This window comes from Gossypium raimondii, chromosome 12 (assembly GCF_025698545.1).
Source record: "Gossypium raimondii isolate GPD5lz chromosome 12, ASM2569854v1, whole genome shotgun sequence".
NCBI classification, from domain to species: Eukaryota; Viridiplantae; Streptophyta; class Magnoliopsida; order Malvales; family Malvaceae; genus Gossypium; species Gossypium raimondii.
Genome location: NC_068576.1, coordinates 12,403,435 through 12,547,613, shown reverse-complemented (window position 1 = coordinate 12,547,613; position 144,179 = coordinate 12,403,435). Strand labels below are relative to the sequence as shown.

At 34.3% G+C, this 144,179-nt stretch overlaps 5 protein-coding genes and 4 long non-coding RNA genes across 13 annotated transcripts; 6 read left to right on the top strand and 3 right to left on the bottom strand.

Annotated features, from left to right (window-relative positions):
- Nucleotides 1–25,067: 25,067 nt before the first annotated feature.
- On the bottom strand, nt 25,068–26,779 carry LOC105763322 (GDSL esterase/lipase At2g23540). Its single transcript, XM_012581520.2, has 5 exons — nt 26,442–26,779; nt 26,225–26,355; nt 25,891–26,139; nt 25,550–25,805; nt 25,068–25,472 (listed from the first exon to the last, which is right to left on the bottom strand). The coding sequence occupies exons 1-5, from the start codon at nt 26,701–26,703 to the stop codon at nt 25,249–25,251; spliced, it is 1,122 nt and encodes a 373-aa protein (XP_012436974.2). The 5' UTR covers nt 26,704–26,779; the 3' UTR covers nt 25,068–25,248.
- A 12,091-nt stretch (nt 26,780–38,870) lies between these two features.
- On the top strand, nt 38,871–42,403 carry LOC105761989 (probable sugar phosphate/phosphate translocator At3g11320). Of its 3 annotated transcripts, XM_052624655.1 has the most exons (6): nt 38,871–39,331; nt 39,800–40,095; nt 40,875–41,008; nt 41,140–41,368; nt 41,637–41,898; nt 42,122–42,403. In XM_052624655.1, exons 2-5 carry the CDS (start codon nt 39,835–39,837, stop codon nt 41,688–41,690), a joined length of 678 nt encoding a protein of 225 aa, XP_052480615.1. In that variant the 5' UTR covers nt 38,871–39,331; nt 39,800–39,834; the 3' UTR covers nt 41,691–41,898; nt 42,122–42,403. The 3 variants fall into 3 exon arrangements, 2 of the variants coding, with proteins under 2 accessions (XP_052480615.1, XP_052480614.1); XM_052624654.1 differs by having other exon boundaries at nt 38,871–40,095; XR_008191630.1 differs by having other exon boundaries at nt 38,884–40,095; nt 40,951–41,008.
- A 9,427-nt stretch (nt 42,404–51,830) lies between these two features.
- LOC128035374 (uncharacterized) lies at nt 51,831–54,855 on the bottom strand. Its single transcript, XR_008191789.1, has 2 exons — nt 54,379–54,855; nt 51,831–52,605 (listed from the first exon to the last, which is right to left on the bottom strand). It is a non-coding gene; the product is annotated as an uncharacterized LOC128035374 (long non-coding RNA).
- Nucleotides 54,856–55,032: 177 nt separating this feature from the next.
- Nucleotides 55,033–56,038, top strand: LOC128035373 (uncharacterized). Its single transcript, XR_008191788.1, has 2 exons — nt 55,033–55,181; nt 55,288–56,038. It is a non-coding gene; the product is annotated as an uncharacterized LOC128035373 (long non-coding RNA).
- A 3,427-nt stretch (nt 56,039–59,465) lies between these two features.
- On the top strand, nt 59,466–109,974 carry LOC105763320 (B3 domain-containing transcription factor VRN1). 2 transcript variants are annotated; one of them, XR_008191650.1, is made up of 10 exons: nt 59,466–59,622; nt 59,722–60,229; nt 60,407–60,571; nt 60,669–60,821; nt 60,955–61,086; nt 61,179–61,333; nt 61,455–61,734; nt 61,827–62,120; nt 62,212–62,393; nt 62,530–63,001. XR_008191650.1 is itself a non-coding variant. In XM_052624672.1 (7 exons), the coding sequence occupies exons 1-7, from the start codon at nt 59,521–59,523 to the stop codon at nt 109,865–109,867; spliced, it is 1,683 nt and encodes a 560-aa protein (XP_052480632.1). In that variant the 5' UTR covers nt 59,466–59,520; the 3' UTR covers nt 109,868–109,974. The 2 variants fall into 2 exon arrangements, 1 of the variants encoding a protein (XP_052480632.1); XM_052624672.1 differs by lacking the exons at nt 60,955–61,086; nt 61,179–61,333; nt 61,455–61,734; ... (1 more) ...; nt 62,212–62,393; nt 62,530–63,001 and adding exons at nt 108,818–109,117; nt 109,209–109,390; nt 109,595–109,974.
- Nucleotides 90,944–92,120, bottom strand: LOC128035291 (uncharacterized). Its single transcript, XR_008191651.1, has 2 exons — nt 91,620–92,120; nt 90,944–91,247 (listed from the first exon to the last, which is right to left on the bottom strand). It is a non-coding gene; the product is annotated as an uncharacterized LOC128035291 (long non-coding RNA).
- On the top strand, nt 92,124–93,347 carry LOC128035292 (uncharacterized). 2 transcript variants are annotated; one of them, XR_008191653.1, is made up of 4 exons: nt 92,128–92,416; nt 92,512–92,775; nt 92,870–93,051; nt 93,134–93,336. It is a non-coding gene; the product is annotated as an uncharacterized LOC128035292 (long non-coding RNA). The 2 variants fall into 2 exon arrangements; XR_008191652.1 differs by having other exon boundaries at nt 92,124–92,775; nt 93,134–93,347.
- On the top strand, nt 106,997–108,712 carry LOC128035290 (uncharacterized). The gene is made up of 6 exons (XM_052624673.1): nt 106,997–107,317; nt 107,418–107,568; nt 107,665–107,817; nt 107,936–108,067; nt 108,160–108,320; nt 108,443–108,712. Exons 1-6 carry the CDS (start codon nt 107,249–107,251, stop codon nt 108,578–108,580), a joined length of 804 nt encoding a protein of 267 aa, XP_052480633.1. The 5' UTR covers nt 106,997–107,248; the 3' UTR covers nt 108,581–108,712.
- Nucleotides 109,975–111,204: 1,230 nt separating the features above from the next.
- Nucleotides 111,205–114,817, top strand: LOC105763318 (B3 domain-containing protein Os03g0620400). The gene is made up of 10 exons (XM_012581515.2): nt 111,205–111,340; nt 111,445–111,904; nt 111,987–112,174; nt 112,290–112,572; nt 112,773–112,975; nt 113,102–113,384; nt 113,469–113,567; nt 113,771–113,929; nt 114,202–114,347; nt 114,452–114,817. Exons 1-10 carry the CDS (start codon nt 111,272–111,274, stop codon nt 114,725–114,727), a joined length of 2,166 nt encoding a protein of 721 aa, XP_012436969.2. The 5' UTR covers nt 111,205–111,271; the 3' UTR covers nt 114,728–114,817.
- Nucleotides 114,818–144,179: the final 29,362 nt, after the last annotated feature.

Below are 144,179 nucleotides of genomic sequence, written 5' to 3'. Positions count from 1 at the left end.
TGCGTCGCTGTTGTAAGAAGTTAGGTCACATCAAAGCAGATTGTTATAAACTACGAAATAAAAAGGGTTGCTGAGAGTAGCGAGGAAGATGTAGGTGGTGCTAATTTGGTATACGAAAGTGGTGATGATTTCTTTTTAGTGTGAACGAGTGATAGCTCCGAGCTTAAGTCCGAGTGGATCCTAGATTCAGGATGTTCTTTTCACATATGTCCCTTGATTTATGAAATAATCTCATATCCTTAAGTATTTTAGACTCGAAAGGTTGCGGCATTAAGGTATCTCGTAGGGCTCTCGTTTTGCTAAAAGGTAAAATGATCGATAGTCTTTATATTCTAGAATGTTCTATAGTGACCGGTGAAACCAGACGTCCCTCGTCTGTTACGTAGTCGAAGTCAACTCATTTAGAACTGAGGCAACTTGGTCATAGGAGGGAAAAAAGGTATGATCATTTTGTTGAAGAGATGTTCCCTTTCAGATGCAAGTTTTGAAAAGTTAGAGCACTGCATTCGTGAAAATCAAACTTCGGTTAGTTTTGATTTGGCAGTGTACAAGTCGAAGGCTAGAAGTCTTCCAGCTTCTAAGCACAGATTCGACTCAGTTAATTTTCTGCATAGTTCAAGATAGGCCCATGGCGGGATATGGCAAAGATTTGTTGAGTATGCCTCATATATCAGTCAAATTTGAGAGATAATCTCTCAATTAAACTCTGTTATTTGTTTCAGTTGAACTTTGATTAGGCTAGATTATTTTAATATTACTTGACCTACGAATTTAGCCTACAAATAGGCTCTTTTACAACCTTAAAAACTACACCCATGAAAACATTAGTACTCATAACACTTTTGGAAAATTTTGTGTTTACGTTTTGAGGGTTCTTTGTTTTTAGTTTCAGGGTTTAGTTTTTATCTTCATCTTTTATACTCTTCATTCTTTTTCCATTATAGTAAAATTGTCCTTACTCGTGGTTTTTTTTATCTTTTTTGGAGGGGTTTTCCACATTAAATTTACGTGTTCAATTTTTCAATTTCTTCTGCTATTTTTTACTTGTTCGTTGCTTAATCGGGTCGATCCCCAACAGAATAAATAGGAAAAGATAAATGAAAAATATTCAGGAATGATTATGGTTTTTTCTGAAATGGAAAAAAATGGAATCATTTGGAAATGAATATAGGTTTCTAAAATTAGAGCCTAGAGAACCGTTTCACTTTCTCATAACTAATGTTAGCCTTTTCGTTACCTTTGTTAGATGGAACGACGAAAATGTGCAAATGTACACAATCGCAACAAGTAATAAAGTGACAAGTAAATGTTGAGTTATCATACCCACAGGGCCTTTAAAAATGAATATTTATGAAATTAATGTTAAAACACTTTTGTGATGGAAAATATTTTTGTTTAAAGATGATTAAAAATTAAGGGTTAAAAACTAAGTAAAAAAATTAAAAATAAAAAGGTTCTAATGCACGATTTCAAATAAGGTTTAATCAAGATGATATAATTGTGTTGGATTAATTACATTCCTTTAACTTAGAATTATTAAACTTATGTTTATACTACTACGAACAAATTCATGGCAACTTGGTAATTTGCTAAGTACTGCTCATACATACTTATTAAATTAATCAATATCTTGAACATTTTTCAATGTCAATCCAAGCGATTAATCAATCTTCACAAGCATATAAAAGATCAAGTGAGGTAACAGAGTATTTCTACCTTGAAACAATTTAATCACAATAATCTTGAAAGTTATGCAAGGCATATGTATCGCCAAATACAATGCTAAATTAACTTCAGCTACCTTAGAAGAATAAACATGCACTGATTAAGTATTGTGTTGGTTAATTACAATTTCAATACATTTAATAATTAATTCATTAGTTATCTAACAATTAATATTGCAAGAATAACTTAGGCATGATTTTACTCAATCAAGCATCTTACCGAGGCCTATAACAGCACAAACACAATTTCAATAATTCAAGCAGGCAAAATATAATCAACCCAAAACGGATTAAATTCAAGCTAAATTGATTAAAATAACCATTTCAATAGCATAAATATTCATAAACATATTTGTCAAAACAACAACGGAATTTAAAGAGATAGGGAACAAGAAGCAAATCCAGTGTTTCTCCATGGCTTGACTGATTGCTCTGTTCTTCGTTCTCCGGTGTCCTCGGCTATCAAGGTGGCTTATGAATACTTTAATTGCTGCTAAACAATGGCTGATTAGGACCTCTTTCCCAAGAGAAGAAATTGGCACTTGAACAAAAGGGGAAATGGGAAGGAAAAGTTGAGAGAAAGTGAGAGAGGAGAAGAGAGAATGAGAGTGTGAGGGATGAGTTGAATGATCAGCAAGGGGTGGCTTTTATAGCTGATTTTGGCTGCTAAAAATATAAAATTCCATCAGCCAAAGAGACCCCCCTTGGCCGGCCACACACATGGAAAAGTTGAGAGATTCAACTTTGCTAAAACTAGCTTGGGGCAAATCCATAAAGCCACATTTTTTGGAGGGGTTTGAATGAAAGGTTGAAAGTTCTTCAAGGGCTTCTTTGCAAGCTTATTTAGTCAGATAAAATTTTGATTTGGGTCAGCATATGGATGGTTCTAGGCAGCCCAATTGGTGGCTGGTTCGGTTCACTAGATTCGGTTCAACCAATGCGGTTCAATTGGACCCTTTTTTTTCCATAATTAATTAATAAATTTATTTAGCCAAAATTAAATTGGGAATAAATTAAAATTAATTATATTATGAATTAACACATATTTTTGGACCATCTTAGGCTAGAAATAAATTTTCCTCGATACTTCAAATTGCTTCTCGGTTTTATTCTTCGAGCATTGTTCCCATTTGTGCAAATCTGTTGAAAATAGTCAAAATTAATCAAAATTAACTATAAAATTAATTAAAATTCATCATGTTCATATTTTTAACATAATTTAATTATTTTATAATATTTAATTATTTTTCGACAAGAATTTAACCGAAATAGCACGATTTTAAGTTAAAAAAAGGCATGTAAAAACACATAAATTTTTGTGTTTCCAGCAGACTCTTAATAGCGGATACATATTTGCACTCACTCTGAAGGAAAATCTCTATTTTCACATATATCCATGTACAAGGCGCTTTTATAGATTCCTCTTGCCTTCACATCTTAGCTGGGCCTCTTATCAGCACGCTTGCCAGAGTTCCCATACGCGTCATAACCATTTTGACAGACTCTTCATCACGTGGGTCATATAGTGGTTTTCATGTATATGCCCTAATGGGCTTCCTTGTTTACTATCTTGGCGGACTTCATTTGTCCATAGAGGCGAATCTATCCTTTACTAGATTATGCCAAGGCTAGATGTGAACTTTCAACTTCGAAGATTCAATAGACCATTTTTATGGTGTCACTTTGTAGAGCCAATAGATCATTTCCATTATGTCGCTCCGTAAAGCTAGTAGACCATTTATCCAACCAAACCTCATCAAATCCTTCTTATTAATTCAAACACCTAAGTGTTCGTCCGCAAGGTCGAGCCATTTCATATTTCAGTGATTCTAGTTCTCATTCAATTTTTTCATTCCTCCATTACGCCAATTTTCCTATCTTCAACTAACCTGCCAATAATTCCCTCCGTACTCCACATTTTATAAGCATACATATCATAATCAATACAACTTATTCATACCATATCATGGAGTATGCCACATTTTAATCGAGGCACAACTATACTTGTTAAACAAAAACATTCTTGCAAGTCTCATACTTGCACAAACCTATGCATGCATATAGTCTCCATACAATCCTAGGCAACACTTATACACAACCATAGATTCAGGCCAAGCTCAGCACAAAATATGCAAACAACATAACAACCAGCAAACACCCAAAGAGGGAGTACAGAAACTCACCTGCTATCCTTCCTCCTTACTAGCTTAGCTTTCCAAATACTAGAGTCTCCTCTATCTTAGTTAGCTAAGAATGACAACCAAATATACCAGTCAAATCGAAGGCATTCATGCTTTAAATTCCAAAAACTAGAAACTTGCAGAAACTTTTTAAATTTTATAGAAACCTTCAACTTCTCTTTTTCTAAATCCACGAGCACAGAAAGATTAACAAGCTTACCAGCTTACCGGATTCTCATCTATTTAGACTCAATCCTCATGTTCATCGCTCCATGAAGAACTTTCCTCAACCTTCCCTTTTTCGGAACAATTAAAGAAGATGATATAGAAGAGAAGAAAATGAAACAGAATTAAGGAAAATTCACCTGGGAATAACACACCTCAGGTATATATAACCTTCACGCATGGTCATCGAGGGCTCTACCAAAACCAGCAACCAAAAATAATTATGCTCCTCACTAAGGAACTTACCAGTTCCAACGTAACCAAACCAGATTTAGGATCCAACAAATTTCAATTCAATCCTTGCATTATTTTGATTTTACCATAGAGTCCGTCGAATGTACAATTTCTTTCAATTAACTCTCAATTCTTCCTTAACCTCGGACCTTAATAGAAACTGGGTGTGACACTGAGCAAGGCTTACAGATTGAAATTGGAAATTTTAATGTGACATTCCTTATTTATATATGTTAATGGGTCAGATTGAGTAAGGGGTGTTACACCAAATTACACATACATAACTTTTCTGACATCCCATCTTCAGAAAATAAAGAGTCACATTCTCTAAAATACTTGTGTCTTAATTTGGAAGATCAAAACCACAAGACTTGTAGATTACAAGATATCGATGGATTCAGGTACGCTTTCACATTTAGTTTTTGTTCTTAATTATCTAACATGTTAGATACTGGTTTACAATTTTAAGTTTTATATAAAATTTTTATGGTTCTTACAACACCATTATATCATTGTCCTAGAATACCACAAACATCCAAATTATATTGGGAGGGGGTAGAAAATATCCCATCCTTTAATGTAAATACACCACTGTCCTTTGTCGAAACCATTTTTTTATTTTTTAAAAAAACAAAAATTAGTTTTCGAAAAAATTGGAAAAATTGGGAGTCGCCACCAATCTTTTATTAAAATGTGATTAGGTCACCTAAAAATGACTTTAGTCTACGAATTTTAGAAAAACGGGTCCAGGAGTCAGTTACGTATGAAGAAGGATTAGCACCCTCATTATGCCCAAAAATTGGTACCTATTTAATTAATTAATGTCTTAATGTCGAAAATATGAAAAATATAATCCTTAGCAAAAACTCTTTAACGTTACGCATTAAGACCCTTATCATTTCAGAGAAAGAAAATGACACACCCAATGCGTTAGGGCACGGCATTCTAATTTCCTCAAAAATGAATTAGGCCAGAATACTCATGTAATAAAAATTTAAAAGAATATCCATTTACTCAAGATTTAAGAAATCGCGGCCCAATACGTTAGGACACAATTCCTCCAAAATCCCAAACTCGGAATATTTCCTTTATATTTTTAAAAAAAAAATCTTCATTTCGAGAAATCAATGCGTCACATCCAATACGTTAGGACACAACGTGTTGAATTCCCAATAATGAGTTCTTATTTTTTGATGAAAGAAAAATGCTCGATTGTTAGATTTAACGAAGAAAATCGGAACCCAATACGTTAGGGCTCAATTTCCTTGAAAATCCTAAATCGAGCATTATCTCAATTTTGAAAATTTTCTATTTTTAAATTTGAGTAAAAGATGATGTAACGTTATATTATATGTGCAAATATCGTGATAACAAATACAATAGTAATAAATACAATGTTAATAATTTTAACGATGGCATAGAAATAATATGAACAAATAAATAAATGGAACTAAAAACAATAATCCATGACATGCCAAAATACCAAATGAATAAATAAATGAATTTAAACACAATTAAATAGCAAATGAAGAAAGCGACCAAAATAAATAAAAATAGAAGGTATATAATATAAGCGTTGAAATTATGAAGCTTAAAATATACATATGATTTACATATAATATATATATAATATTTATATTATCAAAATAAATAAAATACGTGTATATATATAAATAAGAGAAAATATTAGTTTGAAATATATATATATATATAAATATGTACAAAAATATATATATACAGATTTAAAAAAATTACATATGAAAATTGTGAAAAATATATAAAAACTATTAAAATTAATTAATCTTTAAAAAAAAGACTAAATTGAATTGCAAATAAAAAATATGGGGAAATCCGTAAATAAATAAAGTCTGGAGGACTAAATTAAACGCACGAATTACATAGAGGGGCTGGAAGGGCAATTTTCCCTTCTCCTCTAAAACGACGCCGTTGAAAAGGGTTAAATTGAAATTTAAAATAAATTAAAGGACGAATTTAAAAAAACAAAAAAAAACCTAATTGGAAATATATTAAAAGGCGGAGCGGACAAAAGTGCAATTTGCCCCTCTGCATGAAAAACACGCGGATCCTGGGTCTGGGTCGAGTCGACGCGCGGATCCCCCTCCTTCAAACGGTGTCGTTTCAATCGGCTATTTAAGCCAAAATTATAAAAAAATTCATTCCTTCATTCTTTCAAAAAAAAAAGAAAATCCCTCCGAAAAAGCTCTCAACCTCCGAACACTGGCCTCTGGTTCGGTCATCGGCCGGTCACCGGCCACCGTACTGGTCGCCGATCTCCGGTGACGGCGCCGCCATATGCGGTGGCCAAAAAAGGGGAAAATCCCCTATTCGGCCTTTCAAACCCCTTTATACCCAAATCTGGGTTGAAATCCTTCAAAAATATCAGCAAAAACCTCGAAAAATCACGAAACCTTTCGGTTTCCAGCCACCGATGCTCGGGGGTGGCACCCTCGGCGTTTCACGGCGATCTAGGCACCTTCAAAAGGTTACCTCTTTCCTTTTTATTTGTCTTTTTATTTGTATAAAAGTAAATAAAATATATATATAAAAAAACGGTAAATATTAACCTTTGAATCGATTGTATTGCTCTTGGTATTTGTTTTTTCGATTGTGGAAATGGTTGTTTTTATTGATTTCGAATTCGGATCCTCTTTACAGTGTTACAATGGCTATTTTTATAGCCGAATGGAATAAATCTAAAGAAGAAACAAATCTATTTCTTTATTTGATTTTCAAATCTTTGATTCGCTTTCCATTTTTGTTTTCCCTTGATGTGCAGGTGAAGATCCATGGAGATTCGGCCTTCGTGGGAGATTTGGAGTTGCGGTGGCCGAAGCTTAGAAACCCTAAGGTTTTCCCTCTGTTTTGGGCCATTGTAATTTGGGCCACTGCTTTGTTTTGGTTTGGGCCTTGTAGCCCGTTTGTAATCGGAGTGTTTTCATTTATTTGTTTACCTGGTACGGGCCGGGTACAAATTGGGTATTACAGCTGCCCCTCTTTGCTTGTTGTCGTGAAACGGGAACGGAGCAAAAACTTTAAAAAATGCCCAATTTTGCCCAGTTGTGCCAGACCTTGGTACTCTTCTTTTTCAGCCTCATTCTGACCTTCTGCGTTTTCAGATGTATAAGCTTTGGTGCTTCGATCCACTCCACTGCAAGTCCAAGGAGATAGGACTTACACCTTGTAACTTTTCAAAAGAACAATATTTGCTATCTTAGTCTATTCCACTGCGACTTCAGGGAGATAGGATTATCGGCTTTAATCTGCTCCACTGTAACTTCAGAAAGATAAGATTTGCCTACTTAGTCTGCTCCATTGCAACTTCAAGGAGATAAGACTAGATGCAATCTGCTCTCTACAACTTCAGAGAGATAAGATCTGTGATTTTAACCCGCTCCACTGCAGCTTCAGGGAGATAGGATTGCCGGCTTTAATCTGCTCTACTGCAACTTCAGGAGGATAAAACTTGCTTACTTAGTTTGCTCCACTGCAACTTCAGAGAGATAAGACTAGATGTGATCTTCTCTCTGCAACTTTAGAGAGATAAGATCTGTGATTTTAATCCGCTCCACTGCAACTTCAGGGAGATAGGATTATCGGCTTTAATCTACTCCACTGTAACTTCAGGGAGATAAGATTTGTCACCTTCAGTCTGCCTCACTGCAACTTCAGGAGGATAAAACTTGCTTACTTAGCCTGCTCCACTGCAACTTCAGAGAGATAAGACTAGATGCGATATGCTCTCTGCAACTTCAGAGAGATAAGATCTGTGATTTTAATCCGCTCCACTGCAACTTCAGGGAGATAGGATTATCGGCTTTAATCTGCTCCACTGCAACTTCAGGGAGATAAGATTTGCCATCTTTAGTCTGCCTCATTGCAACTTCAGGAGGATAAGACTTGCTTACTAAGCTTGCTCCACTGCAACTTCAGGGAGATAAGACTAGATGCGATCTGCTCTCTGCAACTTTAGAGAGATAAGATCTGTGATTTTAATTCGCTCCACTGTAACTTCAGGGAGATAGGATTGTCGGCTATGGATTTGTTCTTGAGGGGACATGACCTGTAAAAGAAATCCATTTTATGAACTTAATTATGCCTAATGATTAGGATGTTATGATCAAAATAAATTCAATGCTCCTACCTAGACATGTATGAATGACATTTGAATGAATGCAGAATGTCATTTTTCAAGAATTATCATTTCTTAGAGTTTATTAAGGTTTTGTCGCTGACGCCTTTTGCTCGACTGATATCTCCGAAGAAACACTTAATCAAATTGCCCCCCATTGTGCACTTCAAAGCTCAACCTTCTAGGACGCAACATTTGTACCATATTTCTTCCACCGTGACTTAAGAGTAGGAAAATTTGACTCTTCTCAATCCTCTCCTATCGTAATTCAAGGATACAGATTATGAAATTTGCTTATACCACTCTCAGGGAGTCCTACCAAATGCTTATGCCCAAATGAGGAGCTTTCTTTCCATAGGGGACTTCTTCCTACCCCATCAAGACTTCTTATTGTCTCATTCGATATTTAGACAACCAAATCTGAAAAAGTAGTCTTAATTTAGACTTTTTCCTTCTTAGGCTCTTTAACTTTTGAACTTGGGGCGTTCTAAAAAATAGTCCTGTTTCAGGTTCCTAAATTATTTAGAAATTCTCAGAGTAATATACAAAACTTCTTTTGTGAAAGTTTATTAGTCCATCAATCATTATTCTAATGCGACATGCTTGTGCAAAGATAAAAAATACTGAGTAAGAGATGAATTAATTCAGGTCATAACTCGAATAATAAAAAGGAATTTATTGATGGTAAGCGTCTTGAAAAGAAAAAGTACTCAAGGACAGCAAAGAATGAAGTATTTACAAGAACCAACAAACTTGGTACAAATAATATGAAGACTAGGTGCTTTGGATATCACCGCTTGAATCTCTCCGTGCGAACCAAGAACCATTCTGAATTTAACATGTTTTTAGGGGATCTACAGTACTTTGTCGATGCCCCAAGACGTCGTATATCCTTTTCTTGTTGACTTAAGTGTAGCAGGATCACCATATGCCCTAATCTAACAGTGTTTGAGCTGTCCTTTTCGGGTTTTCAACTCAAACCCCCTTTGGTCTGAAGGCGCCCTTTCGGGTTTTCACCTTGGCCTCTCCCTTTTTTTTCTTGTGGAAATCAGAACGCCCTTTGCTGGTTTTCACTTTGATTCCTCCCTTCCTTTAAGTGAAATATTTCTTGACCGAATCTGAATTTACAGGATTCGGAAGATTTTTTCCATCCATTTCACTCAAAATCAAAGTGCCTCCGGAAAAAGCCTTTTTCACAACATAAGGTCCTTCCCAGTTTGGCATCCATTTCCCTCTGAAATCTTTTTGTAAAGGGAGGATTTTCTTTAGCACCAGATCCCCTCCATGAAATTCTCTAGGACGGACCTTTTTATTATATGCTTTCATCATTCGTTTCTGGTACATTTGACCGTGACGAATAGCTTTTAGTCTTTTTCCTTCTATCAGATTTAACTGATCATACCGAGATTGGATCCATTCAGCCTCATCCAACTTTAGCTCAGCCAATACCTGGAGAGAAGGAATTTCAACTTCAATGGGCAAAACTGCCTCAATTCCATAAACCAAAGAAAAAGGTGTTGCCCCAGTAGAAGTCCTGACAGATGTTCGGTAAGCCAGAAGAGGGAATGGTAACTTCTCATGCCAATCCTTGTAAGTTTCAGCCATCTTTGCCACAATCTTCTTAATATTTTTGTTTGCCACCTCTACTGCACCATTCATTTTTGGACGATACGGTGATGAATTATGGTATCTAATGTTGAACTGACTGCAGACTTCTGCTATTGTGCTGTTATTCAGATTCAGCGCATTGTCAGATATGATTCTTTCAGGCATTCCATATAGAGATATGATCTCTTTCTTCAAAAACTTACTGACTGCTGACTTTGTGACATTAGCATATGAGGCTTCTTCTACCCACTTAGTGAAATAGTCAATAACCACAAAAATGAAACGATGTCCATTAGAAGCCTTCGGTGATATTGGTCCAATGACATCCATACCCCACATAGAGAAAGGCTATGGAGAAGTCATAACATGAAGAGGTAAAGGAGGCGTGTGCGTTTTATCCCCGTAAATTTGGCATTTATGGAATTTCTTGGCATGATTGATGCAATCTCTTTCCATAGTGGCCCAGTAATATCCAAATCTCATGATCTGTCTAGCAATTGTGAATCCATTGGCGTGTGTTCCACAAACACCCTCATGAACTTCTTCTAGAATTTTCTTAGCCTCTACAGCGTCCACGCATCTCAACAGTACTCGATCATTTCCCCTTTTGTATAGGATTTCCCCATCTAGGACATAGTCAATAGCTAATCTCCTCAATGTCCTCTTATCATTCTCTGTTGCCTGATCAGGATATTCACGATTTTTCACATATAGTAATATATCTTGGTACCGGGGACGATTATCATTTTCTATTTCTTCAAAGTTGTAACAGTGGGCTGGGATCTCATAAATACTAATTTGAATGGGTTTCATGTCCTCTAACTGATTTACTTTAATCATGGAAGCTAAAGTAGCAAGAGCGTCAGCCATCTGATTTTTTTCCCGTGGGAGATAACAGAAGGTAATGTTGTCAAACTCTTCGATCAATTCTAGAACCAATCTCCGATAACGGATCAACCTAGGGTCTCTTGTCTCCCATTCCCCTCTTAGTTGGTATATTACCAATGCTGAGTCTCCATACACTTCTAATGTCTTGATTTTTCGCTCTATGGTTGCCCGTATACCCATAATGCAAGCTTCATACTCAGCCATGTTATTAGTGCAATCAAAGTCTAATTTACTGGTGAAAGGATGATAATCTTCATTCAGAGACACCAGGACTGCCCTAATCCCATTACCCAGTGCATTCGATGCTCCGTCAAATTTAATCTCCAAGAATGATTTTCTTGGGGATCCTTTTCAGCATTTGCCACATACATCAAATCTTTATTCGGGAAATCAAAGTCCAGAGGCTCATAATCTTCAAGAGCTCTGCTAGCTAAGAAATCTGCTATCGCACTCCCTTTGATGGCCTTCTTGCTTACATATACTATATCAAACTCGAAAAGTAAGATTTGCCATCTAGCCATTCTTCCCGTCAACGTTGTTGATTCCATCATATATTTTAAAGGGTCTAATTTTGAAATTAGCCAAGTCGTGTGATAGAGTAAGTATTGCCTCAACCTCTTGGTTGTCCAAATCAAGGCGCAACATAGTTTTTCGATAGGCGAATATCTCATTTCACAATCAGTGAATTTCTTACTGAGATAGTATATCGCCTTTTCCTTCTTCCTAGTCGTGTCATGTTGACCCAGCACGCATCCCATGGAGTTATCGAACACCGTCAAATACAAAATCAATGGTCTATCTGGGCTAGGTGGTGACAGCACTGGAGTATTGGATAAGTATTGCTTTATCTTTTCAAAGGCTTTCTGACATTCTTCATTCCAGACATCAGGATTATGTTTCTTCAAAAGGCGAAATATGGGGTCACATTTCTCGGTCAACTATGAAATAAACCGAGCAATATAATTCAAACATCCTAAAAAACCTCAAACTTCTTTCTGAGTACGCGGTGGCGGTAAATCCCGTATTGCCCTAACCTTGTCTGGGTCAATCTTGATCCCTTTTCTCACTAACCACGAAGCCCAACAGCTTTCCTGACCTGGCTCCAAAAGTGCATTTTGTTGGGTTGAGTTTGAGTTGAAACTTTCTTAGTCTTAAGAACAATTTTCTCAAGACCTGCACATGCTTATCCTCTGTTCTGGATTTGGCAATCATATCATCAACATAAACCTCAATCTCTTTATGCATCATGTCGTGGAACAATACTACCATGGCTCTCTGATATGTTGCTCATGCATTCTTTAATCCGAATGGCATTACTTTGTAGCAGAATGTTCCCCACAAAGTAATAAATGTAGTCTTTCCCATATCTTCAAGGTTCATCTTTATCTGATTGTATCCTGAGAAACCATCCATGAAGGAAAACAATGAATATCCCGCCGTATTGTCAACCAAAGTATCGATATGCGGCAATGGGAAATTACATTCTGGGCTTGCTTTGTTCAAATCTCTGTAATCCACGTACATTCGCACTTTTCCATCTTTTTTAGGAACTGGAACAATGTTGGCTACCCATTCAGAATATTTGACCTCCTGTAGAAATCCAGCATCAAACTGCTTCTTGACCTCCTTTTTTATTTTAAGCACAATATCAGACCTCATTCTTCTGAGCTTCTGTTGAACTGGCCTGCAATCCTCCCTTATAGATAAGTGATGCACTACAATGTTAGTACTCAATTTGGGCATATCTTGGTATGACCACGCAAAGACATCTTTGAATTCTTGGAGTAGTTCAATGAGGTCTCGTCTTGTTTTTACAGAAATCTCAGTTCCAATTTTCACCTCTTTTCTTTCTTCCAAGCTCACAACTTCTACTGATTCCTTGTGAGGTAGGATTTGTTTTTCCTCTTGTTCTACCATCCTGAACAAGTCTAGAGATAAACCACAATCTTCATTACCTTCAAAGTTGTGCGATCCCTCTAAACACATCTTTCGTTCAAAAGGACACTCTGAGTTCGTAGCGGCGTCATTCACGTCATTGATATACAGGGACCTAATATAGTTACAAAAGAATGTATGAATTTATGTACAATTACTTGTGCAATGATTATAAATAAAAGAATATATTTACTTGTATGGAAAGAATGAAAGAATATTTGCTCGAAATAATTGCAAAGATGTTTTTATTAAAATAATGATATTCAAACATAAGCCTATTTCACAAAAAAGTTCTTATTATTTCTAGGCTAAAACAACGAGTTTGTTCTGAATATTACTCTGAGATAGTTCTAAAGACTTTAGGTATTTCTTCCGCAGTCCAATTGTCCAGAACACTCTCAGGCTCATAAGGATGAATATTTAACCAGCTTCTCTCTTCATTCTCATGCTCATGAATGGCATTGATGTACATATTTCCCAACGTCTCTTCAATGCTTTCCTCAACCGGTATCTTTCTCTCAGCATGAATAACTCCTCCAGATACAAAGGTCTTGGATACGTGTGGAATTATCATTGGCTCCCATTTGGTTTCCTCCCCACTTAGACGTGCCCTTCTTCTTTCCTGTCTTTTTTCTAGGTCCTTCTTTCTCTGTCCTCTGTCTGGCTTGTATCCTAAGCCAAAGTGATCTTGCTTTCCTTTCAGTACTAGCATCTCAATCCTCCCTTGAAGATATCTCCCCAGCCCTTTTCCTGGTAAAGCTCATTTTCCTACCAACAACTGCAAACCCATCTCTGTAGTTTTGGATAATTTAGGCACCAAAATTTTGCTTCCTTCAGGCACAAATGCCGCATTTACAAACTCTAAAGATCGAAATGAGCATTCTACTGACTCATCATTAGTCTCCACGTACGGCATCTCATTGGATACAGCTGCTATTATATCCTCTTCGGCGTTGATTGTCACTAGCCGACCTTCTAACACTAACTTCAGCTTCTGATGTAATGATGACGGTACTGCCCCCGCCGAATGTATCCATGGTCTTCCTAATAAACAATTGTAAGAAGTTTTGATATCCATCACAATAAAATCTACCTCATAAACTGTTGGGCCAATCAGTAGGGGTATCTCAATTCTTCCCATGACCTTTCTTTCTGTACCGTCAAATGCCCTCACCATATTTTGGCATGTTTTCATGTGTGAACTGTCTATGGGAAGCCTGTTGAGTGTGAATAATGGCAACACGTTCAAAGCTGATCCATTGTCAATCAATACTCCTGGAAAAATATGCCTCTTGCATCGTGCCATGATATGCAATGCTTTAGTAGATCCCACGCCCCCAGGAGGTATTTCATCATCATTGAAGAATATGAAATTATCAGCACTGATATTATTGACCAACCAATCTAACTTGCTAACAGAAATATCATCGGCCACATAGGTCTCATTTAATACCCTCAAAAACGCACTTCAATGTACTTCTAAATTCAAGAGCAAGGTTAGTACGGATATGCGAGCTGGTTGTTTATGCAACTGTTCGACCATATTGTACTCGCTGTGCTTCAAGAATTTAAGGAATTCCACAGCTTCTTCCTCCTTCACTGGCTCGTTGATAGACAACACAGGCTTAGCTATTTCCCCCTCTTGTTCCACTATTATGGCCCTTCCTTTCACATGTTCTGGATCGGCACTCACATCCTGGACCTTTGTAGTCCCCATTCCAGGGACAGTTGTATTGCACTCATAGTTCCACGGAACCTTCCTACTATCTTGGTAAGAAAAGGTTGCAGGTTTCTTTATTATGATTCTTGGCATTACTGGCACTCTCACTTCATCATTCCTTGGCCGCGAGATGATGACCACATGCTGAGTTACTCTTGGAACCTTTACGGATTCGGATGTGCAAATACTCCCCTCCTCCTTAGCTTCTTCATAAAACTCCATTTCCTTGTTATCCATCAGGCCTTGAACCAAGGCTCTGAATTCTGTGCATTCTTGAATCTCATGTCCCTCCTCATGATGGAACTCACAGTAGTTTTCCTTCTCTTCAAAGCTTCTTTCTGAATCCACTACCAGTAACCCTCTTTCTACCATCTTCTTCCAAATCCATCTCAAAGGAATCTTCACTTCTGCGATATCCTCTTTGATTTTCCTACCCATGTTACCTCCTATCATGTTCACTCCATTTTCATTATGATTAGGTAACGAATTCTCTGTACTGGGTGAATCATTCACTTTAACAACACCCATGCTTATGAGTCTTTCTACCAGCTTCTTGAACGCCGTACAATGTTCTATAGAATATCCCACGATTCCTGCGTGATAATCGCATTGTGCGTTTGCATCATACCACTTGGGGTACGGAGGCTACAAAGGTTTCAAGTGGTAAGGGGAAACCACGTGTGCATTGAATAGATTTTGATATAATTCCCTATACGACATCAGAATCGGCGTAAATTGAAGCTTCTCCATATTTTGCCTTGTGTCGGATCCTCGCTTTAATGATCCTTGTTGGTTAACAACCACTTTTCCCGGTTGATTCACCATAATCGTCTTTGAGTATGAACTTGTATTGTTGACCTCATTTTCTTTCTTCTTCGAGGCCGACCTTCTACTACTTTCTCCTGCATCTATCTTCCCGCTTCTGATAGCATTTTCTATCATTTCACCATTCATAACTATGTCAGAAAAGCTTTTAGTAGCACTTCCTAACATATGTGTAATAATGGGGCCTTCAATGTGTTAACGAAAAGCATCGTCATCTCTCTTTCTAGAAGAGATGGCTGAACTTGTACGGCAACCTCCCTCCATCTCTATGCGTATTGCCTAAAACTTTCGCCTGGTTTCTTTTCCATATTCTACAGAGTGATCCTATCAGGTACCATGTCACCACATGGTCATCTCGCTTTATGAATGCTGTGCGGATCTCTCCATGAATTAATCTGGGTACAGTTCAATCGATTGTACCACTTGGATGCTGCCACTGTGAGGCTATCCTGGAAGCAATGTTCCAAGAGTTGGTCATCATTGACATAACCGGTCATTCGTCTGCAGAACATGGTAATATGAGCTTCAGGGCTGCTAATTCCATTGTACTTCTCAAACTCTGGCATTTTGAACTTGTAAGGGAGTACTAAATCCGGGACCAGGCTCAATTCTTTAGCATCCATCCCATAGTAGCTCTCCGCACATTCCATCGCTCTAAATTTCTCCTCCAGCCATTTGTACTTCTCCTCTAACTGTTTTGGCAACTCATCATTCATTTTCTCCTTTCCAGTCGTCTCATCGAAATCAGGGATAGCAGGATTAACAAGGTTGGCTCCGGGGTTAGAGCCTGATCCTGCCTGAAGATTCATTAGCATTGCAGCGTCGCCCTGAAATTGCTGAGGATTAATGGTAACAGAGGTCCTACGCGGGTATATCTCAACTTGCTGGGGGTAAAGTCTGGAGGATAGACAGGTCCCTCATTGTCTCCTTCTTCAACATTGAGCACAGAGCCTTTTCCTTTATCAGTTCTCTTGTTGAACCATTGAGTTAACTGAGCCATCATACTCCCTTGAGATTCCATCATTTTGTCTATCATTTTTTGCTGCTCATTCATTTGCTTTTGAAGCTGCTCCTACATTTCCTTTTGGGACTCTTCTAGCCTTTCCATCCTTTGATCCATATCCTTAGTTTTTGATCGAGTACCGTAGCGGTGTTTAGTAGGCTGGTTGGTTTCCAGATTAACTCAGGATTGATTTAAATTAATTATAATCTTTTAATATTTTTAATTGCATGAAATGAATGCAAAAAAGGCGTCAATTTTGATTCAATTCCATTTAAGAAAACTTTACTAGAAAGCAAATTTCTTTACATAAAATGAATTACAAATAAAACTTTGCCCTATAGCTCAGAGTTCTAATCTTCCAAAATAACACAGCTAACTCTTGCCCCCGATCTGATTCTAATTCATACTTCACACTCAGCATGTTTGCTTGTACTGCCAAAGCTTGTATGTGATCAACTACTTCTCGGATCTGGACCACAGCTTCCTCCATAATATGATCTCTGCTCCTAACTTGGTTCTGAAAGTAGTGTAGCTATTCCTTATTACGATTTTCATTTGCTTCCAAGTGCTTGATCCGATTTTCACAATTTTGCAACGCCGTTTCTAACTCTTCGATTCTTTGCTTCATTTCCTCAATCTTGCTCAAGCTTGCTTTCAACTCTATTGCGGAATTTCGATTTCGATACTAACGAAGAGATCCTTCCAACACGATCACCTTGTCCTTTAACTTGCCCTTTTCCTTTTGGCTTTCTGACAAACTCTTTTCTAAAGCCTCGTTTCGCCTCTGCATTTCTTGGAATTTCTGTTCCCATCTATCGGCTTTGTCCTTTTCTTCTCGAATTTCCGCTCGCCACTGTTCTGATGTTTTTCCCAGTCCAGCAGTTCTCATTGACGGACGTAACTTTTTATAATCCGTCTTCAGACTACCCAGCTCCTCCTCAGTCTTGTTTTTCTCTTTCCTTAATTTCTCAGTTTCAAGCTTCTGAACGTCTATGTCCAATCTCAAGTTCGTCTTTTCTTCTTCCATTTGCTCTATCTTCTTTTCTAAATCCGCATTTCTTCTCTCAAAATCTCGTCTTATGATTTCCAACTCAGAAGGAATAACTCGCAAATGCTCCTCTATTGGCTGGTGACCTTCTTGATTTACCTTGGGTATATTGTCGTTGATTCTCCTACCCCACCATTCATTATACTCAAGAGTTGTCATCGGACCCATAGCTAACCCCTTCATTCGGCGAGTCTGTTTCCACGCACCAGACATCTCTTGAATCTTTTTTCTATAACCATCATCTTTGTAAGAAAATTCACAATCAGCTATCCCTTGGGTCGCAGGTATAAATTGTCTTGACCTATACTATCTCAGCACCAACAACGGGGCATATCCACTAGCTCCCTAAATCCCAAGTAGTGGAACCCAATCGAAATTACCACACCTATACAGGATCTCATCTGGAAGTAACCAATGAGCTCTCCACTCAACATCTTCCTCCTAAAGACTTTGAAGAATCGCCATCCACTTCTCCTCTGAAATGTCGTCCCTCCTTGGCGTAGCTACTATCTCCTTTAGTGGTGAATAATTTTCAGAGAAAACCCGATACGAAACCTTATCTACCTTCGAAAAGTGACTGTGAAATCATACAAGTAGAAGCTGTGCACATCCAATAAATCTGCCCTCACTTGTTTTTTGGCATGCACTCAATGACCTGAAGGTTTCTGCCAAATTTGTCGGAATTGGTGTAACCTTCTTATCAAGTCGGTCAAATAAATCGGTGACTGCTTCATCCACATGCCCCAAGGCCTTGGGGAAGACAACCAAGCCATATATACTTAAAGCAAAGACATCTAACCTCTTTATCACATCTAGATGTGTTAGAATTGCATCTTTCAAACTTCTTCAAGGAACGCATTTACTATCCCCCTTTTGCTTAATCCATGCAGCACCCACTGCTCACTCATCCCTGTTATACCTATCAGCTTCTTTGAAAAGGTTGGCACATTTACCGCTCTCGAGTAGACCCTGTCCACTTGAAACTTTGAACATCAGAGTAAAGCCACATATTCTTCTACCGTAGGCACCAAATCGACATTCCCAAATGTGAAACAACTGTAAGAGGGATTCCAAAACTGGGCGAAGGCTCAAAAAAAAATGCTTGTCTACCTTCACATCAAGCAAATAAGGCAAATCCCCATAATTGTCTTAAAATAACTGTCTAACCTCATTATTCCACTGATCCCAAATTTCCTTCAACTCCTGCAAATTGTTTTGAGTTACACTGATGCGAGTAAAATCCCATAATTTCGATACATACCCATCGACCAGGCTATCACCCTTTTCTTGCTGCGTTGTTTCAGACCAAGTTCGGACAGCCGTATTGTCCTCCACTTTATCAAGAAACCCTTTTTCCATGATAAGCTTTCTATCTAACAACTGAATCTGAACTGACGCCTTTTATGATGAAATGAAATGCCATGTCATGCAAACAAAATAAAACATAAAAGTTAGTATCAAATATAAGCATATAATCAAGGAAGAGTAAAACGTCTATTAGGATATCTACTAGGGTTTAGTGTAGTTCTACCTAAGGCAAGCTCTTAAGGCTCATTATATGCAGTTTGGCTCTAAAGTAAAGGTAGTCGAACCAGCAGATTCCTTAATCTTCACCCATTATAGGCTCATATAGATCAAGTTCAGTTCAGGGGGACACATTTTCCCTATGACTATACGGAGATGAAAATCTCAAGAAGGCATAGGTACCGATGCATCCCGAAAGCGATCCACTATCATATACGAAGGTGAAAACCTCACGAAGGAATAGCTTCTCACTCCCACTTAGAGGGTAAAATTATCCAGTACATGTAATGTATAATGCAAAATAATTTAAAGTACCTAAATCAATTAAGCATGAATGCAAGAGGATTTTTAAAATGAATTTCATTTTTTCGACTATAAGGCAAAAATTAATCAACTTTGCGGCTCGACTCTCTTATTTTTTTTAAAAAAAATGTTTTGTCCCCAGCGGAGTCGCCAAGCTGTCGAAACCATTTTTTTTTATTTTTTAAAAAAACAAAAATTAGTTTTCGAAAAAATTGGAAAAATTGGGAGTCGCCACCCATCTTTTATTAAGGTGTGATTGGGTCACCTAAAAATGACTTTAGTCTACGAATTTTAGAAAAACGAGTCCGGGAGTCGGTTACGTATGAGGAAGGATTAGCACCCTCATTACGCCCAAAAATTGGTACCTAGTTAATTAATTAATGTCTTAATGTCGAAAATTTGAAAAATATAATCCTTAGCAAAAACTCTTAAACGTTACGCATTAAGACCCTTATCATTTCAGAGAAAGAAAATGACACACCCAATGCGTTAGGGCACGGCATTCTAATTTCCTCAAAAATGAATTAGGCCAGAATACTCATGTAATAAAAATTTAAAAGAATATCCATTTATTCAAGATTTAAGAAATTGCGGCCCAATACGTTAGGGCACAATTCCTTCAAAATCCCAAACTCAGAATATTTCCTTTATTATTATTATTTTTTTAAAATCTTCATTTTGATAAATCAATGCGTCACATCCAATACGTTAGGACACAACGTGTTGAATTCCCAATAATGAGTTCTTATTTTTTGATGAAAGAGAAATGCTCGATTGTTAGATTTAACGAAGAAAATCGGAACCCAATACGTTAGGGCTCAATTTCCTTGAAAATCCTAAATACGAGCATTATCTCAATTTTGAAAATTTTCTATTTTTAAATTTGAGTAAAAGATGATGTAACGTTATATTATATGTGCAAATATCGTGATAACAAATACAATAGTAATAAATACAATGATAATAATTTTAACGATGGCATAGAAATAATATGAACAAATAAATAAATGGAACTAAAAAAATAATCCATGACATGCCAAAATACCAAATGAATAAATAAATGAATTTAAACACAATTAAATAGCAAATGAAGAAAGCGACCAAAATAAATAAAGAATAGAAGGTATATAATATACACGTTGAAATTATGAAGCTTAAAATATACATATGATTTACATATAATATATATATAATATTTATATTATCAAAATAAATAAAATATGTGTATATATATAAATATGAGAAAAATATTAGTTTGAAAAAAATATAAATATGTACAAAAATATATATGTATATAGATTTAAAAAAAATTACATATGAAAATTGTGAAAAATATATCAAAACTATTAAAATTAATTAATCTTTAAAAAAAAGACTAAATTGAACTGCAAATAAAAAAAATCTGGGGAAATCCGTAAATAAATAAAGTCTGGAGGACTAAATTAAACGCACGAATTACATAGAGGAGCTGGAAGGGCAATTTTCCCTTCTCCTCTAAAACAGCGCCGTTCAAAAGGGTTAAATTGAAATTTAAAATAAATTAAAGGACAAATTTTAAAAAAACAAAAAAAACCTAATTGGAAATATATTAAAAGGCGAAGGGGCCAAAAGTGCAATTTGCCCCTCCGCATGAAAAACACGCAGATCTTGGGTCCGGGTCGGGTCGACGCGCGAATCCCCCTCCTTCAAACGGTGACGTTTTCAATCGGCTATTTAAGCCAAAATTATAAAAAAAAAATCATTCCTTCATTCTTTCAAAAAATAAAAAAAAACAGAAAATCCCTCCTAAAAAGCTCTCAACCTCCGAACACTGGCCTCTGGTTCGGTCATCGACCGGTCACAGGCCACCGTGCCGGCCGCCGATCTCCGGCGACGGCGCCGCCGTATGCGGTGGTCGAAAAGGGAAAAATCCCCTATTCGGCCTTTCAAACCCCTTATACCCAAATCTGGGTTCAAATCCTTCAAAAATATTAGCAAAAATCTCGAAAAATCACGAAACCTTTCGGTTTCTGGCCACCGATCCTTGTGGGTGGCACCCTCGGCCGTTTCACGGTGATCTAGGCACCTTCAAAAGGTTACATCTTTCCTTTTTATTTGTCTTTTTATTTGTATAAAAGTAAATAAAATATATATATATATATATATAAAAACGGTAAATATCAACCTTTGAATCGATTGGATTGCTCTTGGTATTTGTTGTTTTCGATTGTGGAAATGGTTGTTTTTATTGATTTCGAATTCGGATCCTCTTTGCAGTATTACAATGGCTATTTTTATAGCCGAATGGAATAAATCTAAAGAAGAAACAAATCTGTTTCTTTATTTGATTTTTAAATCTTTGATTTGCTTTCCATTTTTGTTTTCCCTTGATGCGCAGGTGAAGATCCATGGAGATTCAGCCTTCGTGGGAGATTTGGAGTTGCGGCGGCCGAAGCTTAGAAACCCTAGGGTTTTCCCTCTGTTTTGGGCCATTGTAATTTGGGCCACTGCTTTGTTTTGGTTTGGGCCTTGTAGCTCGTTTGTAATCAGACTGTTTTCATTTATTTGTTTACCTGGTACGGGCCGGGTACAAATTGGGTATTACATCCTTAACATGAAAAAAATCTAAAAAATCACTCTTTCACGTATTCATTTTTATTAACATATCTCGAGACAATATGCATTTGTTTCTTTTTAGACAGATCTCTAGTTTTGTCAATTATTATAAAAAAAAAACTTAGCACCACTAATTTCTTTAAGAATAACATTTTTACTTTAGTTAAAAGAGCTTGCAAAATTTATTTTTGTATTTTTTGGGAATTGTATTTAGCATTTTTTGGAGCTTTCTCTATAGTTTTTGCTACATCATCATTGTAAATTGATATCAAACTTAAGTAGTTGAAGAAAATTCCCCGATCGTTGCAATGCTTTGATTTCATCATCACCTATAAAAGCACATGTTTGAAATGCAAGCCACGTAACTACATCAATTGAAGCTTTTAATCGAACCCTATTCTCTACGACTTGCTGAGAGGAAAACAGCGCTCATTTTTTCCTAAACATGTGAAGATTGATTAATGAGATCTGCACATGTTGTTTCAGCATTTGGATGAGGAGAAGTGTGATGTTTTGCCATATGCTATAGAAATGCACAAAATTTCCATCTTTAACCTTTTTCCAATTTTGACATTCATCATTTAATCCAGAAAGACCATTTCCCTTGTGGAATAGAAAATATGGAAGAAAATGTTGCATATTTACTTGATGAATATTTCAACCATGATCGGAATAACTGCTTGAAAACGCCTTCGATGTTCTTTCTTAGATTTTGGATACTCTGTAAGAATGCTTTGATATAAACCAACTTTAACATAAAGTGTTCGAATTTCATCTTGCCTCTCAATAGGATACTACCATATTTGCTTTCACGCTCCAACGAATTGATATCAAAACTTTTGTTGAGCTTTAATAGAATTTCTATCAGAACTTAATGGGCTGACATTCATACATGTATTTGGCTGTTTAGTTTGAAGAAACCATCAATTATAGATCCTTTTTTCAACTAATTAAAAAAGACTGCATGTATTTTTTATATGTACATTATTTATTAACATGCAAATGCCACCTATCCAATAAATCAATATAAAATTAAAAAATCTAAATACTTAAATTTTAAATGATACCCACATAAACAAGGAAACCACCACCCAAATCTTCTAGAAGTCACCATCTAGATTCCATGGTTTTCACATACAAAAGAAAAAACAATTACTAATAAATAGTTAGATGTACATTACACAACTTAAAAATCATGCGAAGCAAAGTTCCAAATCCCTTGACCAGTTTTTAGAAATTATGAAAGGTATTTGTTAATTTGTTAGAGACATGTATTAAATAATTTAAAGATAAAAATAAAATAAAAGAAACAAATCCCTTGAACCAATCTCTAGAAACTGTCAAAACTGTTGCTTTAAACCTATTAAAAATTGATTCCTTAATTTGTTACAAACATATATTAAATAAAAGAAAGAAAGAAATCCTAAATTTATAAACCTTAAAAAGAAAAGAAGAAATTAATTAACTTACAATTAAGAAATCCAATAACAAAGTGGTGTGGTGTTAATAGTGGATTTGTAATTGGTTCAAAGCTATCTAGAAAATTGAAGACTTTTGCAATTGTTGAAGGAGAAAGAAGAAACTTTACTTTGCTCTTACTTTATTATGATTCAATCACTTAAAAGAATAATATTGAAATGGAGTAATGATCTTTTGGTTCTTCAACTTTATAAAAAATTTATTTAAGTTCTTCATTTAATTTTTAACTTGCATTTTCGATAAATCACCTCAAAATGGATAGAAAATTTAACGTTTGTTAACATACATGTGGGTGATTTAACATTTAATTAATTCTTTAACTTCTTTTTTTAAAAATATTTTTATAATTTTAAATACTTTTAATGATTTTTAATTTTTAAAAATGATTTCTATAATTTTTTGAATTTTAAATTTTTAAAAATTACGTGTCATCCACATAGCAATTCACGTGTATGCCACATCAACAAAGTGAAAAAACGTCAACTTCTCATCCATTTTGAGGTAATTTGACAATAAAATATAAATTTAAAGACTAAGAAATAGAAAAAAAATTAAATAAAAGACTAAAATTCAAATAAGTCATTACACCTATTAAAATAGAGTTTAATCAAATATTAGGAAGGGCTAGACCGGCCATCAACATGGTTACAGCCGTGATAAGCTATAACTCAAATTCAAATTTGTTGAATGTTATTGTTTAAAGATAATTGCATAAACCACTTGAAATAAACTACAATGATAAAATATTATTTAGTAAATTAGTAAATATAATAAAATAAAATTTTGGGTTGAGTTGTGTTCAGGTTGAGTCTCAACAGAATTTTAGGTTCGTTTTTTAGTTCTAAGTTCAACTGAAAAATGGGTCTAAAATTTTGTTCAAGCCCAGCACAGATAAAAATGTTAAAACTCGGGTCCGGCTCAATACGTCCATATTAAACTTTTTTTATAATATTATTTTTATATAAAAACACGTTTAAAATGTATCCCATCAAATTGAAAATAAATTAAAATTTTTTTATACTTAAATAACACTAAAATAGGTGTAACTTAATAAGCAAATGTCTCTAAAATAATAGTAAAATCAACAATAAAATAATAATTTTATAATGTCTAAACAACAACAACAAAATAATAACAATATAAGAGCGAAATAACAGCAAAACAACAACAAAACACAACAATAAAACAATAACAGTGGAAACAACAAACAAAAAAACACTCGAGCCGAGACAAAAAAAAAAGCATACTTGAGGTCTTGTCCGTTTAGAAAACAGGTTTCATTTTTTGCCTGGGCATATTTTTTTGGCTTATATTTTTCCTAAACCTTTCCACTTTTCGAACAGGCTATCAGGTAATGTAATTACCTACCTACTTATCTTATTCAATATATATTTTTTTTTGTTAAAGTTTATATTAAAATTTTCAAACACCCCTAATATTTATCATTTAAAAAAAAAAAAAAAAACTCCAAGCGAAAAGGAGGAAGATAAGATGATTAGAATGGAAAATCTTGGGAAGACCGACTTCTAACCTGTTTAAGAAAGTTATAAAGAGCTTTGGTAGGTATATAAATGTTGAAAAATTGGAGTGAAGACAGGTCATAGCTGTAATATTTTGCAATCAATATTTAAGTGACCACAATAATCAAATTGAAGCCAGCTACTTGTTTGTTTGCCTTAACAATTGAAATGTTCAAGGAAGAATACAGAAAAGTTTAAAGCTATGGAAGAAACTCGTCTTCTTGGAATGGAAACAATTAACAATAAATTTGATTAAAGATGTGTGAAAATTGAAATATTAAGCAGGGCTAGAGATTACGAAGCTGTTTAAGATTCACTGGTGAAATATACTTGGTACTTCCGCTCAGAAGTTGCCTAGCAATTATAACATTGGCAGCTTCACTTGGATGGTAAGGATCCCAGAACACATGCTTCTCTCTATCCTTACACAAGCTTGATGTTGGTCCGCATGGAATTATCCCTGCAAATTGGCCTCCATTTCCACAACAAGCCTTGCTTGCTGTTGTGAAACCTACATTCAACAAACAACGTGTTATCGATGTTTTGATTCCTATTTCTAAATACCGAGATGTTTATCCATGTTAATACCGTATTTTGTATAATTTGTTATGAGCTCCATCACTAGGTCATACACATTGGCATGAACAACTATGGCTCCTTGGAGCTTTCCATTCAGTTCACTCAGCAATTCCTTTAACCGCCTGTTGTATTGCATTGCTAGCTTATTTGCCAAATCAACACATTCATTTTCATTCAATTGATTAAGGGTTTTCTGATAGGGTATGCAACCGATCGGACCGACGTTCCCGATCACGAACTTCCGTGCATCAAGCTGGTATAGTCTCTGCCACCATTAACAGTAACAAAATTGCTAGTTAACACGGACTCAAATATAGGTGTAAAATACAGAAAAACCAAGAGTTTAATACCGTTAATTGGTTCCTCAAGTGATTGATCATGTCGTCGATGAAAGCATCGGGGCTTTCGGAAATCCTTGCCCCAACGGAAAGAACAGGGAGAAGGTAATTATTGAGAAAATCATTGGCTCCAATTGTAATTGAGAAGATGGATCTCTTAGAAATATAATCTTTGGCCTTGGATGGACCCAATAATTTGTCAAACTGTTTTCTTGTATTGTTGAAGTAGTCGATTTGGATATCCAATCCTAGCCTATTAACCTGCAAAACACACATTAATTAAACTAAACATTTGTTGGAAAAGGCTAAATTTAAAAATACAGGGACAGAAAATAAAAAAACTAACAAATATTCTTCCAGTAGCATTCATAATCCCCCCTCCTCCTGATGCATAATTTACACCATATAATATAGCTTTCCCTGTAGAATTTGGAGCAAGATATGGAACTGCATAACTTGGTACTCCCAATTCTTCTCCTGTTCATTATAAACAAAAGGACCAACTTTAGATATTTCACGTCCAAAAACACTCTTCTAAATGCAGTCGAGGAGAAAAAGCTTACCAACAATGTCGCCAATGGTTCTACCATTGGTGTAGCGGCCAGTAGGTTGGCCACCCGAGGCTTTAAAATCAATCCCATTTGGGGGAATATTTGCTCTGGACAAAGTTTGCAAATAGTTATTATTACCAGCATCCACCAAAGAATCGCCAAAGATGAAAGAAGCTCCCAAACCTTCATTACTACCAGCACCATTAACGAAATAGCTCAAACTCATAATACAAAAAACAACCAAAACAAGGCTCCAAGGTTTCACACTAGCCATGGTTATCTCCTCAAAGCTAATTGAAGCAACTGTGGATGAAATTCCTAAGTATTTTTGCCTGTAAACTTTGGGTGGTTTGTATATATTATAAGGAGTTTGCATTTGCTTTGACTCTACTTTTTGTAAAGGGATGGACCGTTTGATGCAGGGTAGTTGATCAAACATGTTGCCAATTTCTCAACGTGTTGTCTTTTGCTTTGGGCATACGTAAATGGCGGCCTAGATAGATTATATATTATAAGTAAATTATTTTTCCCTCTAATATTTTAATTCTTTAAGTCATTAAATTTGTATTGTTTATCAAATTACTTTTAATGGATAAAATTTTTTTGACATAACATATACCTGCCATGTTAACAAGTAAATATTTTTAAAAATTAATTAATTGTTGAAGTAGCATACACATGGTAATCTATGTGTATGTCAAGTCGATAAAGTTAACAAATGCTAACTTTTTTATCCATTTTGAAGTGACTTGACAAACAACATAAATTTAAGGTCTAAAAAATAAAAAATTTAAATGAAGAGTTAAAATAATTTTTTTATTAAAGTTGAAGAGTTAAATAAATCATGATGCCTATATTATAATATGGTCAAATAAGAAGGGTTCATTAGAATATTCTTTTTTTTATGATTATATATAATTGAAACTGGTCACATATGAATGGAGAATGTTGGAGGTCAGGTGTAGCTTTGGTGATTGTTTGGTAATAATTTAAGAAATTGAAAGATAAATTAATGGGAAAAAAGGGGTTTACACAAATTGAACAAAGTTGAGTTCCAACTAATGTTAAATGCATCACATCATCAAACAATATTAAATAACTGATACTTGTACAAACTTTGAAATGGAAATAAGTGCATTGAAATTCTTCATACCGAGTTTGGATTGTACCAGGATGAGTGTAAGTTGAAATCACTATTAAAAATTTATTTCTATTGTCGAAACTATTTTTTGATAAAAACGAGGTTGACTCGGATTTTGAAAAATGAAAACGAATGTGGGAGTCGCCACCAATCTTTTTTGATAAGGTGTGATCGGATCACCTTGAAAAGCAGTTGTTTTTAATAAACGATTTGATTTTATTAAAACAACGATTTTGGTCCACGAAATTCAGAAAAATGGGTTTGGGAGTTGGTTACTTACGAGGAACGATTAGCACCCTCGTAACGCCCAAAAATTGGTACCTAGTAGATTAGTTAATGTCTTAATGTCAAAAATTGAAAACTTTTAAGAAATTTAAAAATACAATCCTTTATTTTATTTTATTTAAAAAAAACTTATATAAAACAAGTTACTCGTTAAAACCCTCTCATTTCGAAAAGAGAAATTATCACACCAAATGAGTTAGGGCATGATATTTCACTTCCTAAAAATGAGCTTGTCCAAAACTCGTGCAATAAAATTTAAAAGGATATTCAATTGTTTAAATCAGATGAGGAAATCGCAGCCCAATACGTTAGGGCACAATTTCTCAAAATTCCAAACATTGAATATTACCTTTATTATTTTTAGGAAAATCCTCATCTCGAAAGAACGTGTCATATCCAATGCGTTAGGACACAACGTATTGAATTCCCGATAATGAGCTTTTTATTCATGTTTAAATTAAAGAGCATTCTCGACTATTTAAATTCAATGAAAGAAATTGGAACCCAATACGTTAGGGCTCAATTCTCTCGAAGATCCTAAATACGAGTATTGCCTTTATTTTCGAAGTTTTCTATTTTCATGAATTCGAGTAAAAACGATGTAATGTTACATTAGATGTGCGAATAAATGTTGTATTGACAATAATGAATACGACGATGGTATAAAGATAATACGAACAATAATAACAGAATTAAGACAAATAAAGAAAAACAAATCAATGACATACAAGACAAGTAGATGAGCAAATAAAATAAGACATTCTCTTAGAACATAAATGAAAACGTAAATAAATAAGTAAAGAAAATAAACGAAATTTAAAAAATATAAAGAATATAAAGTATGCATATAAATATGTACATTGAAATTATGAAGTATAAAAGACATACGTGTGGATATATATATACGTATATGAATTGTAAAATACGAAAATACATAAAAAGAAATAAATTTTAAAATATAAAAATATGTATAAATATGTGTATATATATTTATGAAAATAAAAGAGGATACACGTAAGTATGTATGTATATAAAATTTAAAGTATGCATGCAAATACATATATGTATATAAATTATAATATATATAAAATGTAAGCGTATATGTATATAAATATTAAATATGTATATATGTATATATATAGTAAAATTTGAAGTAAAAATAATAATATAAACAATTATATAATAATAATATAATAAGATACATATATCTAATATTTAAATAGTAAGTAAAAATGATAATAACAAAAAAACTAATAACAATAACAATAATAATAACAATAATAATAATAATAATAATAATAATAAGATTAAAATATATTAAAACTTAAATAAATTAATAAAATTGAAATATAATAATAATACAAAAATAATAGTATAATACAATAATATAATAGTGAGGAGTAAATAAAAAAAAAACTGAGTTAGTTAATAAAATAACATAATAAAAAAAACTAATTTGAATTCAAAGACAAAGATTTGGGGCAAAATAAAAAATAAAATAAAAAGGGGACCATTTTGAACATGCGCATAATGTGGGGGACTGAAAGGGGAATTTTCCCTTTTACCCCAAAACGACACCGTTCAGAGAGGGACTAAATTGAAAATGTGATAAATGGTGGGGTAAGATTTAAAAAAAAAGAAAATATTTAATTAAAAAACATTAAAAAGCGGAAGGGCTAAAGCTGCAATTAGCCCCTCTGTGTAAAAATACACGCAGATCCTCCCTGGAGCGGGTCAGGTCGCGCGCGGGTCAGAATGAAATGGCGCCGTTTTGGGCATCTGAGACCACCCCAAAACGGTACCGTTTTGGTACCCTATAAAAACCCCAAAATTCCCCAAAAAAATCATTTTAAACTTTTTACACAAAAAAACACCTCAACCCTCCAAAAAACTCTCTCCCACCTCTAGTCCCATTTCTGAGTATGCCATGCCCGCCAAGCATGCGATGGTTGAAAAAAATTTAAAACCTCAACCTGGTCCTCTTAGAGCCTCTAAACCCAAATCTAGCCCCGAAATCTTCAAAATATTGACGAAAAGGCCCCAAATCTCAAGAAACCTTTCAGTTTCCGGCCGTCTATCCTTGGAGGCGACTTCCTCGACCGTCTACAGCGATTTGGGCTCGAATAAAGGTCATTTTTACTCTCTTTTTCTTGTTTGTTTTATTTGTATGCAAACAAAAAAGAATAATAACAGTAGACTAAAGTGAAGCGAAAAAAAAACTGTAAATATAAACCTTTTGGATTGATTTTTGTTCTCTCAATATTGGATTCTCTGTTCTTTTTTTGTTGTGAAATACTCGTTCTTTTATTGGTTTCTGAATCTCTTTTTTACAGTATTTTCAATGGCTTTTTATAGCCATAATGAAATAAGAAAATAAAGAGAAATCTATGCTTGATTTGCGATCTTTTTTTTATTTTCTTGCCATTTTGTTGCCTATACTGTTTGTTGCCTTTCTTGCCATGCAGGTACAAGTTTGGAGAAGGCTCACGCGTGGAGATTCGGCTCATGCGGGGGGCTTGGCTGCGGCTGCTAAAGTTTTACTCTAGAAACCCTAGGGTTTTCTGAAATTGTTTTGGGCATTTGGGCCACATTGTAATTGGGCCACTGTTTTTAGCTTAGGTCTGGGGTTTGGGTTTTGTAATTTGGGATTATGTATTTTGGGCCTGGTATAATTTGGGCCGACCGAAATTTGTAAATGGACTGTTACATTGGACTTTTATTTTTTGATTTGGTTTTAATGGGCCCGGGGCAAAATTGGGTATTACATCTATATTAATAATTATGTACTTTATTGATATAAAATAAAGAGAGGTGGAGAGAATAAAGAACAAAGAAAATATGAAAACAATAAAGAATATACTTTATTGACTAAAAGGGATGATTACAATACTTCATTAGAGTCTCTATTTATAGGCATAAGAAATATAGAAGAAGTAGATATCTAATTCTAATAACTATTAGAATTTAAAGTACACCAAAACTTTATCTTGATAATGATGGACATCCACTTAATAAGATATTTATAACACTCCCCCTTGGATGTCCATTGGTAGATAATATGTCTCGTTAAAACCTTATTAGGAAAAACCTTGTGGGATAAAAACTTAATGAAGGAAAAAAAGTACACAATCTATAATATGCATAATATGCTGCCTCATTAAAAACCTTACCAGGAAAACCCAACGGGACAAAACCTCGGTTAAGGAAAAAAGAGTACAACGTGTATTTACTCCCCCTCATGAAAACATAACATACTTCCTCATATTCTACGTATTCAATCTTGACTACTAGTTTTTCAAATGACTATTTGAATGTATTGCTAAGCATTTATATCATCATTTTTTTTTTAAAAATCATGAGTGGGAGAAAATTTTGGGGAAACATTGTTTGGTCTCTTCAGGAGTTTCAACAATAATCATAGCAAACTTTAATCATGATCCTTCTATACAAATACAAATAGGTATTTTGGATCATTTTATAATCCTCTTTCAACTACTATTGACTAAGTCAAATTTGCCACATATGTTCAATTATATCAATTCATATAAACGAATAATTTCCGAGAATTTCAATATGCTTCTAGCATTCTAAATCCTTTATGAATTTTAATATAAACTTTACTATATAGTGATTTATAAAGGTTGTAACAACCACCATTATACATAAGTTAAATCTTTTATGAATTGTCAAAATAATATGTCTAAAGGTTATTGCATCCACCATAAAATAATATTATATATTTTCATAATCAATACCAATACTTAGCGAAAAACTTCATATTTTTATTTCGTTTTTTGCAAAACTATTTCATTTTCACCCTCACTGGCTTTATATCTTTAGATATTTGAACTACTGGTCCAAAAATTCCACGAATTTAGTTGTACTTGAGTTGCGTCTTTGTATTTTAATCAATTTATTTCATATCTATATTTCTCAATAGATTTATTCAAGATCTTTCTTTTAATTCATTATTTCAATAATAATATTGGATGCAAAATCATTGTCGACCACTTTTATTATTCGGTTCCACATTTTCTCGAATTGACATAACTTATCAAGATCTCTTATTTTCATTATTTTAAAATTCAGTTTCAAGTATTTGAATCTCTTTTGGAGTTCTACTTATTAGTTATGTCGTGGGTTTCTTCTGGAACCCCCATCTCCACTATATGACCATCTTGAATGTTTGCTCCTTTACTTTTACGAGGATTTTTATCTTTGGAACCGACCGATCTTCCACGCTTCAAGCATGGATTACTTTCTTTTACACTAACAGTTTGCCCTATTAGGACATCACTTCGTATTGGAGCATTTTCAGCTGGTATATGAGATTTAATGAATCTGGCAGTTGATTTGTAAAATGAATCATCTATTGAACTTCTGGTTCACATTTCTTTGTACGAGGATCTTAGACATTAATAATTCATTTCAAATACTTTGTTAATCCAACCTTTTATTCTCTCCCCCTAATGTTGGGAAAACTGACAACTCATGTCATAACCAAATATTGAATTAATAGCTCAAAAATATTACAAGGAGACTCATATAAATATAGATTCCTAATCTCTTATGATGATCCATCTTTGTGCGTTGTGGTGGAGCAGTTAGAACATATATCGCACATCCAAAAATTATAAGATGGGAAATATTTGGTTCTTAACCAAAACTCAATTGTAGTGGGGGGTATTTATAATTTATTGGCTTGATGCGTACAACATGTAAATCAATACAATCTCATGCTGAAATAGAAAGTTTTGTTCTCATAAGTAATTATTTAGCTATTAGTTGGAGGCATTTGATAAACAATTCAGCTAAATCATTTTGTGTGTAAACATGAGCTATAGGATGTTCAACTTTTATCCCAATTAACATGCAATAATGATTGAAAACTTGGGATGTAAACTCACCAACATTAGCAAGATGAATTGTTTTAGTTGCATAATCTGAAATTAATCATTTAAACAAGCAATCTCGCAAATGACAGGTTGTGAGTAAATAACGCATGTGATTATTTTATAGATGCATCTACCAAAATCATATAATATCAAAACCATCCACATGGTGGATGAATGGGTCCATATTCATTTCATAAATGCAAGACATTAAATCTCAACTTTAGCTTGTGAGTTTCTAAGTACCAATTTTTATTGAAAACAAACAACAAATGAAAATTCTTTAAATTAAAGAATCTTCTGATTCTTTAATGGATGTCCATATGAATTCTCAATTAATTTTCACATCATATATGATCCAGGATGGTCTAACTGGTCACGCCAAGTAGTAAATGCATTTGTATTAGTAAACTTCTGGTTTACTTTAACATGTGTTTCAATTGTACTAAATTGTAACAAATTGATAATTTTATTATCATTCCTTTTAATTTGTATCCACATATAAGTACTATTGTGACATTTACTACTGGAAATGTCTAAATCAATGTGAAGTCTATAATGCCACCAAGTCAATAAATATAATTTCAAAATAATTATATGCAGTATTCACTTCAGGGAATATGCCAAAATCTTCAAATGCCCAAAAATCTATTAATAGCAAACTTTGAGAGTGAATCCTATTTTCCAGGTGTACAACAGGTACATAACTAATGACTTTTCATATATAAGTTTTCTCTCTTGCAAGTTCTCATCAGTAATATTTTACCACGTAATTTTAACTGAGAACTTATTCTGAATACTGTAGAGTTATACTCACAGTTTTTTAAAAACTTGCAACTTCAAGTGCATCCAACCATAATAAGGTTTAGATAAAATTATCATATTCTATTACTCATAAGTAAATCTTTTATAGTCAAATATTTTACTTTCAACCCTTTAATAGAGATGATGATAAAAGAAGATCACAAATATTATAAAATAAATATAAATTAATAACTCAATCCCTTTTTTTATATGAAATATAATATTTTCCTAATTCACAATCTCAATATGAGATTCATTACAAATATCTTTTAAAATTAATACATTAACCATCACAAGTTTTGTACTTTTTAGATAGTGATATATTAGCTCTTTTGGAGCTTTCAACTAATTTTGTACTATCAAATATTGGAATAATATTTGTTTGTTTCATACCAAATAAGATAAATATTTTCTATCTGTAATAATAGAATTCATTACTACATTTTCATACCATTCCTCAAAGATTATTAATGAAACAAAATATTTGGGCATACGCCACATATGTAGCCAATAATCTTTCATATCATATTGATAACATAAGTTATCTTTACCTTTTGAAAAGTTATTTTGAAAGCTCTCATTGTTCTCTTATTTATCACTATGTTCCCACTTTTAGTGGTTCATGAGTATATCTTTTATTTTCTTTATGTTTGCACTCACTTCAGGGAATGTAAAAAATCTAGTAAGGCAGACTTCTAAATGGCTCTATTGATTTTTTATTTCATAATCATCATCGTAAACATACGTGGATTTTAAATCAGAATCTATCCATTCATGTTGTCATGATTATTCTCCAGTTATAATAAATATGATATAATAAACAAAACATAATAAAATATACCTGAAGATCTTTAACATCACTGTCATCACCTTAACTATTATCACAAGCATCCATTCTAAGATTGAATATTTCAACATCCTAAAGATGAAGTTGTAAGGGTGGAAGTTTAAGGTGAAAAGGAATTTGATTTGTGGGACGACTTCGAAAGATTTTGAAAAAAAATAGAGAATCATCGTGCTGATAACGTGTTGTAAAATAAAGAGAGATGGAGAGAACAAAAAAATATGAAAGCAATAGAGAATGTACTTTATTGATCAAAGGGATTATTACAATGTTTTATCATAGCCTCTATTTATAGGCATAAGAAGTAGAGATCTAATTCTAATAACTATTAGAATTTAAAATACACTAAAACTTTATCTTGATCATGATGGACATCCACTTAATAAGATATTCATAACATTTATAAATTAATTTAGATTTAAATTAATTATATTGTTAAAGGTTAAAATATGTCATAGGTCCATGTACTCTTCACAAATTTGAAATTTAATCTCTATACTTTTCAGATTTTAAAATTCAAGTCTAGTTGTTAATAGTGTTAAATTCTTAAAAATAAAAGTATAAAGACCAAATTCTAAATTTACAAAAATTACAAATGGCATATTTTAACTAATATTGAAATAATAAATTTCAAGTCAAACGGGTCAAATCTAGTTTGTTTTATGAGTTTTAAGTCTTGGTTGGTTTTATTTTAGCTTGAAGGCCTATTTAGTCCAAATAACCCTTTTTTTGAGTTTTGAAGATTGAAATACTTAATTATTTGGGTCGTATTATAAATGCTCTAGTTTAGCTTATTGATGGTAGGGGTGAAATTTCAGTTTTTGAATCTTGGTTAACAGAATCTCCTGCCTCAGGTATTATTTCAATACTCCTATTTATAAACCATTTCAAATACGACTTATTGCTATTGATTCGATGATCCTTATAGGATGTGGTCAAATGAAAAATAAAATTATATAAAAATTAATGTACAATATAAATTATACTTTAATTCAAATAGCAAAATAGAATTGTTAAGGATGAGTGTTGTTTAAATAATACTAAATTTCAAAATAATTGATGAAAGATAGATATTTTTTATACAATATTGTATCAAGTTATTTCGTCGTTGAAAATTGTGATATGTAGTACTCTTACATTGTGTTTACTAAAGATTAAACATAAGTGTTATTTGTTAATATATCATTTTAGACTTTACATCTTTATTTTTTTTCTTTTTGATATTTCATATTTGTAAACTCGAATTTGATTAAAAATAAAAATTATAAATATATATTTGTCATTCAATTTTTAACTTCATTTATAAATCTAAATTTAAATTATATTGATTATAATTTCTTTTGGGTGAAACTTTGTAAATTTGTCATATAACTCTTGAAATTTGTTTTTGTTTTGATAATTATCATAATTGGACTTCGCATTTCTCCACAAAAATGATAATGTATCGCGGTTGATTGGTAACTTTAGAAAAATCAGTAATTTCCAATCAATTTTTTCGAGAGCGTGTTTAAACAGTATAGAGTAATTGAATGAAAGTGTAATTTCATTCTCTTGTTGTTACGAAGAATTGTAATTTCATGTTTAGCTGATAAAGTGTAATTATATTGTAATTCTCACGTAATGTTTGGTGGTATACATTGTAATTACACAATTAATAATTTTAAAAAATATTAATTACTATAAAAATTATTAGTATGATAAAATAAATTTCTAAACAAGTAACAAAAATAAAAATAAAATTAAATCCTCATATCTATTATGTTAGTCTAAAAAAACTGATAAAAATAGGAAGAAAAATTCAAACTCAACTTTTATTTGTTCCATTAACAACTAGAAATAATAACCTTTTTAACCATGGGAAAACAAAATTAATCTAAAATATTTTTATCATAAAAGGACATCCAAAACAACTGCAAAATGAAAATATAGAAACATAATCAAACCAACTTGAGTAGTCATTATATAATAGTTATCTACAAAGTTCAAATAAATACAACACAAAAATCATTTAATATACTTAAAATTTTAGATAATTAATTACCCTCGTATAGCAATCCTTTTACTCATATCTCTTTTTGTTCATTTGGAATAGTGAAAAAAAGAACGAAGATATTGATTCCAATGGATCATAAGACTTGTCCTTGCGAATACAATTATGAAACAAGTAACATGCAAGGATAATTCAATTTGTATCTTATTGGGATAAGAAGAGGGACTCTCCTCATATTTAAGAGACCAAAAAGCCTTTCAAATACATTTCTTGTAGAAGAATGCTTCATGTTGAAAAGCTCTTTAGTGTTAGTTACGTCTCACTCATTTTGGTGATATCATTGCCCTCTAAAAAGGGCTAAAAAAGCCTTTGTAAAATCGGCACCAACAAGATAAATAGTAACCGGTAGGCACTTTCAAGCCAATTTTCCTACTCAAAGCATCTCCAAGAACTCTCCCAGCCAACCTTTCCCAACCAGGTAGCATGCATGTAAATTATATGCTAAGGGTCATACTGCTAAAACATTAGTTGCCACTTCATTTTCGTAGTAATTTGACATTATCTAAACTCTATACCCATGACACTACACCAAAACAGGCTTTTAGCGGCAGTTTTAGTGGCGTTTGGATACAAAACGCCGCTAAAAATCGAGCATTAGCGGCGCTTTACGTAAAACGCTGCTAAAGATAGAGCATTAGCGGCGCCTTAGGGAAAGCGCCGCTAAAAATGAGAATTAGAGGCGTTTTTTGAGAAAACGCCGCAGAAAACGACACCCCCATTCGGGGCTTTAGCGGCGTTTTTGGAAAAGCGCCGCTAATGCTCTGGGCTTTAGCGGCGTTTTTGGAAAAGCGCCGCTAATGCTCTGTGCTTTAGCGGCATTTTTGGTAAAGCGCCGCTAATGCTCTGGGCTTTAGCGGCGTTTTTGATAAAGCGCCGCTAATGCTCTTGGCTTTAGCGGCGTTTTTGAAGAAGCGCCGCAAAAACATTTTATCTGTCTAATTACTATTTAATTGTTTATTTATATTAATTAAAATTCAATTTATTTTTAATTGAATATTTGTTAAAAATGGATAAATTTGAAATAATGACACGTATAAATAAATTGAAATAAAAAACATAGAAAAATATTTGTTAAAAATGGAAAATTTAAAATACTATTATTTAAAATAATTTTAAATTTTTTTGGGTACATGACTGATTGATTTTTAATTTATATATTAAATAATTTCATATATAATTGTAAAAGATACGGTAGTATTAATTTTAAAATATTTAAGTAATTGTCATTATAGTTTAGGGTTTAATATATATGATTTAGGGTATATGGTTTAGGATATATGGTTAATTTAGGATTTAAGGTCGGTTTAGGAGTTAGAATTTTAAGGTTTATAGATTATGGAATTAGGGACTATGGATTAGGGGTTCTGGTTTAAGGGTTGTGATTTAGGGGTTAGGGATTAAGAGTTAGAGATTAAGAGTTAGGGATTTAGGGTTCATGGATTTGATGTTAGGTTAGGGTTTAGGGTTTAGATTAATTAGTGTGTTTTAATTTATATTAAATAATGTTTAGGGGTTAGGGGTTAGGTATTCGGGTTAGGATTTAAGGTTTAGATTAGTTAGTATTTTTTAATTTATATATTAAATAAGGTTTAGGGGTTAGTAGTTAGGGGTTAAAGGTTTGTGGTTAGTGATTTAGGGTTTAGAAATTCAGGGTCGGGTTAGGGTTTTGGGTTTAGATTAACTAGTTTTTTGAATTTATATATATTAAATGGTTTAGAATTTAAGGTTTACTTGAGATTTGTTAAATGATAAAATTTTATACAATCAATTAATGCTTTTATATTTAAAAATATTTAATATAAACGATTTGATATATTTAAATATTAGATTTAAAAAACATTGATAAATAAATAAATAAAAAGTAATTGATATGGATAGGTAACTATCTATTTTGGATAGGACTAAATTATAACAAATAAAATGAAATAAAAAACTAAAATCATTTCACATCGAACATTTAGCAATATATATAGTTATATTTTAGTTAGGAAGAAATATCTCTAATAAAATAGAGATTAGATTGGAAAAGAATAATATAAAATTATGATTAACTAATCTTACATTGGATAATTCTAACTTAATAATTAAATACAACCATTTAATCATTTGTTTTCTTATTAAAATATACGATATTTATTTTGAAAGTACTTGTTTTTTATAAAAATCAAGTTTATAAAAAATAATAATAATAAATATTTTATAAAATCACTTAACTAATAATTTTTAGCAGACAAAATAAAATATTTTTAGCTGAGTAAAACGGGGTCGTTTTGTTCAAATGAAATAATTTTTTGCGGCGTTTCTATAAAAAACGCCACAAAAGATAAGCAATAGCGGCGTTTTTATGAAAACGCCGCAAATATGGAATTTTTCCAAACCCCCGCCGTTTCAAAATCTTTTTTTTCCCACTTTCCCTCCTCCCAGTTTTCCCTATTCTATTTTCATTTTTTTTACTCTCAGAATAAATAAGATTTTGAATCTTCCACAAATTTCTCTCTTTCTCTCTTTCTTTGTTCTCTGCTGAAATGTAGTAACGATTGAATTGAGGGGGAAAAAGAAGATTTTAATTGCTTAGAAACTCTTTGTTTTTTTTTTTTAAATTGGAGTTAAGTTTGACAGACGGTTGTGCGTGGATTCGGAGTGCAACCTAAGTCCGATGGCTACAACTTTCAGTCCAGGTCGGAGCCCGGGGGTTCAATGCTTCAGTTAGGAGCAGGCAGTGGAGTGTCGAGGCTTAGATCTTCGCTTAAGAAGCCACCGGAGCCGTTGCGTCGTGCGGTGGTAGATTGTCTTTCGTCTTCTTCGCTTGCAGCGGTGGTTGGAGGAGTTAGCTCGCATCACCAAGGGGGTCCTTTGGTTTTAACTGAAGCTTCAAGGACGCTTCGGGTTCGTAATTTTCGTCTTCTTCGTTTTCTCAGAGAATTTTGCAGAGAGGCAGCCAATCCATAGCTATTTTCATAACATTAAAGCTTTACTTTTTCTGCACCTTTTTTTTTTTTAGTTTAACTTTTAATTTTTCTTCTCTCTGGGTTTCATTGATATTGTAATGAGAAACTTGAATCAGATCCATGGGAGCTAGTTCCATCAAATCATCTCAAAAGAACCCATTTTTCACACCAAAAACACCCATAATTTCCCAAGCTCCACCCAGATCCATCTTCATATAATCCCAATTTCCTTTTCTATTAAAAACCCATTTTTTCTTCATCTAAATTAAGACACCCAGATCCTCAAAACCCAAAAAGAAACCATGAAAAACCAATCGAAAATGTTCACGACAAGTATTTGTTAAGTAATTACTAAGCAATTACGGTTTCAAATACCCAATCTTCTTAACCATGTGTCACATGACAGCTTGTTCTTTGTTAAGCTACATCGCAATTGCATGGATGAAGATGGTTCCAATGCAGACCATTCGATCTAGGGTTCAGTTTTTCAAGATCACGACTTTGAGTTTAGTCTTTTGTGTGTCGGTGGTGTTTGGGAATATTTCTTTGAGGTATTTGCCGGTTAGTTTCAATCAGGCTATCGGTGCTATGACACCGTTTTTCACTTCGGTTTTCGCTTACTTGATGACATTGAAGAGGGAAGGTTGGCTTACTTATATTACTCTAGTCCCTGTTGTTACTGGGGTTATCATTGCTAGTGGGGTATGTATTTTACTCTCTTCTTTTTTTTTTTAAGCAAATTTTTAGCTTTCTTTGTGGAATGGGTTGGCTTTATTTTGTTGGTTTGATGTGATTGATTGAAGATTTGATTAGAAATTGGGTTTGTTTTACCATGTTAAAATTTATATTGGTTTGTCTGATAACTTTGTAAATGGTAGCTTGTTTTAGGGGACTTATAGTTTGCTTTATTTGTTCACAATTGGATTCTTTTTGCTATTGGAACTTGTGGAAATGCCCAACTTTTTAGCATAATTTGGATGTTTTGTCGATAACAATGATGATTGTTCATGGATTGTATTTCATCTTTTGTTGGTTTCGAATGGATGATTAAGTCTTTAACTCTGATATGAAAACCTTGGTTGTTTATGGTTCATCAATGGTTAGTGTATATACTTTCTATTTCCTCATTTTCCCATGCATTTCACATATTGTATGTTTTGGTGTGTAGTCTGAAATTCAATGATACTCGGACTCAGGTCTAACTATTGGATATGGGTGTATGTACAACACGTGAATTTTTTTTAAGTATTTGGAGGTTGTTAGAGGATCCTATCCTCGTACCATGTTTGGATACCTATTCAATACAGGTGTTGGACGCCGATACTTGAAAAGAAAATGAAAAATCGAAGTAACATAGCTGGAATTTTCCCCTCTACTTGATTTGAAAAAACCCTTCAAATTTCTTCCATTTTACGTTTTATAGATTTAAATCGTGTTCTGCATTAATCACGTTGTATTTCATTTGCTTAATCCACTTTCAGATTCTTATTTTTCATTATTGTTGCATATATGGTGAACCGAGTTTCCATCTATTTGGGTTTATCATGTGCATTTCAGCTACGGCTGCACGAGCTTTCAAGTCAGTTTTACAAGGAATTTTGCTTTCATCCGAAGGGTGAGGAATATTTATGCCTTGGCATTAACATTTATGGTTGATGGCATAATTTTTAATTTTTTCCGTATATTTGCTTTTGTTCAGAGACTAGGAATTGTCACTGAAAATTTCTTGTAATTCTATTTTTTTAGAGAGAAGCCGAATTCCATAAACCTTCTCCTTTACATGGCTCCGATAGCTGTCGTATTTCTACTTCCAGCAACACTCATTATGGAGGAAAATGTGGTGGGTATAACCCTTGCCCTTGCCCGAGATGATGTCAAGATCATATGGTATCTACTATTCAATTCAGCACTAGCATACTTTGTGAATTTGACCAACTTTTTGGTCACGAAACACACCAACGCCCTAACTTTGCAGGTATGGCATACGTCGGCTTTTTAGGAGTTTAACTACATTTCTTTCGCATATTTTCTTTGAAAAATAAGGATGGATTCTTTAAATCTTTTGTCTGATATGGAGTTAAATTAAAATTAAGTACACTTGTTCGATCTTTCAAACAAGATGGTGATTTAGAGGTCTTTAATGCTTCAAACTATGAGGATTATGATAGCATGCATCTTTTAGTTGTTTATTAGCATCATAGTTACTACAATGGTTACTTTTTTACTAAATCGAATTAACACAGGTACACTTATCACCGTCGTCTTTTAGTTGTTCATATAACAAACACAGTTCCTAGTAAATGCAAGAGACATCAGTGCTGCTGAAGAAGCAACTGCAGTTTTTGGTCAAGCAACTGCTCTTTGTGTTCAAAAGCAGTACGTGGATCATGGGGCAGCTAGCCCAAATTTGTATATTTCCAGTGAGGATTATAATTTGGTTTTGTCGTGGAATACATTGAATCTGAGAACTTGAGTGATCTAGAAGATGTTGATACATGTCTTAAGGTATAATTTACTTTCAGTTTACATTTGTCATCTCTAACAAATGACTCAAACTTGAAAGTTACTGCAGCTTCTGTTCTTAACATTAGTTGTCTTAAAAGTTGCATTTGAATGAATCTGAAAATTATATAATCCTAAACTTAGTGTTCCTGAACACAATTATAACATCTTTTCTTAGCATATAAACTTAGCATGATCAAGTCAATAATCAGTTTAATCTTTTCAGGTTTGGAGCCATTAAACACTGGTAGTGTTTTCTTTATGGTTCAGACTGCGAGAGTGGAGAGGAGGATAAATGGGACAAATAACAACAGCAAATTGGTGTATGTAGAGGAAAGCTTAAATTTTTATTTTGTAGCATTAAGTTTTCTGTAGCATTAAGTTTTTATTTTGTATGCATTGGTGTATGTGATTTTATCATAAGGATAAATGTTTTCTGTAGCTATCTTTCCATTGTTTATTTTAGTTTTGATTCTAAATTTTATTTTTACTTTAATATTTACGGCAACTTGAGTTCTAACTTTTGAATTTTAATTGTGTTATTAATTTATTATTTTAAATTCTAAAATTAAATTCATTAATTTTTATATTTAGTTTTAAAGTTAAAATTTTTATAGAAAATTTAATTTACATAATATCTTTTATCTATCCTTAAAAAGTATATTTAAAGTTCACATTTAAAAAATAAAACATAATATAATATTTATCATAAAAATAAATATTATTTGATTAAAATATATTTTTTTAAAGTTTATGTTTTTAGCGGCGTTTTTGCTAGAAGCGCCGCTAAAGGTCATGGTCTATAGTGGTGTTTGTGATAAAAGCGTTGCTAAAGGTCTTGGTCTTTAGCGGCGTTTGAGGGAAAAGCGCCGCTAAAAGTCGTGGTCTTTAGCGGCATTTGTGGGAAAAGCGTCGCTAAAGGTCTTGGTCTTTAGCGGCGTTTGTGGGGAAAGCGCCGCTAAAGGTCTTGGTCTTTAGCGGCGTTTGTGGGAGAAGCGCCGCTAAAGGTCTTGGTCTTTAGCGGCCTTTTTTTGGCGCTTTGCAAATACTTTTAGCGACACTAAAAAGCGCCGCTAAAGGCCTAAAAAAGCGCCGCTAAAAGCCTATTTTGGTGTAATGTGAGTATCGGGATAACCATCCCCCCCCCCCAAAAAAATTACTTATTATAATAAATAATAGAAAACATAACAATCAAGTTAAGAGACTTATTGTAGCGACCTAAAATTTTATTGCACGGGCGCTAGTTGAAGTAATTATTGAAAATTTGAAAACAAAGTTTCGATTTTATTTGAAAAGGGAGTCGCCACCGATCTTTTTTCTAGGTGTGATCGGACACCTATTAAATTCTCTTTTTAATAGAAAAATTATTTTTAAAATTTTCTAAAAAAAAGAGTCAATTTTAATTCCACGTCAAAATCCGGAAAAAATTAGGGTTCGGGAGTCAGTTACGCACGAGGAAGGTATTAGCACCCTCGTGACGTCCAAAATTGGTATCTCGTTAAATGTGTGTTATCTTAATTTTCAAAAATACGAGTTCAAATTAACATTTAATCGTGATTCGATTGCAACATGAGAATTTTAATAAATTTCATATTATTATATATTCATTTAAATATAATTTGATAATTTAGAAAAAAAAATAAACATTTTATTTTAAAACACAAGAATTTTTTGAAAACACGAAAATTTTGGTAAATTACATATTAACATATTATATACATTTTAAAAATAAAATTTTGATAATTTACAAGTAACCACAAAAATAAACATTTTATTTTAAAACTCGAGAATTTTTCAATTTTTCAATTTTTTAAAAAGAGCGTATCGTATTTAACGCGAACTGAGGATATTCACCCAACATAGCCATGAAATCAACGACTTAGTGTCAAATCGATTCGTTGCCTTAATTATTAAAAGTAATAAAATTAGATACAAAATATAAATAAAAATGCTAAAAAAACCAAGAATATTAAAGATGAAATGTCATAAAAATACATAAATTAAATTAAAAGTGGGTAAAAAAAACTCAAAAATACGGGCTTGATGAACGAAATACACGACCGGGTTTTTTCTTTCTTTTTTCCTTTTTTTCCTCTTTTTTTTCTCTTTTCTTTTTTCTTTTTTTCCCCTTCCCTTCTTTTTTTTTTTGGCTGGCTTTGCTTATGCTTAGGCACTGGGGCTCTTTCTCTTTGGTCATGCATTGCTAGGTCGGCAACTAGGCCTAGATCGGACAGCTTGTTTGCTTCTGTCAAATGGAAGTTGGACTGGCTCACATCGATTGGGCTCATGGATTGGGTTGCCTCACCGCTTCTTTTTTTTTTTCTTCTTCTCTTTTCTTTTTAGGCTTGAGGTCTTTGTGGGTCACACTGCTGCTTCTTGTGACCCTCTTGACCGGTGTGGGTGGGATCCGAAGTCGGACACTGGTCGGTCAAGTAGACCCATTGCTTTTAATTTTTTTCTCTTTTTCTTTTTTCTTTTTTATTTCATTTCTTCTTCTTTTTCTTCTTCTTTCTTTTTTCTTCTTTTGAAAACCCTAGCCGCCGTGCCGCACCATCACTGTTGCTTCTTCCATTACCGATGGTGGCCAGACTCCTCCCTTCTCTCTTCTTTCCCCTTTCCTTTCTCCTTTCTCTCTTCTCTTCTCTTTTTTCCGAAAAGCTTTCTTTTCTTTTTTTTGTTTTTCATCCCTTTTTTTTCTTTTCTTTCTCTCTTTTCTTTTTTCTTTTTTTCTTTCTTTCTCCTCTCTTTCTCTTCTATTTCAACAACCCCAAAGAGGAAAGCACCGCTACTGTGCTCGTCCTCGGCTCCTCTCCGCACTTGGTGACCGACGACTCGAAGGTAAACATGTTTTTCTTCCCCAAAATTTGGTTTTTTTGGCTGCTGCTTCTTTGAATTCTTTTTTGGTTTTCTTGAATTTCTTGATTGGCTTTTAGGTGGTGGTTTTGGTGGTTGCGACGGTGGCGAGGGCCCTTTTACTGCTGTTGTTTTGATTTTTGATTTTTTTGCTTCTGTTTTTATTTTTTTCTTGGTTGTTATCTGAAAATCTCTTCTCTCTCTCATTTTTCTTTTTAATCTTACTCATTTTTTGTCTTCTTTTTCTTTGTCTTTAGGTAACAAGGGAAGGAATCATGGCCTAGGCCATCTGCCGGAGTAGCTGGAGGTGGAGGAGCACGCCCGACTGCTGATTGGGGTGATTTGACAAGTCCAGAAGGACTAAACTGTAGAGGATGAAAAGCTTCTAGGGTAAAAGCACAATTTGAGCAAAAATACAGGGCCAAAATATAATTTTTAGAAATTTTAGGGGCCTGAATGTAATTTTAATTTTTTTTATTTTTTCTGATTTATTATTATTATTAAAACATAAAAAAACAAAAACAAAAACACCAATGGGCTAAAGCCCAAACAAGTCCAAAATCAAATTATTTAAAATCCAATTATCCAACCCCCACAGGCCCATATGAGGCAAGCCCAAAAAATCATAATTTTATAAAATAAAATAAAATAAAACACGAAATACAGGCCAGACAAAATTCAGTGATTACAATTACCCCTCTTTGCTCGTCACTGTGAAACAAGGATATAGCAAATACTTAAAAGCACTGAAATTTGTTCGATTGTCCAAAAACCTTTTTTTTTTGAAAAATAGAGATCGAAAATAGCTTGACGCGCGACCCGAAGCTCAATTCACCTCTCGAGCCATGAGTTGATTTTTTTAAAACATAAATTGAAAAATAATCCAGCGTGCGACCCGAGGCTCAACTCACCTCTTGCATTATGAGTTGATTCTTGAAACAGAAATTAAAAGTACCTCGGCAGTTGGCCCAAGGCTCAACTCACCTCTCGTATTATGAGTTGATATTTGGAAAACAGAAATTCAAGATACCTCGGCATGTGACTCGATGCTCAACTCACCTCTCGCAATATGAGTTGATTTAAAAAAAAACAAAAATTGAAAAAACCTCGGTATGCGGCCCAAGGCTCAAATCACCTATCGCATTATAAGTTGATTTTTGAAAAACAGAAATTAAAGATACCTCGGCATGTGACCTGAGGCTCAACTCACCTCTAGCAATATGAGTTGATTTTTTTTTGAAAAACAGAAATTGAAAATACATCGGCGTGCAGCCCCAAGCTTAACTCACATCTCGCATTATGCGTTGATTTTTGAAAAACAAAAATTGAAAATACCTCAGCGTGCGGCCCGTGGCTCAACTCACCTCTCGCAATATGAGTTGATTTTTTTTTTGAAAAACAGAAATTGAAAATACCTCGGCGTGCGACCTAAGGCTCAACTCACCTCTTGCATTATGAGTTGATTTTTGAAAAACAGAAATTGAAAATACCTCGGCGTGCGGCCCGTGGCTCAACTCACCTCTCACAATATGAGTTGATTTTTTTTGAAAAACAGAACTTGAAAATACCTCGGCGTGCAACCCAAGGCTCAACTCACCTCTCTCATTATGAATTGATTTTTGAAAAACAGAAATTGAAAATACCTCGGCGTGCGGCTCGAGGCTCAACTCACCTCTCGCAATATGAGTTGATTTTTGAAAAACAGAAATTAAAAGATACCTCGGAATGTGACCCGAGGCTCAACTCACCTCTCGCAATATGAGTTGATTTTTTTGAAAAACAGAAATTGAAAATACCTCGGCGTGCGACCCAAGGCTCAACTCACCTCTCCCAATATGAGTTGATTTTTGAAAAAAAGAAATTAAAATATACCTCGGCATGTGGCCCGAGGCTCAACTCACCCCTCGCAATATGAGTTGATTTTTTTGAAAAACAGAAATTAAAAATACCTCGGCGTGTGACCTGAGGCTCAACTCACCTCTCGCAATATAAGTTGATTTTTTTGAAAAACAAAAATTAAAAAATACCTCGGCGTGTGACCCGAGGCTCAACTTATCTCTCGCAATATGAGTTAATTTTTTTGAAAAACAGAAATTAAAAAATACCTCGGTGTGTGACCCGAGGCTCAACTCACCTCTCGCATTATGAGTTGATAAATAAAACAGAAATTGAAAAATAATTCTTAAAAGAATCAGGGTTTCGAACAAAAATCACTAGGTGAAACTAAAAGCCTTTTTTTTCATTGATTCTGTGCAGCTTTCTTCCAAAATTCCTTGCTTTACTGGTATATCTGTATATGTCATGTATGATGTTATTATGATATGCACATGTTTGTCCTAAATGCTTTTATGTCTACATGATCATGCCATGCACCCTGGGTTGTTTGTCACGTGCTCTTTTTCATAAGGTGCTGCATTCATTGCCTCAATCTTTGACTTTTCTCTCCAGTTTTGTACTTCTCTCCACAAGTTTTGCGAGTAACCCACATTTTTCGTATATTACCTTCCTGCCTCCTTGTTGAACTTTGTTCTTGCTTTGGGGCCCTTGTACTTGTTAAATTCTCATCCAGGTAATGTTTAACATTCCTTTTGTTTAGAGTATGTCATCTTACTATTTGTCATTTAAATGAATCAAACACGAGATGCATGAAAATGGCAAAGTAGGCATGAAAGAAATACCTCACATTCAATTTTTCAAAAGCAACAAACAAAGAAAATTGACAAGGAATAGTTCAAATAAAGAAAGTATCATAAAGAACGGAAAGTGAATTCAATGGTCACGAATGCTCTTGATATCCAACACATGAACTTCTCCACGTTTCTTTGTCAAGGATCTTTTCGAGCATGGCTTCCTGTATAGAAGATTTTGAGCTTCTGAGAATGCTTCATATATTGTAACCTCGGCATTCGACTTCCTGTTCAAGTCGTCTTGCTCTTTAAGTCCAAATATGCTTCATTAGGACGCCCTTTCGGGTTTTCATCCTAATCTTTTTGTTTATCAAGACTCCCTTTTCGGGTTTTCATCTTGATTTTGTCTTTTTTTTATTTTTTTGTTTTTTTTGTTTTTTTTTTGTTTTTAGGCATAATATTTCTTCACAGCATCTAAGTTCACTGGATTAGGTAATTCTTTTCCGTCCATCTCAGTGAGAATCAGAGCCCCTCCTGAGAATGCCTTTTTTTACAACGTATGACACTTCTCAATTTGGTAACCATTTTCCTCAAAAGTCCTTTTGTATGGAGAGGATCTTTCTTAAAACGAGCTCCCCTTTGCGAAATTCTCTTAGCCGTACCTTTTTATCATGGGCCATAATCATTCTTTTTTGGTACATTTGTCCATGGCAAATTGCCTTCAAGCGTTTCCCTTCAATAAGGTTTAGCTGATCATATCGAGCTCGAACCTACTCTGATTCTTCTAATTTTGATTCCATTAAGACGCGTAAGGATGGGATCTCCACTTCGACAGGCTTTTCAGCTTTCATTCCGTAGACCAGAGAAAAAGGAGTTACCCCCGTAGATGTCCGTACAAAGGTGCGGTATGCGTACAAAGTGAATGGTAGCTTCTCGTGCCAGTCTTTATATGTCTCAGTCATCTTCCCGATAATCCTCTTAATGTTCTTATTAGCCGCTTCTACTGCTCCATTCATCTTCGGGCGATAGGGTGAAGAATCATGATGATTTATCTGAAATTGCCCACATAATTCTTTCATCATCTTGTTGTTCAGATTTAAAGCATTATCTAAAATGATTCTTTCAGGCAGACCATATCGACGTATGATCTCCTTTTTTAGGAACCTACAGACTGCAGTATTCGTCACATTAGCAAACGAAGTGGCTTCTACCCATTTTGTGAAGTAGTCTATAACCATAAAGATGAATCGGTGTCCATTGAAAACCTTCGGGAAATTGGCCCTATAACATCCATGCCCCACATAGAAAAAGGCCACGGAGAAGTCACGACATGAAAGGGCGAAAGAGTTGCATGAATTTTATTGCCATAAATGAAACTTGTGGCATTTTCCTACATAGCTAATGCAATCTCTTTCCATTGTTAGCCAAAAATAACCAAGTCTCATAATCTGCTTAGCCATAGGGAAACCATTGGCATGCGTTCCACAAATACCTTCATAGACATCTTTAAGTATTCTTCTGGCTTCAATAGCATCTACACATCTCAGGAGCATTTGATCTTTTCCTCTTTTGTATAGGATATCCTCGTCAAGAACAAATCCAATCGCCATTCTCCTGATTGTTCTTTTGTCATTCTCATTTGCTTGCTCGGGATACTTTTGATTATTGATATACTCCAAGATGTCATGGAACCATGGTCGTCCATCTGACTCTTTCTCTATGCTAAAACAATGTACGGAGACCTCATATATGCTCATTTGGAGAGGCATTATTTCAGTTTCTCTGTTTGCTTTGAACATTGAAGCCAAGGTGGCCAGGGAGTCAGCCAATTGGTTTTCTTCTCGTGGGAAGGAGTTAAAAGTCACTTCTTTGAATTCTTTGACTAATTTCGCCACGAGATCGCAATACTTGACTAATTTCGAATCTCTCACTTCCCAATCTCCACAGATTTGATAAATCACTAATACTGAGTCCCCTACACCTTTAGAATTTTGATTTTTCATTCAATAGCTGCACGAAGTCCCATGATGCAAGCTTCATATTCCGCTATGTTATTGGTACAGAAGAAATTCAATCTGGCAGTGAGTGAATAATGGTTCCCTTTCAGTAGCACTAAGACTGCTCCTATCCCGTGCCCCAATGCGTTTGATGCACCATCAAAAATCATCTTCCATGATTGATCTTTTGATGATTCACCTTCAAAAATTCACATCAAGTCTTCATCTGGGAGATCGAATCTTAACAACTCATATTCTTCCATTGCTCAACTTGCTAAGAAATCAGTTATCATGTTTCCCTTTATCGACTTTTGGCTCACATACACAATGTCATACTCAGACAATAAGATCTGCCATCGTGTCATTCTCCCTGAAAGTGCGGGTGATTCCATCATGTATTTTAATGGATCTAGGTTTGAAATTAACCATGTGTTATGATATAACATGTATTGTTTGAGCCTTCGAACTACCCAGACCAATGCACAACAGAATTTTTCAATTGATGGGTACTTTGCCTCATATTCTGTGAACTTTTTGTTGAGGTAGTAAATCGTCTTTTCTCTTTTCCCGGACTCATCATGTTGCCCTAGTACGCAACCCATTGAGTTTTCAAACACAGTCAGATACAATATTAACGGTCTTCCAGGGGTCAGCGGTACTAGCACTGGAGGATTAGAGAAATATTGTTTTATCTTGTGAAAGGCCACTTGGCACTCCTCGTTCCTTTCTCCCAGATTATGTTTTCGAAGGAGTCGAAAAATTAGATCACACTGATTGGTAAGTTGAATAATGAATCGAGCAATGTAATTCAACCTTTCTAAAAATCCTCTGACTTCTTTTTGTGTGCGGGCTGACAGTTCTTGTATGGCTTTTATCTTGTCTGGATCAACCTCGATACATTTCTCACTGACCATGAAACCTAGTAGTTTTCCCAAAGTAGCCCCAAAAGTACATTTGGCTGGGTTAAGCTTCAACTGGAACTTTCTTAATCTTTCGAACAGCTTCCTGAAATTCCTAACATGCTCTTTTTCTTCCCGAGATTTGGCAATCATATCATCGACATAAACTTCCATTTCTTTGTGCATCATATCATGGAACAACGTCACCATGGCTCTCTGATATGTTGCCCTAGCATTCTTTAATTCGAACGGTATTACCTTATAGCAGAACATTTCCCACATTGTTACGAATGTGGTTTTCTTCATGTCTTCAGGAGCCATCTTTATCTGATTATAACCTGAGAAACCATCCATGAAAGAAAACAATGAATGCTTTGCCGTATTATCTACCAAGGTATCGATGTGTGGCAAAGGAAAGTATTCTTAGGGCTTGCACGATTCAGATCATGATAATCCACGCAAATTCGTACCTTGCCGTATTTCTTTGGTACTAGGACTATGTTAGCTACCCATTCTGGATATTTAGAGACTTGTAAGAAGCCGGCATCAAATTGTTTATTGACCTCTTCTTTTATCTTTAACAGTATTTCAAGTCTCATTCTTCTTAGCTTCTGCTGAACGGGTTTGGTTTCAATAGGAGCCTATAGACCACTACATCCTCGTTCAATCCTGGCATGTCTTGATAAAACCAGGAAAATACATCTTTGTACTCACAGAAAAAAGGCGATCAAATTCTGTTTACTGTTCTCTGAAATAGAAGTCTCAATATTCACTTATTGTTTTTTTTCTTCATTTCCCAAATTTACTATCTCAACAGGTTCTTGATGGGATAGAATATGTTTCTTTTCTTGTTCTACCATCCTCAGTAAGTCAGGAGACGAGACATAATCTTTAGCATTTTCCTCGGCTTCGAATTCTCTTAAACAAACAGCCTTCTCGAAATTGATTTCAGGACTTGTAACGAGATTGTTCATACCATGGATATCTGAGCACCTGGAAGGTGAATGGGAAAGAAAACTATAGATGAGCATCAAAGTACTAAAATCAACATACACAATGTTATGGAATGATATGAAATACATGTAGGGAGATGATATGAAGAGAAGGGATAATTACGAAGCTAATGGAAATAAAAAAAAACCATGACAAAATGCCTCTTCATTGATGTTCATTGAAATGATAAAGAGCAAACATAAGCTCTTATAAAAGGAATCCCACTATTTAAGGACACACAAAATAATGGAGAATTAACATTGGGCATTACTCTGGAGAGGACTTAGAAACTACAAGGAGGTCCACAGCAGTCCAATTGTTCAAAACATATCCTGGAGGATAGTGGTGTATCATTGAAACATCCTCAATTGTATCACTCTCGTTGAGTTCAGCATCCATAGCTCTAGCTCTTAGATGCGTTCTATAAGAAAGACGTGATTCCGGACTTATAGTATCACAACTGTGGATTATGCGGTTTTAGCCTTAGTAAATGGTTAGGGTGATATGTACATGCAATGCATGAATGGATGAATGAATAACAGATGAATGTTAGTCATGAATAAATATACAAGAATTTGGTGTTGATTTCAAGATAGCCCCATATTTTAGGTTTCATTAATCAAAAGAGCCTATTACAAAACGTTTTTCCATCTTGGACTTAACAGTTACACAAATTCCCTAGCCACATCGCCTTGTTTCTTCACTCGTTCTAGGAACTCCGACATGCTTGATCTTTGTCTTAGAGAGAATTGGCAACTGAGAGCTTCGACTTCATCTGATAATTGCATAATTTGCACAGCCGCCTTGCGAATTTCATAAACTAAACTTCAGCCCATGTATCAGTCATCCCTGTCAACTTCATTAGCTTTTTTCTTGAAGGTCATCGGTTTAGACTCCTTCACATATATCTTGTTAAGTTGCACATTGTCAATGCGAAGCAGGGCAGCATACTCTTCTATGGTCGGAGTCATATCTTCCTGATTGAAATGTGAAACACTGATAGGCTAGGTCCCAGAATTGAACCATGGCTTGGATCAACTGCTCGTTCACATTGATTGCTATCAAGTGAGCTATATCCCCGTACTTTTTAGTGAAGATGGCTTTAGTATCTGAGTCTCATTGTTTCCAGATCCTAGCCAAATCTTTGAGATCGTTCTGACAAGAATTCGAAGTTACACGCTCGGGAAGATTGAAGATGTATCCTTCCTTTAAACCGTCACCTTTCGCTTTCTGAGTCTTCAAAGACCAGTCTCGGACTACGATATTTTTCTTGGTTATTTGCGTAATTGACTCCTCCATCAGAAACCCGTTTTTGGCAACCAATCTCTAATCAACACCTTCCTAATAAGATACATATGATGCATGATGAAAATAAAATGAAAATAAATAACATTGGTTAGTAATAGCAACAAATATGAACAGAGGAAAAACCACGATAAATCTAAAAAAATAAGTCATTTAATCATGCTTTTTTTTTCTTTTTTGAGAGACTAACCTACATTTTACCCAATCATGCTTTACGAAATAAACTTACCCTACATGCTCATCAGATAATCTACCCGATCCAATTTATTAAACAGACCCGATTCCCTTGCAAACAAGTGTAAATGTAAAAGAAATAAGAGGTGTTTCTTCCATGTACTTATTTGGTGACTATCCAACAGACGGAGGTTCAGAATGGCTCTAATCGGGTGGCTCGTACGGTTCACTATATGTGGTTTTGGTTTTAGAAAGGTACTCGAACTGTCCATACTATCACCTACTAAGGTTAGTACGGAGCCTCAGTTATCATCCGTCAAGGACTCGCGAGCTCAATTCGAGGGATTACATTTACTTATGCCTATGCGGAGGGACAAGTTAACTCACGAAAGCATAATTCATATGTAACCCGGAAGTATTTCACTAGCCTGTGCAGAGGGACAAGTTAACTCACGAAGGCGTAGCGTTTACTTCCACTTAAACGGATAGAGCCCAGGTAGAGAGCTCATGTTATGCCAGAATGCAAGTGCGCGGTGTGTGGGGAGAAACTCACAAACCCTTTTTTATTTAAAAACTAAAACAGTAAAATTTAGAGCTGAAAAGCAGAAAGATAAAACAAGTTAGAAAAAAATTAATTTAAAAACTGGATGCAGATGCATGAATTTTCAAAAACAGAGTTCAAGGATCACTATTAAATATTAATTTAAAAAAAGAATTTTAAAAATTTTGACAACACGCGTTTAACATCAAACTCGACTTTCAAAATTAATGTCCCCAGTAGAGTCGCCAGCTGTAGCGACCTAAAATTTTATTGCACGGGTGCTAGTTGAAGTAATTATTGAAAATTTGAAAACAGAGTTTTTATTTTATTTGAAAAGGGAGTCACCACCGATCTTTTTTCTAAGTGTGATCAGACACCTATTAAATTCTCTTTTTAGTAGAAAAATTATTTTTAAAATTTTCTAAAAAAAGAGTCAATTTTAAGTCCACTTCAAAATCTAGAAAAAATTAGGGTTCGGGAGTCAGTTACACACGAGGAAGGTATTAGCACCCTAGTGACGCCCAAAATTGGTATCTCGTTAAACGTGTGTTGTCTTAATTTTCAAAAATACGAGTTCAAATTAACATTTAATCGTAATCTGATTGCAACACGAGAATTTTAATAAATTACATAGTATTATATATTCATTTAAATATAATTTGATAATTTACAAAAAAATAAAAATTTTATTTTAAAACACGAGAATTTTTTGAAAACACGAAAATTTTTGAAACACGAAAATTTTGGTAAATTACATATTAACGTATTATATACATTTTAAAAATAAAACTTTGATAATTTACAAATAACCACAAAAATAAACATTTTATTTTAAAACTCGAGAATTTTTTAATTTTTCAATTTTTTAAAAAGGGCGTATCGTATTTAGCACAAACCCAGAATATTCACCCAACATAGCGATGAAATCAATGACTTAGTGTCAAATCGATTCGTTGCCTTATTTATTAAAATTAAAAGTAATAAAATTAGATACAAAATATAAATAAAAAATGCTAAAAAAATCAAGAATATTAAAGATGAAATGTCATAAAAATACATAAATTAAATTAAAAGTGGGTAAAAAAGGAAATTACCAAAAACTCAAAAATACGGGCTTGATGAACGAAATACACGATCGGGTTTTTTCTTTCTTTTTTCCTTTTTTCCTCTTTTCTTTTTTCTTTTTTTTCCCTTCCTTTTTTTTTTCTGGCTAGGCTGGCCTGTTTGCGCTGGGCCTGGGGGCCTGCTGCTACTGTTGGGCCACGCTGCTGGGTCGGGTAGCTGGGCCTAGACTGGACAGGCTTGCTGCTTGCTGAGGTTGGAAGTTGGACTGGCCTGCTGCTGTTGGGCCCGCAGGATTGGGCTGCCTGGCCTGTTTCTTTTTTTTTTCTTTCTTCTTCTCTTTTTTTTGGGGCTTGAGGCTGCTGGTGGGCTGTTACTGCTGCTGCTGTGGCCTGCTGACTGGTGCGGGTCAGATCCGGGTCAGACACAGGTCGGGCCAAGTATACCTGACTGTTTTAAATTTTTTTCTCTTTTTCTCTTTTTCTTTTTTCTTTTTTCTTTCCTTTCTTCTTCCTTATTCTTTTTTTCTTCTTTCGAAAACCCTAGCCACCGCGCCACACTGTCGCTGCTGCTTCCTCCATTGCCGATAGTGGCCGGACTCCTCCCTTCTCTCTTCTTTCCCCTTTCCCTTCTTTCTTTCTTCTCTTCTCTTTTTTTTCGAAAAGCTTTCTCTTTTTTTTCCGTCCCTTTTTTCTTCTTCTTTTCTTTCTCTCCTTTCTTTTTTTTCTTTCTTTCTCCTCTCTTTCTCTTCTATTTCAACAACCCCAAAGAGGAAGGCACCGCCGCCGTGCTCGTCCTCGACTCCTCTCCGCACTCGGTGACCGACGACTCGAAGGTAAATTTTTTTTTCTTCCCCAAAATTTGGTTTTTTTGGCTGCTGCTTCTTTGACTTCTTTTTTGGTTTTCTTGAATTTCTTGGTTGCTTCTTGATTGGCTTTTAGGTGGTGGTTTTGGTGGTTACGGTGGCGGTGGTTGCGACGGTGGCGAGGGCTCTTTTGCTGCTGTTGTTTTGATTTTGATTTTTTTGCTTCTGTTTTTTTTTTCTTGGTTGCTATTTGAAAATCTCTTCTCCCTCTCATTTTTCTTTTTAACCTTGCTCATTTTTTGTCTTCTTTTTCTTTGTCTTTAGGTGACAATGGAAGGAATCATGGCCTAGGCCATCTGCTAGAGTAGCTGGAGATGGGGGAGCACGCCCGACTATTGATTGGGGTGATTTGACAAGTCCAGAAGGACTAAACTGTAGAGGATGCAAAGTTTCTGGGGCAAAAGCACAATTTGAGCAAAAATACAGGGCCAAAATATAATTTCTAAAAATTTTAGGGGCCCGAATGTTATTTTAAATTTTTTATTTTTTCTGATTTATTATTATTATTAAAACATAAAAAAACAAAAAACAAAAACACTAATGGGCTAAATCCCAAATAAGTCCAAAATTAAATTATTTAAAACCCAATTATCCAACCCCCACAGGCCCAATCATTGGGCCTAAACATTAGGCCCATATGAGGCAAGCCTAAAAAATCGTAATTTTATAAAATAAAATAAAATAAAATAAAATAAAACACGAAATATGGACCGGACAAAATTCAGTGATTACACTTATCATTTTAATGTTTGGAAATGTGTTAATATTGTAGTAAACATGTAACTGTTTTCTATGTATTTGAATGATAAATAAATGAATAAAGTTAATTTCGCATTTTACTATCATATCTTTTTTGTTTCTCTCTTTCATGTTTTGCATACATAGCGAAATTGTGACAAGAAAATATTAGTTCATTGATTGTCTAAGTTCAAACTGATGATAAGTGGCATTGTAGGAACATTTTACATTATGGGAAAGACAATTTACTTTAATAGATAATCTAAACGAGTCTGTAATCCTGTAAAAGAATCAAAGTGAGCATTTGATTCAAATGCTTAGAAGGATTATTATGTTGTCTACAATTCCAATTAAGGGGATGACTAGTCTTGGCTATCGGAGCAGTTGACTCCATATGTAGAGATATAAATGTACTCACTGGAAAAATAATACATTGGACTGGACTCAAGTTGAATTAATTCTAAATCCATTTGTGAATTAATTCACTTGTGATGTTCATGGTTCGACTTACTTAAATCCTGAGTTAGTCACTGACCATACGCATGTAACTCATTTGCTTTGATATAAGTGGAGATTTATGCTCTAAAGATGATCGAGCCGATAGTCGTTATGTTGGGTCAATGACTTGTGTATGATATGACTTTATTAGCAACAATGGAATTCATAACTCGATTAAAGAGTTAATGATATCCTCTCATTGGCATTGTGTGGATTGATAAATATGGAATGTGGCTACAGGTTGCTTGTTCTTGAACGAGCAATTTATCACAGTCATTAGTTGATAGTGATCATATTAATCATTAAGAAGACACAATAGTGACAATGAGATAAAACAAGATTGTATTGAGTGAACAAATTTAACTCAAAGGAACCAATGATATCATATGAGAGTAACACACACATGGCGAGGTCATTGGACAAAACAGTTGGATGAATTGCTTTCGTAAAGAGTATACAATAAGGATTTTTCAATCATGGTACTTCTTGTGGACTAACTCTATGATTAAGTAAATTGAGAATTATTAGAATGATGCTCCTAGACATAATTGCAATTAACTCTAGTCGAATTGTATATATCTGATTGGTCCTTGAGCTAGCTGAATAAAAGCTCGATCGAACTGTGTTTGAATTAAAAGAAAATTCTATGAATTTGGAAATAACTTAATTGAGTTGATTTATTCTATGCAAAATTAATTTAGGTGATCATGTGAATTGTTCAATTAGAAAATTTGATTAAAGAATTTTCTTGAAAAATTAATTTGGAAAATCTCAATGATTTTTGAGAAAATTAATTTTGATAAAGTAAAATTAAACTAATCAAATTAATTAAAATAAATCTGAAAATTTTGGAAGTTAATTTTCAAGTCAAATGATTGGCCCAGTGGGTAAAGGTAATTGAACTTGAAAATTGGATCCGAGAATGAAACCCAAAAACGGGTTTGAGTTGAGCCATATTTATAAAATTGAGCCGAACCGGTCGGGCCATCATTGGCCCAAATTGAACCGACAACAATCGAACAGGCTAAGCCCATTCGGGCAAAATAGCAACGATTTGGGGTGTCAGGGGAGTCGTGCTGGCGATGGCACTGCCGGCCACGGCGATTGCGATGGCGGCGATCTGGCGGTCGTTCTTCAGTGGTAGAGTAATGGAAAAATTAGACTCCTAGTGAGACTCTACTGGGTAACTTGATTTAAAATTAATTTTTCCAAAGATAATATTGTTTTTAATGAATTTAATATTAAATTTAATTTAAAATTTATCTAGATAGTATTTTATTAATTTAATATTAATATGAGATATTAAATTACATTTAATATTTATCTAGATAATATTTTATTATATTAATTCTAATAATAATTGAATTCTCTCTAAACTAATGTTATATAAAAGAGCATGAATTATTATTCTTGTACAGTTAAGAAAAGTTGTAGAGAGAAAATTCTCTAAAAAATTTATTTTAGAAAATTTCTAGAGATACTCTTGTTATCTACATCTTGACCTTAAAAATTTAGAGAAATTACAAAATTTCTCCACTAGTAATTTTGTGAATTTTCTTTTTGATTTGAAACAAACCCACACTCGGCAAATGTGAACTTAAGGATAGCAGAGAATACTACTTTGTTGAAGCGTTCATCCTATACGAACAAAAAATGTAAGATTTTGATCAAGTGTTTATTACTTTAACAAGAAAAAAACTAACCTATTTTTTGTTGCGTTTTTCGAATTTGATTTTTCAAAATTTAATATCTAAAATATTATTTAGATATTCAAATTATATTTTATAAATAATTTATATTAATTTTAAAAGTATTTAAATTAATATTTGATATATTATTTTGTAAAAGAAATGATATATTTATAATATTAAGTAGTTTAAATGGATTGATGTTTTATTTTATAACATTTATAAATCCTTGTAAAATAATTTTAATAGTGTTAACAATTACATTTACATTTTTAAATATGAAAAGTAAAAGACTAAATTCATACTATAGTAAATGTCTTATTCATGTTATTTTTCATATGATACTTGCTTTAGTTATTTTCTCAAGTTAGCTTTGTTTCACTCTAAATTCATTTACTAAAAATATAAATGATATGCTTAGAGTAGTTAATTTAAAGTCAATATTTAAACACAAGATTAAAAATAAATTTATTAATTTTATTAGCATTTTTAGATGAGCAAGATGGATTTATTCATCCCTAATCTTATGCTCAATGGGGAAAAAGATACGATTATTATTATTATTATTAAGCAGTTTAATAAATTTAAATATTTTTATTTTATTTAAAATTATATTATCTTTATCAAACAATTTCCATTCCACCCATAATCAACATAAATATAATGAAATATCAATCACCAATATTGAAATAAGAATTTAAATATATATTATTCAATAATATTTGAAAAACTTAAAATCCCAGGCGAAACCGAAAATTTCAGCATTGAACGGCAGTACAGGACTTGGTTTGAAATTTGAAAAACAAGGGACGCTGACCAAATCTCTGTACATGGGATGGGATGATGCAAGACCTATGAGCAGATGAGAAGCTTTAAAGGCTATATGTACGGGATACTTACTTTTTCGGGTTTTTTTCTTTTAAGTAACCTAAATTTTTTAATTAATTATTGAGATGATCAAACTTAAAAGTTATATATGTAAATAATTTTTATAGTATTTATAGGTATCACTTGACGTACCGACAACATCAATTAATGATTGCATTTAAATTTTTTTAATGGTGCTGTTGAGCAAATTATCGGGATCTAATGAATCAATTATTATTTTTAAATTGGCTAAAAAGAAAATAAAATGTTTTCAACTTTCAATTTATTTGTATATTAAATTTGTTCTCCTTTAAAATTAAATTTAAATAATGCTTAAAATAAAAATAATAAAATAATTTTTTTCTGATAAACTTTCAAATGAATTTTATATAAATTTTTTTATTTAAATTACTAATTTTTTTTCTCAAAGTTATCTAAATTTGAAAAGGTTTATCTTGCGGAAATCAGGGCTGAAGTTACCTCCTCAACGGTTTGTCTATTTGTTTATGTAGTGAACCATGATTGAACATACTCTTCAACAGGCTTCCACAATGTTTACGTCCAAAACTCCCCATTTTTTCAAAGTAATTCTTCAGGAAACTTTGAGAGATGGGATACTCGTAAGTATTTCTTTCTTCTTTTCTCCATTCATATTTCTACTCTGTGATCAGTTCCACTCTTGAATTTCATTGACCATGACTGTATATGGTTATTACCAGGGGATTCCTAGAAAGTTTGTGAGAAAATACGGAAACCAACTGTCAAGCCCTGTTAAGCTTGAGGTGCCTAGTGGTGCAATATGGCAGGTGGAACTGGCAAAGACTGATGAAAGGGTGAGGTTGCAAAACGGCTGGCGAGAATTTGCAGAGCATTACTCGCTTGAACTTGGGTCTTTTGTGGTCTTCAGATATGAAGGGAATGATCATTTCCATGTCCTAATTTTTGATAAAAGCGCTTCGGAGACCGAGTATCCCCACACTAGCACTGAAGGTAACGATGGTGATGATCATGTGTCCATTGAGCTTTGTGATGATGTTTCAGCCAGTAAGAAAAACAAAGAGAAACCAGATTTGCCATGTTCACTCCCTCAAAAGAAAATGAGTACTGATTCAAAGTTAAAGAATTCATCTTCACACATTTGCCTTGATGAACCCTGCTCTATAAAGAATAAGCTTCGGAATCTCAAGAAAGATGAAAACTCAAGTAGTTCAACAGGACAAGTAGATGGTATGCGTTCTTTATTTCAATCTTAGCAGTGTTATCTTTGAGATGTTCGTTTCAGTTTTTTTCTTTCTCCTCTTTTTGATTTTGCTTTTTACTATGAGTTCCGAGTTCATCAGGAGTAGAATCTGTTATATAGGTTATATGACATTGTTTGTTCTTATCATTTCATTTTTTGAACAGCTCAAAGGAGCATAGGCAGTACAGATGGAACCAGGAGCTTGGTAAGAGATACTAATTCTAGTTCTCAAGAAAGATGTCCCTCCGGCTCTAGAGAACTTAAAGACTCAAAGTTCCAAAAACGAAAGAAGCGTGTGGATTCCCAATATTCAACAAAAGATCTTAGGGGTGATAACCTTTTTTCCCTGTATGTTTTCGAGTTAGAGTAAGCAATTGTGTTGTGTGTCCCCAAAGATACTGTCTTAAAAAGTTTCTATCTTAACAGATGAATTCATATGTTCAGCAAAACATGATAATGGAGGGGTATCAGGTGCTTGTGGATGTCTGAAACCTAACCTTTTAGGCAGGATGCAACCATTGGCTCCAACTGAGAAACAAAGAGCTGCTGATATTGTAAGTTGGTCTTCCTCAAGATTAGGTAAGTACAGAAAAATATACTAGTTCCCTTGGATATCAATTAATTTTTTATAAGAGTGCGCCATAGATCAATCCATACACTAGCAATGGAGCGGATGACGATATGTTTGTCGAACTAATTGATGATGTTTCAGTGAGTAGGAAAAGTAAAGAGAAATCACATTTACCATGTCCTCTGCCTCAGAAGAAAATGAGAATCGATGCTTCTAATCAACATGAACAAAATTCAAAGTTAGAGGTTTTATCTTCTGGCACTAGCCCTGATGGTACGCCTTTCTTATTTCAATTTTGGGAGTGGGTTGCTTTTGAGGTCCTCAAATTGAGATGCTCATGTCATTTGTTCTTTTCGTGATTACAGCTCAAAGAAGTGTGAAAACTAAGGCTTTCAGTTGTGTGCAACGGCTGGCAGCCATTGAAAAGGCGCACGCTGTTCAGATAGCTAGTGCTTTTGAAAGTACTGAAAACCCAGTTTTTATGATAGTCATGCAACCATCATACGTTCGTGGCAGAATGGTAACTTTTAAAACTAGAACCTGGCTATTCTCTAAACCATCATTTTGCTAACACCAAGTAGCTTAAAATAAAAAACTTAGTCAGTCTAATCTCTGGTTTATATTCTCTTCTTGGATTCCAGTTTATACCATCGGACTTTGCTAGAAAATTTTTGACAGTGCACAAGTCTAATCTGACCTTGTGCAATTCCACTGGGAAAACTTGGCATGCCAAGTTATACTATCCAGCAAATAAAAAACCAAACGCACACCTCTACGGTGGGTGGCGTGAATTTGTGGAAGATAATCATCTTAATGTTGGTGACATTTGTGTCTTCGAGCTAATTAAGTACCCTGAAATCTTAATGAAAGTGCAAATCTATCCGGGTGTCAAAAATGCAAGCAAGGCCTGCGGGCAACAATGTGAGTAGAACTTATTATAGTTCATTGATTCAATGATCAATTTATATGACCATCTATGGAGATGCATTATTGCTTCTTATCATTTGTAACAGCTCTCGGGAGCATAGTTAGTCGAGTTAAAAACAGGATCTTGGTCAGTGATGCTGAACCCAATTGTCAACAAAGTCCATCCAGCTCCAGAGAATCTAAAGACCTAACAGACTCGCACATCAAAACCTTGGATGACTCTCCACTAGACCAGAAAACAGAGAAGAAATAGACACGCTCGAGTGTTCAGCATTGTAAGATGACGAGAACCAGCCTAAGTGGAAGCATTCAGGCTAAGGGGATTAAGCACGAGAAAGGAAAGAGCTTGAATTTCCAATATTCAACAGAAGAACTTGGAGGTGATCTTTTTGTTTGAAAAGTTTTTTTGAGTTTGATAAATGTAATGCTATGCTTCCAAAGCTATTGTGTTGACCATTTTAATCTTAACAGGTGGACTCAAAAATTCTGCAAAAGGTGATAGTGGAAGGAAGTCAGGTGCTCGGAGATGTCTGAAACCTGATCCTGTATACCAGAAACGAAGAGCTTGTACAGGAGGTGGTGCTTTTAGAACTTCAAACCCCTCTTTCAGTGTTGTGATACACCCATCACATGTTGGTTCTTGTAGTACTGTGGTGAGCTTTCTGTTGAATCATCTCTTCATTCCATTTATGTAATCCCATATGAAGTGAGAGGGTCAAGTTGCAGACTTGATGGGTTTATATTGCAGCTGTACTGTATGAAAACTGAAACTATCTTCATTATTGGCAGCATATACCGGAGGAATTTGGCAAGAGATATTTGAAGAAAAGCGGAGAAATGATGCTGAGAGTTGCAGATGGGAGGAGTTGGAATGTTGAGTACGAAAGAAGAGGAAGGAGTAAAGGTAGAAAAGCAGTCTTTGGGGGTAAGAGTTGGGGACAATTTGCGATGGACAATGAATTGGAGGTGGGAGACGTTTGTGTGTTTGAGCTGATGAATGAAAATGGAAACTTGTTGGAAGTTGTCATTCATCGCAAGCTTTTACTCGTCGAAATTAATTAAGTTGTCAAATATTTCAATCCAAATTGAAACTGTTTGATGATTTTGAGTATTTACTTCAATGGAACTTTGTATTATTCAAGGATGGAGAATACATCCCTGTTCATTCAAATATCATACTACAAAAATCATTTTATTTAATTATGATATATACTTTTTATTTTTTATTTTATTAAAACTATTTTATAATTTTTTACGATTATAGTGATATTCATATTAAATATTTTTATATTATTTGTAGTACATCAAGTTAGAGTTTGCGTACAACGTACTTTTAGTCAATTACGAGCTTCAATTCGGAAACGGAATCCGAGTTGGGGATATCCGATAAGATGGAGAGAAAGTTGGGAGGTGTTTGGAAATTATACATGTATTTTTATGATCTAATTCAGTTGTGCTCTGCTTGATAAGAACTGTTTGAACTTGTATGATAATGGTAAGTGACATTTTCATTTATGTATGTAAAATCTTTGAAGTAAAAGAATTATTAGTGATTTGTTTTTGTGTGTGTAAAGAATTTTGGTGAAAATTTGAGTTAGTGAATAGGAAGTCTGCTAAAACAATGATTTGTTGCCTTGAAATTAGTTTGGCGCAACGGCAGAGTGGTGATCTGTATACATAAGAGTATTAATTTTGTGTGTTAGTGATTGGTATGATCGGGTTAGAAGAAAGTGAGTTAGTGAAACATAGAGTGGTTAAGTTCTGGGTTTGAATTAAGATTTTGGAATGTATGATAATTAAATTGATTTGGTTTAGTGGTTAAGTGCTTTGGTTATATGTGTGAGTTTTTGGGTTAGAATCTTGTTTCTAAAAATTTTGTTATTTTGCTAAAATCATTACCTTTAAACGTTTGGTTTATGAGTTAAATTCAACCAATTAATATTAAGAATGAGTCTATTAGATCAATGGTTAAGTTTTTGTATGCTTTTTGGCATTGTGTTTGAATCCCGACAAAGGTAATAGGGAATGTTTTATTTTTTTGAATTACTTGGCATGGTAGTTATTTTTGGTTGAGTAATTAAACTTCCAAAAACCTCCCGGGCATTTAGTTTTCCCATTTCTGTTTCCTTCGTTCCCCGCGTTTTCTTAATTTTTCTTCGTTATGATTTCTTCTCTTTGAACGTTCTTTCTTTTTGCTATGTTATGTTACACTGATCCTGTACGGGGTCTGACTTTTCCTTCTAGTTTAATTCGTTGGCCGATAAGTTCAATTTAAAGTTTTGGTGTCCAAAGTTCTTCGACGTAACTTCGATTTTCGAATGTTAGTTTTTAGTGATTTGACTGCGAGTTAATCGTTTGTTGGACAATTGCTTGTCGTTTAGGGACGGGAACTCATCTTTGTTGCTTCTTCTTCGAATCCGTATCAAGTGGGTATCAGAAACCCCTTATTCTTCGAATTTTAAATGGGACTGTTGACGCCCCACGGCCGTGTGGCAAGCCGTGTAACTTACTGTTCACAAAAATTGGAGGAACATGGGCTTGGCACATGGGCGTGTACCCTGATTGTATGTGGTTATGAATTGTGCAGGGTTCACACGGGCTAGTGACATGGGCGTGTGTCCAGGCCGTGTAACTCACTGTTTGCGAATTAGGACCGCACGAGCAAATGACACAGGCGTGTGTCAAGCCGTGTGGGACACATGGACAAGCACACGGGTGTGTGCCTAACCGTTTGGAGTCACACGGGCTAGTTCTCTAGGCCGTGAGAAACCACACAGGCGTGTGAAGCAATATTTGGAACTTGTCCCTCGGGCCACAAGCGTCGCTCGAAACGAACGCATGCCTGCTGTAGGGTCCGTACGATCTGAATTAGACTATATAACTTGACATCCGATGATCTGATGATGAACAACTTAAGAACTGTCAGAACGTAATGTGTTATAGTATAATGTATACAAATTATCCAAGTATGATCTGTATTCTGTTAAGTTTGCTGGTTCGCCTCTGTGTTACTATGTTGATGAATAATATGCGATATTTAAATATGTTAGATTGATTGTTATTGATTCTGATTTAGAACCGTTCATGTGACTTCATGGCAAATCCGATATGATCTGTTGAGGTTTGATCAATCTGTCTTACAAAACATGGACTCTCATGTCTACTGATTCTATTATTGAATGATAGCATGAGTTACACGCTCATCACTCCGATTTTGTATATGCATGCCATGACACATTGCATGAGATTTGGGTTGATGTGAAAAGAGGAAGATTTTGGTAGTTTAATGATCTACATTATATGGTGGTTTATCCACAATTCTGCTGTGGCAGTTTGACTGTAATTTAGTGGTTTGACCATATATATTTGATCGGGCAGTTTTAAATGCAAATATTCTGGTGGCATTGTCCACAGTTATCTACTGGTGTGACCTAGCTGGACGAGTTCTGCGGGAACTCTATTTGGTGTGTAGCGGAGTGGGGTAGGATGTTTTCTGATAAATCTGCATTCTGATTTGTTTGAAAAATACTGTATCTGCATAAACATACATGCTCTGTTCTACTCTTTTATGTTCAGTTCTACTCTGTTATGTTCTGCTCTGTCTTGTGCTGGTTGATTTGTATTGTTCTGTTTTATTGGCACTATGGAAATCTCTGGGATACCTGTTCTGTTTTGTTCTGTTTTTATACTCATTATATTCTTTGTGTTACACTGATTTATGTATTACGTTTTGTTAATTGTAATTGATATTGGTCTTAACTTCTAGGCTGGGTTTGGGGTGTTACATTTGGTATATCTTTTTGAGTTTAACTATGTTTTTAAATATTTTTCATATATATATATATATATATTTATAGTCTAATTTTAGTTTCTTAATAAATTATATATTATACATTTAAATATTTTCAAATATGTACTTATAATCTAAATTTTAATTTTTAATAAATTATATTGTATATACATGCAAATATATCTCAATTACATTCATGTAAACATATTTAAAATTTTATTAATTAGGTTTAATAAGTTAATTTAATTAATTTTAAATGTAATTATAGAAAAATTAAAATAGTTAAGACAAAAAAAAAATTCAAAGTTTATTTAAAATATCAAAAATTTGTACCAATTAATATGGGTCGGTGTGCATCTGTTCAAGATGGTATTGGTCGAAATAGACTGAAACACATCAAAATGGTCAAAATATACCAAAATTTGGATTGGAATAGAACTTAAATTATCTAGTACCAATTTATAACCCGAATAAAACATACCGATAAATACTACCATGATCGAAATTCAATAGATAATACTATAAAAAAAAAACACTTTTGTTAGATTGGAGTATGTGCTATTTTCAGAATAAAAAACTACACATGTTGCTGCATGAAAAGCTAAATAGACAAAATAAAATAAAATGACAAATATAGAGTTGGAAGGCATCCAATATTGATGGGGATTATAAATTTCTTTAACCATCTTCAAAGAAATAGAGTGAAAGTTATTTTTTTTCCCTACCTTATTTCTACGGAGCATTAAATTGGCTTCATGAGCCTTTTTTTTTTTTTTACACATTTTACATAATCTAATTTAATGGAATTTTTTTTAACAGAATTATCAATTAGACTTCTATAATTAAATTTCAAATGCGTGAAGAATATAGAGATCAAGAACACAATTAAACCTTTTCTCAGGTTCCTTTCTTTTCTTTTTCTGGTGAATTACAATAAAAGAGAAAAGCCTGAACAACAAATGCGTCTAGCGCAACTTGAACCCAAGCTACAATTAAGGCGACAAACACCCTTAATCATCAAACCATCACATGAGGTTCAACACGTGTCATGATTTTAATATCAAACTTCTACCGTTCTTTCATATATTCTAAAATTATATAATGTTATAGATATTAATTTAGAAAGAATTAGGATATTAAAATGCAAATAAATGAGTGATAATTAAATCAAATTAATAAAAATCACATATATACTAGGCTTATGATGGGGAAAAAATATAAACCAAATGTATTTATTTTACAGAAAACCTTCTTCACATTTAGATATCAATAATTTAAAAATTGGCAACCTTAATATAGGTAAATTACATTAGAGGTTATGTAACTATTGTTTTTTTTTTTGTCACTCAACTATTAATTTTTTTTTAAATTAGTCACCCAACTAATCAAGATTATTATTTTTGTCCATTTCCTTTAAGTGCCGTCAAGTATCTAACGGACGGTGACATAGCGATTAAAATTGATGTCATAACAAATTTAGTCCTCAACTTTTACATATTATATCAATTTAGTAATTATTTTTAAAAATTTAACCCTAAAATTTACAAATGGTCTCAATTTGATCCTATTCTAAAAATTCAAAGAAATATATAGAAATACATAAGTATATTGATAAATATATATATGATAAATTTTAAAAATGTAAAAATAAAAATTTTATATTTATTATGAATATCTTATTAAGTGGATGTCCATCAAGATCAATATAAGTTTTGATGTACTTTAAATTCTAATAGTCATTAGAAGTATATCTCTACTTCATTTATATCATGCTTATTATAATTGAAGACTAATCATAACAATATGAATAGATCGATTTTGATTTGAAATCCACGCATGTTTGCGATGGTGATTATGAAATAAATTTTTTTTTTGGGACATTTATAAGTTCGTCCTAGTAAATCTATTGCATTCCTAGAAGTGAACGCAAAAGAAAATATAAACCAATATTATTCCAATATTTGGTAGTACAAAATTAGTCGAAAGCTCCAAAAAAGTTAATATATTAATATCTTGTGATGGTTAATTCATTGGTTTAAAAATATATTCATAATGGATCTCATATTGAGATTGTGAATGAAGAAAATATTATATTTCATATGAATCACTATTGCTATAAATATCTATTTTGAAAGGATAAAAAAAAGGGGAGGATTGGGTTATTGATTTATTAAATTGAATTGATTGTGGCTATTTTTGTGATATTCTTTTGTCATCATCCCATTAAGAGGTTGAAAGCGAAATACTTGACTGTGAAAGATCTACTTATGAGCAATAGAATATAGTAATTCTATCTAAAACTTGTTATGGTTGTATGCACTTGAAGTTGCAAGTTTTTTTTTAAACTGTGAGTATAACTTTGCAGTATTCAGAATAAGTTCTCAATTAAAATTACGTGAAAAATATTACTGATGAGAACTTGCAAGAGAGAACTTATGTATGAAAAGTCATTTGGTTATGTATCTGTTGTACATCCGGAAAATAAGATCCACTCTCAAAGTTTGCTATTAATAGATTTTTTGTGGATTCAAAGTCTACCACTGAAGTTTAATTTGCTTACTTCTTGATAAAATCGTCAAAACTCAACGCAGAATTTTTTTTTGGCATATTCCCTAAAGCGAATATTGCATATAATTGTTTGGAATTTATATTTATTTTGTTGACTTAGTGACATTATAAAATTCATATTAATTTAGACATTTCCAATAGTAAATGTCAAAATAGTACTTTTATATGTGGATGCAAAGTAAAATGAATGACAGTAAAATTATCAATTTGTCATCATTTATATTGACATTATTAGTACAATTGAAATGCATGTTAAAGTAAACCAGAAGTTTGCTTATACAAATGCATTTACTACTTGGCGTGACTAGTTAAAACATCCTGGATCATATATAATGTGAAAATTAATTGAAAATTCATATGGACATTCATTAAAGAACCAGAAGATTCTTTAAGTTAAAGAATTTCCATTTGTTGCTTGTTTTCAATGAAAATTGATTGTTAGAAACTCATTAGCTAAAGTTGAGATTTAATGTCTTGCATTTCTGAAATGAATATGGGCTCATTCATCCACCATGTGGATGGTTTTGATATTATATGATTTTGGTAGATGCATCTACAAAATAATCACATATGTGTTATCAACTTGCAACTTGTCGTTTCAAAGATTGCTTATTTAAATAATTAATTTCAAATCATATAATTAAGACAATTCATCTTGCTAATACTAATGAGTTTATATCTTAGTTGTTTATTGATTGAGTTTGAAAAACTTTTGTGAAATTTTGTTATTTATGCGCATAATGGTTTAGAGAAATTATTGATTGAACACATCTGATTAATATCTAAATCATTACTTATGAGAACTAAACTTCCTATTTCGAAATGAGATTATGTTGATTTACGTGTTGTATTCATCAAACCAATATGTTATAAGTACCCTCATTACAATTGGTTTTTAGTCAAGAGTTAAATATTTCTCATCTTTGAATTTTTGTTTGTGCGTTTATGTTCCTTAAAAGCGGTTGGGAATATATATTAATTATTAGTCTCCTTGTATTATTAGATGTTTTGAATGTTTAGGAGATTAAATAATGACATAATTTTTATTACTATTTTGATTCGATAGTTTTCTTGACATTAGGGGGAAAGAAATAATAACTTGTAATGAGTTAGCGGGGAGAGTAATTTGAACCAGAAGTTCAACAAGGATAAATCATTACAAGTTCCAAATATGAAAATTCTCATAAAAGAAAATAATAAATCTAAATGGTCATATAGTGAATGTGGGTTTTCCAGAAGAGACACAAGACATAACTAATAAGTAAAACTCCAAAAGAGATTCAGATACCTGAAACTGAAGATTAAAATAGTGAAAATAAGAGATCTCGATAAGTTATGTCAATTTGAGAAAATGTCGAACTAATAATAAAAGTGGTCGACAATGGTTTTGCATGCAATATTATTGTTGAAATAATAAAATAAAAGGAGAATTTTGAATAAATCTATTGAGAAATATAGATATGAAAAATATTTTTCAAAATAGAAAGACTCAACTCAAGTATAATTAAATTGTGGAGTTTTTGGACTAGTAGTCCAAATATCTAAAGGTATAAAGTCAATGACGTTGCAAATGAAGTAGTTTTGCAAAAACAGAATAAAAATATGAAATTTTTGTTAAGTCCTAACATTGATTATGAAAATATATAATACTTTTTGTGGTGGATGCAATAACCTTTAAATATATTATTAAACCGATAGTTCATAAAAGATTTAACTTATGTCTAATGGTTGTTGTTACAACCTTTTATGAATCAATATATAGTGTAAAGTTTATATTAAAATCCTTGAAGGATTTAGAATGCTATAAGCATATTGAAATTATCGGAAATTGTTCATTTGTATGAATTGAAATAATTTGAACATATGTGGTGAATAGTAGTTGAAGGAGGATTATAAAATGATCTAAAATACCTATTTGTGTTTTTTTAGAAAAATCATGATTGAAGTTTGCTATAATTATTGTTGATACTCCTGAAGAGATCAAAATATATTTCCCCCAAATTTTCCCTCACTCATGACTTTCAAAAGAATGGTGATATAAATGCTCATTTGAAAAGCTAGTATTCAAGATTGAATATGTAGAATATGAGCTTTTATGTGATGTTTTTATGAGGGGGAGTAAATACGTGTTGTACTCTTTTTTCCTTAACCAAGGTTTTGTCCCATAGCTTGTAATGGAAGATTATGTACTCTTTTTCCTTCATTAGGTTTTTATCCCACAGGGTTTTTCTAATAAGGTTTTAACGAGGCACATTATTTGCCAATGGACATCGAAGGGGGAGTGTTATGAATATATTATTAAGTGGATGTCTATCAAGATCAAGATAAGTTTTGATGTACTTTAAATTCTAATAGCTGTAAGGCCCAAACCAACTAAAACCTAATAGCCCAAACCTAACCCCAACCCAAGGCCCAACGAAATTGGAAGCAAACAGCAAAGGAAAACCCTAGGTGCGCCGTACCTAGGTCCCCTGGCCTTGCTACCACCGCACGTCACCTCCTCTAGCCATCGCTACCACTCGCCTATCGCCAACCATCCATGTGCCTGACACCTGCAAGAAGGAAAGAACACGCAATAGCAATACCAACAAGCAGTAAAAAGACAAAACGAAAAAGGACAAATAATAATAATAATAAATAACCCTAGTTCGGCTATAAAGGCCAAAAAACGATACTATTGTATTCTTCTTCCAGAAATTTAATACAAAAAAAGAAAAGACTTTGATTTCAAGGTGATATTTCGTTTTTTTTACGTTTTAGATCTAGTGTTTTTTTTTAATTTTATTTCTTCTCTATGAAATAAAAAAAGAAGAAGGAAGGCTTACCTGAAACGCCCCACGGCCGCGTTGTTGGAGGTCTCTCCGTCACCGAAATCGGCCCTAAAAGGTGGGGTGAGGGGTCCTTTCTTTCGACTTCTTTGGGCTGAGAAAGCTAGGCTTTCAAATCGCTGAACAAGCCCATTTTTTCGTCGCCACCATAACGACCACCACATAAGGGCGCTACTGCAATGTTGATAGAATGGGAGATTTAGAGTTTGTTTTAGATTTTTTTTGGTTAAGGGGGCTATAAATGAAAGTTAAAAAAAATTGGGTTTAAATAATAAGGCTGAAACGTCCCCGTTTCAATTTGGTCCCCCAAATGCCAAAACGGCGTCGTTTTGGGGGGCGGTTCGACCTGACCCGATTGGCCAGGATCCGCGTGTTTTAGCCTTGAGGGGTTATTTGCGCAAGGAGTCCTTCTGCTTTTGCAGCATAGCGCAATCTGGTCTTCATTGTTTTTATATTTTGACCGCATAAATTTTATACTTGTTTCATTTTGGTCCGTGCAGAAACACTGCGCTTTAGGGTTGGGAATATTGCCCAGTCAGTCCCTATTTCCTTAAGCGCGTCCCATTTCAATCCCGAGCCACTCCTTTTTTATTTATTTATTTGCGATTTAGACCCCAAATTGTTTGATTCAAATTCAATTTCGTCCTTAGCCCACTTATTTTATTTATTTATTTCTTTTTTTTTAAAAGGGCTCTTTTATCTTCATTAATTTCAGGTTTTAATGTTACTCATATTAAACTGTTTCAAGTATTATTTATTCAATTTTTTTCTATATATTATTTATTGTGAACTATATTATATATACATATATCTTTCGATTATATATATATATATATTTCAAAACTGTTTGATATATATATTATTATTATTATTTATTTATTATTTATGTCGAGTTTTCCTAATGTTGTTTATTTAAAACTTTTATTATTTATTTTGAATCGTTCTTAAATCGTTTATTTTAAATTATTATTTACTTTAAATTGTTTTATATATTATCTTGTTTTGTTTTCCTTTGATTATTAATACCGGTTAAAATGATATATATGTTGTGTGCTCATTGTTATTATGTGTACCATAATTTGTTTATTCATATTCTCCTATATTTGTGTATCATTTATTCATAAATCGTTATTTCATGTTATATATTATCATTCCATTTCATTTCATCATTTCGAAAGTCGCCTTCAATTTTTTTTTTCTACCTATCATTCCTCCTACGTATGATTGTTGATATCAATAAACACGTAAGAGTAATCACAGGAAGCAGAATACTAACACTTCTTTTCCTTGGCCAACTCTTCAAAACCGACTGTGCTGGCAGCATACCATCGAGACTACCAAGAGTAGGATGGCACTCATGGAAAATGGGTGGGGCAGGGGAGGGCACTTTTTATTTTATTTTATTTAATATTAATATAAAATTTTTATTTTTATATATTTTTACTAAAATATTTATGTAATTTTATATATTTCTTTAATTTTTTTAGAATTAGGATCAATTTGAGATCATTAATAAGTTTTGAGAGTTAATTTTTTAAAATAATAACTAAATCGATATAAAATGTAAAAGTTGAGAGCTAAATTTATTATTATACTAAACTACCACGTCACTCTCTCATTAGATACTTAACATCACTTAATGGAAATGGACAAAATAATAATCTCGATTAGTTGGGTGACAAATTAAAAAAAATCATAGTTGGATGACAAAAATAAATGAGCTCATAGTTGGGTGGCCAAATTAAAAATAATAATAATTGGTTAATCGAAAAAAAGCAATAGTTGAATGACATGTGGTGCAATTTACCCAATATATTAATTAATAGTATTGACAATTTTATCCTTCACCGTGAAGTTTATAAATTAATTTGATTGTATATACAATTAAATCTTCTTTTCAAAATTTGTATTCATATAATTTACATTTATAATTTCAACCTTGAATAGCCAACATTGACAAAAAAAAATTAATATAAGAAAATTAAATGTTATATATTGGTTGGCAAAAATAGACTTATTAAATAAATACAGTGAATTAAAATATATTCCTCACAATCAGTGATTATATATATATATATATATATAAAAGCACGTAACTTGAATTATGATATATTTAATTTTGTGTTTCCATAAATTATTAAAGAGTAAATCAAAAGGTGTGGAACTAAATTAAATAGAAAATTAATTAAAAATAAAATATTAAGTACACATGATACAATTTAAAACCGTCTACAAGTTAGGGTAATTCGTTGAAATTTTTGACTTGGGTAGTAAGGTAAGATAGAATTTGATGTTATCTCTATTTCCTTTTCTCTGTTGTTGAGAATTTTTTAAAGAATTTTCAGAGATTCTGAATAAACAAAATTCTTTCTACTGTGATTTATTAAAAGTTATCGAGAATATGGAATCGTCGTTATTATTTTATAGTTTACGTGAATGATGATGACGTTAAAAATATTGATGGATCTTGTTTATTTGGATCATTGGCATAATTTTCTTTTGAACAGGCTTCCACCATGTCTTGCCATGGTCGTACAGACAATGATGGTTCCATGTTTACCTCCGAAACACCTCATTTTTTTCAAACTGATTCTTCAGGAAAGAAATCGTGATGGAATACTCGTAAGTATTTCTTCTTTTTCTCCACGTACTCAGTTTCATTCATGAAATTTAATCAATCTCCCACGTCTGTATATCAGGGGATTCCTAGAAAATTTGTGAGAAAATATGGTGTCAAGCCCTGTTAAGGTTGAGGTGCAATATGGCAGGTGGAACTGGTAAAGAGTGATGAAAAGGTGCGGTTGCAAAATGGCTGGCGAGAGAGCATTACTTGCTTGAATTTGGGTCTTTTTTGGTTTTCAGATACGAAGGGAATGATCATTTTCATGTCTTAATTTTTTATCAAAGTGCTTCGGAGATTGAATATCCCCATTCTAGCACTGAAGATGATGGTGATGGTCATATATCGGTTGAGGTTTGTGGTGAAGACTCATGTTCAGCCAGTAGGAAAAACAAAGAGAAACCAGATTTGCCATGCCCACCCCCTCAAAAGAAAATGAGAACTGATTCCAAGTTAGAGAATTCATCTTCACACGTTTTGCCTTGAAGATCCCAGCTCTAGAAAGAGCAAACTTAGTGGCATGCGTTCTTTATTTCAATCTTAGCAGTGTTTTCTTTTTTTCTTTTGATTTTGTTGCTTACTGTGATTTCCGAGTCCAGCTACAACAGACAATGGAGTAATTCCAGCTCGTCAAAGTATGAAAACGAAGGTTTTAAGCTGCTCACAAAAGTTGACAGACGCTGAAAAGGCTCGGGCAATTCAGATAGCCAGTGCTTACGAAAGTAATGAAAATCAAGCTTTCATGGTGTTCATGCGACCATCGTCGGTTCGTCATGGTTTTCAAATGGTAATATATATAAAACTGAGAACCTGAAAAACCTCAAAATCGTCATTTTGATGACCCATAGTTACCAACTATTTACTCTTTGTTTGGACTGAAAACGTTTTGTTGACACAATTTTTTGATAAAACGGGATCGACTTGGATTTTAAAAATGAAAATGAATATGGGAGTCGTCATCAATCCTTTTTGATGAGGTGTGATCGGGCCACTTCGAAAAATGATTATTTTTTATAAACGATTTGATTTTATTAAAACAACGATTTTGGTCCGTGAAATTCAGAAAAATGGGCTCAGGAGTCGGTTACGTACGAGGAAGGATTAGCACTCTCGTAACGCCCAAAATTGGTACCTAATTGATTATTTAATGTTTTAGTGTCGAAGATTGAAAACTTTAAAGAGATTTAAAATACGATCATTTATTGAAATGTTGAAAATTTTCGGGAAAATGGCATATTTCATGTTAATCAAGAAAAAAAATTATATCACGTTTATTGAAATGTTGAAAATTTTCGGGAAAAGGCCATATTTCACGTTAATCAAGAAAAAGAATTATATTTCACCTAATTGATTATTTAATGTCTCGAATTCTCGACACGGAAATAAATGCCAAAAATTTATTCATTTTAAAAGATATTTGATTATCTCGGGTTTAGGAAATAGATCATGTCCCGTGAGTTAAAACATGATCTTTTGTCAATCCCTGAGAATATTTAAAAACTTTCTTTGAAATGATTCGTGTATTTAGATTTATCGAGAAAATCAAAACCCCGTAAGTTAGGGTACGGCTTTATCGAATCAAAATACAAGGTTTTGCTTGTTTTAAAATCATGATTCATGCATCGAATTAATCTAACTCGAAATGGTAGAAATGAAACTCGATGTTAATATGCGTACAAAACAATATTAAATACGATGGTGTAAAAGTAATACGATCAATAGCAACAAAATGAGATAAATAAAAGGACAAAACAATAACATACAAGATAGCAAGCATATAAATAAATAAAACTAAAACATTCTTTTCAAATAATAATGAAAATGTAAACAAAGAAATAAATAAAGAAATTGAATAAGATTATAAAAGTAAAAGATATATATATAAGTATATGTATATAAATATTTATAAAATTGTAAAATAAAAATACATACAAGTATACATATATATTTGTGAAAATAAAATGTGTATAGATATATATAGATATGTATATAAATTATAGAAATATATATAAAATATAAATATGTACATGTATAAATCAAAGATATGTATGTATATATATATAACAAAAACTAAAATTAAAAGGTATAAATGACTAAATAATAACACAAGATAATAGTAACAAATTTATTAATTTAAAAATGGAAATAACCAAAATAACAATCACAAAAAAAGGGATAAATTGAATTTTAAAACAAACTTCGGGGTTTAAAGCTGTAAATAAATAAAAGGAATGGTGCAGGACTGAAAAGAGGCGCTCTTAAAGAATGAGGGACCAACTGGGGAATATTCACAGCCCTCAGACGCAGCGTTTTGGCTTGGACTCCAATGAAACAACCAGAAAATTACACGGCCAAAATGTAAAAGCGATTGAGACCAGATTGCGCCATACTGCAAAAGCAATGGGGCTGAATGTGCAAATAGCCCCTCTGAGCCAAAACGGGCGGATCCTGACTTCATTTGAGTGGGGTTTTCGGGTTTTATGCAAAACGACATCGTTTTGGCCACTAATACTCAGGCCTAAAACAGCGCTGTATCACCCCTTATATAAATAGCAACCATAACAACAAAAATTTAAATCATTCATTTTTTAAAAAAAAAACAGAGAGCTCTCTGTTTTCCCCTCTCTCTCTCGACCCCTCCTTGGCGATCCACGGTCACCATCACTTCAGCAAGTGCTGGCATTGGCCGTCGTCATGAAATCAAGCGTTTATTTCCATTTTAAAGCGCGTTCAAAGGCCAAGCTCTTAGAGTGGGGAACCGAGGGAAAAAGAAAAAAATAAAAAAACTCCGACCCTTCCTTGAGCCCAAATCCGACGATGGCAGAGGAATGCCGATGACGGGGCTATGGGTTGATTTAGGTAAGCCTCCCTTTCCCCTCCTTTACTGCTTCGTATTTAAGAAAGATAAAGCAAAACAACACTCAAAAAATAAAAGAAACTAGGAACCCAGAAATGAAAAAACGAATCACCTTTATTTTTTCTTTTTATTTCTTTTTCTTTGTTCTTTTTTTAAAGAAATTTACTTCTATTTTTCTCAAATATCCGTGTCCAGAAAATAAAATAATTACATTTTTTCAGCATTTATAGCCGATTGTTTCCTACTGTTGCTTGTTGTCTCTTTTATTGTTTTGCAGGCACTCGATGGACGGTGCAAGTGGAGTGATATGAAGGTGGCGACGTGATCGTGGCGGTGGGTCGTGGCTGTTGGTGATGTGACAGACGTGCGGCGGCCAGGAGCTAGGGTTTCAGCTTTTTTGAAACCCTAGTTTGACTTTAGTTTTTGTGTTTGGGTTTGTTGGGCTTAGTCTTTTGGTTTGGGCCCCGGGTTGTAATTGGGTTTTGGGTAGATTTGGGTAGTTTGGTTTTATTTAGGTACTGGACCGGGCAAAATGGGCTGTACAGCTGCCCCTCCATGCTCGTTATCGTGTAACAATAACAGAGCAAAGACTAAGGAAGACCAATTTTGCCCGGTCTCGCCAAGTCTCGACTTCTTTTGATGCTTCTCTTCTTCAAGTAGCCTTATTCCAGTCCACTGTGTCCTATTGCTTCAATCCACTCCACTGCACTTCTTGTAGCTTAATTTTCTTCGTAAAAACTTTAGGAGGACGAGGTTTATGGTTTTAGTCTACTCCACTGCAACGCCAGAGATATAAGACTTGTTGCTTCAACGTACTTCGCTGCGACTTTAGGGAGATAAGGTTCGATATGATAAAATCCGCTATCTACAGTCTGCTCCACTACAACTTTAGGGAGATAAGACTTGCTATGATAGATTTGATCCGACCTACTGCAACTTCAGAGGTATAAGATTCATCGTTATAATCCGCTTCACTGCAATTTCAGGGAGATAAGACTTATATCTTCAACCTGCCCCACTGCAACTTCAGGGGGATAAGGTTTGTTATTTCAGCCTGCTCTACTACAACTTCAGAGAGATAAGGTTTGTGATTTATAGCTTCAGTCTGTTCTACTGCAAATTCATAGAGATAAGATTTGCTATCTTCAGTCTGCTCCACTGCAATTTCAGGGAGATAAGATTTGATGTGATCTACTCTACTGCAACTTCAGAGAGATAAGATCTGTAATTTACAGCTTCAATCTGTTCCATTGCAACTTTAGGGAAATAAGATTCGCTATGTTCAGTTTGCTCCACTACAACTTCAGGGAGATAAGACTTGTTATTTGAACCTGTCCCATTGCAACTTCAGGGGGATAAGGTTTATGGCTTCCATCTGCTCCAGTGCAACTTCAATGAGATAAGATTTGTAACCTGTATTCAATTTGCTCCACTGCAGCTTCAGGGAGATAAGATTGATTTATTTTTAACCCGCTCCACTGCAACTTCAAGGAGGTCAGACTGGTGTCTTTGATCTGCTTTGCTGTCAGTATAGGAAGACAAGATCTGCTATTTTTAGTCTACTCCGCTGCGATTTCAGGGAGGTAAGACTTGATATGATGACTTCAATCCATCCCACTGCAACTTCAAGGGTATGGGTAACTTCATTGATCTGTTCTCTGGGGAACATGACCTGAAGAATCCATTTCATGGACCTATTTATGCCTAGTGTTTAGGATGTCATGATTAGAATGAATGAAATGCTCCTAACTAGATGTGTATGTATGGTATTTATAGAATGTCATGAAAATGATCCCTTTTTAATGCTCAGGTTGTCATCACTCACTGTTCATCAAGGTTCTATCACTGATGTGTTACCACGCCTTCTTGTTTAGCTAGTATCTGTGACAAAAAATCTGAAGAAATAGTCACAACTTATACTATTCTTGCTCAAATGTTTCCAACCCTTAAGTTTGGTTAGTTCTAAACAGTAGTCCTATTTCGGGTCATCGTACTATTTATAAGCTTTCAGAGTAATATGAAGAACTCCTTTAATGAAAGTATTATATGTCCATTAATTGTTATTTCAATGAAAAATGCTTGAAAAAGATTATCAAAATGGACAAGATGAAATTTTGTTGAGAGTAAAGCTCGAGACGAATAGATTAATCAAGATAGAAAATTTTGCTAGAATACAAAAATGATAATAAATTAATCAAGATGATGTATTTGTCAAAATGTGACAATGAATAAAATGAAAGTAGGTGCCCCAGATCTCATAGTATGAGCTTCTTTGCCCCAAACTTCTTGAGGATCCTTTTGAACTTGATAGGTGTCTAGAAGTCCTAAAAAATTTTGTTGATGCCCCGAAATGTAACGTCTCACTTTCTTGCTAATTTAGAGAGGACAAGGCTATCGCATGCCCCACCTTTGATCAAAATTTGAACCGCTCATTTCTAGGTTTTCAATTCAAAACCCCTTTGGTCTCAAGGCGCCCTTTGTGGGTTTTCACCTTGGCCTCTCCTTTTTCTTTTCTTTTTCTTCTTTTCTTTTCTTTTCTTTTCTTTTTTCTTTTCTTTTTTTTTTGTTTGTTTTTTGAACATTCTTTGATTGAATTTTAACCTGTAGGATCAGGTAAATCCTTGCTATCCCTTCTGGTCAAAATCAACGTTTCTTTAGATAATGCCTTCCACATAAGGTCCTTTTCAGTTTGATATCCTCTTTCTCCTAAAGTCTTTTTTGTATGGAGAGGATCTTCTTCGATGCTAGGTCCCCCTCATGGAACTCTCTAAGGCGAACCTTCTTTGGTGAGCTTGCGTCTTTTTCTTTTAGTGCATTTGACCATGACGGATAATTTTGCACATTTCTCTTCAATCGGGATCGAATCCAACATTCAGAAAGAAGGAATCTTGACCTCAATGAGCGAAACTATGATAAGCCAATGTGTTGCCCTGGCGGAGAGTTTTTTTTTGAGCCGTTCATCTTGGGGCGATATGGTGTTAATCTTGAATAGACTGCAAGCTTCTGATATCGTGCTGTTGTTCAATTTCAGTACATTGTCAGATATGCTCCTTTTTGGCATTCCATACTGACATATGGTTTTTCAAAAATTTGCAGACTATCGACTTTGCGACATTGGCATATGAAGCAGCTTCTGCCCACTTAGTGAGGTAATTGATGATCATAAAGATAACCGTCAAAAACCTTAGGCGGGATCGGCCCTATGACATCTGCGCCCCATAGAAAGAAAGGCCATGGCTTCCATTGATTCTTTGTAAGGTAACAAATCAGGAGATAAGCTACAGTCTCAGTTATCTCCAAAGTCCTGAGGTTCCTCTAGACACATATCTTGCTCGAAAGGAGGTTCTGAGTCAATGGTAGTGTCACTCATATCATTGATATCTTGAGACCTGTTATAGGGACGAAGATAGATCCAAAGAATAAAAGAATCTAAGAATATTTATTTGCATAGTATGATTATGAATGAAATGGAAACAATAAAAGAATATTTGCTCAAAGTGAGAAACAAAGATGCATTTTATTGAAATAAAGATATTGGACATAAGACTATCTCACAAAAGGATTCTTATGGCTTCTAGGCTTAGAGCGATAAACGTATTTTGGACATTACTCCGAATTAGCTCTAAAAAGGTTTAGGGATCTCTTCCACAGTCCCATTGTTCAAAACACTCCCAAGTGTGTAAGGGCAAGTGTTTGATAAATTATTTTCCCCGGCCCCCTCTTCGGATGCAACATTAACATTCAAATTCCCCAACATTCCTTCCGGACCTTTGACTTCTTCAAAGAATTCCAACTCTTTATTACCCATTAGGCTTTGCACCAATGCTTTGAATTCAGCGCACTCTTGGATTTCATGGCCTTCTTCAGCGTGGAACTCACAGTAGCTCCTCATCCATTTTAGTCTCTTCCCCAAATCTTGAATGATTAATCCCATGTGTATCATTTGTTTCAAAACCCATTTCAGTGGGGTTTTTACTTCTGCAATATTGGTTTTGGCTTTCTTCCCTCCATTCTCATTTATCGCGTTTACCCCTAGGTCTGAATAGCTGGGTAACGGATTTTTTGCCACATTAGGTCCAGATGGGTCGTCAAATTTTACGATGCCCATCTTGATGAACCTTTCAACTAAATTTTTAAATGTAGTGCAGTTTTCAATTGAGTTTCTTGTTGTTCCCGCGTGGTATTCGCATTGGGCGTTCGCATCATACCATTTCGGAAACGGAGGCTGCATGGGTTCTAAGTAGAATGGAGCTACCACATGCGCATCAAACAGATTCTGATACAACTCTTTATACGTCATTGGGATGGGTGTGAACTAGAGTCTTTCTGTGTTTGGCCTTGAGTTGGATTCTTGCCTTGAGGGGCCTCGATAACTAGCAGCTACTGTCATTAGTTGGCCTATAGTGATCGATTTGGAATACCCTTTATTATATAAGCTCAGGTTGCCTACTTCATTTTCTTTGTTCTTTGGGGTTGATCTTTTGACAGTTTCCCCCGCATCTATCTTCCCACTTCTTATGGCATTTTCAATCATCTCGCCAGACATTACCATATTTGAGAAGCTCATGGTAGCGCTTCCCAACATGTGGTTAATGAATGGGGCTTTCAGAGTGTTGATAAAAAGCATCGTGGTTTCTTTCTCTAAAAGAGGTGGTTGGACTTGTGTTGCTATCTCTCTCCATCTTTGGGCATATTGCCTGAAGCTCTCACTTTGCTTCTTTTCCATGTTCTGCAGTGTAATTCTATTAGGTGCCATGTCTGTCATGTGGCTATATTGCTTTATGAAAGCCTGTGCCAAGTCCTTCCATTAGTGGATATTGACACGGCTCAACTGGTTGTACCATTTGGCAGCAGACCCGATCAGACTATCTTTGAAGCAATGAATTAACAGTTGATCGTTATCAACGTATCCTGTCATTCTTCGACAGAAGATCGTGATGTGAGCTTTAGGACAACTAGTCCCATTATAATTTTCAAATTTTGGAGCCTTGAATTTCGGCAGGAGTACTAGATCTGGGACCAAACTTAGATCCTTGGCGTCAACCCCGCAATGGTAATCAACATTCTCCATTTCTTTGAGTTTTTCTTCCAACCGCCTATACCGATCTTCAAGTTCCTTTGGCAGTTCTAACCTTGCTCTTTCTATTTCTGCCATTTCGTCTAAATCAAGAACTACAGGATTGGCTGGGTCGTTTATTGGATTGGAACCTGAGCCTGTCGAGTAGTTCATTGGTACCGAGTTACCAGCCTGATATCGTTGGGGTCTGTTAGTAGTGGGCGCCCCTTGTAGATGCGCATCGGGTTAGGTTTGGATGCTCATTGGGGTAAAACCTGAGGGATAGACATGGTCTTCATTATCATCCCCTGAATCGGCTACAGGGCTTTTTCCTTTATCATTCCCTCCAGCCAATAGCTGCGCCAATCAACTCATCATAGTTTTTTGGGATTCTAGCATGTCTTATTGGATTTTATCCAATCATTCCTGCATCTGATCTTTCTTCTCCTTTTGCAACTGTTCCAATCTTTCTAACCTCTGATCCATTACTTTTGTTTAGCGACGGGTACCGTAGCGATGTTCAGTTGGTTGACTCTTGTTGGTTTCTAGATTAACTAAAACAACCTCATTTAATTAGGGTCTTCTTGTGAAGTTTAATGCATATGATGCAATGAAATGTAATGCAGATGAATGCAAAAAAGAGACGTTGATTCTTGGTTCAATTCTATTAGAACAACTTTACTAGAAAACAAATCTCTTTACATAAAGTGGATATATATACGGTTTTGCCCTCATAGGCAGAGACATTCGGTCCTCTTCTTCATCCGAGTGTTAAGATAAATCTCACGAACTCTTCAAAAGGGGTGTCTCTTCTATCTCCTTTTTGCTTGATCCCGGCCGCGACTCGTTGCTCACTCATCCTCGTGATACTTGTTGGCTTTTCTTTAAGAAAGTTCGGTGGCTCTCGAATAATCTTTATCATCTTGAATCCTCGGGCAACGAAGCAAAGTCATGTACTCATTCATCAGATTATCACCCTTCCCTCGTTACGTTTTCTCGAACCATACCGTATTATCTCTCGCTTTATCAAGAAACCCATTTTTCATGATAAGCTCTCTATTTAGTAACTGAACGTGAATCAACACCTCTTTTCTATTATGAAAATGCAATGCAGTCATAACCAAAACAAAAGAAAATAGGTTAGTACAAAACAAAAGCAAGCAAGAAAGAAATAAATAGAACACCTATTCGGGTGACCACTAGGGATTTAGAGTGGTTCTACCTAGGGTAGATTCTTAGGGCTCACTAAATGCTGTTTGGCTCTAAAGTAAAGGGTAGCTGAACCAGCAGATTCCTCTATCCTCACCCATTATAGGCTCATATGGACCGAGTTCAGTTCAGGGGAATACATTTCCCTATGGCCATGCGGAGATGAAAATCTCACGAAGACATAGGTACGGATGTATTCCGGAAGCGATTCACTATCCCATGAAAAGGTGAAAACCTCACGAAGGCGTAGTTTCTCACTCCCACTTAAAAGGGTGTGACCAACGGTCATGCAATACAATGTGCAGAAATACATCCAAGCTTAAAATAATACTGCAATTATAAACCGCAGTGATAAATACCGAAATAAAGACGAATGAAATGCAACACAGGGATCGTATCAAGTTTTCAATCTTCGACAAAAAGACAAAAAGTAATCAACACATGGCTTCACTCTCTTATTTTTTGGTCTCCAGCGGAGTCGCTAAGCTGTTGACACCATTTTTTGATAAAACGGGGTCGACTTGGATTTTAAAAATGAAAATGAATATTGGAGTTGCCACCAATCCTTTTTGATGAGGTGTGATCGGGCAACCTCGAAAAATGACTATTTTTTATAAATGATTTGATTTTATTAAAACAATGATTTTGGTCTACAAAATTCAGAAAAATAGGCTCGGGAGTCGGTTACGTACGAGGAATGATTAGCACCCTCGTAACGCCCAAAATTTGTACCTAATTGATTATTTAATGTCTTCATGTCGAAGATTGAAAACTTTAAAGAGATTTAAAATACGATCCCTTGTTGAAATGTTGAAAATTTTTGGGAAAATGGCATATTTCACGTTAATCAATAAAGAGAATTATATCCAGTAAATTAGGACACAATGTCTCGAATTCTCGACACGTGAATAAATGCCAAAAATTTATTCATTTTGAAAGATATTTGATTATCTCGGGTTTAGGAAAGAGATCATGTCCCGTGAGTTAGAACACGATCTTTTGTTAATCCTTGAGAATATTTAAAAATTTTGTTTGAAATGATTCGTGTATTTAGATTTATCGAGAAAATCAAAACCCCGTAAGTTAGGGTACGACTTTATCGAATCAAAATACAAGGTTTTACTTGTTTTAAAATCATGATTCATGCATCGAATTAATCTAACTCGAAGTGGTAGAAATGAAACTTGATCTTAATATGCATACAAAATAATATTGAATACGATGGTGTAAAAGTAGTATGAGCAATAGCAACAAAAATGAGATAAATAAAAGGACAAAACAATAACATACAAGATAACAAGCATATAAATAAATAAAACTAAAACATTCTTTCCAAATAATAATGAAAATGTAAACAAAGAAATAAATAAAGAAATTGAATAAGATTATAAAAAGTAAAAGATATATATATGTATATGTATATAAATATATATAAAATTGTAAAATAAAAATACATACAAGTATACATATATATTTGTGAAAATAAAATGTGTATAGATATATATAGATATGTATATAAATTATAGAAATATATATAAAATATAAATATGTACATGTATAAATCAAAGATATGTATGTATATATATATATAACAAAAACTAAAATTAAAAGGTATAAATGAGTAAATAATAATACAAGATAATGGTAACAAATTTATTAATTTAAAAATGGAAATAACCAAAATAACAATCACAAAAAAAAAGGGATAAATTGAATTTTAAAACAAACTTCGGGTTTTAAATCTGTAAATAAACAAAAGGAATGCTGCAGGACTGAAAAAGGGCTCGCTTAAAGAATGAGGGACCAACTGGGCAATATTCCCAGCCCTCAGACGTAATGTTTCGGCCTGGACTCCAATGAAACAACCAGAAAATTATACGGCCAAAATGTAAAAGCAATTGAGACCAGATTGCGCCATACTGCAAAAGCGGAGAGGCTGAATGTGCAAATAGCCCCTCTGATCCAAAACGCGCTGATCCTTACTTCATTCGAGTTGAGTTTTCGGGTCTTATGCAAAACGGCGTTGTTTTGGCCACTAATACTCAGGCCTAAAACGGCGCCGTATCACCCTTATATAAATAGCAATCATAACAACAAAAATTTAAATCATTCATTTTTTTAAAAAAAGAACAGAGAGCTCTCTGTTTTCCCCTCTCTCTCTCAACCCCTCCTTGGCCAGTCACGGTCACCACCGCAGCTCCGCCGTGGCTGGTGGCCGGCATCGCGGGAAATCGGGCGTTTCAACCCCCCGTTTTAAAGCGCGTTCAAAGGTCAAGCTCCTGGAGTGGAGAACCGAGGGATGAGCCCAAATCTGACGATGGCAGAGGAATGCCAATGACGGGGCTATGGGTTGATTTAGGTAAGCCTCCCTTTCCCCTCCTTTACTACTTCGTATTTAAGAAAGATAAAGCAAAACAACACTCAAAAAATAAAAGAAACGAGGAACCCAGAAAATGAAAAACCGAATCACCTTTGTTTTTTCTTTTTCTTTCTTTTTCTTTGTTCTTTTTTTTAAAAGAAATTTACTTCTATTTGTTCTCAAATATCCATGTCTAGAAAAGAAAATAATTACATTTTCTTCGGCATTTATAGCTGATTGTTTCCTACTGTTGCTTGTTGTCTCTTTTATTGTTTTGTCGGTACTCGATGCGCGGTGCAAGTGGGGTGATATGACGGTGGCGACGTGACCGTGGCAGTGGGTCGTGGCTGCTGGTGATGTGACAGACGTGCGGCGGCCAGGAGCTAGGGTTTTAGCTTTTCTGAAACCCTAGTTTGACTTTAGTTTTTGGGTTTGGGTCTGTTGGGCTTAGTCTTTTGGTTTGGGCCCTGGGTTGTAATTGGGTTTTGGGTAGATTTGGGTAGTTTGGTTTTATTTGGGTACTGGGCCGGGCAAAATGGGATGTACACGTTTCTTTTCCCTTCTTGAATTCCAGGTTATACCATTGGACTTTACTATGAATTATTTGACAATGCACAAATGTATTCTGACCTAATGCAATTCCGCTGGGAAAACTTGGCATGCGACGTTCTATAGGAATACAGAAAGTAAAAATCTTAGTGCACAACTCTATGATGGCTGGCGGACTTTTGTGAAAGATAATCGTATTAACATTGGTGACGTATGTGTCTTTGAGTTAATTAGGCAACCTAAGATCTTAATGAAAGTGCAAATCTACCAGGCTGCCAAAAATGTAAGGAAGGCCCGCAGATCACTGGGTCAGTAGGACCTTTAATGATCAATTTGTTGATATGACAATCTATGGAGATGCTTTGTTTTTTCTTATCATTTCCTTTTCTAACAACTCCTAATACGGTTGCCAGTCAACTTAGAACCAGGAGCTTCGTCAATGATACGGAACCTGATTGTCAGCACAGTCCATGGCCCTCCACCTCCAAAGAATTTGAGGGTCCAGAGGTTGATAACCAAAATAAAAACATTGATTTCCAGTATTCGACAAAAGAACTTGAAGGTCATAAGCTTTACTTTTGAATTTTTTTTGAGTTAAAGTAATGGTTTGCTTCTAAAGCTATTGTCTTAAAAGTTTAGTTTTACTTTTGAACTTATGGGCAAGATGCAACCACTGACACCAACTGAGAAACAAAGAGCTGCTGATTTTGCAAGTTGGTCTTCCTCAAGATTAGGTGAGTGGAGAAGTTGTAGGAGTTACGAAACAGAATCAAGAAATCACAGCAAATTCTTAAGCTAAAAACAATTGTAACTTGTTGAACAAACAAAGAAAATCAGGCTTGAATTGTAACAAGAACATATTGCTCAATAAGAATCAAAACAAGAAGAGAATTTTGATGAATGATTTATAATAATATTATTGAAAACATCTAATTACATATATCAAGTAATCAACTTGACTGAAAGTAAAATAAAAAGTTAAACCTAAACACACCAAATTACACTATCAAAGTCATGAAACTTATAAAACTTTGCTTGCACACTTGGTTAAGCTGATTTATCACATTCATCAACACCAAATTACAACAAATACATTACAAGCTTAGTTCAAATGTAACTAAGTAACAAAACATCAAATAATTAACAAAACAACAGCATGTTCTTTAGCTACAACTTGCATGGCTCGACTTGAATGCCCTGCATGAAAGCCATCTTTTAACACTCCTCCTTGGCTTCCATGCTGCAAACTCCCAATCTAACTCTCAAATTCTCGAACCTTGATACACCAAGAGGCTTTGTCAAGATATCAGCTAATTGGTCTTCAAAAATGCAATGAACCAGTTTGATTTCTTAAGATTGTTCTACTTCTCTAACAAAATGAAACCTAATCTTAAAATGTTTTATTTTGCCATAAAACATTGGATTCTTTACAATTGCAACAGTAGGTTGATTGTCACTTTTGATCTCTGTTGTTTCTCTTTGATGTAAGTTCATATATGCCATGAGCTTTCTTAGCCAAATTGTTTGATTTACAGTTACAGCTGCTGCAACATATTCAGCTTCAGCTGTTGATTGAGCAACAATGGACTACTTTTTTGAACTCCAACAAAAAACAGTTGATCTAAGGGTAAACAGATACCCTAAAGTACTTTTCATATCATTAATTGATCCTACCCAATCACTATAAGAAAAACCAAGGAGCTTCATGCTGTCAACCTTGGTGAACATAACTCCAAAGCTCAGAGTTCCTTTGATGTACCTGAGAACCCTTTTTGCAGCTTGAAAATGGTTCATATTGCAGCTGTGCATGAACTTGGATAGAAGACTGACTGCAAACATTATGTCTGGTCTTGTGGCTGTTAAGTAGAGCAAACATCCCACTAGACTCCTATAGGTTAATTCATTCACTTTCTCGAAATCACCTTGGCTAGACAGCTTTTCTCCAACAGCAATTGAAGTACTAGTTGCTTTGCAATTTTGCATGGAAAATCTATTTAGAATTTTCAAGGTAAATGCCTTTTGACTTATGAAGGTTCCTTTCTGAATCTAAGATACCTCCATGCCAAGGAAATATGACATTTCACCCAAATCAGACATTTTAAACATACTCTTCATTTTGTCTTTGAAATATGTCAGCATAGCATCATTCCCACCAGTCACTAATAAGTTATCCACATACAAGGAGATTATGAGCAATGTTTCATCACCTCCCTTTTTCACATACAGTGTTGGTTCACTAAAGCTTCTCTCAAACCCTAAGCTTGCTAGATAGCTATCAATTCTGTCATACCAGGCCCATGGTGCCTGCTTTAAACCATACAAGGATTTTCTCAACTTAAACACTTTGTTTTCTTCACCAGCAACTTTAAAACCCTATGGTTGTTCAACATATATCTCCTCATCAAGAAAACCTTTGAGGAAGGAAGATTTTACATCAAGTTGATGTATTTTCCACTGCTTTTGAGTAGCTAATGATACTAGGAGTCTGATAGTATCAAGTCTTACCATTGGTGCAAATGTTTCAAAGTAGTCAATGCCATACTTCTGACTGAATCTTTTCACAACTAACCTTGCCTTCAGCTTGTTCAAAGTTCCATCAACATTGTGTTTAGCTTGAAACACTCATTTTATTTCTATGACCTTCCTGTGAGCTGGTCTTGCAACTAGATCCCAAGTTTGATTTTTATGTATCATGCTCATTTCATCAAGCATGGTTTGCCTCCAGCCCTCTTGTGCTTGAGCTTCTTCGAAACTAGTTGGTTCAATAGTAGCTAAATCAGTCCTCTTATATACTTCACTAAGCAGTTTGGTTCCCTTAACTGGTACATGATCAATGTCCAGCTCTTGATCATTTTGATCAACATCAGTTTGCACTATCACTAAGTCTTCAGCAGCACACTCTGGCTCACATTTGCTTCAATTTCAGGATGACATCTCATCAAATACCACATCTCTGCTTATAAAGACTTTGTATGTTGTAGGATCCAAAACTCTATAGCCCTTATTGACACTACTATAGCCTACAAGGATGCTAGGTTGAGCCTTCTTTGCCAATTTGTCCCTTTTAACTGTAGGAACATGTGCATAACATATGCAACCAAAGACTTTTAGGTGAGCCACTGATGGCTTGAACCCAAACTAGGCTTTAGATGGATTTTTTTCAAGCAAGGCTTTAATTGGTAGCCAGTTTTGTAGATGTACTATAATATTCACTACCTCAGCCCAAAAACTTCTAGGCAAACTCCTTTCAAACATCAAGCATCTGGACATATCCATCAGGGTTCGATTCTTTCTCTCACTGACACCATTTTGCTGAGGTGTGTAAGTGTTGGTGAGCTAATGTTCAATCCCTAATTCTTTAAAAAACATTTGAAACATATTTGAGGTGTACTCTGTCCCATTATCTGACCTTAGTGTCCTAAGCTTGCAACCTGATTGAATTCCTGCTGCAGCCTTGAACTTCCAAAACACTAAGGCTACTTTTGACTTGAGCTTTAGAAAGTAAACCCAACAAAATCTTGAATAGTCATCAATGAAGAGAATAAAGTATCTACTGTCATTCAAAGATTCAGTCTTCATAGGGCCACACACATCAGTATGGACTAGTTGTAGTTTTTTAGAGGCCCTCCAGGACTTTTTTGTTGAAAATGGCAGTCTAGCTTGTTTTCCTAGCTGACATACTTCACAAACATCCTGTTTTTCAATAATTTTTATGAAATTTTCAATCAAATCTTCTTCGGACAGCTGAAGCAGTGACCTGTAGTTAACATGGCCCAACCTTCTATGCCACAACTTGGACTCATCTAAGATAGTTGTGTAGGCACTAACAAACCCTTTATTCCAATCAACAACAAAGCTTCTGTTAGTTATGGCTACTGACTTGAACTTGGTTCCACTTAGATCACTGGTCAAACACTCTTTGCGTTTGAACACAATAGAAGATCCTTTTTCAAGTAGTTGAGCAATACTTAGCAGATTTCTATCAATTTCTGGTACAAACGAAACATTGGAAATAAGTTTGGCACCTAAAGGAGTGTCAATTAGTACATCTCCCTTCCCTTCTGATTTGATGTATTGACCATTGCCCACTTTTACTCTTGAATTGAAGGTTTTGTTTATGCTCTTGAAGATAGCAGCATTAGGTGTCATGTGGTTGGTGCAGCCACTGTCAATTAGCCACCATTTTGTGGTTTTTCTTCTATTTACTGAACAAGAGACATCCAACACTTGCTCTTCCTGAACACAACTCTCCTCTGCCACTTGAGCTTCTGTTTTAAGTTGCTGAGGTTGATGTTGTTTTTGTTGGCCTTTATTTTTATAGACCTTCTCAACATGGCCCATTTGTTTACAAACCATGCACTGCACATCAGGTCTGTACCAGCAGTTTGCTTCTAGATGGCTAATCCTTTTACAATGTGAGCAAGGTGGATATCTTCTTCTTACTTCATCTCTTTTAGGCTTTTTTACCAAGTTTTCTTCCTTTTGTAGCTAGAGGAGCTCGAGGTTGGTCTACTATTAGCTTGGAATACACCTTTATGATGCTCCTCCTGTCTGCTAGCTCTTCTTTGCTCCTGAGCATAAAGAACACTAATCAGCTCAGTCAAATAGATACTTGACAGGTCTCTTGAGTCTTCTAAGGAAGATATTTTGGCTTCATATCTTTCAGGTAAGGTTGAAATAACCTTTTCCACTATTCTAGCTTCACTGAATTGGTCCCCAAGTAGTCTGATGTTGTTTACAACAGTTATGATCCTGTCTAAATATTGCTTAACTGTCTCTAACTCCTTCATCTTCAAGTTTTCAAAATCCTTCCTTAAGTTTAAGAGTTTTTGTTGTTTTGTTTTTTCAGTGCCTTGAAACTCTTCTTTAAGCTTGTCCCAAGCCTGCTTTGGAGTCTCACAGGCCATAATCCTTGTGAAAATCAAGTCTGACATACTGTTTTGGATGCAAGACATTGCATTGTACCCCTTGGCTTTGTCATCAGAGTGTTGCCTGATCTGAGCTACCGTGGGGTTAGCTCTTAAGGGTGGTGGTTCAAGATCAGCTTTGACAACCTCCCACAGGTCAAATGCTTGTAGGTAGGTCTTCATTTTCACTACCCAAATGTGGTAGCCTTCACCATTGAACACTGGTGGTGGTGCTAGAGAGAAACCTAATGAAGACATTGTGTTTTTGAGAGTAAAAAAGAGAAAGGTCCTCTAAGAAGTTGGCTCTCGATACCAATTGTAGGAGTTAAGAAACAGAATCATGAAATCACAGCAAAGTCTTACGCTAAAAGCAACTGTAACTTGCTGAACAAACAAAAAAAATCGGGCTTGAATTGTAACAAGAACAGATTGCTCAATAAGAACCAAAACAAGAAGAGAATTTTGATGAATGGTTCATAATAATATTGCTAAAACATCTCATTACATATATCAAGTAATCAGCTTGACTGAAATTAAAAAAAAAAAGTTACCTAAACACACCTAACTCTACTATCAAAGTCATGAAACTTATAAAACTTTGCTTGCACACTTGATTAAGCTGATTTATCATATCCATCAGCACCAAATTACAACAAATACATTACAAACTTAGTTCAAATGTAACTAAGTAACAAAACATCAAATAATCAACAAAACAACAGCATTTTCTTCAGCTGCAACTTGCATGGCTCGACTTGAATGGCCTGCAAAAAAGCCATCTTTTAACAGAAGTCAAATACATTAGCTTCCTTGGATATCAATTAATATTTTATAAGAGTGCTCCCTTGTAAATTGAGATGCTCATGTCATTTTTTCTTTTTGTAATTACATCTCAGAGAAGTGTGAAAACTGAGGCTCAATTGTATGCAACGGCTGACAGCCATTGAAAAGGCTCACGCTAATCATATAGCTAGTGCTTATAAAAGTAATGATAAACCAGCTTTTATGGTAGTCATGCGACTATCATACATTTGCAATACATACAAAATTGTAACTTTTAAAACTAGAACCTGGGTATTGCTATTCTCTAAATCATCATTTTGCTGACTCCAAGTAGCTTAAAATAAAAAACTTACGCAGTCTGTTCTTTGGTTTCTATTCTCTTCTTGAATTCCAGTTTATACCATCGACCTTTACTAGGAAAAATTTGACAATGCACAGGTGTAATCTGGCCTTATGCAATTCCACTGGGAGAACTTGGCATGCCAAGTTGTTGGGGTTTTGACAGCAACAAAAGAAGAGAACAAGATATTGAACAAAGCAGGAAGAAACAAAGAACAATTTACTTGCTCACAAACGTGCAGCAAGGAAGCATTCAACTTACTCAAAACTGATCTGCTTACTCCTTCAATATGAAAACAAAACATTTATAGTCAAAATACATCACCAAATATTCAACTAACCCCACTAATCAGCATTGGGGATATTAAAACATTGCTTGTACACATGGGTTAAGTTGACTTATCAGCTCAATCATCACCTAAACCCATCAAAACATCAACAACTAAGTTCATTTTCAACCAAACTAAATTACATTGCAACTAAAACAGAAAATATGTTACTGCAGCATGTACAATTGCAGCAGCATGCATACAAGCTGTATGCACTCAACAAAATCATCATAACAGTAGGCACTTTAACAAAAACATAACAGCAACATGGTTGGCCATTTTTCAACACAAGTACTATAGCAATCCAAAAAATAAAGATAGGAACGCATACCTCTATGGTGGCTGGCGGGAATTTGTGGAAGATAATCATCTTAATGTCGGTGATGTCTGTGTTTTTGAGCTAATTAAACTTCCTGAAATCTTAATGAAAGTTGTCATCAATCTGCTTGTCGAAAATACAAGCAAAGCTTGCGATTCACTAGGTAAGTAGAACTTATTATACATCATTGATTCAATAATCAATTTGTTTATATGACAATCTATGGAGATGTTTTGTTGCTTCTTATCATTGTAATAGCTTTCGGGAGCATAGACAGTCGAGTTAATACCAGGAGCTTGGTCAGTGATGCTGAACCTACTTGTCAACAAAGTCTATGTCCCTCCAGCTCCGGTGAATCTAAAGACCTAACAGACTCGTACATCGAAACCTTGGATGACTCACCACTAGACCAGGAAACAAAGAAGTTGACACCCCGGAGTATTCAGCCTTGTAACATGACTTGAACCAGCCCAAGTGGAAACATAACAGAAGGACTCAAATATTTAACAGAATAACTTGGAGGTGATCTTCTTTTTGATTGAAAAGTTTTTTTGAGTTTGATAAATGTAATGCTATGCTTCCCAAGCTATTGTTTTGACCATTTCAATCTTAACAGGTGAACTCAAATATTCTGCAGAAGATGATAGTGGAAGGACGTCAGGTGCTCAGAGATGTCTGAAACCTGACCCTGTATACCAGAAACAAAGAGCTTGTATAGGAGGTGGTGCTTTTAGAACTTCAAATTCCTCTTTCAGTGTTGTGATACACCCATCATATGTTGGTTCTTGTAGTGCTCTGGTGAGATTTCTGTTGAATCATCTCTTCATTCCATTTATATAATTCAAGTCTAGAAATGAAACTATCTTCATTATCGGCACAGCATATACCAAAGGAATTTGGCAAAAGATATTTGAAGAACAGCGGAGAAATGATGCTGAGAATTGAAGATGGGAAAACTTGGACTGTTGAGTACGAAAGAAGAGCAAGGAATAAAGGTAGAAAAGCAGAGTTTAAGAGTAACAGTTGGGGACAATTTACGATAGACAATGAATTGGAGGTGGGAGACGTTTGTGTGTTTGAGCTGATCAATGAAAATGGAAACTTGTTGGAAGTTGCCTTTCGCAAGCTTTACTCATCGAAATTAATTAACTACTGAAAAAACACAAGTCATAGTATTTAATCTAAATTGAAACTGTTTGATTATCTTTAAGTAATTACTTAAATGGAACTTTGTATCATTCTTGTATTTATTTGAGGATGGAGAATACATTCAGGTTAATTCAAATATTATAGTAGATCCATCAATCAAATCTATTTTGCAATGGATAAAGAGTTTTTGGTTTAACGATAAGCTTGTGTTAGTAGCCATCTATATTAACTTTGCACCATGCAGCCGGGGGCGTGTACCATCGAGGCACCTTCATATTATTCACATTGCATTCGGACAAAAGATGTATATTGTCTTTAATACTTTTTGCCCAGCACCATAATCGAGAAAGAATGGTTTCCCAGAAACTTCTTTCCTTCTTTTCTAAAGCTTCCAGGCTAGGACCGCGAACCAAGAACTCCATTGAAGTAGAGTTCAAACCTACTATCAATTTTTCCCACGAACTAGTCTTGCAAATGCAAGGAGAAGAAGTTGCCAATTGCCCTTTTGGGTATAATCCTTACCTACACCTCTAGCCATATCACAGTCTCGAATGGCATGAACTACAGTTTCCATGCAATAACCACAAACTCGACATGAAGCATAATCCATCATCCCACTTCTACTTCTTTCCTCATTAGTCAAGAGTCTACTCTTGGCAAATACGTAGAAAGGATATATAATTGCTAAGTCTTGGTTTACCAACACGTGGCAACATTTCACTATTTTTTTGTTCTCTTAAGGCTCGAGCTTTACAGCATTAAAAGTGTTGTATATTTGCCTCTTTCTTCATTATGACACAACTTCAAAACAGGTGTCACAAGGGATGTTGCAAAAATGTCAGACTCTTCACTACTCCCCATAGGCCATTTTGATATTATTTTGTTGGGACTATTGTTGATATTCAATAATTTTGGGCTTCAATTTAGCCTAGTTAAATAACAATAAACTCGATTCACTAAAGGAAAATAACCCATATGCGCAACAGGTCGGCCACTAAGGCCCTCGAGGGACTCGCCCTTGCAAAGCGCACATAACCTCTCTTTCGCACAAGAGGACTAATGCTCTTCTAAGCAACCTCCTTCATCATATTCATGAAAGCTTCTATATTCTCTCCATTTAACTCAATCAAAAAAGCACAAAAATGCATGAAGAATCTAACAACTCTAAAAATTCGAAGGACCCAGACAACAAAACGATAGATCTGAGCACCTGCCTAATCAACACAAGGAAGGAAGCAAATGTTTATAAATAGACATGAGATTAATGGAGCCAGATATGTGAATCCCCTGCCGAATCCCATCTTATCCGATTTCATTCTTTATGTCAGTTCTGACTTTAAGCATCAGAGGATGCTTCGGAGGTCCAACTCTGGTGCCCTTCGACGCTTTCCTTTCTTTTTGCAAACTCATTCAACCCGTCTACAAACCATAAAAGCAACATCAACACTTAAAAATAAGAATTATAATTTCATATGAATTTATATAATACATAAAAGAACAAATTTTATATTTAATTACTTTGTATTCAAATTATTATGCTTCCATTAACCAAAATTGAAAAACATATTACTTTAATTTTAAATAGATTTTTAATTAATATTTCATATATAAAATTATATAATTAACACATCTATATAATCAAATGTAATATATGATAAATGCTTGCTATTATGGTTTATTTATTAACTTTTAAGAAAAGAAAAAAATGAAAATTAAATAGGAAAAGTTTAGTTTACAATATATATAATTTTATAATTTCTACAAATATTTTAATAATGATTAAGAATTTTTCATTAACACTATATTTGATTTACTAAAATAAATGATGTATTTTTATTATTTTTTTATAAATTTTATTAATTATTCTATGAGATAATGGCATATTTACCCTGTACTTTAGCAAAACTTTCAATGTGGTACCTGAAGTTTTTAAATGTTTAATGTGCCTAACCACCGCCAAAAGTGTGAACATTTGACTAGAAAATATCACACCAAAAATATATTAAGTTAAGTCAATGGTGTCCACAAGTATACGGGTCAAATTGTAATATAGATGTGTACAACAGAACACAGGGAAGTATTCTGAGAATCGTATCAAAAGGAGGACGAATTAAATTAGAAATCTACTTCTACAATAACAAGTCTAAATAGTAATAATTAAAAATTATATTACGATAAACAATAAAATAGATAGCGAGTATAAACTAATTTAAACTGAATTAAATAAACAGAAAATAAACAAACTACTAAATCAGAATAACAAGTATAAGATTAACTCCTTTCAATGGTTGCAATTAACTTTAGAATTCAGGTTTAAATGGAAATAGCTATTAATTAACTAGTATTACCTCCCGGCCTCTACTAATTAACTAGTCGATAGGTACTCTCTTATCTCTTGGCCTCACTTTCCCCATCGGGATAAATTATGATTTACTTGGCAAACTAATCTCCCGACCTCGTTTAACCTAAATTACTTTCTAAGGTCGTGAATCCTAGGGTTCAGGCACACATAATTTAAAACTAGTTAATTCCTATCAAGAAACCCTAATTCCTCTGTTAACTACTCCCACAGCCACTCGTTAATCTCCCTAGAGACTTAGCCTCTCATGGATCTATATGTCATAACTCTTAGATTTAATTTAAACATGTAAAAGAACACAAATAAATTGAAGTAAGAGAAAGGGTAAGAAATTGCTCATTTGATTGAATTGAATGTGCTTGGAGTTGTGTAATCTCTTGACAGCTAACTAATCTTGATGTTTGCAAAAGAACAATGAAATTGTTAGATCTGGTACCCTAAGCGTAGTATATTCGTTTGTAAACCTGTAATTTTTTTTGAATAGGTTGATTAATAAAATAAATTCATTAATTACAATTAATATAATTTGTATTATTGTCCTCAAATGGTTTTTGCACGCAAAGCAAAATGGAAGCAAATGTTGCTCATTGGTTGCCTAATGTTTAACTAATACTAAGCAGTATTACGTGGTCAAATCGTAATACAAAAAGACAACTTATATTATTAGACGAACCTAAGCATGTCCTTAGTCTAATCGAAAATGAGCAAACCGATTGGAAGACTAATATGTCATCTATCAAGTCTAATTGAAGAGATGCACTGTCTTGGACATAGGAGTGGATGACTCCCAGAAGATAGAGACATAGATGTGATTGACTGGACTGAAAGTACATCGAACATGACCCAAGCGGAATAGATCCTGAATTTATTTATGGATTTATTAATTTGTGACGTTCATATTGTGGCATACCTAAATCCTGAGTGGATGACGGACTATGTATGCGTGACTCGTACACTTTGATGTAAGTAAAAGTATGAGTTCGAATAGATAAGGAACCGAAAGCTGGTGCGTTAGGTGTACGACTTCTGCAGTATATAGCATCATTCACAATAGCAGAATTCATAGCCCAAGACTTGGGTAAATGATATCCTCTCATTGGCATTACATGGTTGACGAAAAGTAAATATTGTCATGGGTCTTTCGTCTTTGTGATGAATGACTTAATTACTATTTGATAGTAATTGACTTTTCACGAAGGAAGATGTAATGATTACCATGAGATAAAATAAGATCATATTGGGAGAACGAATTTTATCACAAAGAGATCAATGATATCCTATGAAGGTAAAACACTTATGACAAGGTCATTGGACGAGCACTGAGCAGTTGCTTTCGTAATGGTATGTCATTGGGGAGAGTTTAGTCACCTTACCATAGTTGAATGACTTCATGACTAAGTAAGTTTATAATTAATAGAAAAAACCGAAACTTATTTATAAACCATTTGAGTCATAATCACATACATCCAATCGGTCCCTCCTCTAGCTCGTTGAAACTAGAAATGAATTGTGAGTTTGAATAGAAATGAACAGAATGAATAGGAAAAGAGAAATGAAAACATTCAGGAATGATATCGTCTTTTCCAAAATGGAAAAATGGAATCATTTGGAAATTAATGTAGGTTTTCAAAAATGGAAATGGAAATTATCCATTTGTAATTCTATATGGATTACTTAAAAATGATCGGAAGAATGAGTTAATGTTTTTGAGCTGTTTTGAAGCCCAAAAATGAAAATAAACCATTCGGTCACAATAAACATGTTGAGTTATGAGATATTGAACATATTTTCTCAAAATTTTACCAGGGGTAAAATCGTCAAAAATTTTACAAGGGGTAAAATTGTCAAAATTTTAGCAGGGATAAAATAGGGATGAGAAAATTTTTAATATAGAATATTAAAGTTTATTTTGGGAAATAGAAAAACTGAATCAAGTTGGATCACATTACAGAGTATTGAGTCAAAAGACCCAAGATGTACTAGTAATTAGACTTGATGCGAGAGAGGCCCAAAACCCCCATATAACATAAAGGGGAGAAAACTCTAGTAGGAATAATAAGGTGTGCCGTCCACTCCCCTCCTACTCTAAGTAGGAAGTTATTTTTTTTTATTTGAAATAAACCATTACAATTCAACAAGGGTTTTATTTTTCTTCCTATAAATAAATGTCATCGGTAGAGCTATTAACACAACTTTAAAAGATTGTTACTCGGCCGAAAATAGAGAGAATTTATTCTCAACTATCAAATATATTTATAAGGATCTTTAGAAACCCTAATTAAGTCTATTACAAGCCATAATCTTAGAAATTATTAATTGCGCGAACGATTTTAGCCTTGTCGATTCTTGTCTACCACATTCAAACTTGTGTCACGACACAGCCAAGGTGTGTCGCAACACGACACCGATATATAGGACTTGGAGTTCCAGTTTCATGTGTTGTATCTTGGGAAACTTGGTGTGTCGCAACTCAACACCACCAAGGTGTGTAGCGACACGACACCAATATATTGGACTTGGAGTTCCAATTTCATGTGTTGTATTTTGGGAAACTTGTGATACACTCGAGTGTCATCCATAAGGCCGTTGGGCTACTAAATACACATCATGCAAACTCAATTAAGCATATTAAAGCTACCTAAGGCTCGTATTGGCCTAATAGGTCAACTAACATCAATTCTTGCGTAAAAACGTTTATTTTGCACATAATTAAATCTAAACTATGAAAACTGAAAATGCAATAATTAAATATAAAATGACCAGAAAATAAAACTCCTTAAGTGTCGAAATGTACTAAAACTACCACCACATTTGGTAGCATGTTAGTGCCCCATTTAGTTTGCTTCTATCTTCCAATCTGGTACTTGAGTCTAACGACGTAAATGTCTGACATGTCAGGACATGTGGGCCATTTTTATCATGTAACCTATCACATTTTTGCAAAAAAAGAAAAAAAAAAGACAAATCAATTCAAGGGGCTTTGAAATAATTTTACCATTTTTTCTTTTCCAATGAAAAAATCTTTATTAAAATCATTACTAACATGAATCTATTCTTAATATTCAATTTTTTTTCTTTTTCATGTCATATATTCAATCTTATATTTTCTTTCTCTATTATCTTATCATCTTAAAAAACCTAAATCCTTTCCTATAAAACTCATATGAAAAAGAAGTTTTAGCTTTTTTACTTTCCTTTTTAGCTTAGTGTTTATTTCCTTTGTTTTGTCTCAACCATTCAACCATTTATAATTGTAGTAGCTCCCCTCCTCTCACTCTTACTCAAAACATTAACCTCAACTGTCACCTCCCGTTACTCTTCCTCTTCTTCCCAATCATCGCCTTAGTTCTCCTTCATCAAAGCTAGTTAACTTTATTGTAACATCTCATTCCTGGCCTAGATAATAATACCAAATTTGGGAAGCTACCTCGAATATTTCTCAAAACACAATATTGAAATTTAAATCTTTAAGCCAATCTAGCAGAAATTAGCAAATGTAGAGCATAATACATCATGTAACAGGCCAATTTAGCCCGGGCCCAAATTACAAATAAAACAAAAAAGGATTAAACCAAAAATATAATAAAGTCCAAATAAAAAGTCCAGAGTCCATTTACAAAGAAAACATCGGCCCAAGTTACAAGCCCGAATTAAAAAACCTAAAAGCTCAAAAACTTAAAAAAATCAGAAACCCTAGCCCCTCTTCGCTCCGCAACCTCGCCACATCGGTAGGCATGCCTTCTGACACTCCCTCTGCCACCACCTCCGTTGAATCTCCAGGGACACTTGCAAAAAAGGGAAGAACAAGGACAAATGCAAGCACAAACACACAAAGCAGTGGAAACAATAAATAAAATACAAAATAATAGTAACAAATAGTGTTGTAATTCGGCTATAAAAGCCATAACAACTACATGTATTTTTACACACACAAAAGAGTAATAAAAAAACAGATAAACTTCAAGAGGTGATTTTTTATTTTTCTTTTTTGTATCTATTACTACACACACACACACATATATATATATATACAAAAAATAAATAAAGTAAAAAAATCTTAACTGAGATACATTGTCGTTGTTGCCGTCGTCGGACCTTTCCATCGATTCGAGGAACCTGGGGACCCTTTAGGGTTTCGATGAAGGCCTCATCAAAGAAAGGCGAAACCTTTCGGTTTCTTTTCCCTCAGTCGAGTGTCGATTAGATTTTTGGAGATTTAAACCCAGATATGGGTTCTATTCATAAAGGGGGCTGAAAATAGGGTCTTTTGGGTTTTTCGGCCACCAGGAACGGCGAAGTCGTCGCCAATGACCGTGGCAAATCACTATGAGGCTCACGGCCATGGCCAATCAAGAAGACCTGGAGAGAACTAAGGAAGGTTTTTTTCGATTTTTTTAAACAAAGCTAAAATAAGTTTTTTTTTTGGGAGAATTTTTGGTTTAAATAGGGCACCAAAACGGCGCCGTTTTGGGATGGCCTGAAATGCCCCAAAAACAATGCCGTTTTGGGGCCAAACCCGAAATCTGACCCTACCCTTTAATAGGATCCGTGTGTTTTTTATGGGGGGTCTAATTGCGCCTTTGGTGCTTCCGCTTTTTAGGCGGTTTCCAATCCGGTCTTATTTCCTTTTTTTCTTTAAATTTTTCCCTTTAATTTTGTTTTTTTCATTTTGGTCCCTCTTTAAACGGCGCGTCTAATGGGGTTGGGAATATTTTCTGTTTTCGACCCCTTATTTTTTCCGTGCATTATATTTTGGCCCCTTTTGTCATTTACTTTATTCAATTTTTCCTTTTAATTTCATTTAAGTTACAATTAAGCCCTTTTTTATTTTATTTCTTTTATTTATTTATTTACTTATTTACTTGTTTATTTATTCCTTATTCCTTTTATTTTATTCATTTATTTGTTCATTTACTTATTTATTCATATATTATTCATTTTTATTTTAATTCTTGTATTCATTTATTTATTATTCCTTCATTTTTATATTTTAATTTTTTATTTAATTTCATCGATTATTTATTTTATTTATGCCTTCATTATTATTACTATTTTATTATTATCTATTTATCTATTTATTTATTACCCTTTTTATAGTTTCAAAAATTAGGTTATTTATGTTTTTTACTTATATATTTATTATTATTACTTACCTTTCTTCGATTATTTCTATTATTATTAGAATAACAATTATAATACGATCATTGCAATTTTCATTACAAATTGGTATTTTATCATTGTCGAAGTTACATATCGTCATTCACTAGCACGACATTTTTTATTTTTCGTATATCATCGATCCATTTTTATACATTACCATTTCATTTCATTACAATCACGTCCCGAACCATGTTTAGATACTTATCCATTGTCGTACCATACCCAAAAAAGATAAATACACATTGTTTTTAAGTGTCACATTTGTTATTACTCGAAAGAAAGAAATTTTTAAAATTAAGGCTATGTTCCGTATTTAGAGATTTGAGAAATCCTGCCCTAACTTACTGGGTTTGACTTTCTCCTTGAACCTAGAAAACCGAACATCCCTTTTAAAACTAAATCATATGATATTTAATTAATAATCGAAAATTAGGTAAGTTTATTTTTGAGGATTTGAGATGTTGTGTCCTAACTCACGGGACATGACATTTTCGTTTACCTCGAGATAAGATGGCCTTTTATATATGTTTTAATTTATTTAAGTGATTTTCATTTAAAATATTATTATGCAAGGTGGGGTCGTGTTCTTAAATTATCTTCAAAATTTCAATTCTCGACACTAAGACGTCAATTAATCAACTAGGTACCAATTTTGGGTGTTACGAGGGTGCTAATCCTTCCTCGTGCATAACCAACTCCCGAACCCATTTCCTGGATTTTGTAGATGAAAAATTATTGTTTTAGTAAGTTAAACCTTTTATTAAAACGGTCAAATTACGATGTGATCCGATCACACCTCATAAAAAGGATTGGTGGCGACTCTCATTTTTCATTTTAAAATAAAAAGTCGATTTTCAAAAGAAAAATAGTTTCGACACATCACTTATACTCTTAAGATACTTTATGTCCTGAAATTATTGAAAGTAAGCTAACAAAGCTAGTAACACTAAAACAGATAAGGGGTATGACCAAGCTCACGATCCGTCGAACCAATCAAGTCTATGATTTACCTGTAATTCAGTCAATAGAAGAAATAAGTTAGTGATTTCCTAAAAGAATAATTATATATTCAATAGACTTAGTTTAGAACCGACAAGGTCTCGATATTTGATTTCAAAGTCAGATCCAGAAGGCAGCTCATTCAGTTTAACAGATCATAGCAGTTCAAACAGATGGTAAGTCGGGCTATTCTCAAAGACAGAACATATCAGAATATATGTAGTTTTCCTATTTCCCACCCGCTACACACCATTTCCGACCAACCCAACACACCAATTAGGGTATTAAATACTCGTCTAATCTTATACACCACACAGTGTCAATATGACACATTACGATAGTTACAGACTAACTGCCAGATCAGAATATAAATACCAATGGTTTAACCAACGTCTCAAAATAGAATACTTCCTCATTTACTCAATCCCACCCAATGCAAATGCAGATTCAAATAACAATTAATACAAAGTCATACATGACCACTCAGATACAGTTAATGTCCATATTGAATAATTCAATATCATTAACAGTTACCATATGCAATATACAACAGATCTCTTAGTATTCAGTCTCAGATCATGAAATCATAGCTTATACGGTTCCATTTAATACATACAGACCCTACAGAAGGCCTACAATCATTTCAAACAATGCATACTGCCTGAGGGAAAAATCCAATTTCTGAACCACACGCCCGTGTGGTTTTACACGACCTAAATAGCTAGCCCGTGTGGCTCCACATGGCCTGACACACGCCCGTGTATCTCACATGGCCTGACACATACTCGTGTCGTCTGCCCGTGTAGTCTTAAATCGCAAACAGTGAGTCACACGGCCTAGACACACGCCCGTGTCTCTGACCCGTGTGGTCTCTAGGGGAAAATCGTGTGGTCTCTAGGGGAAAACGGTGAGTCCACACGGTCTACCACACGGCTTGGCATACGACCGTGTGGTGCACATGGCATACGACCGTGTGGTGCACATGACCTACAACATGGCTTGGCACATAGACGTGTGACATCGACAACCATGTTTTCCCGCCTTCGAAATTTGTAAAAACTCAGGTTTTCGATACGCACCTAAAGTAGTTTTGACACAGAAACAACGCAGAGAAATCCCAAATCCTAAATTAGCCAACAAGAATCAATCAATAGACTAAAACAACAAAATTCACAAAATTTAACACTTACTGAACTATGTCGAAAACTTCGGCAGGAAACCTCTAACGAGACCGGCACTTACTAGCGAATCAACGACACCCACTCAAATTAGCATGCTGGGAAACACTACTTCCGACATGCACGCCTAAAACAAAGAAACTAGGACCATTTAATGAAGAGATTTCAACCCACTAACACGAAACTATTTCGATAGTACGAAATCTTTGTTTCTTAGAATTCACAACAGAACTACACAATTAACTTTCAATTGATATCACGAAAATTGTACTTACCTGACCAGAACAATAGATAAGGAACAGGAAGTTCGGCGACCGATAAAAAAAATAAAAGAGAAATAAGAAAAACGAAAAGAAAAAGAAATTGAGGAAGGGGGAGGAGAAGAGGAATCACTAAAATTTAATGTTTTAACCACCAATCAGAATTCCGACAATAAGCAAAAATGTTCCCTAACGCATATGCCAAGACTTAAACAAAAGGCCCGAAAGTATACAGAAGCTTAACCATTGAACCGCTAGGCTCATCGTTGACATAGATTTACACAAAATTAAGCTTAAGTCAACAATTCAAATATAGAGGTTAGTTTAGAATAAAACAGCAAAGATTTCTAAAGACGTGACTCGAACTCCTGACCTTGAACACATAAGCAGAGCACACAACCACAGAAATAGAGATTCATTTACGCTAGCATTTCTTAGTCAAACATTCAAAGTTTAGGATGTTACAATTATTGGGAAATGTGCCAATATTGTAGTAAACATGTAATTGTTTTTTTATGTATTTGAACGATGTATAAATAAATAAATAAATTTCAAATTTCACTGTTATATCTTTTATGTTTTCGTCTTTCGTGTTTTGCATACATAGTAAAATTGTGACAAACAAATATTAACTCATTGATTGTCTAAGTTCAAACTGATGATAAGTGGCACTATAAGAACGTTTACATTGCGAGAAAGATAATATACTTCAATAGATAATCTAAACAAGCCCGTAATCCCGTAAAAGAATCAAAGAGAGCATTTGATTCAAATATTTAAGAGGATTATTATGTCGTCTACAATTCTAATTGGAGAGATGACTAGTCTTGGTTATCAGATTAGTTAACTCCACAAGTAGAGACATAAATGTACTTATTGGAAAAATGATACTTCAGACTGAACCCAACTTGAATTAATTCTGAATCCGTTTGTGAATGGGTTCACTTATAACGTTCATGGTATGATTTACCTAAATCCCGAGTTAGCCACTAACCATACGTATGTAACTTATGTGCTTTGCTATAAATGGAGGCTTGTACTCTAAAGATAATTGAGCCAATAGCCGATATGTTAGGTACATGACTTGTATATGACATGGCTTTACTAATAACAATGGAATTCATAACTCGATTAAAGAGTTAACAATATCCTCTTATTGACATTATGTAGATTAATAAATATGAAACGTGGACACGAGTTACTTGTTCTCGAACGAACAATTTATCATAGTCATTTGTTGACAGTGATCTTATTAATTATTAATTAGACACAATGGTGACAATGAGATAAAATAAGATTGTATTGAGCGAATGGATTTAACTCAAAGAAATCAAGGATATCATATGAGGGTAACATACACATGAAGAGGTCATTAGAAAAAGCAGTTGGATGAATTGCTTATGTAAATAGTATACAATGAGGAATTTTCAATTATGGTACTTCTTGTGGACTGACTCCATGATTAAGTAAATCGTGAATTATTGGAACAATGCTTATGGATATTATTGCAATTACTAGAGTCTAATTTTATATGTCTGATTGGTCCCTCCGCTAGTTTAACAGAAGCTTGATTGGACTACATTTGAATCAGAAGGAAATTCTACAACTTTGGAAATAATTTAATTGAGTTGATTTATTTGATGTGGAATTAAATTGGGCAATCGTGAAAATTGTTCAACTAGAGAATTTAATTAAAAAATTTTCTTGGAAAATTAATTTTTGAAAATCTTAGTGATTTTTGGGAAAATTAATTTTAATTAAGTAAAATTAAATTAATCCAATTAATTAAAATAAATATGAAATTTTTAAAAATTAATTTTTAAGTCAGACAATTGGCCCAATAGGTAATTGAACTTGAAAATTGGACTTGAGATCGAAAATTAGAGCTGATAACAAAAAACCAAGACCGAGAACCAAAACTAGTCGAATCGAGCTCGGTATGTGAAATCGTTGGCTGGACCGAATCGGTCGAGCCGTCATTGGCCCAGACCGAACCGGCAGGAGCCGAACTAGCTCGGGGTACCGTGAAGGTGTCGCACCAGTGATGACACCACCAGGCATGGCGGTGTCGACGATTCCGACGGCGGCATTCCGGTGGCTGAAGGTAATGGTTTTTCGACGGTTAAACAGTGGAAAAATTACACTCCTACTTGAACTCTACTAGAGAATTTAAATTTCAGATTAACTATTCTAAAAGTAATATTATTTTAATAAATTTAATTTAATACTTATTTTGATAGTATTTTATTAATTTAATATTAAAGTGATTATATTAATATTAAATTAAATTTAATATTTATCTTGTAGAAAAATATCTTATTAATTTAATAGATTTAATATTAAATTTAATCTAATACTTCTCATTTGATCTTGTTGAACTCTCTAAATTTTCTCTATATAAAAGAGAGCATTGATTATTATCTTTCATACACTTGAATTTAAGAAAAGTTGTAGAGAAAATTTTTAAAAAAATTATTTCAGAAGATTTCTAAAGATATTTTTATTTACAACTTAACTTAAAAATTTAGAGAAACTACGAAATTACCTCACTAGTAAAATGTGAGCGTGAGGATAATGAAGAAGACTAACCGATTAAAACGTTTATCTTAGACAAATAAAAATATATAATTTTAATTAAGTATTTATTATTTTATATATCACAAACAAACTCTTAATTTTTATTCTTAGAAAATTTTTAAAACTCTAATTTTCCTTTTTACCATAATGATGTAGTTGTGGTGGGTTTAAGCGAGACCCTTTTTCATAGCAAGAACTATACAAAAATTAATCCATATATAAAAAATTAATCCCAAGGAACCTCAAATTCAAGTCTAAAAATATGTTTTTCTAAAAACCCGAAGATAGTTTTCACACATATACAACAAAAAAAGATTAAATCTTTAAGAAATTCTTGAAATTTTTTTTACCCAAATCGATAGATTTTCAGCTCAAAGCATAAATGAAAAAAAAATCCAACCACAAATGCAAAATTAAAGAGGAAGAAAAAAAAAAAGGAAAATGCTCATCCAGAGCCATCTTCTTCAATGACCTTGGATTTTTTTCTTGAACTTAAACTCTAATTTGGAATTTTCTTTTCTTTTCGATTGTCAGTTCATCTTACAAATGGAAAGACAGCGGCAGCTTCTTCTCACCGATTCCGACCTTTTACCGGTGAAGTTTTTGAAATGGCCTCTCTAATCCCACAACCATGAAATCTGATCTGGTTTTTTTCTTTTTTTTTTTTTATTTATTAAATCGTAGTATTGTTTTCCGTTTCAAGATATCTAAATGGGTTTTTCAATTTAAAAACGTTTTTCCTTTTATTTTTTGCTAGGAAAAGAAAAAATGGTAAAATTGTTTTAAAGCCCTTTGAGTTGAGTTGATTCTTTTTTCAGAAAAGTGACACGTGGCGTGATAAGAGTTATCCACGTCACACATTAACGCTATTAAACTCAAGTACTATATTAGAAGACGAAATAAAAAAACAGGGGCACATTAAGCATTTGGAAAATATAGGTACCACATTGACTTTTTCGGTAAAGTACAGGGGGCAAATATGCCATTATCCCTTATTATGTTGAATAATGTTGTTTTTCATATTATATTGTGAATTAAATATATACAAATGCTTTAAATATTATTAAAATTATTTATTTACAAATTTGTTAGTTATGCTTTAATTTGTTAATCTGCCTTTCCAGCTACTTACTACTATAATTAAAATTGAATTTATTGCCCTTGAAAACTGGATTTTCCAGTTCTTGTTAAACGAGAAACTATGGAGGAGAAGTCAGTACTCCTCAACAGCCTTCCACCATTTGTTTGTCTATTTGTTTATGTAGGCAACCATTGAACATACTCCCCAACAGCCTTCCATCATTCATCGTTCCATGTTTACTTCCAAAACTCCCCATTTTTTCAAAGTCATTCTTCAGGAAACTCTAACTCATGGGAGACTTGTAAGTATTTCTTTCTTCTTTTCTCCTTTTCTTATTTCTACTTTGTAATCAGTTTCACTCATGAAGTTCATTGACCATGACCGTATATGGTTATTGCCAGGGGATTCCTAGAAATTTTGTGAGAAAATATGGAAACCAACTCTCAAGCCCTGTTAAGCTTGAGGTCCCCTACAGCTCCAGTGAACTTAAAGACTCAAAGCTCAAAACACAAAAGAACATCGATTTCCAATATTCAACAAAGGAACTTAGGGGTGATAATCTTTTTCTTTGAATGTTTTTGATTTCGAGTAAGCAATGATGTTGTGTGTTTCCAAAGCTATTGTCTTAAAAGTTTTCGATCTTAACAGGTGAATTCAGATGTTCAGCAAAACATGATAATGGAGGGGTTTCAGGTGATTGGGGATGTCTGAAACCTGACCTTTTGGGCAAGATGCAACCATTGACTCCAACTGAGAAACAAAGAGCTGCTGATATTGCAAGTTGGTCTTCCTCAAGATTAGGTGAGTGGAGAAGTCAAATACATTAGCTCCCTTGTAGAGTGCTGCATAGCCATAGATATTATCCATAGAAATGAAGAGGATGACCATCTGTTTGTCGAACTTCTTGATGATGTTTCAGTGAGTGGAAAAAGTAAAGAGAAATCACATTTGCCATGTCCTCTGCCTCAGAAGAAAATGAGAATCGATTCTCCTAATCAACATGGACAAAATTCAAAGTTAGAGGTTTTATCTTCAGGCATTAGCTCTGATGGTACGCCTTTCTTATTTCAATTTTGGGAGTGGGTTGCTTTTGAGGTTCTCAATTTGAGATGCTCATGTCATTTTCTTTTTTTGTAATTAAAGTTCAGAGAAGTGTGACAACTGAGGCTTTAAGTTGTGTGCAACGGCTGGCAGCCATTGCAAAGGCGCATGCTGTTCAGATAGCTAGTGCTTTTAAAAGTACTGAAAACCCAGTTTTTATGGTAGTCATGCGACCATCATACGTTCTTGGTAAATGCAGAATGGTAACTTTCAAAACTAGAACCTGGCTATTCTCTAAACCATTCATTTTGCGGACTCCAAGTAGCTTAAGATAAAAAATTTATTCAGTCTATTCTCTGATCTATATTCCCTTCTTGGATTCCAGTTTATACCATCGGACTTCGCTAGGAAATTTTTGACAATGTGCAAGTGTAATCTGACCTTGTGCAATTCCACTGGGAAAACTTGGCATGCCAAGTTCTTTAGATATCCAGAAAATAAAAAACCAAATGCACACCTCTAAGGTGGGTGGTGTGAATTTGTGGAAGATAATCATCTTAATGTTGGTGACATTTGTGTTTTTGAGCTAATTAAGCATCCTGTAATCTTAATGAAAGTGCAAACCTATCCGGTTGTCAAAAATGCAAGCAAGGCCTGCGGGACACAAGGCGAGTAGAACTTATTATAGATCATTGATTCAATGATCAATTTATATGACCATCTATGGAGATGCCTTATTGCTTCTTATCATTTGTAACAGCTCTCGGGAGCATAGTCAGTCGAGTTAAAACTAGGAGCTTGGTCAGTGATGCTAAACGCAGTTGTCAACAAAGTGCACGTCTCCCCAGCTGCAGAGAATTTATAGACCTAACAGACTCGTACATTGAAAGCTTGGATGACTCTCCACTAGACCAGAAAACAAAGAAGAAAATGACATCCCCAAGCTTTCAGCCTTGTAAGTTGAGAACCAATCCAAGTGAAAGCAATCAAGCTAAGGGGATTAAGCTGGAGAAAGAAAAGAAGAGCTTGAATTTCCAATATTTAACAAAAGAAGTTGGAGGTGATCTTTGTGTTTGAAAAGTTCTTTTGAGTGTGATAAATGTAAAGCTATGCTTCCAAAGATATTGTGTTGACCATTTCAATCTTAACAGGTGAACTAAAATGTTCTGTAAAAAATGATAGTGGAAGGAGGTCAAGTGCACGGAGACGTCCGAAACCTGATCCTGTATACGGGAAACAAAGAGCTTGCGTAGGAGCTAGTGCTTTCAGAACTTCAAATCCCTCTTTCAGTGTTGTGATACAACCGTCATACATTGGTTCTTCTAGTGCTCTGGTAAGATATCAGTTGAATCATCTCTTAATGCCATTTATATAATCCAAGTCTAGAGCAAATGGCTCTTTCATTATTCCTCATACGAACTGAGTTTCAGGTAACCAATATTGCAATGCAAGTGGTATTTAAAAACGAAAAGGGCAGTATGAAAATGGTGTTGTTGATTAAGAATTCATTATTATTAAGATTTTGACATGTTGGCAGCATATACCGGTGGAATTTGTCAAGAGATATTTGAAAAAAAGCGGAGAAATGGTGCTGAGAGTTGCAGATGGGAGGATTTGGGTAGTTGAGTACAGAAGAACAGCAAGTAATAAAGGTAGAAAAGCAAAGTTTGGGAGTAGGAGCTGGGGACAGTTTGCGAAAGACAATCAACTGGAGGTGGGAGACGTTTGTCTGTTTGAGCTGATGAATGAAAATGGAAACTTGTTGGAAGTCGCCATTCATCGCAAGCATTTACTCATCGAAATTGATTAACTGAAAAAACACAAGTAAAAGTGTTTTAATCCAAATTGGAGCTGTTTGATGAATATGACAACCAACTTTGTATTTGATGGTTTATTATGCTTATTATTATTTACTAATTTTTAATATCGCATACAACCTCTTTAATTATTTTTTATGTATTATAAAATAAAACTATATTTTTATTTAACCATTCAAATAATAATTAAAACATTTTTATCATATTCAATATTCAATATAATTTTATTTTATATAGCTAATACAAGAAACACAATTATTTTGAATTTAATAAAACTTTGAATAATTATTATTACATTTGCAAAAACTATAAAAATTAATAACTCATAAATTAAACTATTTACTATAATTTATTTTCTCAATACTCAATAAATTGATTATAATAATTTGTATATATTATATTATAAAGCTACTTATTATAGAAATAATTAAAATATGCTATTTAAAACAAAAGTATTCTAATTATTTTTATTTTTGTTAATAATTTAAATTTAAATTAATTCAATATAAATTTAAATATTATAAAATTAGTATAAATTTAATTTTTGAATTTTTTTCATTTAATGGCCATTAATATAGATAAGATTTTAAGATAATTAGAAAGAAATAAACTAAATTTACAATCCTTTGTAAAGATTATTTAAAAGAAAAACCAAAAAGAGTCCAAACGCAAACAATTGCTACACAACTTAAATAGAAGAAAAAAACCGCCATTGTTTTGTGGTTCAATCAAGGTTTGAATGATTATTTTCTTTAATCTCCCCTGCCGGATCTAAACATCGATAACCCACTCATCTTCTTTTGATAAAGTGGCACATCAAACATCAAGCTTGCGATGCCACACTCTTTGGTCAGTTTTTACTTTACAGTGTATAATTTGTAGGTTCTGATGTAGCTTTAAACTTTAGTTTCATCTTCCAAGTGTTTTTGTATCATATACATTCTATAATAAAAGATGGGATTTGGTTTGCATATAGAATTCAAACTTCAAAACTTTGTACATTATGTCAATGAATTTTAAACTTAACAAGTTATGGTAGGTTGTTGTCACAATTGAATTATTTGATATATATTTCGAATTATTTTTTAGTTTAATCCTTACAGTTCAATTGATCATTCACTGTTGGGTTTCTAATTCCAACCCCACATTATTGCCCATTGGAGTCAGTGTTGTTAAGCAATTTAAACCAAAAGGGTTTTAGTTTTTGAAACAATTTTCTCATTTAATGAGAAGTTAAGAAACATGTCTTGGTAGCTGGGAATTAATTAAGCAACACATCAAGCTATATATATATATATATATATATAATCCATGAAACATAGAAACCAAGCTTTTCTTGAGCTGTTCACTAAAGATTTCTTGCAATTTCTTACAACCAGAAGGCCAATAACGGTTCCATGTTTGCATCAAAAACACCCCATTTCTTCAAGATTATTTTAGAGGCCACTATTCGAGATAAGAAGCTTGTAAGCATTCTTCTCTTCTGTTCCCTTTCTAATATTTTTCATTTTCGGTTTGAAATTCTAGTGCTATCTCACTAATTATCTGAGATTTACATGTTCTCTAACAGGGGATTCCTAGAAAGTTTGTGAGGAAGTATGGAAAGGGGTTATCAAGTTCAGTATTATTAACGGTTCCAAGTGGTGATACATGGCATGCCCAGCTGACAAAATCTGATGGTGTTGTTTGGTTTCAAAATGGATGGCAAGCATTTGCAGAATATTACTCTCTCCAGTATGGGCATTTCTTGGTTTTCAGATATGAAGGGAATGGCAAGTTTCTGGTGCTCATATTTGATATGAGTGCATCAGAGATTGAATATCCATGCAAGAGCCATATTGAAGATCACAATAGTGATGATCAAGTGTGTCTAAAACTTGTCAACAAAGAAGCTAAAGATGATACTTGTGATGGAACCTTGTATGAGACTCCTCCATGCAAGGAGACTAGGAAGAAGAAGAAGAAGAAGAGATCACGACCACCATGTTCTAAACCTCGGAAGAAACTCAAAACCACTCAAAAAGACAAAAGTAAGTGCAATTTTTATATTACTGAATCTGGCTATTTTATGATCCTTCATTGTGTTGATCTTCTGTGGGAGAACTCGTTCAGATGAAAAAGATTGGGAAGATGAATCAACTAGTGAAGATGACATGCAAACCAAGGTTCCTAGGGATGAACACGCATTTGGAGTCATCGAATATGATAAGGCTCTTCAAAGAGCCAGTTCCTTCAGATCAGAGAATCCATTTTTTCTGGTTATAATGCAGCCTTCATACATTAACCCTGGTCGAAAAATGGTAAAAAGCTTTAATGAAACCCGCAATACCATACTCCCTTCATATGTAAAGTTAACTTACATGCATATTTCTTCTTGCATGTTGAACTTTATTTATTTATTTGTAATGATCACAGTGCATACCAAAGGAGTTCACTATGAAGTTTCTAAAAGAAAATCTTGGTGATTTAACCCTTTGCACTTCGGAAGGGAAAACTTGGTCTACTCAGTACTGGCGCTATATAAGCAGAAACAAGTACACAAAAGCAATCATCCATATTGGTTGGAGGCAATTCATGCTGGACAACAATCTGGAAGCTGGTGATGTTTGTGTCTTTGAGCTGATTTCGCAAACTGAAAGCATGCTGAAAGTAATTATTTACCGTGTTCGTCAAGATACAAGCTGTAGTTCTCCATTGGGTGAGTAATCATTTGCTCATTTAGTCGAACATTCGTAGTTGATCTCACTTTCTCAATTTGGGTCTAACAAGATGATAATATCATATTGAACTGGTTCGGATTTTTGGGTTCAAATTTCATGCGCTTATATATTGAGTAAGCATTTAGTTAGCATATATCATGCAAAGGTTTGAACATACTCTTCTGTTGATACTTATCAGGTGGAATAAACTCTTCGGAAAATGGTGGTAACGTAAACTCATCAACACTGGGAAGCACAGAGTCTAATCATGATTGCTTGATGCGACCAATGACGCCTGTTGAGAAAGCAAGAGCTATTCTGAAAGCAAGTAATTTCAAATCTAAAAACCCTTTTTTCAAGGTTGTAATGCAACCCAGATACTTGATCTTAAGATGTAGCCTGGTAAGTTTTCAGAAGATTATATTCATACTAATACTTGGATACGAGTATTTTTAGAAATATGAAAAATCAGAATGATACCTTGTGAATTTTTTCATCTCAGTTATTTGATTTCTTACCTTTCCCCAGGGTATACCATACAAATTTGTTAACAGACATCTTGATGAAGAGAAGGAGGAAGCCATCCTTCGAGTTTCGGATGGGCGAACTTGGGTTGTCAAGTTTACTGTTAAAGTATTCACTGGTGGACAACATAAAGCTGAATTCTCAACCTGGAGGGCTTTTGCACGGGACAATAACTTGGAAGTTGGTGATGTATGCGTCTTTGAGCTGATTAACCGCCATGAAAATTCATTCAAGGTCTCCATTTTTTCAGCAGCACCAGGAGCTAATTCTTCTCTGTCACCACAAGGTCAGTATGAATCTATTTGATTTGCTGTTAAATTAATTACAGATACATTCTATATTGATTAGTATATTTTTCTGATATATTCAGCTGATGATGCTGAAGCCAGTCAAGTTGCATCCAAGAATTGCTTGGTACCTAGAATTGAAGCTGATGATGATTTTGGCAATTGTTATGCTGGAAATTCTAGTAAGTATATCTCTAAAACCTATAGAATATCAAGAAAATGAAGAGGAAGCCAATCTTAGTAAGTATATCTCTAAAACCTGACAATACTAGATACGATATGAAAACTATGACTAACAGCAAGATACAAAATATAACACTTAAATACACAAATATTTCAAAATTTATATTCATTAGTTTTTTTTTTTTTATATATATATATTCAGCTGATGATGCTATAGCCAGTCAAGTTGCATCTAAAGATTGGCTGGTACCAAAAATTGAAGCTGATGATGATTTTGGCAAATGTCATGTTGGAAATTCTAGCTCTGCTGCCCAATTCCCTGCCATAGGATATCAAGAAACTGAAGAGGAAGTCCAGCCTAGTAAGTATATCTCCAAGGTCCTCAAACACATTTGGAATGGACCATCATGTCAAAATTTATATAATATAGATTAAAAGAACGTAAAATAATCAAAACACGATTATGAGACGAGACAGGAATACACGAATTGCAAGTTGTTATACCTGATGAAACTAAGATTAAGCTGGAGAATCCAAAATATAAATTACAGATTACCGTCCTTCAATGCAAGGAGATGAACTTAAAGTTAAACCTCTTACATTGCACTAATTCATGAACTTTTGCTTTTGCAGCTATATCTACAAGGCCAAGAGGCCCACAACGGCTGCAAGCTGGCGAAAAAGCTAAAGCTCTTCAACGAGCCAGTGGTTTCAAGTCTCAGAATCCATTTTTCACTGTTGCTATGCAGCCATCTTATGTTAGTAATGGGTATAGACTGGTAAGCATTCAATGGAAAACTTAAATCTATTCTCTAATACAGAACATAAGATTAGGGTGTTAGATTGTGATTTACTGTTTTCTTACCTCATTGTTTGTTGGCAGGCTATACCATTGGACTTTTCCAGGAAATACTTGAGGAATGGGAGTGGTAATGCAATCCTGTCCATGGTGGGAGATGGGAAGACATGGTTGACCAAGTATCATCGCGAAGCAAAGGGAACAAACCCCAGAGCAAAGTTGATTGATGGGTGGAAGACTTTTGCAAAAGATAATAACTTGGAAATTGGTGATGTTTGCGTCTTTGAGATGATCAATTCAGAGGGCTATCAATTGTCTTTGAATGTAGCTATTTACAAACCTCAAGAGGATCAAACATAGCTCTCCTATAAAATCTTTGTTTATCTCTATTGTAACCTAATTACCTCGCCATTAGTAAAAGGGTCTGCTGTTGGAATTTCCTTTTTTTCATCCTAGTTTTTCGTTGTTTCGATTTGTTGGAGTTTTTCAGCAAAAGAAAACAGAAAAGATAGAAGCAAAAACAGAATGAAGAACTTGGCAAAAAAAATAACTGAAAGCTTCAATAATTTTTCATTCAAATTTTGAAAATATATGAGAGTTACAAAAGTAATTGGTCAGTTACCTAATAATTTAACTGCTCCCACTTAATATGTAACAGCCTGATTTTAGAGTTAGTCAGAACAGTAATTCTATGACTACAATCCGAAATCAAAATAATTATTGTAATAGTCTATTTTTGCCCGGGCCCGTAAAATAAACCAAATAAAATAACAGTCCAAAAATAGTCCAAATATATGGCCCAGCGTGGCCCAATCCGTTTTAACCTAAACTACCCAAACCCACTAAGCCTAATGGCCATCAGCCAACCCCAGCCTGATGGCCCAATTCCACTGTAACCCTAGTCTTCCTTAGCAGCATTCAGCGTCTAGCACTGCAGCAGTAGCCTCCCACACGCGCGCCTCCACACCCCGCTCCAGCTGGCCTTCGTACGGCCGTACCTGCAACAAACAGAGGCAAACAACAAAGCAACCAAAAGACGGACGAAAAGAGAGGCAACAATGACAACAAAAATACAGTGAATAGGATAGAGAAAAAGATAAAATTCTCTGTAATTTTTAGCTATAAAAAGCCGATTTTAAATCTGTAATAGAGGTTATGAACATAAAAAAATCAATACAAAGAAATCAAGAGAAGGTTTTCTTCTTTACCGCTTTGTTTTATTTTCCGACTGTCTTTCTTTCTTTTTCTGGTTTTTTTTATTAACCATATACATAGAGGCATATATACATAATATAGAAAAAGAAGAGAGAAAAGGGGAGGAGCGTACCTCGTGGCCGGTCTTGCCTTCTACTCCGTCGCAATCGGAGCGGGAAGGAGATCAAAGGTACGAAACGGCGCAGCAACAAGAGGAAGCTTGCTTAGGGTTTATTTCGAATGATAGATAGGGCTTAGTTTAGGTTTTTTTTGTACCAATTATTGAAACGGCACCGTTTCAAGCATGTCTCAGTAGCTTTGAAAACGGCGCCGTTTAAAGGCCCTCGACCCTCGCGGTGACCCAACCCAAGGGAAGGATCCGCGCGTTTTTGCTATTTGGTTTATTTGCGCTGCAGGCCCCTCCGTGCTTGGGTGTTGTTTCGATTTAGTCCTTTTTAATTTATACAGTGTATTTGATTACGATTTCATTTAAGTCCTTCCTTAAACAGTGGCGTTTTTGCTCTCTGGATTTGAATTCTTGAAGTTGTGCGCTTAATTGTCATTTTGGTCCTTAGTTTTGGATTGATTGTAAATTTAGTCCTTTGAATGTTGTAATTTTAATGCGATTACTCTTTATTATTCTTATTTTTTAGTATTTCATTTAATTTTGTAAATGTTTATTGTTTTTATGACAACTAAACCTTTTACTATTATTATTATTATTATTATTATTATTATTATTATTATTATTATTATTACTATTATTATTATTATTATTATTTATGTACTATATTTTAAGTTTACTACATATTATTATTTTAAACCTATTATGCATTACTTTTATTTCATCATGTATTATGCATTCATGTTTTCAAATCATTGTGTATTATTATTCTAAAATTATTATGTATTATTACTTAAAAGTTATACTATATTATTATTATTATTATTTGTCATATTTTTAGCGTATTTCATTTTATTTACAAAATTCTCCTTCATATCTTGTTGTGTTTTTGTTCTTCATATAAACTCTCTCATAGTATTATTTTATATCTTCTCATTAACTTATGATAAATTATTGTTATTTCTATATATATGGTATTGTTTTTATCATTATATTAACTTTCAATTCAATTTTGATATTGTCATTAATACTTGTATAATATGTGATTGAAATCATAGTATTCATGTGTTTGGTATTGCTCATTTGTACTTATTGATCGTTAGTGTTCATTAGTATGCGTTTTAGCTTGCGAATTATCACCTCGTGGTTTAATTTATCGTTCATACACATTTTATTTCGTTTAAAGGGTTGTATTTGGTTTAAATATCAAAACCAATTTATTCAAAGATCTTCAAAATACTCGAAATTTAGAATCCTCGAGAGAATTGAGCCCTAACGTATTGGTTCTAATTTTCTCGTCGAATCTAAATAACCGAAATTTTTTAACATACAAATTTCAAATAAAAACCCATTTTCGGGAATTCGACATGTTGTGTCCTAACGCATTGGATATGACGTGTTATTTTCTCGAGACGAGGATTTTAAAAATAAAAGGCAATGTTCGATATTTAGGAATTTTGTGAAATCGAACCCTAACTTACTGGGTTTTGGTTTTCTCATTTAACCCAAATAATCGGATATCCTTCTCAAAATGCATAGGTTTTAAAAGTCAAGAGATAAATTTAATTTTGAGGATTTAAAATGTTGCACTCTAACTTACTGGGTGTGATGGTTTATTTCTTTGAAATAAGTAAATCTCATCGTCCAATTCATTTTATTCAAAATAAAAGGATCGTATTTTAAAATCTTTTCAAAATTTTGACATTAAGATATTAAACAATCGATTCGGTACCAATTTTGGGTGTTACGAGGGTGCTAACCCTTCCTCGTGCGTAATCGACTCCCAGGCCTATTTTCTCAAATCTCACAGACCTAAAATTTTAATGGTGAACCAATCACACCTTAATAAAAGATCGGTGGCGACTCCATTTTCATTTTAAAAGTTGATCCCCGTTTTTCAAATTAAAAAAATGGTTTCGACAGCTTGGCGACTCCACTGAGGACACTTAGAGAGCTAAGTCGTAAAATTGATTATTTTTTGTCTTATTGTCGAAAACTGAAAATTTGATTTGAAAAATTACGATCTTTTCTTTGCACTTGTTTGCATAATTATTGTAAATTGAATTGTATATTTTGGCATCATATTGCATAAGACTGTTTAGTCTTGTCCTTTTAAGTGGGAGTAAGAAGCTACTCCTTCGTGAGGTTTTCACCTCCGTGCAGGATAGTGAATCACTTTCGGGATACATCTGTACCTATGTCTTCGTGAGATTTTCATCTCCGTGCAGCCATAGAGAAATGTATTCCCCTGAACCGAACTCGGTCTGTATGAGCCTATAATGGGTGAGGATCGAGGAATCTGCTGGTTTGGGTACCTTGACTTTAGAGCCAAACCTCATATAGTGGACTTAGGAACTTAACCTAGGTAGAGCCACTCCAAATCCCTAGTGGTTACCTGACTAGGTATTTTCTGTTTTCCTTGCTTACTTCTGTTTTGTACTAACCCCTTTTGTTGTGTTTTGATTGTGATTGCACTGCATTTGCATCTTAGGAAGGAGATATTGATTCAAGTTCGATTACTAAATTAGAAAGCTTGTCATGGAATACGAATTCCTTGATAAAGTGGAAAACAATGCGACTTCCGAATATATTCTGAGAAACACAAGAATGGCGGTGGAAGAGTTTGTGACCTTGCTTCGTGGCCTGAGGATTCAAGGCGACTGTCTAAGAGCCTTCGACGTCCCAAATCCCTTAAAGAAGCTGACGAGCCTTATGAAGATGGACAGATGATGGATCGCGACCAAGATCAAGAAAAGGAGTTAGCAGTGGCATCTATTGGAAATTGGCGAAATTATCACAAACATGCGCATGAAGAAAAAGATCGATGTTGTTTCTTGGAATATGAGGGTGAGGCCGTACATGAATCCGTTTTATGTAAAGGAATTTGCTTTCTAGAAAAGTTTCCTAAATGTAATTGAATCAGAATCAACGTCTCGTTAGGCATGCATTTCATACATCTGCATCGTATGCATTAAAATCCATTGAAGGAGTCTAAACGAGTAAATTTGTTTCAACTAATCTGGAAAACCAACCAACCAAACATCCTTACGGTACTCATTGCAAAACTAAGGAAATGGATCAAAGATTAGAGAAATTGGAGCAAATGCAAAAGGATATGCAAGATCAGTTACAGATGCAAATGAATGAGCAATTGAAAAAAATTCAACAGGACATGACAGAAAGGATGCTGAAGTCTCAAAAAGACATGATGACTGAGCTAAAGCAATTACTAAAAGGAATAAATAAGGGGAAAGGCCCTATGGAAAATGGTGAAGGAGAATACAAGGATAGACCTATCTATCCTCTAGGCCTTACGCCTCTGCGTGCGCAGATTCAGACTATTAATATATTGTTTTCAGGATAGCCTCATTGGAGCAGCGTCAAAATGGTACAATCAGTTGATCCGTACCGAGATTGGTTCATGGAGGGACCTAGCACAAGCTTTAATGAGGCAATACAGTCATGTAACGGATGTGGTTCCTGATAGAATCATCTTGCAAAATTTGGAAAAGAAATCGAGTGAAAGTTTTAGGCAGTATGCACAGAGGTGGAGGGAGGTTGCAGTCCAGGTTCAGCCACCCCTCTTAGAGAAAGAGACGACAATGCTCTTCATCAATACGCTGAAGGCCGCGTTCATTACGCATATGTTAGGAAGCGCAACAAAAAGCTTTTCTGACATAGTTATGAATGATGAAATGATTGAGAATGCTATAAGAGCCGGAAAAATTGAGGCAGAAGAGAGTGATAAGAGGTCAACCCCAAGGAGAAGAGAAAATGAGGTGAACAACACAGGTTACTCAAGGTCAGGGGTCGCTAGCCAACAATGTTCATCAAGACAAAAATCTTATGTGAAACAAGGCACTGAGAACCTCCAGTTCACGCCAATTTTGATGTCGTATAAGGAGCTGTATCAAAGCTTATTCAACGCGCACATTTTTTTCCCTCTCTACACAAAACCTCCATAGCCTCCGTACCCCAGATGACACGATGCAAATGCACAATGCGAATATCATGCGGGAAATACAGGGCATTCCATAGAAAATTGCATTGCCTTTAAAAAAGTGATTGAAAGGCTTATCAGTATGGGCGTCGTTAAATTTGATGATTTCTCCAACGCGGCGAATCCATTACCCAATCATAATTGATAAATAGAGTGAATGTAATGCATGAAGAAGAGTGGGAAATGTTCACATCAACGAAAAGCAACTGAGGAAGGGACCTTGTTAGATATCCGCCTTTATAAATTCGGGAGTGTTCTAAGCAATTAGGCTGTGAAGAAAGCCCTGTAGTTTTTAGAACCTATTTAGAGTAATGTTCAGAACAATTTTTTTGTTTTAGCCTAAAGTGATAGAAATTCCTTTGTGAAAAAGGCTTATGTCTGAACGTTATTATTCCAATGAAATACATCTTTGCGATCACTTTTGAGCCAATGTTATTTCATTTGAATAATTATTTCTGATTATTTTATTCTTTTGGATTTTCTTTCACATCTTTCATTCATTCATAATCATATTGTATAAATAATTGTTCATAAATTTATACATTCTTTTGTATATTCTTTGGTACTTATTATGGGTCCCCAGATATCAATTACGTGAATAACTCTGCTACAGACCCAAATTTTCCTTTTGAGCAAGGCATGTGTTCAGAGGGATCTCAGGACTTTGAAAATGAAAAAGATTGTAGCTTACCTCCGGACTTCTTGAGGATGGTTGAGCAGGAGGATAGACAGATCCTACCTCATAAGGAATCATTAGAAATTGTGGGCTTGGTGAAGATTAGATTTAACCTGACGTCAAAGACGAAGCGAGACCTTGTTGAGTCACCTCTGGGGTTCAAAGATGTTTTTGTATGATCATACCAGGATATACCGGGTTAAACGCTGATAATGAAATCTGTACAACAACACGATGACAAAATTTGTATGAACGATGTAATTCTTTGCCGGGGCTATGCCTTTCTTGTTGACTCAGTATAACTTTACCTGTTTGAAGTCAAGTTTCCATCTCTTCAAGTTTTGTTGGATTTTATCCTGATTGAAAAGGAGTGTCCAAAGTTTCCTATCGAAGTTTCACCCCAGAAGGCCTTATGAAAGAAATCTGATGCAAAAAAAGATTTTTCATATACAACATGAAAGTGGAAGATCTTATCGAAAGGGATGACATGGACTTGCTTAATCCTATGGGTTCAGATCCAATTTCAAAAAAAAAATCAAAAACAAAAAAGAGAAGAAAAAGAAAAATAAAAAAAGAAAGGTCAAAATGAAAATGAAAAAAGAGAGAAGAAAAAGGAAAAAGGAAAAAGGAAAAAGAAAAGAGGCCAAAGCGAAAACCCGCAAAGGGCGCTTTGTGACCAAAGGTGGTTTTGAGTTGAAAACCCGAAAAGGGCTACTCAAACCTCGAGCAAAATGGGGCATGGACATTACCATTATCGAAAACGTCTAATTGGCATTGCTTCACTATTGAGATCATTAATTACTTCATCAAATGGATAGAGGCTACTGCATGCGTCAATGTCATCATATGCCGATGTAGAATTCCAAAGAGGATGGTATTGGAAATTGCATTGAACTTGAATGACAGCACGATAGCTGAGGGCTGTAATCAGTTCAAAATCAGACACCACGGTTTGTCACCGTACTGCAAGATAATGGATTTCAAAAAAAAAAGGAGAAGATGAAAAATGAAAATGAAAAATGAAAAATGAAAGAGTAAAAATGGAAAGGCTAAGGGGAAAACCCGCAAAGGGCACCTTAGGCCAAAGGGGATTTGAGTTGAAAACCCGAAAATGGCGGCTCAAATATTGATCAGAATAGGGCATGAGATAATCAAAGCAACTCGAATCTTGACCAAATTGGGCATGTGGTGATCTTGCTATGCCTGAATCAACAGGAAAGGATAGGCGACATCTTGGGGCATCGACAGAGCACTGTAGATCTCCTAAACACATGTCAAACTCAGAATGGTCTTCAGAAAGTTTGTACAGAGAAGTTCAAGCTGAGATATCTGGGGCACTCAATTCTCATATTATTTGTTGTTCTTGGAATACCTTTTTCTTTTCCAAGATATACATTCCCAATTAATTCATTTGTCATCCTTCTTTACTATTTTCGATAATTTGTTCTTTCGAGCTTTGCTCAGAACCAACTTTATTCTTATCCATTGTTATGACCTTTTTTTGCAAGCATGTTGCATTGGAATAATGATTAATGGACTAATAAAACTTTCACAAAGGAAGTTTTGCATATTACTTTGAAAAGTTTCTAAATAATATAGGAGCCTGAAATAGGACTATTGTTTTCAACACACCAAATTTAAAGGTTGGAAATTTGAGAAGGAATAGTCTAAATTTGAACTTTCTCTTTGAATTTTGTGGTCAAATGCATTGATTGAACAAAATGACAAGATGTCGGGTTAAAGACCAAGTTTAAATAAACAAGCAAGCGATGATCATCAGGCAAGAGGAAGGGGTTACCTCGGAGAAGAGAGCCTTCATTTGCGCTTGAGTTTTTGGTACGACACCCTGAACAATTCAGATCATACACCCTTGAATTATGATAAGAGAGGTTTGAGGAAAAGCCATATTTCTACCTTTGGATTACAGTGGGAGAATGATGGTACAAATTTTGTGCCCCAATGGATTAAACTTTGAGGTATATAGTGGGGGCAACCTGGCTAAATGTTTCTTCAAAAAATTCAGTCAACCAAGAAGGTGTTATAGCACGTCAGTCACAAAGCCTTAATAAACTTCGAGTAATGACAACCTAAGTGGGATCGTTCTCGGAAAAATAAAATTATGCATTCATGCAAACACCATTCACACATGTCTAGTTAGGAGCATTTGATACATTTTGATCATGCCATCCTAATCATTAGGCATAATTAAGTTCATAAATGAATTATACAGGTCATGTTCCCCAGAGAACAGATTAGTGAAATCACAAGTCCTATGTCCCTGGTCAGCAGTGGAGTAGGTTGGAAATTACAGATCTTGTCTCCCTGAGATTACAGCGGAGTAGATTGAAGCTAGTAATCCTATCTCCCTGAGATTACAGTGGAGCGGATTAAAATAAAGGATCTTATCTCTCTAAAGTTACAGTAGAGTAGATCGCATCAGATTGAAACCAGAAATCTTATCTCCCTGAGATTACAGCGGAGCAGATGGAAGCTAGTAATCCTATCTCCCTGAGATTACAGTGGAGCGGATTAAAATAAAGGATCTTATCTCTCTAAAGTTACAGTAGAGTAGATCGCATCAGATTGAAGCCAGAAATCTTATCTCCCTGAGATTACAGCGGAGCAGATTGAAGCTAGTAATCCTATCTCCCTGAGATTACAGTGGAGCGGATTAAAATAAAAGATCTTATCTCTCTGAAGTTACAGTAGAGTAGATCGCATCAGATTGAAGCCAGAAATCTTATCTCCCTGAGATTACAGCGGAGCAGATGAAAGCTAGTAATCCTATCTCCCTGAGATTATAGTGGAGCGGATTAAAATAAAGGATCTTATCTCTTTGAAGTTACAGTAGAGTAGATCACATCAGATTGAAGCCAGAAATCTTATCTCCCTGAGATTACAGTGGAGCAGATGGAAGCTAGTAATCCTATCTCCCTGAGATTATAGTGGAGCGAATTAAAATAAAGGATCTTATCTCTAAAGTTACAGTAGAGTAGATCGCATCAGATTGAAGCCAGAAATCTTATCTCCCTAAGATTACAGTGGAGCGGATTAAAATAAAGGATCTTATCTCTCTGAAGTTACAGTAGAGTAGATCGCATCAAATTGAAGCCAGAAATCTTATCTCCCTGAGATTACAGCGGAGCAGATGGATGCTAGTAATCCTATCTCCCTGAGATTACAGTGGAGTGGATTAAAATAAAGGATCTTATCTCTGAAGTTACAGTAGAGCAGATCGTATCAAGTCTTATCTCTCTGAGATTACAATGGAATAGACCGAAGAAATTACAGACCTTACTTCCCTGGCAATGCAGTGGAACAGATTAAAGCCACATCGGTGAATCTTGCTTCCCCGACATTGCAGTTAAAAAGATTAAACCTACGGTGGCTTATCTTACTTGCCAAAATTTACGAGTTACAAATCCGATCTCCCTGATATTACAGTGGAGTGGATCGAAGCACCAATTCCTATACCTCTGAAGATACAGTAGGATGGAATGAGGTAACTTGAAGAAGAAGAGCAAAGAGGAGCAGCTGTAATAGCCCATTTTTGCCCGGGCCCGTAAAATAAACCAAATAAAATAACCGTCCAAAAATAGTCCAAATATATGGCCCAACGTGGCCCAACCCATTTTAACCTAAACTACCCAAACCCACTAAGCCTAATGGCCATCAGCCAACCCCAGCCCGATGGCCCAATTCCATCGTAACCCTAGCCTTCTTTAGCAGCATTCAGCCTCCAGCGCTACAGCAGTAGCCTCCCACACGCGCGCCTCCACACCACGCTCCAGCTGGCCTCCGTACGGCCGTACCTGCAACAAACAGAGGCAAACAACAAAGCAACCAAAAGACGGTCGAAAAAGAGAGGCAACAATAACAACAAAAATACAGTGAATATGATAGAGAAAAAGATAAAATTCTCTATAATTTTTGGCTATAAAAATCCGATTTTAAATCTGTAATAGAGGTTACGAACAAAAAAAATCAATACAAAGAAATCAAGAGAAGGTTTTCTTCTTTACCGTTCTGTTTTCTTTTCCGACTGTCTTTCTTTCTTTTTCTGGTTTTTATATTAACCATATACATAGAGGCATATGTACATAATATAGAAAAAGAAGAGAGAAAAGGGGAGGAGCGTACCTCGTGGCCGGTCTTGCCTTCTACTCCGTCGCAATCGGAGCCGGAAGGAGATCAAAGGTACGAAACGGCGCAGCAACAAGAGGAAGCTTGCTTAGGGTTTGTTTCGAATGACAGATAGGGCTAAGTTTAGGTTTTTTTTTTGTACCGATTATTGAAATGGAACCGTTTCAAGCATGTCTCAGTAGCTTTGAAAACAGTGCCGTTTAAAGGCCCTCGACCCGCGCTGTGACCCGACCCAAGGGAAGGATCTGCGCGTTTTTTCCATTTGGTTTATTTGCGCTGCAGGCCCCTCCGTGCTTGGGTGTTGTTTCGATTAAGTCCTTTTTAATTTATACAGTGTATTTGATTACAATTTCATTTAAGTCCTTCCTTAAACGGTGGCGTTTTTGCTCTCTGGATTTGAATTTTTGACGTTGTGCGCTTAATTGTCATTTTGGTCCTTAGTTTTGGATTGATTGTAAATTTAGTCCTTTGAATGTTGTAATTTTAATGCGATTACTCTTTATTATTCTTATTTTTTAGTATTTCATTTAATTTTGTAAATGTTTATTGTTTTTATGACAACTAAACCTTTTACTATTATTACTATTATTATTATTATTATTTATGTACTATATTTTAAGTTTACTACATATTATTATTTTAAACCTATTATGCATTACTTTTTATTTCATCATGTATTATGCATTCATGTTTTCGAAATCATTGTGTATTATTATTCTAAAATTATTATGTATTATTACTTATAAGTTATACTATATTATTATTTTTTATTTGTCATATTTTTAGCGTATTTCATTTTATTTACAAAATTCTCCTTCATATCTTGTTGTGTTTTTGTTCTTCATATAAACTCTCACATAGTATTATTTTATATCTTCTCATTAACTTACGATAAATTATTGTTATTTCTATATATATGGTATTGTTTTTATCATTATATTAACTTTCAATTCAATTTTGATATTGTCATTAATACTTGTATAATATGTGATTGAAATCATAGTATTCATGTGTTTGGTATTGCTCATTTGTACTTATTGATCGTTTAGTGTTCATTAGTATGCGTTTTAGCTTGCGAATTATCACCTCGTGGTTTAATTTATCGTTCATACACATTTTATTTCGTTTAAAGGGTTGTATTTGGTTTAAATATCAAAACCAATTTATTTAAAGATCTTCAAAATACTCGAAATTTAGAATCATCGAGAGAATTGAGCCCTAGCGTATTGGGTTCCAATTTTCTCGTCGAATCTAAATAATCGAAATTTTTTAACATACAAATTTCAAATAAAAACCCATTTTCGGGAATTCGACATGTTGTGTCCTAACACATTGGATATGACGTGTTATTTTCTCGAGACGAGGATTTTAAAAATAAAGGCAATGTTCGATATTTAGGAATTTCGAGAAATCGAACCCTAACTTACTGGGTTTTGGTTTTCTCATTTAACCCAAATAATCGGATATCCTTCTCAAAATGCATAGGTTTTAAAAGTCAAGAGATGAATTTAATTTTGAGGATTTAAAATGTTGCACTCTAACTTACTGAGTGTGACGGTTTATTTCTTTGAAATAAGTGAATCTCATCGTCCAATTCATTTTATTTAAAATAAAAGGATCGTATTTTAAAATCTTTGCAAAATTTTGACATTAAGACATTAAACAATCGATTCGGTGCCAATTTTGGGCGTTACGAGGGTGCTAACCCTTCCTCGTGCATAACCGACTCCCGGACCTATTTTCTCAAATCTCACAGACCTAAAATTTTAATGGTGAACCGATCACACCTTAATAAAAGATCGGTGACGACTCCATTTTCATTTTAAAAGTCGATCCCCATCTTTCAAATTAAAAAAATGGTTTCGACAATTATTTTATTAATTTTTACAGTATGATAGAATGTTTGTGTGAAAATTTCGAAAAGAAATTTTACCGTTTGAGTGGTTAATTCGATAAAAAGGATTAAATCGCGTAAAGCGTAAAACTTGTGTTCTATTAGCTAAAAGTGTCAAATAGCTATAGAAAATTAAATTAGAGGTCCTTATGTGATAATTAATCTAATTGTGAGTTAGTGGATGATATTTGGTTTGACATTTGTATAAATTTGATTAATTTTAAAGGTTAATTTAGTAAAAAGGTAAATAATGATAATAAATAAAATAAAACCAAATTTCATCTTTCTACTCATCGTCTTCCACCGAAAATAAGAAAGATGAACAACCATGGAAGCTTCAATATTCGGCCAAGTTTTGTGCTTTATTTGGTGAGTCGTTTTTGCTCAGTTTTTAATAATTTCTATGTTTTTGAGATCGTTGCTTCGTAATCTAGCTAGTCTGTACCTCCGATTTCGAAACTGTTAAAGATTTTGATAGTTGACATTGTTGAATACATGTGTTAATTGATGTTTGATGATGAAATATGAAATTTCGATGATAGTTTTACATGTTTGGTAAAGTGATTTTGAGTAAAAATGTCAATTTTGGACTAAATCGAGAAAAATGATAAATCTTGTGGTAAAAGCGTGAATAAATGAAAAATGTGGGCTGTAATGGCAATAATAAAAATTTGGATAGCTTGGGTTTGTGTTTAATTTCATGAAATTGTGATTTTATGTGATAAGGACTAAATTGCAAAAATGTGAAAGTATATAGGCAAAAGTGTAAAATTACCCTAATGTGTAAATTATGTTAAATTGAGTGAATTAATGATTAAATAAGTAATTTTTTTTATTATATAGATTGGAAAAAACAAGATTTGGACCTAGAAACAGGAGAAAAACTACGTATTGGATTAGTCTACCTAATTCGTCGTTTCAACGAACGAGGTAAGTTCGTATGTTAAATAATGTTCTTAAATTGTGTTCTAAATGTTAATTTATCATTGAATTGAATTGAATGTTGATTGGATGAGTACGAGCATGAATCGACAAAGTTATGACGTCCAAAAGTCCTGTATGAACATTAGGAATAGCTTAGGATACTGAAATGTGATTACGTGTAAGACCATGTCTAGGACATTGGCTTTGTTATGTGATTCATGTAAGACCATGTCTGGGACATTGGCATCGATATGAGATTCGTGTAAGACCATGTCTGGGACATTGACATCGATATGAGAATCGTGTAAGACCATAGCTAGCTATTGGCATCGATATATGATAGCATGTAAGACCATATCTGGGATATGGAATTGTGTGAGTTATACGAGATTTCTGAGTATCCTTAGCAATTCCTAATGGTTCAACGGGAAAAGTCAAGACGAGAATAAAAGTGTAAATGAAATAAGTGGTACAGGTACGTACGATACTTATACGTATATTGAATGAAAGAAGATTGATAAATAGATGTGAGCTCGTGTATATTACATGGAAAGGTTTGAGTTTATGTAAGTGTTTGATTTATATAAGTGCTTATTGAGGGTATCGAATTTCACATGATGAGTAAGTGGATAATTATGAGAAATCCATATGGTTATATTGATTATGAATATGTAATGAATATTGGATTGAATGTGGGATATCTTAAATTGCTTATGCATATGTAAATGTGAATGAATTGGTGAGAATATATTAGATCTATATGAACATGGAAATGAATAAACTTGTGAGACCCTTGGTTAGCTATGTGTATGGATTCATGGTATAACGGTGAAAACAAATGAGTAACATTGTAATACTTAATATGTGTTATTTGATAAGTTGAGTATATTATCATACGAGCTTACTAAACTGTATAGCTTACTTTGTTTTCTTTCCTATGTTTATGGTGTTTTGGAGGCTTGCTCGGGTTAGACGTCGTCGGAGATTTCATCACACTATCCAGCTATCGTTTCGGTATTTTAAAAGCTTTGTGATTTTTGTTATGTGGCATGTATAGGCTAGTTGGTTTATGAAGTGTATAAGTGACCTTTGGCTATTTATGCATATGTGTTTGATATGTATTTAGCCATGAGATTTGGCGTAATAATGATGTAAAGTTTAATGTGTATAAGCTATCTTCATATTAGTTTGGTATGTAAATTTCCTTGTGAAATGGTATATCTTGGTATGTTTGATTATGGTTCAAATAGCTCAATAGACATTTGGTAAGTGACATGTATATGTTTGGTTATTTGTGGCTTGACCATAAATGCAAATGTGGTGGCAATGTGGCTTAATAAATGGTATTTTTAAATATGAATTTGAAATGATACTTTGGTATGCCTTGGTTTGGTTTTAGATTGAATGATTTGGTTGGATATTTAGTTTGAATTTAAGGAATGTGATTAATGCAATTGATAGTAAGTGGTGAATGATGAATCATGTAGAGTTGGAATGCTTTGAGCTAGTTTGTGGACATTTGATGAGTAGTAAAGAAATGGATATACAATGGTATGAAATGTACATGAAATGGTCATTTTTGGTTGCTTATTAGATGTGAAATTGATGCCAAAATGATGAGGTTTAGGTAGGCATGTGAAAGGTGAGAAATGTGGCTTAAACCAAGTCTATTTTCATGCCACATGGTCTGAGCACACGGATGTGCGACTCGATCGTGTGACCTCTGTTACTTAGAAAATTTTTACAAGTTCCAGAAAATTTTATATGTGATTAGTTTAGTCCCGAAACTTCTCTAATGTATGTTTAAGGTCTCGTAGACCTCTAAAAGGGACAATATGTGTATGATTGAATGATATTTATTAATGTTGGATTATTTGATTGGTAAATGAATGCTGAATGTTATGTTTCAATCGGTAATACCTCGCAAACCTATTCCAGCGAAGGACACGAGTTAAGGGTGTTACATAATACATGACCAAAGCTAGCCTAACTTGTACACAAAAGTAAGCTGACATATCAGCTATTACATTAATTCAAATCAAGAACATATCCTACTAACTTTGCAAACAAATTACAAGTGAACTAGCCAAAGTTACATAGGAACAAAATGATCAAAAACAAATTGTTGCATTCGGTTCAGTTTCAATGCTGCACATCAAGCTGTGTTTCTACTGGTGTTGTGCTGAAATGCTTCTGGTGTCCTGTTGCATTGCAGGCCAAAGCTTAACACTCCTCCTTGGACTGTATGCAACAAATACCAATTTTTCTTTTTAAAGTTTCAAATCTAGTAGCTCCTAATGGCTTGGTCAGAATATCAGCCAATTGAGTTTCTAAGCTAAAATGAACAAGACTGACTTCCTTCGATTGCTCAGCCTCTCGAACAAAATGAAATTTGATCTTGAAATGTTTAGTCTTACCATGAAAGATTAGATTTTTTGCTATGGCAACTGCTGATTGGTTATCAACCCTGATTTCAGTTGGTTGAGTTTGTTCTTCATTGAGATCATAGAAGAGCTTCCTAAGCCAAATGGCTTGATTAATAGATGCAACAGCTGAGATGTATTCTGCTTAGTTGTAGATTGAGCAACAGTTTGTTACTTCTTTGAACTCCAACTGAAAACACTTGAGCCTAAAGTGAAGAAGTAGCCTGATGTGCTCTTCATGTCATCAACTGAACCGCCCAATCGCCATCAGAATAACCAACAAGCTTTAGCTCCTCTGCTTTTTCAAACTTCACACCAAAATTAAAGGTTCCTTTGACATATCTTAAGACCCTTTTTGCAGCTTTAAAATGTGCAACATTACAGTAGTGCATGAACCTTGAGAGAAGGCTAACTGTATACATGATGTCTTGCCTTGTTGCTGTCAAATAGAGTAAGCAGCCAACCAAACTTCTATAACCCTTTTCATCCACTCGATAATGCTCACTGGTGCTTGACAGTGCAACAGGAGTGCCAGCAGACTTACACTTTGACATGCTATATTTGCTTAGAACTTTCAGTGCAAATGTTTGCTGGCTTATGAAAATAATGTAGTCTTCTTGATTTACTTCCATACCAAGAAAGTATGTCATCAAGCCAAGATCAGCCATTTTGAACACATCTTGCATCTGTTTCTTAAAATTCACAATCAGCTCACTTTTACAACCAGTGACTAACAAATCATCAACATACAGAGACACAATCACTAAAGTCTCCCCTTTAGCCTTTTTTCCATAAAGAGTAGGCTCACTAATGCTTTTTGTGAACCCGAGCCTTGTCAAATAGGTATCTATCCAGTCATACCAGGCTCTTGGAGCCTGTTTTGGGCCATACAAGGCCTTCTTGAGCTTGTAGACTTTATGTTCCTCACCAGGGATCTTGAAACCCTCAGGCTGTTCTATAAAGGTTTATTATTTGAAAAATCCATTTAGAAATGTTGATTTGACATCTAAATGATGTACCTTCCATTGTTTCTGACCTGCCAAGGCAAACAACAGCCTTATGGTATCCAACCTTACAACAGGTGCAATGGTTTCAGAGAAATCAATCCCTTACTGCTGACTGTACCCTTCACAACCAGCCTCGCCTTATGCTTGTTCAGTGACCCATCAGCATTATTCTTGGTCCTGAACACCCATTTGACACCAATAATCTTTCTATTTTCAGGCTTATCAACCAGCTCCCAAGTATCATTCTAGCGAATCATTTTTAATTCAGCTTCCATAGCTTCTTGCCAGCAGCTCTCTTTTGCTGCTTCATCATAACAGGAAGGCTCAACCATATTCATAGCACACCTTTCATAGATGTTTGCTATTTTCCTAGTGCCTCTGACAGGTGTATCATCATAATCATCTCCAACTTCATCTTCAATTTCAACTTGCTGCAGGTCAAGGTCATTCTGGTCTTCTTTAAGCAGACTTGCATTAGTTCCATCCCATTTCCAACAATTTGCTTCATTAAACTTAACATCCCTACTCACTATAATCTTCTTGGTTGATGGATCAAAAATCCTATATCCCTTATTCACACTACTATAGCCAACAAACACTCCAGGCAAGGACCTCTTTTCCAGCTTAGCTCTCTTCTCTGCTGGTACTAGTGCATAGCACAAAAAACCAAACACTTTCAAGTGTGTGACAATTGGTTTATGTCCAAACCAGGCTTCAAAGGGTGTTTTGCCCTTAACTGCATTAGTTGGCAGCCTATTCAGTAAGTAAGCAGATGTATTTACAACCTCAGCCCAAATATTGTTAGGCATTTTGGCCTCAAATAGAAGGCACCTAGCCATATCAAGGACTGTCATATTTTTCCTCTCGCAAACACCATTTTTCTGTGGTGTATAAATGGTGGTTAGTTGGTGTTGAATCCCAACTTCATCACATATCTTTTGGAACCTTTGAGACCCATACTCAGTTCCATTATCAGACCTTAGGCATTTAAGCTTGCAACTGGCTTAATTCTCAGCCAATGCCTTAAATTTGTAAAAGAAATCAACAACATCTGATTTTTGTTTCAAAAAGCTTACCCAACAAAACTTGGTGCAGTCATCAATGAACAATACAAGATACATGCTGCCATTTAAGGAGAAGGTCTTCATAGGTCCACAGATGTTTTTATGGACCAATTGGAGCCTCTCTTGGGCTCTCCATGCTTTATTGACAGGAAAAGACAATCTGGTCTGTTTGCCAAGCTGACAGACCTCACACACATCCTTCTTGGGATCAATCTTAGACATGTCTTCAACCAAATTCATTTTTTCCGACAAGCTAACTGAATTGTAATTCACATGCCCTAGCCTTCTATGCCACAAGCTTGCTTCATCAGCCTGAGATGCATATTCCTTTGCTTGCAGCTGATTCACATCCACAATGAAAGTTCTATCTTGTATAGCTACTGTTGTTAACACTTGGTCAGTAGCATTTTTGATCACACAAGTTTTGCCTTCAAAAAACAGAGAGTAGCCCTTCTCCAGTAGTTGACCAACACTCAGTAAATTTTGATCAATGTAAGGTACATAAAGAACCTCTGAAATGGTTTTATTACCTGACTTGGTGCCAATCACAGCCTTGCCTTTGCCTTTTGCCTTAAGGAGTTCACCATTCCCTATTCTGACTTTGGATTCAAAGGTGGTGTCTAGCTCCTTGAACATGCTTTTTTCTGAAGCCATGTGGTGAGTACATCCACAGTCAATTAGCCAAATCTTGCTGACATTGCTCGAGCTTGCAAAACAGGAGCTGTGAAGACATGCTCTGTAATGGCCTAAATTCAAGGTTAGCGAAACAGTGGTTTCGTAACCACAAATCTGATTTAAAGAGAAATTTATTTAAAAAATTTTCATGAATATTGATATGTTAGGAAAATCATATGAAAATATCGATAGAAAAATGTTACCGATTTAGTGGTTAGTTAGAAAAAGAAATTATTGAAGAAATTAGGTAAAAATAAGGTATCGAGACCTCGATCTCGTAAAACCGAGTCGAAAATATTTTTATAAACATTATGAAGTGTTAGTAATATGGTATTAAAATTTCGTTAGAAAATTTCTATGTTTGGGTAGTTAATTAAGTGAAAATGACTAAATTGAAAAGGGTGTAAAAGTTACTAGAAGGATTAAATAACTCAATTGTTAAATGAGAAGGGCCATAAATTGAAAATAAGCCCAAAAGGAGATATTTTGGGCGGCATAAGCTGAGAAAAATCAGGAGAATTGGTGAAATAAAGGTAAAATGGGAAAATAACAAATTTTACTAACATAAAAATAGGACCAAATTGGAATATCTAGAATTCTCTTCATATTTTCTTCATTATCATCAGCCAAAAACGTCCTAAGGGTTTATTCAAGCTAGTATTTCATAATTTTTGCACCAAAAAAATTCAAATACGAAGCTAGATCGAGGAAAAGAAAAAGTTCTGGATTAGTAGATTTTTGTATACGAACAAGTATCGAGGTAAGTTCATGTAACTTGAATTATATTCTTAAATGCTTGAAATATATTTTTCTTGATGTGAATATGATTTGGATGTTTATTGTATGATAGTTGATGAAGTATTGATATTCTTGATGAAAAGAGAAAATAAATCCCGGTTGAATGAAAGGAAAATTCGATGGATCTTTGAAAAGGAATTGACGATAAAAAGGATCTAGCCCGGACGGGTGATCCTATCCTGATATAGCCCTCCCGAAGAATATGTGGAAAATGGATTTAGCCCGAATGGGTAATCCGAATTAGGGTCTAAATTTAGCCTGGATTGGTAATTCAGATCCAAGCTCATTAGAGTAATTGTCATTGCAGGGGATTTAGCCTGGACTGATAATCCAGACAATACTTTATGAGTTTATATTACGAGATTTAGCTCGATGGTAATCCATTTGTAAGGATGAGGTTCATGAGTGTGCTCTCTGAAATGGAAATGTGCGCACATGAATATGAATTGACGGGATAAATATGGAAAAATAACAAGGGAATAGAAATCATGGAATTGATGAGCTCATCAATCATGGTATATATATTATTGATACATGAAAATTATTGAACTAACTTGAATGTTGAGTTTGTGCATGTTAAGGGAATAATGCATTGAATGGATGTATGAATGTTTATTGCATTGTATTGAAAATATTAGGTAAGTATAATTCTTGTTACGTGAGCTTACTAAGCACAAAGTGCATACCCTGTTTCCTTTTCCCCTGTGTTGTAGTGTTAAGAGCTCGGAGGTTGGATTTGGTCGGAGACGCATCACACTATCAACCTCAAGATCTCGGTATATAAGGAAACTTCATTTTGGAAATCAGTGGCATGTATAAGCTAGTAAAGTAATTGTTAATGTGAAATGAATGTATGGTTAGCCATTGGTATGGCTAACAAATTTTGGTTTTGGTATGTGATGAGGTTATCTTATGAATATGTTAAATCTATCTTGAAAATATGTTGAAATGGACTGGTTGTGTTGGATTGGTCTGGATTTAAAATTGCGGGGAAGATTAGATATTTATAAAGGGGTTATATTGAGTTAAAAAAAACTTTGGGATTTTGCGAAAAATTTCTTATGGTTTCGATTTAATCCCAGTTTGGTCCCGATGTATGTTTTGGGCTTCGAAGGTCTATCCAAGGGACGTCATGACATGTTTCGATAAATGAATAATATTTAACTCGTAATAACGAAAAATTTATTCGGTAAAATTTGGTAATGCCTCATACCCTATTTCGGCGACGAATACGAGTAGGGGGTATTACATTTTCTTCTTGTGCTTCAACATCCTCAGCAGCTTGAGCTTCATTCTGATACTGTGGTTTTGCTTTTGGCTTTTTTTTGCACACTTTTTCTATGTGGCCAAGCAGTTTGCAGCCTCTGCACTGAATGTCTGGCCTATACCAACATTATTTTTCAAGGTGAGTGGTCTTCTTGCAATAAGCACAAGGTGGAAACTTCTTCTTGGCAGCTTCTTTCTTGCCTTTTTTCTTTCTTTTCTGTCCAAGGCTTCTTACCTTTGAAATTCAATCTTGAACTTGAGCTTTCTCTGCTCTTGGCTTGAAAAGCTCCCTCAAACTGCTCTTCCATTCTATTTGCTCTTCTTTTCTCTTGTGCATAGAGAGCATTTATCAGCTCTGTCAAAGGAATGGTGATAGGTCCCTTGAGTCCTCCAAAGAAGAAATTTTTTATTCATACTTCTCTGGTAAGGTTGTTATGACTTTCTTAACTACCCTTTGATCATTAAACTCATCCTCAAGCAGTCTTATGTTGTTGACTGTGGCCATAATCTGTCAGCATACTACTTGATGGTTTCTGAATCTTTCATTCTCAGATTCTCAATGTCCCTTCTTAAATTGATCAGTTGCTGCTGCCTGGTCTTGTTTGACCCCTGAAACTCCTCCTTGAGTTTATCCCAAGCCTGCTTTAGTGTGTCACAAGCCATTATCCTTGTGAAGATGACATCTGAGACTCCACTTTGAAGGCATGACATGGCCTTGTACTTCTTGGCACAGTCTTCATTATGCTGCCTGATTTGAGCTATGGTCGGATTAGCTCTTAAGGGTGGTGGCTCTGTGTCATTCAGAACAACATTCTACAGGTCATGTGTCTGCAAATATGTTTTCATTTTCACAGCCCAAATGTTATAGTTTTCACCAGCAAAAACAGGTGGAGGAGGTGGTGAAAAACTCATCTTTACAGCAACCAAACCAACCAACAAAAAACAACTTCTGCTTCTTTGTTTCAAACACGAGTCACTCAGAAACAATGCACGACCAAGGCCCTCAAAGACAATAGGCTCTTGATACCATTTGTTGGAGTTTTGCAACAAAAGAAAACAGAAAAGATTGAAGCAAAAACAGAATGAAGAACTTGGCAAAAAAAAAAACTGAAAGCTTCAATAATTTTTCATTCAAATTTTGAAAACATCTGAGAGTTACAAAAGTAATTTGTTAGTTACCTAATAATTTAACTGCTCCCACTTAATACATGACCAAAGCTAGCCTAACTTGTACACAAAAGTAAGCTATCAACTTTTACATCAATTCCAATCAAGAACATATCCTACTAACTTTGCAAACAAATTACAAGTGAACTAGCCAAAGTTACATAGGAACAAAATTATCAAAAAAAAATTGTTGGATTCGGTTCAGTTTCAATGTTGCACATCAAGCTGTCCTGTTGCATTGCATGCCAAAGCTTAACACGATTGTTTTGGATGTAAATATTTAAGAATCGCTCCATAATTAGGTTGACATGGTTAAAATCCTGTTAATGTAATTTCGTTCCCTTATTTCTTATGTGTAATTTGATTTGGTACAAAAAAAAACATTACGTTTTTTAAATATCAAATACAAAAATATACAAAACTAGTTTGAGTATAAATCTAGTTATCAAAATATATGAAATTGTACAACATCGATAATTTCAACCATCAAATTTCATAAAAGTCAACACCTTCATAGAAATTGACACTTATAATTAACTTTAAAGTCAATTGCTTTAAGTGTCCAAATTCACTTTATTATAAAATTGTATTATATAATATTATAATATTTATATTTAAATAATTATCACATAAATTTAGTGATGTCACTAAACTAACTAATAAATCAACTAAGGCAAGTGTAACTATCAATTAGTAGTATAGTTGTGGTGAGCACAAATATCGTTCCTTCAATGACTACAATTACTACTAATTATCGTCTTCCTATTATTTAACCTAATAATTCAAAAGGTTGATGAAAATTAAAATTAACTAACAAATCATACCTAGGTAATAATCCACCTAGACTTCATCTATAATTCTCAATCTAATTTATGCCAATATCTCTTTTGAGCAGAGCATAAAAGCAACTAACTCTAGGTTGATTAATTGAAATTTATTTTTAATTAAAACCCCTATTATTGCATTAATTCACTCTATGGATCCCCCTATTAGATTTGACTCTAATCCGGTAAATTTATGTCGTCCTATTTCTAGGATTGCATGCAACTCTATTCAATTATGCAAGATTTAATCACATAAAGGGTCTATTCAACCTCAAACTTATGCACAACAAACATAGAATACCCTAGAATTATCAACCCAAGAACAATTAAGCATTCATAATTGAAAACAAAGAACTAAGCTTTTATTGTATAAAATTATAAATCAAACAATAGAATCCATCCTAGGGTTCATCTCCACTAGGTATTAAGAAAATTAGTCCATACTTGTAAGAAGAAACACAAAAAATACAATATAACCACTAAAATAAAAGAAATCCATGATAGCTCCCTTGGAAATCAACTTGGACTCTTGAATCTTGATGGAGAACTGCTTGGAAATCGGCTTCAATGGTGTTCTTTGAGTAATTTTCGTGTTATTCCATGACAACTGTTGTCTATTTTCTTTTTCTTTTTTTTTTATCATTTATACCTTCCTAAAGTGCCAAAATGTCACACCCGAATTTTTTAAGTACTGAGTTGTTGGGAGAGTTTACGGATTTAATTGAAAGGTTGTCTAAATTGGTGGGTTCTTTTTGTAATTAAGGGTAATTAGCAGATTGATTTTGGAAAAGGTTGGGTTTCAACCGCAGTCCCGTTAATATAGAACTAAGTATATAATAGTGGGAGACATAATGATTAAGGTATTTCTAGGTGGCTACGTATTCGTTTTGGTGATAGGGGTTGGAAGGACTATATATATGAGAAGCATTCTTCTTCGATAACAATTTTTTTATTCGTTTCTCTAGTTTTCCATGAAAGAGAGAAAGATTGAGGAATGTTCGTTCATTAAGGGGAGAGACTAAGGATTAGGTCATAGAAATTGGAAATCTTGTATGCTGGTAAGTTTTCTAATCTCTCAGCATTAACATATTCATGAAAAAGAAGGTAGTTAAGGATTTTAGTAAATTATTGGTTCTATACTATTTTGGGGTAAATGGGCGGATAAACATTTAAATGGCTTCTGCATGCAAATAAATTATGTTTTTTTGTGAAAATGAATGGTCTCAGTTGGATTCTAATATAGTTGTTGTGTTGTATTGATCAAAGAGGCTCACGTAGCAAAGGAAAAAAGTTTAGAAGATGGAATGGGTGACGACTCTTATGTGAGTTCTCAGACTCAAATCTTAAATGGATGATTTTTTTGTCATTAAAATACTACATATTTAGTGTTACCAATGGTGAATCAATTTGGCAAAATGTTGATGTATTGTGTGTGCATGGGGTATTGTGTATAAATACTGTTTGGATGAATATGACCATGATTAAATAGATGTGTGTTTTGGCATGATGTATGTTGTTTAACGAGATGTAGTTGTATGGTTGTAAGCTAACTATGTTGAGTGTACGATTCGATTGGTGTAATGCGTTATTGTGTATTAACGTGGTATGATTGTCGGATGAAAAGCATATTTATGATATGTCAATGGTATTGTCGTGTTATTTGTCATATGATTCATAACCTTATTGGTGGAACATGTGTATGATATGCATTCCATTTATGTATTTTTTTTAAGGAGGTTTGGATAGTCATACACAAGATTTACATATGCTGTAACAGCCCATTTTCAGTGAAATTGGAACAGTGGTTTCGGGACCACAAATCCGAGTCCGAAAGAAAATTTATTTTTATATTAATTCATGGTCTGCATTATGATAGAAATGTCATATGAAAATTTTGTAAAGAAATTTTTAGTGATTACATGTCTAATTAGATGTAAAGGACCAAATTGCATAAAATGCAAAAGTTGAGTTCTAGTAGCTATAGGTATCAAATAGCTATGGAATTCAAAATTTGAGTTCCTTATATGGAAAATAGACCATTAAGAGGAGTTAGTAGATAAGTATGATGATTCATCATAGGAAATTTAAGAAAAGAAAAGGACTAAATTGGAAAGAGAAATAATAAAAGATGATAAAAATCTAATATTATCATTTATCATCATCTTTACCAAATAAAACATGAAAACCCTAGCCATGGAGAAATTAAGAAAGACAAACTTATATGGCCTAATTAAGTGAGAATTCTTGTCCCGTTTTTAGTAATTTTTTTATTTTCGAGATCGTAATAGCTTAATTTAGCTATCTTGGGGATTAATTTGAAAATTTATCAAAGTATTAGGGTTTTCCGTGGATGAATATAGTTGAATTATGAATTTTATGATAGAAAATGAAAGGTTGTTGATAGATAAACAATTTTATAAAGTGAATTTTGATGAAATTATGATTTAGGGACTAAATTGAAAAGATGTAAAATTCATGGAAAAATTCTAAATTTTATGAAATACATGGGCTGCTAATGTTATATGTAAAAATCAACTAGGATTGCAATAGGGATTAAATTGCATGAATTTTATTTTCCAAGCCTAGGGACGAAATTATAATTAATCAAAAGCATAGGGGCAAAATGGTAATTTTTCCTAAGATATGAATTGGATTGAATTGAATATGAATTTTATTAAATTAAACTAAATTTACTCGTATAGATCCGGATAGACCAAATACGGAGTTAGATTGTGGAAAAGAAAAAGTGTCGAATTAGTAGATTTTGCGTACACGAACAATTATCGAGGTAAGTTCGTGTAACTAAATTGTATATTTATATGTTTTAAAATGAATTTTGTGTAGTTGAAATGTATAAGTGCCATGTATATGAAAGTATTCACATATCTGACGATAATCGATAAAAATTAAGTCCTGTTTGAACAAATGAAATTCGATGGATACATGGTTCCCGAATTGGTTGTGGTCCAGCATGTGTTGCAGACACACCACAGCTCAAAATAGCGTCTCTTATTAGCTCTCATGAGCATCTCGATATTTGGCTCTCACGAGCTTCCCGTTATATGGTTCTTGCGAGCTTTCCGTTAATAGCTCTTCGGAGCATCCCGATTAGTTGTGATCTTGCATGTGTTGTGGACACACCACAACTTTTATGAGCATCTCGATACATGGCTCTCTAGAGCTTCCTGATTAAAGGCTTTTTCATCAGCTTTCCGATTAATAGCCCTCTAAAGCTTCTAGATATTGGCTCGCTTACATTTCTCGATTACGGCTTTTATGAGCTTCCCGTTATATGGCTCGAAAGAGCTTCCCATTTATGTGCTCGTATGAGCATTCTCGAATATGAATTGACGGTATACAGATTTTATACACCTAGTGTGTACTACTTGTGTATCCATCGATATTTTAAATGATTCAACGGGTAAGGTTCTGACATGGAATAATATGAATCTGAGATGAATTGTTACGAGTATATACTTGAAATACAGGGATATGATTTGTACATATTTTATGAATACTTGATGTGAAAAGTATAAGTATAAGGAAATTGATTATTGATGAGCTCATATATGTTTCTTGATATTCATGTGAATTACATGACTAGCATGCTTGATGAGGATATGTGTTTAGGCAATTTGCCAAATTGCTTTGGATTATTTTATATGCTTACCTAAATGTAAATGAATGGTAAGTTAATTTCCTGTTATACGAACTTACTAAGCTTTAAAGCTTACTCTATTTATTTTCCCTACTTTATAGCAACTCAAAGGCTCGTTAAGGTTGGAAACTGGTCGGAGACACATCACACTATCCATCGGCCTATTTCGGTACATATAGAAATCTAATTTTTGGTTATAATGGCATGTATATGGTAAATTGGTCAATATTGGCTTAATAGCATTTTGTTGTAAATAGCCATTGGAATGGCTTATGTTGGACATATTTTGATGATTATATAATAGGCTATATCTTGTTTGATATGTGTTTGAAATAGATGAATAATGAAAAATCATATAGGCATATTGTGATTGACTTGTGTTGGAATAATGGTAAAAATATGCCTATAATGTATGTATGGTTAATTTTGATAAGTTTGGATAGTTAAACATATGTATAAATATGTCATGGATAAGACTTAGTTTAGCTTGATTTGAATGTTTGTATTGCTTTGTGAATGTGTTTAAGTGATTATATAGGTGAAAGACAAATTGGGTGAGAAATATGGCCTTGGAAATGACCTATTTTCATCCACACGAGTAGAGACACAGGCGTGTATCTCGGCCGTGTGTGACACACAGCCTCACGAACTGGTGTGTGGTTTGGCCGTGTGTCCCCTGCATCTTAAAAATTTCAAAACAGAATGCTCAAAATTGATCACACGGGAGTGTAGCTTGGCCGTGTGACCTTTGCGCCTATTTAATGCAAGTTATTATATTCACACGGCCTAACACACGGGGGTGTGACTTGGCTGTGTGACCTTAGTCAGAGTGTTACACGGGTAAGGACACGGGCAGGGACACGGCCGTGTGCCCTATTTCGAATGCCCACATGGCCTGAGACACGAGCGTGTATCCCCTGCACGTTGGAAAAATTTTGAAATTTTACGAAAAATTCTTTAAGTACCTGGTTTAGTCTGGCTGTACAACAACCTCCACCCCCTCCTATTTCTAAGCTAGTTCCCGATATAGCTCAAGGTACAGAACTTATTAGAACTGGTAAGCCTCCTGTGGATAAAATCTGTAAATATGGGGCAGAAGAATTTCGAGCTACAGCCGAAGATGATCCTGAAAGAGCTGAGTTCTGGTTAGAAAATACTATTAGGGTTTTGGATGAATTATCTTATACACTGGCCAAATGTATGAATGTGTTGTATCTCTGTTAAAAGATTCGACTTACCAATGGTGGAATACACTAATTTCAGTTGTACTGAAAGAGAGGGTTACATGGAAATTTTTCCAAACTGAGTTCAAAAAGAAATATATCAGTCAGAGATTTCTTGATCAAAAATAGAAAGAATTTCTAGAGCTTAAACAGGCTTGTATGGCTACATCTGAGTATGAACGGGAATTTTTTCGATTGAGTAAGTATGCCAGAGAATGTATCCCAACTAAAATCACAATGTGTAAGCGGTTTGAAGAGGGTCTGAATGAAGATATAAAATTGCTAGTTGGGATTCTTGAAATAAAAGAATTTGTTGTACTTGTTGACCGGGCATATAAAGCCGAAGATCCCAGTAAAGAGAAAAGACAGCTGAGATGGAACCCAGAACTTCAAGTAAAAGATTTACGAAAAATTCATATCAGTCGGTCTCAAAGAAATCAAAGAAAAATTTTGACCGTTTTACCACATCTGCAGGTACTCTGGGAGAGATAGAAGTATTCCACATTCCAGTCCAAGATCTCAGGCTACGTTTGTAGCAAGTGCAGGCAGTGTTAGAAATACCAAACCTAGATACAAGCATTGTAATAAATTGCATTTTGGAGAGTGCTGCATGAAAAGCGGAGCTTGCTTTAGATGTGGTTCTTATGACCACTATCTGAGAGACTGCTCGGAAAAGCTCAAAAAAGATACTGTTTAAACTTTAAGGCCGAGCAATCCCGCCATGAGAGGTAGACCACCTCGTGATCCTGATAATGTGAGTTGTAGCCAGGGTACGAAAAAAGATTCAACTGTCAGATCTGAAGCATGAGCACCAGTCAGAACATATGTTATTCGTGCACGTGAGGATGCTTCTACACCCGATGTTATTACTGGTACTTTTTCTCTTCTTGATACTGATATAACTGCTTTAATTGATCCTGACTCGACATATTCATATATTTGCATAAATTTGGCATTTAATAAAAATTTGTCTATCGAGTCCACTGAATTTGTGGTTAAAGTATCGAACCCCCTGGGCCAATATGTAATGGTGGATAAAATTTGTAAGAATTATTCGTTAATGATACGGGGTTTTTATTTTTCAGCTGATTTGATGTTATTACCATTTGATGAATTCAATGTAATTCTGGGTATGGATTGGTTGACTCAACATGATGCCGTGGTAAATTGTAAGCAAAAGCATATTATGTGGAAATGCCAAAATGGTGAAATGATCTGTATTGAATCTGATAAAATGGACGGATTGTTTAATGTGATATTAGCCATGTCAGCACAGAAATATGTCAGAAAGTGTTATGATGCTTTTCTTGCTTATGTGTTGGATGCTAAATTGTCTAAATCGAAGATTAAATCAGTGTCGGTTGTCTGTGAGTATCCTGATGTGTTTCCGAAAGAGTTACCTAGATTACCGTCGGTTAGAAAAGTGCAATTTTATATAAATCTTGTTCCGGGAACAACACCGATATCTATAACACCCTACAGAATGACTCCTATAGAATTAAAATAGTTGAAAGCACAGTTGAAAGAGTTAACTGATAGAGGTTTTGCTCGACCTAGTTTTTCACCCTACGGTGCACCGGTTTTGTTTGTTAAGAAAAAGGATGGATATTTGAGATTGTGTATTGATTACAGACAGCTCAATAAAGTTACCATCAAGAACAAGTATCCACTACCTCGTATTTATAACTTGTTTGATCAGTTGAAAGGTGCTACAGTATTCTCGAAGATAGATCTTCGTTCTGATTACTATCAGTTACGAGTTAAAGATTCAGATATACCGAAAATAACCTTCAGAACTAGGTACGGACATTATGAATTCCTTGTGATGTCGTTTGGCTTAACAAATACACCTGCGGTATTTATGGATTTAATGAATAGAATTTTCAAACCGTATTTTGATAGATTTATGGTGGTATTTATTGATGATATTCTGGTATATTCCCGAGATGAAAATGAACATGCTGATCATTTGAGAATTGTTCTACAAACTCTACGTGAGAAACAACTGTATGCTAAATTTAGCAAATGTGAATTTTGGCTTCTGGAAGTTGGTTTTCTTGGACATATTGTATTTACTAAGGGCATTAGAGTGGATCCAAATAAAATTTTAGCAATTGTTAATTGGTAACCACCGAAAAATGTATTAGAAGTTAGAATTTTTCTAGGATTAGTCGGTTACTATCGGAGATTTGTAAAAGGATTTTTGATGATAGCTTCTCCAATGACACTGTTATTATAGAAAGATGTGAAATTTGAATGGACCGACAAATGTCAGCAAAGTTTTGACCGGTTAAAATTCCTGTTAATTAAAGCACCATTTTTAATCTAGCCTGAATCAGATAAGGAATTTGTGATTTACAATGACGCATCATTGAATGGTTTAGGCTGTATTTTGATGCAAGATGGTAAAGTAATAGCCTATGCATCTAGACAGCTTAAACCACATGAAAAGAATTACCCAATACATGATTTAGAATTGGCAGGTATTGTTTTTGCGCTGAAAATTTGGCGACATTATTTGTTCGGTGAAAAGTGTCACATATTCACCTATCATAAAAGCTTAAAGTATTTGATGTCACAGAAAGATTTGAATTTGAGACAACGCAGGTAGCTTGAACTGCTGAAAGATTATGACTTGGTAATTGATTATCATCCGGGAAAAGCAAATTTAGTTGTTAATGCTTTAAGTAGAAAATATTTATTTGCTTTACGAGCAATGAATACCCGATTATCACTATTTGATGATGGTTCC

Coding starts and splice junctions, on each gene's coding strand:
- LOC128035290 (XM_052624673.1), top strand. CDS start 107,249: ATGTTTACTTCCAAAACTCCCCATTTTTTCAAAGTCATTCTTCAGGAA. Junction 107,569..107,664: donor TTCAACAAAGGAACTTAGGG/GTGATAATCTTT, acceptor CGATCTTAACAG/GTGAATTCAGATGTTCAGCA. Junction 108,321..108,442: donor TTCTTGGTAAATGCAGAATG/GTAACTTTCAAA, acceptor CTTGGATTCCAG/TTTATACCATCGGACTTCGC.
- LOC105763320 (XM_052624672.1), top strand. CDS start 59,521: ATGATTGAACATACTCTTCAACAGGCTTCCACAATGTTTACGTCCAAA. Junction 60,822..108,817: donor TTGGTCTTCCTCAAGATTAG/GTAAGTACAGAA, acceptor CATTTGTAACAG/CTCTCGGGAGCATAGTCAGT. Junction 109,391..109,594: donor TTGGTTCTTCTAGTGCTCTG/GTAAGATATCAG, acceptor ACATGTTGGCAG/CATATACCGGTGGAATTTGT.
- LOC105763318 (XM_012581515.2), top strand. CDS start 111,272: ATGTTTGCATCAAAAACACCCCATTTCTTCAAGATTATTTTAGAGGCC. Junction 112,573..112,772: donor AAGCTGTAGTTCTCCATTGG/GTGAGTAATCAT, acceptor GATACTTATCAG/GTGGAATAAACTCTTCGGAA. Junction 113,930..114,201: donor TGAAGAGGAAGTCCAGCCTA/GTAAGTATATCT, acceptor TTGCTTTTGCAG/CTATATCTACAAGGCCAAGA.
- LOC105763322 (XM_012581520.2), bottom strand. CDS start 26,703: ATGGCTAGTGTGAAACCTTGGAGCCTTGTTTTGGTTGTTTTTTGTATT. Junction 26,140..26,224: donor ATGCTACTGGAAGAATATTT/GTTAGTTTTTTT, acceptor TGTGTTTTGCAG/GTTAATAGGCTAGGATTGGA. Junction 25,473..25,549: donor AACAAATTATACAAAATACG/GTATTAACATGG, acceptor TGTTGAATGTAG/GTTTCACAACAGCAAGCAAG.
- LOC105761989 (XM_052624654.1), top strand. CDS start 39,784: ATGTGTCACATGACAGCTTGTTCTTTGTTAAGCTACATCGCAATTGCA. Junction 40,096..40,874: donor GGGTTATCATTGCTAGTGGG/GTATGTATTTTA, acceptor ATCCACTTTCAG/ATTCTTATTTTTCATTATTG. Junction 41,009..41,139: donor ATTTTGCTTTCATCCGAAGG/GTGAGGAATATT, acceptor CTATTTTTTTAG/AGAGAAGCCGAATTCCATAA.